Source organism: Pipra filicauda, unplaced genomic scaffold (genome assembly GCF_003945595.2).
Source record: "Pipra filicauda isolate LSUMZ 115617 unplaced genomic scaffold, ASM394559v2 scaffold134_size1991817_pilon, whole genome shotgun sequence".
Taxonomy (NCBI): Eukaryota; Metazoa; Chordata; class Aves; order Passeriformes; family Pipridae; genus Pipra; species Pipra filicauda.
In genome coordinates this window covers 168,948-313,126 of record NW_024103818.1, presented here as the reverse complement: position 1 = coordinate 313,126, position 144,179 = coordinate 168,948, and the positions used below count along the sequence as shown (strand labels likewise).

Below are 144,179 nucleotides of genomic sequence, written 5' to 3'. Positions count from 1 at the left end.
TTCAGCAACTGACCTAAGTGATCACTTTTGCTTTTCTCTGTTTATAGCTTCACTGACTTCCCTGGTCATTATCCAAAGTAAAATATAAAAATAGATTTTACATAGGAAAAAATAAAAAAAACTTTCAAAATTAAAATTAGATCAGAAATAAAAGCATGAAACTACTTCTGAACTAGTCTCAAGCTGAGGTTGGATGTCATGTGTCAGAAGGTCTCAGACACCAACAATAAGCAGTGAAATGTCAACTTCAAAATTGAACTAAACAGACAGAAATTTATCTTCAGTGCAGATTTAACTCTAAACATACTTTGAATATTGTCACCATGTGCAAATCCCATCTCCATCTTATAAAATAACAATGAGCTGTGGGCTGTCTTAAGTGCCATGCATAAATGTAATTCCTTTCTTTATGCAATTTTACTCTGACTTCAAACTGATGGATATGAAAGGAACATAGATGACAACTTAATACAACCCACTACCTTGTAGTATGAAGCTGGCTTTTATGAACACATATTGTGTCATTCAAATGCCATAGCTTTTCTGTACTTTCACACAATTGCCTATTCACCAGGAGTATTTTCTTAAAGGCACTCACTACACAACTTATAGAATAATTCAACTTACACCAGTGCAAAACTCAAGAGGATAGAACCCCAGGAGACTTGCTGCCTTACATAGTTGAGTACTGTGCAGAAGCCAATGCTGGTTGACTTGATCAGGAAAATTTGACTGTAGATAAGCCATGATAGTTATACAGTAACAATATACATTAAAAACTTGATCCTTTCTCAAAATATCTGAAGACATTAAGGAAATTAAATCTGAGAAATTTACGGTGAGAAAATAGAAGGTTCTCTATCTTATACACTCAACTGAATCAGCACTCTTGTGATGATCCCTCTGAAGTGTATAGTCCCACCAAATGCACAGAAGGAAGAACAGTAAAAATTGAGGCGGTAGAGAGAAATAACAGGATGGAGACAATGGAAAATAATATCTAAACACATCCCTGCTATTTCAAGAAGCAGTATTATGTCTTGGTTGTTTGTTCATTCTTTCAGTTTTCCCCAGAACTTCGTTTTCTGAGGCATATTACAATATATATGGCACCATCTAGTGGCCTCATAAAAATTTACTTAAATTTTGACCATCTTGAACTATGTATAAGTAGTTTTTAGGGACATCTAATAAGTTACTTAGCCATAGAAATCCTGATTAGTGAAATCTTGAATTTTTAGTTCAAGCTGGTACAAAAGTTTCATCATTAGTGAAAATTCACAATGTGTTACAAGCTTCTAATATTATTATAATTCTTATGAAAATCTATCACATTCTGGCACTCTAGTCTCAGATATCTGAATAGATGTGTATGCAATGAGGATGCAACATTCTTCTTTGAAGTGAAATTCTAAGTACAAATAAATGGCAAAGCTAAAGGAGAAGTCTACTACTCAGATTCTCATTTGATGTTCAGTCCTTTTATTTCTACTGCAGTGAACATTGATTCTATTACACATATAATACAATATATTAGAGATGGCATCTTATGTGTTATTGGTTTCTGGGTCATAGGACTTTCCTTACTTCTCCACAGATCTCCCACCTTTGAAGACTAGATTAATGCTTTAGGATGGGAAGGTACTGGATTTCTCCTAAAAAATTTTTTTGGATCTTCTCCAAACTGAGTGTATTTGCAGGTCTGTAGATCTGTCTTCAGTCACTGAGTAGTTTGTGTAGTTTCAAAGTCATCCAGTTTTGTTGCTGCATTTCCTATGTCAGGCCTTCCTCAATCTCACCTCTCTTCTCAGGTAGGAAGTGAAGATCTATTAGATAATTCTGTGTTTTACCATCTTCATACATATATATATATATATATATATGTATACATATATATATATGTATACACATAGCACAAGCTAGGTTACTGTTTTCCTATGAAACACTGCTCTTGTTTTGGACTTCTAGGATTGCCTTTCTGTATTATGCAGAACAAGATGCATGAAAGCAAGAATGTGTTTGTATGTTCTTGCAGTAGTGGGTGAGCTTACATGAAAATTTTCAAGCTATACAATAATGATCTGCAATAGATCTCATTGTCACTGCAAAGTTCTACTTTTTAACTGTCTTCATGCATGAAAATTGCTTTCTACTTTGAGTTGCATTAAGTCTATGAGCTTTCTCCAAATCTTCAGAAAACAAATGTACTATTCCTTGTTATTTTCTTACTTTTCTGGTCCATCGGTGGGGTTTATGAGAAAGCACCTAAAATAATGATGAGCATGCTGGAGGTTTGTACTAAGACAAAAGTTTTAGATTTTAGAAGAGCAAGTGCCAACTCACTCGAGTTCACATGGGAGGGGTTCCATGGGAAGCCTTCATGGAGGATAAAGGAGGTAGTGTGCTGGGATTTTTTCAAGAACCTCTCCTGGAAACATAAACCCAGTTCATTCTCTTTAAAAGTCAGGGAAGCAGGTGGAGCAAAGGACCTCCTTGGTTTAATTGTGAGCTTCTGAGTCTTCTCAAAACCAAAAGAGAAGCATATCAGAGATGGAAAAGCAGATGAATACCTACTGAAAACTACAAAGACATTTTTGATCTTTCTGAATAGTTATGGATAGTCCTGTTCTCTTTGACTCTCTCCCCACTGAAGTAATTCTCAGCTATTTCACCCACATGCTAAAGAAAAAAAGCTCCAAAAGCAATACAGATAAATACAGAATCTGGGTTCAGATGGTATGTGAAGGGAACTACACAAGTGCTTATATAAACAGACAAGACTGCATGTGGCTAATTCTGACTGGAAAACTACACATTTTTCTTGTTATAATTTCACTATCTCAAAACACTGATGAAAGGTCTACAGCTGAACATACTGTTATGAATTAGTTCAGTAACTGTTCCTGTTTCATTATGAGTGTTGAGGTCTTCAACAAATTTTGCGGCAATTAACATTTTACGCAGAGCCATGAAGAAACAGCTGTTGGAAGAACCAACAGCCTTTCTAAAAGTCAGCACCTTTTGCCTGTCTTTATGAAACCACTGGAATATAGAGTGACAACATTGCTGAAAGAATTATGTCCATGTGTGATATTTGGCTAGGGCATCTGGTCATTACAGGAACAAAACTACCAACAGATGCAATAGCAATCTTCACCACTGCTCTTGGGTATGGTTCAATCATCCATTTCCATTTGACAAATAAGTCTCCTTCAGGGCAAGTAGTCTTTTAATAATAATTTTTTTCCCTTTGAATTTTCTCCGGAGATACTTGATATAAGTTTTTGTTTTGCAGCAGTGTGTACAGACTGGTGATTCCTTCTTGCTCTCCACCATGTATCTTCTCAGTCCCTCTCTGACAAAATTGCAGAGACAGCCTCTTCATGCATGTTCCCATTGACAAACACTGAAATGTGATACTGTCTCAACAATATGGTCATGTGAAGCGGGAAAGAAGCCCAGTACTTCAGTTAAAAGCTCTGCTCTGCATTCTCTCTGTGTTTATCAGATTTTTATTGGCCAACCTTAGTAACAACAGCAAACTTGAAATTGGGTTTTATTCCATCTTTTGCTTCTTTTGAACTCAGTAAACAGTTCTGCCAGAGTGATCATGCTGATAGCAAATGGCCTGAAAACCTGTGACAGAGCTACACATGAAAAGAGGAACCCCAACCCATTCTGGAGTGCATCCACCAGTGATGTTACCTATTGCTACCACAGTAATGTAACTGTCAGTAAAATGAGGCTGATTTTGACATCAACTGATATTAAGTAGTGCTTGGGAGGGCATACAATCCAAGAGAATACGCTTTGGAATTGCTTGGAACATTTAATTAGCAGCGTGTTCTTCAGATGTGACTACAACACTCTGCAATGTTTTTCATCAAACTACAGAGCCCTCCAACCACGAGTCTCTTCTTGGAAGAGTCACTTTCCATATTGCAAAATATCTATTTCAACCTGAGGCACACAAAAGTTTGATACCTGCTTTACAACAAACCTCAGAACTACCTCTATTAAAGTAAGCCTTTCATGAAAAGAAAACCTTAACCTATTCATCTACACAACTGGAATTAGAAGTGTATGGTACGTGATATGCAAATGTGTGACTGGAGTTTAATGATTTTAATGAAGAGATACATCTGGTTTTGGAAGGAGTCCATGCTAATTCCTCTATTCCACTAAAAACAGTGACAGAACTGAGATATTCACTATTTCAAAACGAAGGGCTAATTAAATCATTTCACAGGCTTAATTTTCCTGATTCCTGCCACAAAATAGATTTATTTTATGTCCCAGAGTCATTTACTGTGTTTCCTCAGCCCTGTCTGGTTCAGGCAATCACCGTGGGGCACATTTGCAGCAGCGGAGGTGAGCTGTGCAGCAAAAAATACCCCAGGGTGGCCGTGTCCTTCAAAGAACATATTGTCATCATCATTCTTTGTCATAAGAAGATAAACAGCACTTAAAAACTTTCTAGGGGAGATTTAGGTTATATTCATGTTACAAAGATCTGTAATAAACATTTTGTTTCTTTAAACACAAAGGTCTCTCTCATGTTTCACCACATTTCACAGCATAAGTTGAGATATTTTAACCCATAATAGCAAAGATAAATACAGTATAAGTGGGTTGTAGACCTCTTATTCCCAGGATTTCTTCATGCATATTAGCACTCCGAGCTTGACTGCTTCATTTTGTACATCTGGACCCAGGCAACAGGTCACCGAGTAAGTTTCATGATATGTAAATATCCACTCTTATTTGGTAGCTAGACTAGGTTTTAATAAACACCACTTTTTTGAAACCTAGCATAACTGAAATGTACACTTACCACAAGATTACTAATAGTCAGAATAAGCAGCTTAGAAAGCAGAGAGTAAATAAGCTCTGTAATCGGAAATGTTATGTGTTCTGCTGGAAGAAAATGTGATTTTACCAATTACTTCAATGTTATTGAACAGATTTCACTCCACAGGCCAGACAATATCTTTGCAGAACAAGTGTGCAGTAGAGGATAAGTGATAGTAGAAGATGATGCCAGACTGTACATAGAAAAGTTTCAGGACAGAGCCGGTTTCTGCTGTGTGCAATGGCTCTGATTCTCAAGAATAGTCAGTATAGCTACACATACAAGATAAGGTTCAGCACTGACACAGTTTTTTTCAGAGCTGGGTAAAATGTTATGCATAAAATAAGCCCATATTTGCATAAAACAAATTACTAAAAATAGTTACAATAGCGATAGCTTTGCTTTCACTATTTTATCATAGCATAACTGAGCTGCTGTTTAATTCCAGTAAAAAGCCAAGTTTTAGGTTGATTCTTTTTTTGTTTGTTTGTTTTAAATTAAGATACTAGAACATCTTTTATTATTTGGTTTTGTTCAATATTTAATCCCCATTGTTTTCCAATTGTATTGGAGATATATCAACTTACAGGTCAAAGCTTAATGCTAACTTCAGACATCTATTTTGTTACTCCTGGGCTTACAATCTTTATTTTATTTTGCATTGAGTCTCCCCCAAACACAGCTTGAAATAGAGGAAAATTGACAAATCTCTTGCTAAACATGCAAAAGAGCAATACAGGGAAGATGTCAGAATTTATTACTGATACCAAAATTATATCTGAAGTGCCTTCTGAAAATAAAATTCACTGATTTAAAACTTTTGGACAGAATCATATTAATAGACTTCACTTACCACTAAACCCTCTTAATGAATGGCCCATTACAGGATGAGGATGGTCATCTCACAAACAGGGACAGAGACAAGGCAGAGGTGTTTAACACTTTCTTTGCTTCTGTCTTCAACATGAGTCATGAAGCAACGAAGATGGTGAAGAGCCTTGAGGGGAAGCCATATGAGGAGCAGCTGATGTCACAGCGTCCGTTCAGCCTGGAGAAGAGGAGACTGAGGAGAGACTTCATTGCAGTCTGGAATTGCCTTGTGAGAGGAAGAGGAGGTGTAGACATTGATCTCTGTCGCTGGGTATCCGTTGAAAGGTCTCTGCTTGAAAGGGGGAAGAAGGACAGACAACACACACGAGGATGGTGAGACAAAGAGATGTCTGCCTGCCTAACACAGCAGGCAGTTTTTTTTTATTCAGTTCTCCCACCTCTACTTTCCCATACACAACACAAACATATTCTTACAACAACACTGAGGAATGTGCACCTGCACTTCAACCACACAGCTCAAGGCTGTGTCCATGGGAACTATCTAGTTAGCTTCACTGCTCCCATGGAAAACGGCCCAACACCCCACAACACTCCAAACTCCTCAAACTTCAGTTGTGGGGCTGTGACTTCACCCCACAATTTCCCCTGTCTGCAATTGTGCCACAAAGACCGCCTGCGTTGCGTCCTGCAGGGCCCTTTGCAGGAGCGATACTAAACAAGGCAGCATCAGCAACACAACTACAACCACCAACTTTTTAGATGTACAAGGCCCCCCTAATGGCTGTGCAGGGATTCCTGGCTAGATTCTATTTTCACACAGAAGAAACACTCCCATAGGGAGTCGACAAGATGCACTCACTGCTGGAGTACTCCAAGTCGGATTCTTACCGACACCAGAAGGAACTATTTCTATAGAAAGACAGTTCAGGGAACACATCCCGTACCATAGACTCACCACGTGCTCGTTCTATGTCATAACTTACACGATGATTAAAATACACACAGCCTTTTACAAACAGTGACTCTAAAATACCTAACTTTTGAAGTGGAGTGTTAACAGACAATACATCATCCTAGCTATCAACATGATCATGACACCCGCGCAAAGTATGACAGTCCCGTTTCAATAAGGCACGCCGTCGGACGACATCCTGCACCAGGAGAGATGCTTCCGTGTCACCCAGAGGAACACCAACAAGACAGGTGTGAAATGGCTGCTCTGGATACGCCAGTGATGCACAAAAGGTTGTGTGGTTCAGTTCCTTCATTAGAGTCACCCAGACATTCTGACTATGCCATGGAGTGAACTTTGACGGGTCAGGAACTACACTGACGACTTCCAGGACCAACAGCAGGACGTACATACCGCGCAGGTATTCAGCAAGGACTATTATCTGTAGAGACAAACATATCCCTTTCCCCAAGTTATCAAGTCATGTGGATCAGACCATTGACCAGAGACAAGTTCTGCATCTGCATGCTGTGCTCTGTCCTCAGCTCTCACAGGAATCACAAGATTATCAGTTTGGAGGAGGCTTTTTGCCAAGCACGGCATATTTTTCCTGAAACTCTAAAAGAAGGTAAATAAAGACAATTGCCAGAGAAGGTCAAAAGGCCTGAGACATACAGAGCTTTGTCTAGCCTAGAGACTGAGGGGGTTATCCCCTCAGATCTCTTCTCTGTGGTGATCAGTGACAGAACCCAAGGCAATGTCCTGAAGTTGTGTCAGGGGAGGTTTAGGTTGGATATTAAAAAAAAGGTTCTTCACCCAGAGGGTGACTGGGGACTGGAACAGGCTCCCAGGGAAGTGGTCACAGCACCAAGCCTGCCAGAGTTCAAGAAGCATTTGGACAATACTCTCAGGCACAAGGTGTGACTCTTGGGCATGGTCCTGTGCAGGTCCAGGAGTTAGACTCAATGATCCTTGTGGGTCCCTTCCAACTCAGCATATTCTGTGATTCTGTGAGTACTAATTTTATTACTTTGGAATGAACTAGGAGTTTGGGGATGTTGCATGAAGAGTCAAAATTAATTTTGCTAAAACTCTTGTAAAATTTTAGACACCTAATGAAGGTGTCTAAATTAGAAAGGTGTCTTTAAATTAGAAAGCTGTTGTCTCTAGGATTCTTTAAAAGACAGAAGTTAGCAAGACTTCTGCTCAGAATTATCTTCTGAAGAACTCAGAGCCTTTTTGCTACAGCTGCACTGTGGGACAGGCAGAATCCAGTCCCTTTGCTGTTAAAACCAGAGAGATGGCTGGAGTTGAAGACTTCCACCTTTCAGGTTCCAGACATGGCCCTGTTACATGCTTTAACCTGAGCTAGACAATCCTCCCACTGTTTTTACATAACTTCTAGTTCCTGTTCAGGGGCAGTAACCTCACAAGCAGCCTGACTTCACCACCAGTTTTCCACCTTTTATTATACACAGTTTTGCACTTGGCAGATACATGAAATGTATGTAGGCCTTTTCAGCCAAAAAAGTTTCCCCGTGAATTGAAATTGCTTCAGAGGCTTATGGCATTGGTTAGCAAAGATTGTGAATGTTTGGAAGACTACTGTTGTCAGTGGTTGTCCCACATCACCACCTTTTTCCCCAAAAGACCAAAAGGAAGTAATGATTTCTATATTAAATTCACAAGACTTGTGTTGCTATAGATATAAGATATTAGACTGACAGTGAATTCATCCAGAGCTATTAAATCACTTTCAAGGTGTAAAAACACGGTCCCTAGTAAATTGTCATTGCTAAGGTTCTTATGGTCTTTTATAGTGTATACTATGCAGTATATAATGTGTAGAATAAAGGTTTCCCCTATGTATTTTGAATAATTATTCTTTACATAAAAATATTTTCTTTCTCCTTCAAATCACCATTTATTCTGTTGCCAAGGAAGGTTTTCTTTAGAGTACAATAATAATAATAATAATAGAAATCTATACTGTTGTGTTTCTGAAAGCTCTGATAAGTTACCTAGCACTTTCATCGAGGTGTGATACATGACTGATGATAGAATAGCTGTACTATCTTTTTTACCTTTCCTATAAGGGTAAGATGTCCAACCATTGCCACAAGTTTACTGTTAAATTATCAGATAGTTTTCTAATTTAAATCTAAAGATAGTATAACATTTTTCAAAAACACCAAAGTCTCAATGTCTTTTCCAGAAGTTACTTTTACAGTGGGGGCTATATCAACAAAAAGATATTGGTATCTAATGTGTCCTCTTAAATGCTTACTGTTGAACTCGACAGACTAAACGGAGATGCAGTAGTCTTCATGTCCTCTTATTTCTGTCACAGGGCTTGCCTCAGCACAACTAATCCTTGCCAAACAGAAGTAACTGCAGCTACAACTCTCATCTAACCTCTTATGGTGAAAATATAGTTCATTTCACTTGTGGCACTTGAAAAGCATTCCTGAGAATCATCTGTCCAATAAATGTGAAAGAGAAGGACATTCTTTTACCCATAGCTTAATGGTCAACATTTGTATTGGGATGCAGAAATTCCAGCTCTCTTTTTTTTCTTCTCTCTCGTCTGGGAATGTTTGATTTGACATCAACCTTCAAGCAGAAAAGTGACTTTACTGCCAGGCTAGAAAAATCTAAGAGAGCATAATCTATCTTGCTTGAAGACTTTCCATTTTGTACAAAACAAATATCACTGACACAGGAACAGAACCCCAGGTATGAAAGTGTTACTACTCTGCTGGAGCTCTAAGGTTACAAAAGCCTCCTTGTAGTACTTTTTCCACAGCTAATCAAAAGGGATTTTAAATGTTTGTTTTTTTTTTTTTTTTGTCATAGAATATAAATTAGAGTTTTTAACATTTTAAACAGAGAAAAACTGAAGATGACTAGGCCACATGGGAAAGCATTTTAAAAAATATCCAGCTTGATTCCAGATAACTTACTGGCTTCCCAGGTCACAGAAAACTGTGCATTTCTTGCTGGTCCTGAGGGAGCTCCTCCTCCCTCAACTTACTATTCTGTTCCCTGCTTCTCCCCACAGCAGTAGGTTCTCCTCTTGGTCTTCACTTCTCTAGGCTGGAAAAGTTCAGTTTCTGTCACCTCTCCATCGTGTGCTAAGTTGTATTCATTCTGGATAAAAATAGAAAACGTCAAAGGAGATTAAGAGGCAGTCTGAGAACATTTGTTTATTCCATATTCCTTCTGTCCCTTGTGCTCTGGGGAGTGTTTTGCAAGTTGTCATATTCATATCACTCTAAATCTACATTTAAGAGATGATAAATGGACAACTTGCTCTTAGATTATCTCTATAACAAAGCCACTAGTGCACAAGAGGGCAGTATGTCACAGGGAAATCTAGCAGTGGAGTTATAAAGTACACTGCTGCGGTTTTCGGCATAAAGATTATTTGGGGCTGATGTACCAGCTCAGTTATTTTAAATCCAGTCATTGAGCCAATTTAACAAGCCCAAGGAACTAAGCAAATTAACCATGTTTTCCTACAATTTTTCCAGACTTTACATCTTTATTGACTACACAGGCTTTTTATATACTATTTCACACTAATGCATATAGGGAATTCTGCCAGGAGTGACAATATTACAGTGCTGCTGTAAGCTGCAGCCAAAGTGTGATAATGGCAATGACTGACTAGGCAGCAAGTGCTGGCTGTCATACTCCAAGGTCACCTTTCAGTCGCAGCAGACAAACTTCCAAAAGCTAATGTTTCACCACCCTAAGGATTCTAGAATCTAGTTTTTCCTCCTGTGTAATTTCAGGAGATTTAAGGTAGATTTGTGATGAATATGCAGATAGAGTATTTTAACTTACCTGGATATGAAATGAATTTTCATTGTGTCTGGGATTCAATATGACAAGTTAATTTAGGTCTTACTGCATTTTGAAGTCTCCTAAGACACCCAACTATGTAATTATCACCATCTAGTCTACATGTTGTTCTGTTCTACATTGCAAACACTTCTGTAGTGTAGTAATGCATTGTTAATATGTCTGAGTTTATGGTATATAAGAGCTGGGACCCACCATGAATGTGTTTGTGCTGCAGGTCTTGAGAACAATATTTGAATGCTGTCATAGTTCTTTATCTTAAAGACCCTTGTAAAATCTTTAGCCACAGAATAAACCATCAAAGTACATCAGCATTCCTCATAGTGTCTGAAAGTCTCTTCTACTGAGTCCAGTGACTGGGATATTAAATGTCAACATACAGGTGCATTAAAACTGCAGTGGAAGAAAGCCTATAAAATGTCTTCTCAAAATGCTGGACTCACACCAATACTTTATTCAATGTACATTTTACTTACACTTGACTAAAACGAATGACTGTGCAAAGAAAACAAGCAACCAGTGCTCCATATAAGAACATCTTTAAAGGAGCCAATATTACAGAAGTGTAGAGCACTTACATGCTGGGGGGAAAAAAAAAGACAAAAAATAACCTATGACACATCACTAGTTTGCTTTTAAAGTATCTTCTTCCCCAAGCTTCTCTCTTTATTGCATGTGGAGTCCAGACAAAAAAATAATGCTCTTACTGTTGTGCAAGACACATTATTTTGTACTCTTCAGTTCAAATTTTCCCTTAGTAAAAGAATATTGGGCCTAGACTCTCAACAGAGAGAAGGACAATGAGGAGGGGGAAGGAAAAGCAAAGTCTAAATTTGTTCCACTGTGTCTTAGGTGTTTGGGTTTCTGATCCCTCTTTCAGAAACAGACTGGAGGCAGTACAGCCACAGGATATCATCAGCAACTTTGGTAAGGGTATCTTGTGGAACACTAATTTAAAAATACGTGTGAAAACCCAACAAAAAAATCAGGTAACTGAAGGCTGATGAAAGGAATGGAAATTGTATAAAACCCATAATTTCAGCTAGAAGTGCATTGAATGAAGAGAGAATTGTGGTTAAGGAAGAAGGTCATCATTCACATATATTTGTTTTACCTTGTATGCATATTTTATTTTTATTATTGGTTTTATATTTTAAAAGATGTACTAATGTGCTTTGAGAAAAAAAAAAAGACAAATATTCTGAATATTCTATTGCAGAAAACAAATTGAAAAACTGGTTAGGGACAGCTTTTGAATTTCAAAAATAGCTCATGAATTTGCAAATGTGTCTGCTTAGTGCAGATAGCAGCAACACCTCCTCAGACATCATGGTCTATAATGCACTTCGACATGGTTACTTGAGAAGTAGTAAATGAACTGCAGTCCTCGTCCCCTATGTTTGATCAAAAGTAAACAGTCACAACTGTGCCAGGATTAATTCACAAAAAAAGGCATGGAGGAAACTAATGCAAGTGTCTTGAGTCTCTAAAAGGATACTAGAACCTTTCTAGGACAGCAGCCTTTGCATAGCAAATAATCCAGAGACTGGAAACCAATTTAAGAAAATAGGAAGCATCTATCATTTGCACCTGCTGGGCTGCAGTGTGCTGGCACAAGAACATTTTCAATTTGAACAGCTATTAGCAGGATGTCAAAATAGACTTTATTTCAGAATCTTCAGGACTTATGACTGTATTTTACAATAAAAAGTACAGTTAGAAGTTGAATCTTTCTCCATACAGGAAAAGATTAATAGCCCTATTCAGATAGCCTTTTGCTTTACTCGTTATGTTTGGATTAAGTATTAAAATATAGAGCTTCTGAACTATAGCTCCAAAGTAGAACAGAAAAATCTCAGATGTGTCTCCCTCCAGCTTCAGTGAGAGGCAATATCTGCCTTTTCTTTTATAATATTGGACTTTTAAGGTCACGACTTTTTTTTTTTTTTGAGTTCTGATTTCTTTTTAAAACTGTATTTCTTTTTAAAACAGGTTAATCAGACTGTAAACAAAACAATTCAACATTTTCAGAATAGCAAAATGAAAACATGCGAAAGTAAATTAAAAAAGCTCTACAAGTTCTTCAGAAGGCTTGGGTGAGGTAGAAGAGGTGGAGGTGTGGCTCTTCACTCTTTAGAACTTGAGGTCAGTGATGATAAGGTTGAGGTGCTTATGGGTGAGAATCAGGGGGAAGGCCAACAAGGCTGACATCCTGGTGGCAGTCTGTTATAGAGCAACCAGGGTGAAGAGGGCGATGAATTATTCTACAAGCAGCTGGTGGAGGTTTCAAAATCACCAGCCCTTGTTCTTGTGGATGACTTTAACCTGCCAGATGTCTGCTGGGAACTCAACAGACAAAGCGGAAAAGAGATAGTCTAGGAGATTCCTAGAGTGTATGGAGAATAATTTCCTGTTGCAGCTGATAAATGAACCTACCAGGGCTGGGGCCCCATTAGACCTGCTGTTTAAAACACCTCTGCCTTGGACCTCTGGAGGGCAGACTTCTACCTATTCAGAAGGCTGGTTCAGAGAGTACGTTGGGAAACAGCCCTTAAAAACAAAGGGGTCCAGGAAGGATGAATATACTTCAAGAAATAAATCTTGAAGGCGCAGGAGCAGGCTGTCCCTATGTGCCGAAGGGTGAGCCGGTGGGGAAGACAACTGGTCTGGCTGAACAGGGAGATTTTGCAGGAAACTAGGGAAAAAACAGAGAGTATATAACCTTTGGAAAAAAGGGCAGGCAACTCATGAAGTGTTTAGGAATGTAGTTAGGTCATGTAGAAAGAAAATTAGACAGGCAAAAGCACAATTTGAACTTAATCTGCCCATTTCTGTTAAGGACAACAAAAAGTGTTTTTATAAATACATCAGTAGCAAAAGGAAAACCTCCATTCTTTGTTGGACATGGAGGGGAATATAGTTACCAAAGACGAGGATAAGGCTGAGGAACTTAACACTTTCTTTGTCTCAGTTTTCAGCAAGAAGACAGGACAGCTGGCTTCCTGGGCTGGTAGACAGCAACGAGGAGCTGAATAGACCCCCTATTATCCAGGAGGAAGAAGTTAGCGACCAGCTGAGACACTTGGATCCTCAGAGGTCTATGGGACCAGATGGGATCCATCCTAGGGTAATGAGGGAACTGGTGGAAGAGCTTGCCAAACCGCTCTCTATCATTTATCACCAGTTCTGGCTCACTGGGGGGGGTCCTACAGGATTGGAAACTTGGCCACACCTGGAGTCCTGTGTCCAGTTCTGGGCCCCTCAGTTTAGAAAGGACACTGAGGTGCTGGAGAGTGTCCAAAGAAGGGCAACAAGGCTGGTGAAGGGGCTGGAGCACAGGCCCTATGAGGAGAGGCTGAGGGAGCTGGGGTTGTTCGGCCTGGAGAAGAGGAGGCTCAGGGGAGACCTCATCACTCTCTACAACTACCTGAAAGGAGGTTGTTGCGGGGTAGCAGTCGATCTCTTCTCCCAGACAACCAGCAGTAGGACAAGAGGGCACAGTCTTAAGCTGTGCCAGGGGAGGTTTAGTTTAGACATTAGAAAAAAATTCTTTACAGAGAGAGTGATCAGATATTGGAATGAGCTGCCAAGGGAGGTGATGGAATCACCATCTCTGGAGGTATTTAAGAAGAGACTGTGGCACTTAGAAGAGGATATGGCACTTAGTGTCATGGTCTAGTTGACAGGGTGGTGTTGGGTTATGGGTTGGACTCTCTCCAACCTGATTGATTCTGTGGCTCTGTGATTCTGTAATCGGAAAATTTATGGGAGCTGAGTTTTTGAGTGGCAAAACATTGTTTAACAACCTACCTGTGGTTGAAGTACAGCTGTATCAGTGTATACTTGGAAAAGTGCAGCTCAGGGCATTAGAAAGAAGTGCATCAGATGAAATACAGACAGAATTGTACTCACATCAGATGAAATAACGGGGAGAGAATCACATTCCCCAAGGAAATCTTTACCTGCCTGAGCCCTGCAGCCATCCTCTCTCATTCTTCACCCACTATGTCTGAAAGGGTAAAAAGATGGATGTAAGTTCCACAGAGTTAGGTCTGCAATACTATCATGACTGGAATTAAGCCAGAGATCTGTGGAGAAAAGTTGGTGACATGACTACAAATACAGAATCATAAGCCTAAGAGAGTCAGTTACAAGTACATAAACAGTACATAAACAGACTGTACATAAACAGACTGGCCCTTCCTAACTCTCAAAAGCCCGATGTTGCAAATTTAGGTTCTGTGTACGCATACAGATACACACAGGTACACATTATCTACATGTTTATATCAAACTTGCATACTCACAAAAGCATCTCAAAAATACAGACCCAAAGGTATTTGTCCCACTCTGCTCTGCACTGGTGCCACCTCACCCTGAATATTGTGTGCAGTTCTGGGCATTGCAATATAAGAAAGATATTAAGCTCTTAGAGAGCGTCCAAAGGAGGGCAACAAACATGGTGAAGGGCACTGAGGGGAAGCCGTATGAGGAGCAGCTGAGGTCACTTGGTCTGTTCAGCCTGGAGAAGAGGAGACTGAGGAGAAACTTCATTGCAGTCTACAACTTCCTTGTGAAGGGAAGAGGAGGGGCAGGCACCGATCTCTACTCTGTGGTGACCAGTGGCAGGATCCAAGGGAATGGCCTGAAGTTTTGTCAGGTGAACAGGCTCCCCAGGGAAGTGGTCACAGCACCAAGCCTGACAGAGTTCAAGAAGCGTTTTGATGATACTCTCAGGCATATGGTGTGACTCTTGGGGATGTGTGTGCAGGGCTAAGGCTTGGACTTGGTGATGTCTGTGGGTCCCTTCCAACTCAGCATATTCAGTGGTTCTGTGATTCTCTATTAAGAAAATTACAATTGGCTTACTGGTATAAGCATCTTTCATCTATTTTAACATAGGTGATCCAATTAAAACTGCAATGAGAATTCAATCAGAGAGAATGTGACAATGTATTTCAATCAAGCCTGTTGAAGATGATAGTCTTGCTTTTACAAAATGCATACTGAGATCCCCCCAAAAAACCAAATGTGGTCAGAAGCTAGGTTGAATCTCCTGCATAAATGCTACCTACATATCTTACCATTAATATCAAGGACTACAGTGAAAATATTTTAGCAATTAAATGGGAAAAGCCTAAAAGAAACTGAGAGAACAAGCAAGAAAAATTGTCATATATTTTACTTTTAATATTTGAACTATATCATACAGGGATGTATTCTTTCATTTCTGTCAGAATTTCCTTGTTGATCTATAATATATAAATTGCAATTTTTTATAGTACACAAATGTAGAGTTCTCTTCTGCTTCTGCACAGTCAGCTAGGAGGATGAAGTTCAGTTAATCAAGGTATCTTAAGTTAAATTCTCCACTCATACATTAGTGCAAACACAGTCACTCACCGAAGATAATACAGATGTGTTTTTAATCCTATAAATATGGAGGTCAGCATAAATCACGTCCATATTTATAGGACTAAGCCCACACATTTTAATTAACTACGTCCATGATTAAAAATACAGCTCACTTACTGAGTTCATGGATTCTAGATTTTTACTGCCTTCTCTTAAAAAGCAGGATCTGCTTTATGAAAACAGCAGGTTACCACTGACAAGTAAAAATCTAGAATCCATGAACTCAGTAAGTATTATTTGACAAAATCATCCACCATCAGCTACAAAGCCGTATCAGGTAGAAATGTAACCCCTTAAGTATATTTCCAAAAATAGCTTTAAAGTGTTTTTTTGTTAAATTTGAACATCATTGGTAGAAAGGACACTTTTTTTTTCTCTTGGTTCTTTTATACATTCTAACAGAAAGAGGGAAAATAGATTTCAGCAAAGGTACCTACTGTTCCAATCACTTGCAAAACAGTAGGAATTATTTTAATGGACACAATTTAAAGTAGACCTTTACCAAGTACGACCTTCTATTTAAAACTGAAAAATATAACTAAGTGAAATGCCTAAAATAAGAGCACAGAGTTCAAATATTTAAACTTAAGAATAATTCTTTAATGAAATATTTTATCAGGCAATTAATCTTGTTTTACTCAGAAAATGAAAAAAACAATCACAGCCACTGAATCTCTCATTTCTGAACACTTTTGGTTATTTAAAATAAAGCTAATACCAATTGAATTTAATCTTTTGGCATTCACTAACTCTCCTTATTTTCATTCACAGGAGTTAAAGATATGATGCAGTTTATCACAGGTCAAAACCACATTTCATTGCAGGGTTAATTGGTTTTAAATAGATATATAATGATAGGTATATATTGAATCATGGACTAGTTCTAAAACTTGATACAAAACACTGTAGGAAATAAATGTACAAGATGTAGATTGATGGCTGTCAGACTTAGTTAAAATAATCAACAAACAATTACTCATTAAAACTTATATGTGTGATTTAAGTAATCTGAACCATATTAAAAATAAAGAAATAATCCTATTATTGATTGCAATTTTGTCTATTTACTTTCATTTTAAATAACAAAATTTAAGATTTTGTCTATTTACTTTAAAAAGTGACTAAGGCTGATCACACAGCATCAGATGTTCAGAAAGAAGTTAGTTTCTTTGGCTAAAAAGCAAATACATAAGAAGCAAAACAACCGAAATTTTCCTAATCTGTAATGTACCTCAACTCCTGAAGGCCTGCCAATGTTATAAAGATCTTCACCTTACCTGTTAGTTGAGATAAAAAAATTGAAAAAATTGGCATGAGAAAATCTTGTAGATTAAAATGTCTAGCTCACTACTTTTGACCCACTGGGTATCATCAGACCATACGTGAAATTCAAACATGAGTTCTAGAGCCATCTAATGTATCCCACTGCATATAGGGTAAAGGTATTTAATATGAATGTATAAGCTTAAATCTTATATCTTTCTTTTGCTTTTCATATTCGGAGCTAGAATTCAAAATACTAATTAATCAAAACCTCCTACATGTAGTGCAGAAAAAAGCAGTCTAGTAATTTCTTTCGGAGAATTTTTACACTTGAAGTTTTACATTCATGCTCACTATTATGTGTGAATAAAATAAGGAAAGTAGAGAAAAACAATATGCTAATGCTACTAGACATGGAGTCACATCCATGTTTTACACTTTTGCAACATAGCTGTTCAGTTACAATCACAAAGAACTTAAGAAGTCAGTTTTTATTAAGGGCAACTGTCAACTTCAGACCCTGCTTACAATGTTCAGTGACATAGTCCAAGATTATTCAGAAGTGTGACAAGCCAGTCAATTCTACTTCTTTTTCCCCTCATCTTTGATCTTTATATTTTTCATTCCTCCTCATTTTCAAGGAGCCTTAGAGAGATGTATTTCAGAGTAACTTCAATAGATTTTTTTACTGTGCCATGTACTGAACTGACATTTTGTAGCAGTCCTCAAGGAAAGGTCACTTACAATCTAATTTAATTCATGATGTAATGAGTACATTTCGGGAGCCAGTACAAGGATAATGATGATGTGAAATCCAGTTTGATTGAGTCTATTTAAGTGAACAGCTAATAGAAAAGAGATCAGGAGTCTTGGAACCATTAATGATATGGATGAAAAGGATATTGAGGTTACCTGCCTCAAGAGAAATACATCATAGCTCCATCATTTCTGTTTTTCAGAGCTCTTATTAATGCCCATTCAACTGTATTTACACTATTAAGAAATATTATCTCTTGTCTAACTCAAATCTGCTTTCCTGCAATTGTAACACCATTGCTTCTTAAGCTATTATGAAACACTTTAATCCTTTGTTCTTTGTATTATCTCATTGTATATTTGAAAGTCATCATCATGTATTCTCTGGTTTTCTTTGCTACAATAAATGTGGGGAAGAGTTCAGACTCTTCCCTTTGCTTACATTTTGCAGATCATTTTTGTTTCACTTCAGTTCCAGGCTTCTCTCCGCTCACGTCGGACATCTCTTTGTGCAAGAGAGGACAAGAATGCAAGCAATGAAAATTATTACTTTTCCATTAAAAAAGTAGCAAAAAGATTTTGGGACTTTGTGAACAATAATTTTATTTGCCTGGAAAACTAAAGAATAGAAAAAAAATAATAGGAACTTTACAGTTTGTTTTGTAGTGAAAGAGATGATGAAGAGGAATGAAGGATGTCAAAAGAATATTACGCAAGAGAGAAGTATAATGTGGCAGCACACTCTAGCATTGATAGTTGGAATGTTTCATAGGCTTGGGTGAAAGGAACTGTCTCAGAAAAAATGAATTATTATTAGAGAAAGGAAATTGGTCAACTAAGACATCAGAAAAAAAAGAACAAGCAAAACAGGTAATAAATTTGCCAATAGAACTACTTTGGGAGAAAATTGCATGTATTTGAAAAAATTTGTTACTTTCTGCAGAAAAAAAAATTTGTTCAAATGTAAGAAATACTCCAAATGTTTTTTAGTTCACATTTATTGTCATGGTAAAGCTTTAGCTATGATGCTTCCTAGCCATATATTCTTCTGCTGGTCAAATATCTGGGGCAGTTTTTAAAAACACAAATCTCACCTTTACTTCATTAAAAAACAAACTTTCACAGCAAGCTCAAGAAAAAACATTTGACGAAGACAACATGGCTCTTTGGATGAGTGTTAGAAAAGTGTTATTTTGAAGAGTTGATATGCTTCCAATATCTTAAGCAAAATTCCCTGTTCAGTGTCTCAGATTCTTCTATATTGCTACAATCAAAAATGCAAAAGCTGGACAGCTTCACTAACCTTTTGTTCTTTTGGCTAAGCAGACAACCCACATGCACATGAAGGTTTCTTTGGATCAAAACAACATTTATTGCAGAAATATTCCTGCCTCCTCTTGTACATTTACCAAGCTGCTGGTCTTTCAATTTGCTGACATAGAAGATAAATCTTTCCCAAAAGCACACAACCAGGCAGTAATTGGCTTCTAATAATAGAACAAAATACAGAAGTTTCTTGCTGCTTAGCCTTGCTTTACAGGAGACAGCAGAAAGTTAGCCACCTGATAAATCATAGAAGTTCAGGCTGGAAAAGACCTCTGAGATCATCGCATCCAACTGTTAACCCACCAGAACCATGTTCACCACTAAACCATGCCCCCAGATGCCATGTCCACGTGCTTTTTGAGCACTTCCAGGAATGGTGATTCCACTGCTTTTCTGGGCAGCCTGTTCCAATTCATGCCCACTCTTTTCAGTGTAAAAAATTTTTTTCTAAGATTCAATCTGAACTGTCCTGGTGCAATTTGAGTCCATTTCCTCTTGTCCTGTCACTTGTTAACTGAGAGATTATCCCTGACCTTGCTACAACCTCCTTTCAGATAGTTGTAGAGAGCAACAAGGTCCCCCCTGAGCCTCCTTTTCTCCAGGCTGAACAACCCCAGATCCCTCAGCTGCTCCATATAAGACTTGTGCTCCAGACCCTTCATCGGCTTTTTTGCCCTTCTCTGTACATGCTTCAACATGAAAAAGTCATTCCTGTAAATATACATCCAAAGTACTGTAAAAGGAGTAACAGTTAAAAAAAATTATGCAAGCCATAAGGGTATGGTTGTCTATGCCCTAACGTGGTGTTGGGTTTTTTTCAGTCACAGTATGATGACGATGGCAGGGATAAAAATCCCTGCAACTAGTTCACACAGTATTTTTCAGTTTGCAGCTTGTTCAGATGTGTTTTCTACAGCATACAAGAACTCAGGTTCATTTCTAAAAAGCCAGTTAAATAATGTAAAGATTTATAAGTAAAGATTTTATGTTCCAGTACACGCATCGCTTGGAATCAGAGCTGAAATTCAAAGATCTATTCTAAACATCAGGTATGTATCAGCTAATGCAGCATATACTTCAAGACACTAAAGAAGTAAGGAACAATTTTTTTTTTTTATTAACAAGGAAGTTGATCCACTCCTAATTTTCCACGTTGTACTTTCTTCCACTTCTCTTCCCACCTTTAACAGTATCCTCTCCAAGCCCATTTTTTAAGTCTACTTGATGTAGATACCTATCTGAGGATTTCTACATCTCTCTTGTAGACACCAGTGCCAGAGCTATCCAGTATTTAGTAGTTACATGCAGTAAAAGGAACAATATGGTCATGAGTATTTTTTTCCTGCATCACCAAGAGTTCTCTAATGACTTCTTCTAGCTTTGAAATTAAGCCATATGTCATCAAAGAGGAGAAGAACTGGAATAAAGGAAAGATAACTTCCTCATCTGCAGGAGAGCTTTCTTTGTTCTGTGACTAGTATAGTGATCTAGAGTAGAAAAATTATTTGAATTTTCCTATATCTCTATATGGACAACACAGAACAGGAAAAAAACCCAAACAACCTCTTCCTCCCCTTAAAGCAAGCGGGGGAGCTACAGCTGAGAATGAGACCTAAGCCAGAGGTAGTTTCAGCCCAGAATCATGATGTTTGATAATAGCCATGATGTTGAATAATAGCCACTGTCCTCCTGGAAAGGACACGGGGAAGAATTATGGTGGGTGTTACTGTTCTCATCATAACACCATTTATTCCATAATACTGAAGGCAACAACAAATAATACTAATGTAAAATCAACAGCATCTCATATTGCCACTTAAATAGATTCATGTGACCAGCATGATTAGGTTAATGTATAACAAGGGGAGCTAGCATAATCTAGGATACAGTAAACCAATATCCAGGTCTTTCTTGCCAATATCCTGTCTTTTGCTCTCAACGAGCTCTCAGCAATCACAGAATTAGTGTCTGAACTTTTTTCTATTGTTTGCTATGCCAGCACTTGCTGGAAGTTAAACACTATTACCATGCTTCTCAAAATGATAAAAAAATCTCTGAACCTCTCTGAGCTTCCAAGGTCAAAATCAAAATTCTGAGCACACTAGTCCTAACATTTTGAAATCTTTAGATGTCCAGGGTACAACCACATCATGTTATAAGCAGGAAAATAGCTTAAGGACTTCTGGTTAAATTCTTTTCTTTGTCTTTCGCTATGAATCTTGCATTATTTCAGTAATAGCAAGTCTAGCAAAACATAAAATAAATGGACAGAAATTATGCTAAACTTATCTTTGTCTAGTTTTGACAGGCAGAGTTCTTAGCCTTTTTTTTTTTCCTTATTCCTTTTCCTATCTCATATCTCTGCTCTTGGTGGAACGCTATAATCACCTCTTATCCCAATTGGAGACTCAGAAGAGGATATATCACCATATCCGAGAGAGTCCTCCTTTTATTTATTCTATACAGGAGACTCAGGTGTCCAACCATTATCAGTCTGTGCTATCTTACGATGAATATACCCCAACATTTATACCATGATGCTTTCTAAAGGATAGTAAAGACAATCCTCTTCAAGGTTTTCTTACTGAGTCTAACATACAGATTGAAGACACTTCCAAGATATTTTCAGAACGCAGGTAACTAAATCACTTACGATCACTTATTATGGCTCTTTCTCATTGACCATGTTTTCATGACACGTAAGGGTTTGCTGAAAACTGTCAAATTAAATGTCTCTATGCACCTCCTTATTTTCTTTTGTGAGATATTTAGATGTCATTGAATATTCAATAAATATTACATTCACCTAGAGTGCTTTTTTGTTACATTTTTCAAGTTCTGCCCTTTATATAGATAAAACTAAATATCTCTTTTTTACTCCGATTTTTAACCTGTTTCACTCCCAAATATCAGTAGTTGTAACCCAAGGTTCTTCTGAAATTTGTTATTTTGCACGTTCTTCCAAGAACCAATACCAACTCCTCTTAAAGTAATTTTTACCAATTTGTGTAGGTTGACTCCCTTGTTTGTCAGACGTTTTGCAATATTGTCAAATACAGTTCACTATAAGTTTCCTGGTCCTTGGCATTTGTCTAGGGTTTGGCTGGGACAGAGCTCATTTTCTTCCTAGTAGCTGGTGCAGTGCTATGTTTTGGAGTCAGTATGAGAATAATGTTGATAACACACTGATGTTTCAGTTGTTGCAAAGTTGTGCCTAACTCAAGGACTTTTCAGTTTCCTGTGCTCTGCCATGGAGGAGCTGCACAAGAAGCTGGGTGGGAGCACAGCCAGGACAACTGACCCGAACTGGCCAAAGGGGCATTCCACGCCATAAAACGCTATGCCCAGTGTATAAACTGGGGGAGTTACCCAAAGAGGGGCAAGTTGCAGCCTGGGGACAGGTTTGGCATCGGTGAGCAAGTGGTGAGCAATTCCATTTTATTTTTCTCCCTCTCCATTATTATTATTATTATTATTACTACTACTACTACTACTAGTACTACTACTACTACTACTACTACTACTATTATTTTTATTATTTTTAATTCTTAAACTGTTCTTATCACAACCCACGAGTTTTATTTTTTTTCCTTCTTGATTCTCCTCCCCATTCCAGTAGGGGTGGCAGAGAAGGGGAATTGAGCAAGTGGTTGTGTGGTATTTAATTGCCAGCTGGGGAGAAATCATGACAGCATTGTATTCCTATGTTATTTCTAGGAACCAAATTTTTAAAAATAATCTAAAATTCAAAGATTCAAAATTAAGGTTAGTTTTTGGTTTTGCTTTTTTGGGGGGGCAGGGGTGGTGGAGGGGGTGGAGTGGGAATGCTTTTTTTGTTTGCTTGTTTTGCGTTTGTTGGTTGTTTTTTTTTTTGTCCAGGCAAATTAAAACTCCTTTGTGTAATTTTTCTTAGCGTGCATATGTAAGAAATTTGCATAAATGCCATATATATATTTCTAAAGCTAGAGAAAATATCAAAGCAATGAAGAACACAGTTCACACAGCAGCTTGGATTGCTTCTGAATTGAAGGTCAGCGCTCTCATCTCCTTAAACTCCATTCTGCACATCCTGATAAATCTGTCAGAATACTGGTATTCTCCCTTCAGTGCTGAACAGAAGTTGAATTTAACAGAGAGCAGGTAATCAATAACAGTTATGTACTGTAGCAAGGTGAGAAGGCACATTATTTGTGAAGGATGTTTAGAAAAAAAGTGAATTATCTCCTGTATAGCCTGACCAGCTACCTCGGTTTAAAAAACAATTAATTAAACATAGTATTTCAGAAACATATTTGAAATTGAAAATTAAATTCTGATGGAGAAACTGCTCTATTTTTTTCTACATTTTTTAAATTAGTAATGCATTAACTCTATATTAGTATTTCCTATATTGCACATAAAGAGTTAAACAACTTATCCAAAGCATTAAAGGATTTTAGAGCTTTTTTCAATTAAACTTAATATCACTATAATAGACAAGAAAAGATTTAATAGGTGAATACATTAATAACACAGGCCATTGCTAATGATTTATTACCACATAGACAAATAACCAACTGTTTCAGAAATAATATTCTTAGACAGTCTTTTAATTTTTGACAGTTTCCTAGGTCAGGTGACCTCATCATTCATCTTACTGAGACACAAATAAAAAACTGGGATACAGGATACAAAACTCTGCAGAAAATAGAGGATTTTTATGTGAAAAATGAGTCACATTGTAGAGTCATATTGCAAATTAGAGATATAATGTATTGGGGTATGTTTTGACTGTTGCATGTGCACATGTAATAGAATTTCTACATACTCATTTTGTGCATTTGTAAATAGTTTTCTTTTCCGTACAAAGCCATGAACAAGTAGTAGCTGGGTGTGAATGAGACTTGTACAAGTTTGCAGTCAATTCCAAACTGCAGGGACAGTGCTAGAGAGATAAATATTTACATTAAAAATCAAAGGTATTTTCACTGAAAAGTGTGAATACACCAGGGAGATGGGGATAAAAACCTGTTTAAATAAAAACAAAACTAACCTCCCAAATAGAGGCTCCCTCATGCCAGTGTCATTGCAGTATTGTTTTGTTTGCAAATCAATAAAGATGCCATTTACTCGAAATTGAAACTAACTACTATGTCTGCAGAGATTAATGATCCTGAAAAATTGATCCAGTGCATGCAGTGCCGTGTATAAACTCCATCATGACCCAAAGGGATTTTGACCAAAAAATTGAATTTTTAATTCCTCTGATTTTAAGTCAACATTGGAATTCTAACTTTAACAACCACTACAATTAATAAAGTAGATTTCTTCATGTCTCTTCCTCAGATGCTCCAGAAAGTTTGGGATGCCCCTTTTTACTCTTACAACAACTACACTTTGGTAATCTCTCATCATTCAGATCTTAATCCTAGACCAGAAAGACCTTTTCTTTTATTCCTTCTTGCATTTCTTGCTTATGCTTCAGAAACCATTCTATGGTGCTCTCAGAAATAATCTATTTCTTGGGTTCTATTTCCTGTAGTTCACACTTTGAGACATAAAGAATATTAACTTTTCAACCTTTTCAAAGGAGCTTTAAATAGTGCAATTTATCATATTGGGCAGGGGAGTCTCAATCTTTTTGCTCTGTCAACACTGAAGAAAAATGTGCTTTGCCACTTATCCCACCTTCTCTTTTCCGTGGCATCTCAAAAAGGCTTTGAAGTATGTGGTCTCTGTCACCCTATGTGGCCAGGTTTTTTTCTTTCAGAGCAAAACAAAGGGAAAGCAAAAGAGGAGAAGTAATGATTGTTATCTATATATATATCCAAGATTATATATATATATATATAATCTTATATATAATATATATATATATTATATATATATATCCAAGATAATGTTTCACTCCACAAACAAATTTCAGATCCAGAGGTAGCCAAGGGTATCCTTGACCATAAATCAATTTTAACTGTCAGGTTAAGAACACCTACAGTAATAATAAATTTTACTAGAGAATCTGTACTATATTTGTAGTTTACAATATTTAAGAGGCCAAATTAATAAATTGAAAGTTATTTTCTATATCATTGAATGAACTCACAACATTTCACAAGAGACCATTGCAAATTCCTTGTACTTTAGCAAAATAATCCTTCAAGGTAGACCTAGTGTTAAATGCACCACTTATTTATTTCTTAATTACTACAACATACACAGAAGATTGACAAAATGTGTTTAATACACAGAGAATAGCAGCAGCAAAAACAACCAATTAAACACACACTGCAATAAATAAAAACATTTCAGAGAATTTCTCTCAAAACAAGTGTGATTGCTGAACACGAGTGCCTACAGGCACAAGAAGCAATGAGATTAAAATACTCTTTTTCAAATTGAGTTTGAAAAAATCTGGAAATGTGTAATGTTTGTTGAAGAGGAAGAAACTTGTACTAACGCTGACACACATATGCCTGAGGGTATATATTGTTACACAATGACAAATACTTGGATGATAAATTAGTACCACGAAAAATAAGAAAGAATTTTAACTAATGCAAGTAAAAACATAGTAAATAATATATACAATATCTTGCCAAGTTTCCCCCTTTCACTGACAATTCATTAAGAAAATAATGAGTTTCTTCAGCAATTCCTCTCACATGAATGAATTATATTCTACCATGCAGTTGGTTTAAATAACTTTCAACCTCCGATAAATTATATAGTTATAAAACATCCTTTGCACCCTCTCAGAAGTTTGAGTATAGTTGCACATCCTTTCAAAATGAGCAATAAAGGGTTATTTTTTTCTCTACAGAACAGTTAATGTAGGACATTAAAAGTCACTATGGTAGTATGTGCGATGTTTTCAAGTCAAGAGATTAAAATTCTCCTCTGAATCTCTTCTAGGATCCTATTGCCTACACAATAGACAACAAATAAGGCACAGCATTATTATTGCTCATATTTATCAGCATGACAACATTAAAATGGATCATAAGAAATTTTATTTTCCTTTTAGCTTTTGTAAATAGCCCAAGTGAGCTCACTAAGTGCCTTTTGACAGTAGAAATGGCTTCTCCTCATGCTATTTTTTTTTTTTGTAGTTCAGTAAACTTCCTGAACAGAATGTTTTTAATGTCATTCCTCAAAACCTTTCTGAGAGGGTCTTGAAAAACCCACAGAAATACTGAGCTTACATGGGCAAACAGTATACTCCAGCAAAAGCAGCTAAATGTTTATTTTGATTAAATTTCTGGTACTAATGTCTAGAAAGAATATACATAACTCAGGAAATGTGCTCTCTGCACTTTTAGAGAACAGATGTACTATATTAAGTGGAAATTCAGAAAAGGGAGAAAAGGAACAATGCAAACTACTTTATTTGCAATAACTAAAATGACAAGCATTAAACTGTGGCTATGTGACTCCTGCTATACTGCGTCAAGCAAGCTTAACTCATTAGTCAAGCTATAAAAACTGATCATGTAGATTCTCTTAGAATTATATTTGTGAAATAAACCATATTTACTTAAAGCACAAAGGCTGGGTATCCATTAAAGTAATTTAAGCAAGTTTGCTTTAATGGCTAAACCTGAACTCAGGTAATTGTCAGAATGCAACTGATGAACTCATTACAACCTGGTACCTGAACTGCATCTGATCACGTGCCTAAAAAATTCTTCAGGGATCAGCTGAAGGTGATAAGATAAAAACTATTAGACTTGTATTTTCTTACTGGAAGATATTCTTTTTCATTCAAACATGATGACATTTTTATAATGAGTAGTTATTGCCTGGGTATGTCTGGCAATAAGCATTTTCATATACCAGTGTAATTTTACTAACTTGCTCCATTAAATACGTTGTTAATACCGGACTCTACATATGTTCTAGTTGTCATGAGAAGATATGGTGTACTTGCATGTTTTCTTTGTTTTGGACATATCATATGATTTCTGAAACGTTTTCCTGGACAGCATGCTATTTTCTGTAACATCCTATTCAGAAAGTGCCTTAATGTATTGTGCTTCAGCTTATAAAAATCTCAGAGCTGAAGCTGGGGCACAAAATTATCTAGGGAGTCTATGATTATATAAACAACCCTTACCTATCATCAACTCCTAGAAAGCCTCTGCCTTGTGCTTTCTAGGGATTCCAGTCAACCCTCCTCTTCATTCTCTCCAATTCAAAAAAATAAAAGATCTTATTACTACCATTCCCAAAGCATTTCCATCACTGTTTTACATTTACAAGAAAAATCCTGAAGCTATTTTATTTGGAGAGATTTCTAGATTCCCCTGACAAAAGTCAGTCATTTGCAGTCTAACTTGGGGAATCACTGCCTGTCTGGCAAAATGTTACTCTGTTGATTTATAATCCTTGGAATGTCAAAAGTATGACAGACTTTAATACAATTTATTGTAAGATAGGAATTAATATTTACTAGTATAAAGACTTTGATTAGAACTTGATAACATTACATTGGTTTGACAAGTCATTGCAGTTCATAGCATGAGCTGTCAGTCAGGAAACCCACTATGATGTATTTCAGATAGAAACTATGCTGTATAACAAAATTGAGATAAAGGCTTTGTGTTACTTTAGTAAGAATTTTAAAAAATCTCAGAACTGAAAAATTCCAGATTTGAAGACAGCATATACTGGAAGTTTTCATTTAACCTCACTATAGGATAAGGAATCTTAGCAGAGGTAGTGAAGTATTAAACTGCCAACACTGCAAAGATCTTTTGTATGGAAGGGATAGCCAAGTAACAGCTTCTCGTATTTTCTGACCAGTTAGAATGAAGATTAGGACATCTGTTTGCCTTTCATTTGGGTTAAACTAAGCTCTATTACATTAGCATTTGATTACCAATGGAAAAGTTGCTAACAGCTTAGACATGAAATTTGAAAATGATTGAGTTAAAGCCATTATGAGCATACTTAAAAATGAAACCCTATGCTGGTCACTAGAGGCAGCTAAACTGTTTGGCGTTAAAAAACAAAGTCTGCCTACTTTTCTGTTTGTAAATGCTCTTAGATTTCATAAGATCATACACTGTACATGACTGCCTTGCTTATTTCTTTCATGATAGTCACAGACCACACCCTTTTACATCCTGAAATGGTTGAGTTCTGTTGTCCTCTGAAGGTCAAGGTGGCCCAGCCCACCCTCCTTTCTTTAGCATGATGTTTTGGTCTTTCTGTGCCTCCTGTGTTCACTGCACGACTCCCCTTCTGGGTGACATCCATGGGTAGTGGTAAGCCTTGTTTCTAAAAGTACTCTCATCCTATGTTGTTCTTTTGTAATATCCACTTCAACTGAGAATCACAGGGCTCAATTTTTAAATTCCAAATGCAGGGACAGAAAATACTTTGAAAAGTGTTTTAATTTCATTCTGCTGAGATAAGAAAACTGTTCAAGTTTGGCTACCCAAAATACTGTTTGCAGTATGAATTCCTATAGCAAATACCATTGCAGAACATGAGTATTTCTGATGCTTTATTAGGATTTATCTTCTTTTCCTTTAATTACTTATTCCATGCTTTTAGGATGGGGGGAGTTGTGCTTCAAAAGGGCAGTTTAATGAAAGCTGACGCTTAGAAGGCACAGAGATGCTTTTGTCCTTACACTAAAACAGAGAATGTCAGAGAACTGAGCACAAGGCAATAGACATTTTTTCCTCACAGTTGCTGAAGCCTGTGACAAAAGGCATACATACACAGCATTCCACCAGATACCTTAAACTGAGTTCTTTCATTGCATTGATACAAAGGCATTCAGCCTGAAAACTGAGAGCTTCTTGCAGTGCTTGTAAAATCCAAGTACAGCAGCAATGAGATTTTATTGCCACCTTTGCCCAGCTGTTCTTTGGTGCCCGTCTTTCTCCAGATATGTTTTGCAACAACAGATTGATCTTTGCAAATGTTATATACTGCATGTGATGAAAAATTCTATATTGCTAGAGCAGGAAGGAAAAAAAAGTCTTTGTGAGTGTGCTGGGGCTGTGTTTTGGATTTGTGCTGAATACAGGGTTGATAGTATAGAGATGATTTTGTCATTGCTGAGCAAGGCTCAGACAGAGCCAAGGCCTTTTCTGCTTCTCATACTGCCACACTGGCAAGGTAGCTGGGGTGCAGGGGAAATTGCAAGGAGACACAGCCAGGACAGGTGATCCCCGCTGACCACAGGGGTATCTGACATCATATGGTGTCACACTCAGCATAGAAAGGTGGGGGAAGAAGGAGGAAGGGGAGGACATTCAGTGATGGTGTTTGTCTTCCTGAGTCACTGATAGTCATGCTGGAGCCCTGCTGTCCTGGGTATGGCTGAACACCTGCCTGGCCATAGGAAGTGGTGAATTAATTCCTTGTCTTGCTTTGCTTGTGTGCATGGCTTTTCCTTTATCTATTAAACTGTCTTAATCTCCACCCATCAGTTTTCTAACTTTTACTATTCAGATTCTCTCCCAGTCCTGCTCGGGGAGGAAGTGAGGGACTGTGTGGTGTTTGGTTGCTGGCAGGGCTTAAACCCAGACAGCAAGAATAGTACTTATCTTTTAACAAATCAAGAAACTAAAAATATTTCCATTATAATCCTGACATTTTCTATTAGGAACAAAGAATCTGGGGTTTATGTTCTCAGATCTCCATTCTATTCCTGTCTGTTAATTTACTGTAAATTACTTATTTCCATGCCTTAGTTTATATCTGTATGAAAGAAATTTGGTATTTCTCTTTGAATTCTTGTTACAAGAGGGCAAAACCCCCTACATTCAAGATAAATACCTTGTATTATTTATTACAGCTTCACTACAGACTTTGGGGGAAAGCCTCTAGCAAGAATAAGGAAGAAACACCTAGGTTGGTGATCTTGCACTATGAATTTCTGACTATAAAATCTTATCTCAAATCTTTTCAGACATGCTGAAACATCTTCACTATAACTTTGCCCTGTGATGTGAAGTATGCTCATTTTACCTGCAGTGCATGCCTACATCTTCATCTACAAACAGCAACAATCTGCAGTCAGTAAATAACACAACAGGAGCTGTTCAAACCCCAAAGGGCAAGAACAAAAGATAGTACTTCATGTTGGCCATGAAGTTCAGCTGTGTAGCCACCCATTATGAAGAGATACTTTCAAGTGAGCAATAAGGGAAAAACATTATTCTGAAGACTGTACAAAAGTGGGAACTAGGAAAGACAGCTGGGGTAGTAAGGAATTCATAAATAACCTTGCATGTGTACTGCACCAGACAGAGGCAGAGGAATAGATACTGTGAAACATAGTCAGTGAACATAAACACATAAGCTCACCTTCCCACCTACTTTTCCTCTTTCAGTGCCATCACAGAGATTGCCATATAGAATACTTTAAACAAAAAAAAAAAGAAAAAATATTTTAATCCAACACCTACTAAGTTGAGGTAATTAGCAATAGCTAACCATTAATGATGGGATCCTCATGCACAGATGCCAAGAGTTATGAAACCTTGCCTGGCAGATAAATGGTACCTTTCTCAGCCATCTGTCTTACAAAAGATCCTATATCTACAGCTATTATTTCAGACACTGGCAGCTCTGAAATTGTTCATGGCCTCAGTGAAGAATAACACGTCATACAGTTTCAGTGCTCTGACTTTTAATAGTCCTGTTTTCAGCTTGTCTGAAATGCTGTGCAACTGGAAGTGGGGAAGCAACAGAAAAGGACAGGTAAGATAAAGGGCACTCACTTTTCTCTCCGTGTAGGTTTAAAACCCCTTGGAACTGTCTTGAAGAAATTTTACTATAATGTGCTGCTAAAATTGCAGATGGTTCTCTATCCACTAGTGAGAAAACACTAATGGTCTGCTGGCTTTACGTGGGATAATTTTCTTCACAGTAGCTAGTATGGGTCTGTGTTTTGAATTTGTGCTGGACACAGTGCTGGTAATAGAGCAATGTTTCAGTTATTCCTAAGCAGAGCTTGCATAGTGTCAAGGCCTTTTCTGCGTCTCACCCCACCTCTAAAGAGGCTGAGGGTACACAAGAAACTGGGATGGGACACAACTGGGACAACTGACTCTAGCTGACCAGAGGGATATCCTATCCCATCAAGTATCATGCTCAGTTTATAAAACTGGGTGAAGAAGGAAGCAGGGGAGACACATATTTGGAGTGATGACAAGTCCTCTCAAGTAACGGTTATGCGTGTCCTCTTCCCTGGGAGTGCCTCATCACAGGGCTCTCTCAGAAGTTACCTCATCACCTCTTCTAACTTGCTCACCTGGTGATGCAGAAGTCTCCAACCCACCCCGCATCTCTCCCACCCTCACCTCGGGTTTAGGCACTGTTGACTGGCATTATCAACAGTGCTTATACTTCCTTATTCCTAAAAAACAGTATTAGAAAGCTTTCCCCTGAACTAAAGTCTCTTACAAACCTCAAACAAATAAATGCATCAATTTATTATTAAAGACAAATGCCTTTTTTATCAGAACAACAACCCTACCTAAGGATCTCTAAGCCTTCTCTTCTACGTTTTCTTCTATGTTTTCTCACAGAAACAAATAAACATTTCCAGATGCTGTATTTCATAAAACTGGTAAAAGTTTTGGAAAGAAGGATTCTCATTAAAATCTTAATAATTCCCTCAAGTAAAGGTACTTTCTGTAGAAGTCCTAGTTTTCTGATCATGCCAATCCAAAGAAAGCTTTCCCAGATCTCTTCTTTCTGAAATAGGAAAAAACCCTGGCTGCAAACCAGTATGTTATTAGTTAGTTGCACATGTTGAAGATTTTCTTTTGATACAGTATGAAACACAATCAACATTTTCTGGTTCATTTTTACCACACTTTCTTTCTATTCTGTCCAGAAAAGAACACTTAACACAGATGAAAACTCTGTCTTCCCATCTTTAGCAGCAACAGAATTTCAACACAATACAGGTTTCTTTAGTTCCTCTGCAAAAGTCATCACCCTTTTAGCTACCTGTGAAATTGTTCAAAATATTAATTCGAATTTTGTTAGATATCTATTTTCTCCAGTTCTAAAGCCACTTGACTAGTCTAGTTAACAAGCTTACTTTTATACCCTGAATACTTGGCCTGAACACTGAAGATCTGTCATAATACTATGACTCCATGTAACGGATCTTTAGACTTAGTTTATTGTTGCTCAGTCATTGTAAAAATAAATAATAAATTACTTTTGGGGCCTGTAATCCCATGTCAACTCCTACCAAAGCTAGCCACATTAATTATTGTTTAAAAAATGTTACCACAATTAGGACTGCATGAGGTGACAGCAGACAAAAAGACATTAACAGCTCAAACAAAAAAAGGATAAAGGAAACACACATTGAATACCATGCAGTGCTTCCAGATGATGCATAAAACAAACTGTAACGATGTGCTATGAATTGGACACTGTGGTTTTGGGATGATTAGAAAAATTGTTGTTTATGTAAGTTCATGTCATTACCCCACTGGTAATGAGGGACCATGAGGGAATAATTTTGAAATAAATTAAAGCAATTTTTAATCTGAGATATTGCAATCCTTCATGAATGAATACTGGACAGGACTATTGACTTGCTCACTCCTTGAAGCAGTGCATGGATTCACTACTACTGTGGCTTGCAGCTGAAGGCATCAGGTATCTTAGTTTGATTTTGTCAGTCAAATATTATGCCTTCAGGAATATGGCAGCAACAATATTCTCCAACACTAAACATACCAGTGTATCTTTTACTTAGAAATCCTAACATATTGAATCAGATATTGAATCAGCAACCATTCATGCTTGAGCTTTGTCCATGACTGAAAGATAACAAAGTCCCATCATCTTTTCCATAAATTATACACAGCAGCAAATTAGGCTGATAATGATTTATGAAAATCATAATGTCAATAAAAAAAATGACATCACAGTGAAATTGATCTAAAAAAACGTTCAGAAAAGGAACCAAAAATTCTGTCTTTCTATCTTATAGGATAAATGTACAATAACAATGGAAAAGAACTGTTAAATAGCTATGTTCAACCTACAACAAAATGCTGTCTGATCAAACTAGTTTCTGATCCACCAGAGTTCTATTTATTTTAGTGAAATGTTCATACAGTTTGGGCATTAAGCATGTATGGTATTCAACACTGATGGATAACATGCATTCTAGCAAAACTTACCTAGTATCTACAGTAATTTAACCAGGTGACAACATTTGTCATTGAGACATTTTTGAGATTAGGAACTTAGGGATCACATTTAAGCATGAAAAAAAGAGATGGCAGCAAAGTCAGTTCATATCAGATAAGATTATTCTGCAAGTAGACCTCATTCAAATCTAAGGGATTACTTTTCTATGTATAGAAGAATTCTACCTTTTATTCTCACTGGGCAATTAAAGTTGCTTGTGCTTTGATAAAAAATTATCAATAAAATTACATGGCCAAAAGAAAACATTAACAACTTGAGAATAAGCCTTTCATAGCAAATTGAAAATAAATTAAGATAATTCTTTTTAACCTTTACAGCCTTTAGGTAGGATGCTAATTTTAACCTGCGTTAATTATTGTCTGAAATCTGCTTGGAAATGCAATGCTTCAACCTAGTTTCCACTACTTCTTTTTTAATTATAGTATTCTAGAAAAATGTTCATAATTACAGTGAAAACTAATCTTTATTCAGTTTTGCTAGAATGTAATATAACTGTGTTAGAACAAAATATTAAAATGTCATTTACATATAAATATTTTGAATAGACAACTCAATCCAAGGACAGTTTTGTTTTCATCACAGTTGAAGTATTTAATGACAAAAATCACGGTTTCCAGTAGTGACTCAAGAGAGCGGGTCCCACTTTTTTTTTTTCACCCAGGATGGCACAAAATTTCTACATCTTTGAGAACTTTCAAGGAATTGGTTACAATATATACTAGCAAGTATTACAATTCTGGCAAATCATAGCAAAACCTACCTACCTTTAAGATCAATTTTTAGAGAGCACATTTTTGTTAATATTTCACATAATGCACAACTTTTGCTAGACACAAAAGTAGCCTTTTAAGACAGTTTGCAGTACAGCAGTCAAGTCTAACAATACATTATTTTTATTCTGTTCAGAACTTTAAAAAGATAAAGAAACTATTAATATTGTTACAATTTACAAGTACATTCTTTCATATGAAACATTAACCTGAATCATAGTATATGTTATGTACATGACTATCTAATAATACTAGGTTGTATACACTACAAGCTAAGTTCCAGAAGGAAATTGCAATGCTATAAGATTTACGTTTGGATAAACATTTATACACCTTGATTTTTTTCTAAAAACTACCAAATCTTGTACTTTAATGAACAGCAAGAACGAAGTAAACAGACAAACCACTTCTCCTTAATTCAAGAACACCAAGTTACTTAGAATTCTCATAGTAAATGGCTTTTGATGGTTGGATTAAAGTCCTGAGTTATGATAAAAAACAATATACTTAACCGGACGATACAAAAAAACAAAAAATGATGAAGAACTGTCAGTGGGACTAAAGCAATGTTTTAGTACAAACAGTCTGGAACTTAGCCGAGCAACTGTGACCTTGTCCTGTCCCGCTGATATTCATGTAAACACTTGAAAATCTATGCCTTTTCCTTTGAATTTAGACAGCTAATTCTTTTCAAGTTTATCTGACCAGGGTTCTAGACATCTCTTCTAATTATTTGCAAACTTAGAAGACCAGCTAGATGGCAGCAGTTCCAAACCTACTCGTTTCTTCTCTCAAGACTTGTGAGGTTAGTAGCAGAATACAGGTAAAAAAAGACTGGTAAATATGATGACAGAAGTTAGCTATGTGGTCAAAAATGTACTCCCTGACTGATTTCTAACGAATCTTTTTTTTTTTTTTGTTTAATAGCCTTACATTTTGTACCTAGCAGAAGTTTAATTTCTTATGAGACATTGTTTTCCTGGTTAATTTGCAGAAATACCCATAATCATTACAACAGTGTTCAGACATTTCCAAGGCATTAATTACACATAACTCAGAGTGTTCAAAACTTGTGTCGTTAACGAACCTGTTCTGATTTATAACAGAAGTGGCCAAATTCCATTTCACTTGATGGTTCTAGATTTGGTAACTGTTGGAGCCGGTGCTAAACAGATCTAAATGATCATATGGTACTACACAGATGACCCATTCTCTCAATTCCCAGTGTGAAATTAAATAAAAAGCTTCATATAAAGCCATTTAAATTACAGGGAAAAAAACCCCAGATGTAAAATTTGAATGCAATCGGCTAAGTTTGAATGAGAATATTTTCCTAAAGCCAAGTATCTTTTTACAAAATGGGTATTTCCAAGAGATTTTCAGTTATTTCAGCTTGCAGTAACTAAAATATTCTCAATTACTACGGTAGCTTTTATCTCTCTTATAAGCACTACTCTGAGGATTTCAGACTGTTACAAGTGTCATTAATAATGCAAAAATCTTATTCTACAATGAATACAGTACATTCATTCAATGCCAGCTTTTCTGGTAAGATGAGGACAAAAACGAAGAGCAGGCATTTTCAGAAGATGAAGGCTGTACCTTCTGCCAGGATTTCTTTTCTAGCTTACCGGTTTAAAAAAAGAAAAAGCAGCATCTTTTTTTCCTTTTTTTTTTCATTCTCAAAGCACATTAGAACATTCTAAAAATTTTAAGAAAACAGCTATGAAGGAAAAGGGTAACCTACTTATTTTTGTAAGAGAATACTGTGCATATATTGCATATAGTGAATACAGAACAAAGTAGAGTCACCCTTCTAGTGACAGCATACTGAAAGCTGAGACTCAATCTAGAAGTAGATTCAAATGTACCAAGACATGCTTTTTGAAAGCCTCTATATTGAAAATCAGAAAACTAACTAACACAAATGTAATTCTAATCAGACAAATCTCTGAATTGTTCAAAAAAAGCTCTTACTGTAGAATTTATGAAAAACAGATGTCTTGAAAATAGTGCATTCTCATTTTCCCAGGCCTTTGCATTCTCATCTTCATAGGCCTTTAGCCACAGAATCACAGGTAAAAAGAAATGTTATTTGATAACAGATTGCTAAATTCTAGATTGTGTTTGAGGCACAGCTATGTGCGTATATATGTAAAACTCACTTTTTCCTCTATTTTGAAACCTCAAGCATACATTCTTTAGGTTTCAGTATACTATTCAAATGATCAATCTGGAAGGGAAAATAGGAATATGTAAAATGCTGATATGAATGAAATTCAGATATGCACTTCTGAATGCTGGTGCACATGCAAAACTTCCTACATTGGGTAGAAGAAACAAGTTTTTCTGTTTCCCAGGACAAAGCAGTCTATTCTCCACTATAGCTACAACCCCAGGTGCTTAATTCCAACATTCACATTCTGCTGATGCTACATAAAATGAAGAAAATTATACCTCTTCTTTGGATTTTATTTTCATGAGCATGTTCACAATCAGTTCAGTAATTTTGTACAACCAGGGAAGAATATTACTATTTTAATCCTGATCAGCTTGCCATTTGGTCCAGTTCCACTGCTTTCACTCCTGTAACAACTGAAATACAGGTAGAAAGTACTGCAGGACTGTGTAGTAATATTACAAAAGAGGAAAAAAAAGTAAGTCAGAAAGGCAGAAATGCAACACTTCTTCCTGCACAGAAACTGAAAGAACGCATCTCCACTGAACTGGAAGGAAAAAGAACACAGAAGACTGGATCTCCTGTAAAAGTTGCTGAATGTAGCCTTTTCAGTTTCTCTTGGGAAGATTTCAGCTTTGGGCAGTATCTCAGCATTTGTGCTTCATGGCAAGCTGAAAAAGACAGAAAAAATTAATTAATTAAAGAAATATCACATGTAATGATAGCTATATCAAGCTAATGTGGCCAGTCTGACTGAGAAGAGTTTGTAAACCAAATTTTTCAAAAGATGTCTGAAATGCCTAACTCCTCTGCAAACAGATAGGCAGTCATTCCCTTTACTGTGACGCATAAGCAAAGCTGCTGTGCTGAGGAGGCAGGATTTATCTGCTTTCAGACAGCTGTGTTTCCCAGTGTTCCATTATTTTTCTATCTGTGAGGAAGGCTAGAGCAAGACACCAGAAACAAAGACATGCTTAAAAGAAGGGTAATTTTGACCTAAGCATCTTGATTGTTAACTACAATCAGAAATTCTACGCAAGTAATTGAAAACACCTATTCAGGAGGTGCCACTACACAATGATGAAAAACAAAGAACTGATTGCCCTTCTACCTCTGTGATTACCTAGTATTTCCATTTCAAATAATTAAAAAAATGGACTTAATTTGGGAATGAGAGGAAGAAGGAAGATGAAGTGAGTTAAATCCTGTATAAAATCTTTGCAAAGCAAGTAGAGAGCTTAGGTGTAGGTTCCATGTAACAAAAAATTACTATCTGTTGATAATAGCATGCTAACAAAGCTGAATGAGTGAACCCTCTAGGGAGTTACCTAGAAAACCAAACTGGTAGAGGAAGTTAAAATGCCCTCATTTGCTGTTTCAACCGGTGAAATGCTAAAAAAATTACTCTGATGCCATGCATCTTCCACCAGTCTTTATTATGTGTTTTGTATCTTAAAATAACCTGTCATACAGCTGAAGTAGAATCATGGAATTATACCATCACTCAGCTTGGGAAAGACCTGTAAGATCAGTGAGTCCAATTATTAACCTAACACTTCCAAGTCCAGCACTAAACCATGTCTCTAAGTGCCATCTACGTGGGTTTTAAACACCTCCAAGGATGGTGACCCTCACCTCCCTAGACAGCCTGTTACACTGTTTGACAACCCTTTTGTTCAAGAAATGTTTCCTAATATCCAATCTAAACCTCCCCTGGAACAACTTGAGGCCATTTCCTCTTGTCCTGTCATTTGGGAGAACATACTAACCCCCACCTCATCACAACCTCCTTTTGGGTAGCTGTAGGGAACAACAAGGTCTCCCCTGAGCCTCCATTTCTCCAGACTAAACAACCCCAGCTCCCTCAGCTGCTCCTTGTGCTCCAGATTCTTCACCAGTTTCATTGCCCTTTTCTGAACACACTCCAGCACATCAATGTCTTTCTTGTCAGGAGGGGCCCAAAGCCGAATGCAGGATTCAGGGTGTGGCCTCACCAGGACTGAGTAGAGAGGGACAATCACTGCCCTGGTCCTGCTGGCCACACTGTTTCTGATACAGGCCAGGATGACACTGGCTCTCTTGGCCACCTGGGCGCACTGTTGGCTCATGTCCAGCCAGCTGTCAACCAGCACCCCCAGATCCTTTTCTGCCAGGCAACTTTCCAGCCACTCTTGCCCAGGCCTGTAGCGCTGTAGGGGATCATTGTGACCCAAGTGCAGGACCCAGAACTGTGCCTTATTGAATCTCATACTGCTGGCCTTGGTCCATCAATTCTGCCTATCCAGATCCCTCTGCATTTCCTTTCTACCTTCCAGCAGACCAACACTGTTGCTCAGTTTAGTGTCATCTGCAAACCGACAGAGGGTGAACTCCATTCCCTCATCCCGATTGTTGATAATTATATTAAACAGAACTGGTCCCAATACTGAGCCTGGGGGACACCACTAGTGACCAGCTGCCAGCTGGATTTAACTCCATTCACCACCACTCTCTGAGCCTGGCCATCCAGATAGTTTTTAACCCAGTGCACCCATTCAAGCCATGGGAATCGAGTTTCTCCAGGAGAATGTGCCAAAGGCTTTACTAAAGCCCAGGAAGACAACATCCACAGCCTTTCCCTCATCCACTAAGCATGCTGCCTGATGGAGATCAGGTTGGTCAAGCAGGACCTGCCTTTCATGAACCAGCCTTTCATGAAGCCTGTCCCCCCAGTTGTCCCACATGTGTGGCACGGTGTGTGATGATATGCTCCATAACCTTTCCCTGGCCTCCAGGTCTACAGGACAGACTTGTAGTTCCTCAGACCCTCCTTCAGCCTCTTCTTGAAGATGAGTCTCACATACAGTTTTTGCAGAGTTTTATTTCTAATTATGGTACAGTACAATCTTTCCAAGATGGTATTTATTACAATATAGCATTCTTTAATTCTGCGATTTTTAAAATAAGATTTTCCTAACAAAATCAACTGAAAAAAGATTGTTTCTCAGCATGTCTCCATCTGTTGATGTTCTGCATATGTAGAAGATGAAAGGGCACACACAAATAAAACCTATTCAAATTTCAATCAAGATTCATAGCAGCCCAAATATCAGAAGCATTTTTCAATGAAGCAGCACTCTATACTTTACTCTAAAGCAGCAAACCCTTTGCCTCCTTTCCTAAAAGAGTGGTACCTGCTATTTACAGTTGGTTTGCTAAGTTAGCATAGTTATCATCAGTGCAGGGAGGTGGGGGGATGAGGAAAGGTCTTAGATGGAAGAGTTCAACAGCAGGTTTGTACTGTACCATACTCTAAATGGACCACAAAGTAGAGGATTATCCCAGGAAATACTAAAATAAGTTGCTTTGTGAAATTTTAAAGATGACATAAGACAGAGACTTGTACAGAACTGCAAGATATCAAACCAGGAATTTTAGCGTTAATGCAGTAGGCTAAGAATGTTTTGACACAAGCAGGATAAAGCCTGATGCCTGTGCTAAGCAGCAAAACTATCAAACTTGCATGCTGCAAGAGTTGCTCATGTTCAGAAAACTTTTACCTTTTTTAAAAAGCATTGAAAATATGCTGTGAATGTGCTGTACACCCACCAAATGGAACATTGAGGATGCCTAGAAGTTCTGGCACAAACATGGAAGCTCAGCATGTTTTTTCACTTGCATAAAGTACTATCAATATCTTCCATCAAAAGTAGGAAACGTACATCCATTCCCCAGAGAACAATTCCTTAAAATCCTCATAAATAAGATATCCATACATGAAAAAATACATTTTCAGAAACAGGTAGTCATAGACCTATGTTGCTTATCAAAGGGGATTAGCAACAATTTCACTGCACTGCTGCACAAAATATGAGGAATAGTACCAAACAGTAGTGGGAAGATGGATTTGAAATATGCCTCAGGAAGGTGAAGACAGGTAGTTTCAATTCAAGTGGAAATGCAGCAAATCTCATATCTAGGCACAAAGGAATGTATTAACTAGAAATTTGCCAGGTGAGAAACTGTCAAGGAAAACAGCAAGCTGTTTGTAAACAGTGACTGAATGAATTCTTTCTCTTCTCAAAACAGTGTGTGACTCTAACCTACTGAGAATCTTATCCTGACAAAATCTTACCTTATGTGCAGTTTCTGCAAACTGCTGAGCACTGTTTTTCAGCTCCTCTGTCTTTTCTTCTGCACGACCTAGCCTTTCACCACGCTCATTCAAGGCTTGGCTTGCCTTCTGTACTGCACTTGTCACACTGTCTGCTGCGGAATGGAGTATGCTGTTTCCTGCAACATCAAAAGAAATCATCAGAGAACTCAAGTATATATATGCTTGTATTAAATACAATTAATTTAATAATGTTCTAGAGATGATGTGCCATCTGCTAACTTACGATCTAGCTGCATTTTGGATAATGGGATAAATTGCTGTTTTCTCACTCAAACTGCATTATTAGTAAATTATAAACAAGTACCACAAAGCAACATAATACCTAGGGAATATATGGCAAAAGTTGACATAACTTAGGTATGCATTATCTTTTAAGCCTTACGCTCATACATCATTTCATCAGGAAGCTATTCTACTAGATCAATGAAATTGTTCACAAGTGCACACAGCTGCTTCACAACACAGATTAACTTCCTTTGGAAGTTGTACTGTTTCTCTAGAGAATATGAGTGACACTGCAGGACTTGTCTGTATGAAATCAATATTTTTTTCCATATTATAATTATTTTAATAATATTTCATTTACAAGTTAAACCCAGACACTACCACTACTGTTATTTTATGCTGTTCTAACCTATCTACCTTTAGCCCATGGACCACTGGCCATGTTTCCTATGACAACATACTTTACTTAAATGTTTGTATTTCAAGGCCCATCAAGGTTCAATATCTTCTAAATTAAACTTTAGCTTTACTATTCAAATTAACTTTGCAGTTTCTCTGTTTCTTCTTCTACTGCTACACAGTGTAGCAAGTTTTTTCAAGTTTTCAACAGAACTGCATTTCTCCTCCACATTTATCCTTTATGTACAAACTGAAAACTCCTTAGAAAAAGTTACATGTTATTAGTATGAACTGGTACACATTAAAATACATGTAGGACAAAAAAATAAAATTAAGTTATTGTGCCTTATCCTTTAATCTTTCCAGTGAAAGGACTAGTGAAAATTAAGCTTTTCACAATATAGTAGCTACCTGGTGTCTTTCAGAAGCTTTACAACTTAATCTAACTTACAAGGAATTTGTTACCTGGAAATTTGTTGTCTAGACATACAGAAAGGCACTGCAAGAGCCAGAAACTCAATACAGATAACAGTATTAAACACTAGATACATTGTTGCTGACAGTTTTCTAAACAGCTTTAAATATTGTAATAGCACAGAGCCTTTAGAATCATAAAATCATCAAGGTTGGAAGAGACCTTCAAGATCATCAAGTCCAATCATCAGACCAGCACTACCACTGTAACTCCTAAACCACGTCACTCATCGCCAGATCCAGACACCTTTTAAACACCTCCAGGGATGGTGACTTCACCACCTCCCTGGGCAACCTATTCCAATGCCTGACTACCCTAACAGTGAAAACATTTTTTCTAATATCTAATCTGAATCTCCTCTGTCTCACTTAAGGTCATTTCCTTTGGTCCTCTCACCATAGGCACGGCACCTCCTTTCAGGAGGTTTGTTCAACTTCCTTGTCAGCCTGGCAGTAAAAGAAGCAGAAAAGGCCTTAGCTCTGTGTAAGCCCTGTTTAGCAATAACAAAAACATTTCTACATTATCAACTCTATGTTCAGCATAAATCCAAAACACAGCTCCATAGTAGCCACCGTGAAGAAAATTACCTCTATCCCAGCCAAAACCAGCACACAGTTTCATTAGAAAAAAGAAAAACAAAAGATCCATTCAGATCCATTTTACAAATAATAATCCTTTCCTTAGAAACAGCAAACAAACAATAAATAGTGAAACTGAAGGTTGCCCTAAGTAGCCTGTGGAATAACAGTACAAGCTGCACATGCAGGAATTCCTGAGATAAAGAAAATTGCCTTAAAACTTTATTAAACTAAAACACAACCAGTATTAAACTATGCAGGTGAGGGAGGGACTCAAGAACCTACACACAGTGACTCACAGATGATGAGTCAATCTGAAAAATACCAATAAAAAAGCACCCTGACTTCATATATACCAATACTGTCACTTTTTTCACATCAGCAATTAAAAATAATGGATGTATAGGATGTGGAGCAGCTATAGGTTTGGAGGTTTTTTCTATTGTTGCATGGAACAAAGAGGCTGGATTTAGCAAAGGAATATAACAGCTGGCATTAATGTTGAGGAGATTAATATCTAACAATACTGTGAGCTGGAACTTTGCAGAAACAGAAATTAATCTTTTCAAGTTGTCTGTCTTCAGACACTGAGGAGTTTGATAATAAAACTAAACAACTTAATATACTGTTCACTTTCTTACTTTAAAATTTTTCAGTCAATTGCTATTTTGTTCGTAATTTGGTTGTTTAAAGGTAGGTTTTTTAGGAGATTACTTTGGCTTCTGTTCAGGCAGCTTTTCCAATAAACACATGTTCTGGGCAACACTGCACTGGAAATAGTTTCCCTTTTTTGGTGGTGTGATCTAACGGCTTTAGCCTCTTGTGCAGTGTTAGTTTTCCAGGATAAGATTTTTCAAAGCTCCCAACACTGAATTAACTCTGTTGTTGCTTTACAAGACCAAAAAGCTTTTACTGAATTCAAAAGAAGTAGGCTACATGGAGAGCCTTAAAAAACTAAGCATTTTTCTAAGTCTTAAAATGTGCTGGGAAGTAGAATTTAACACATTTCTGATCTTCTGTCAATGTCAATAGGAAACAGAACAAAAATATTCTCTATACTCCTGAAAATATTTGTGGATTTGTGGCTAAAGATTGGTATCTATTTCTTCACACTATTTTCAGCAGAGAAGAAGAAACTTGAAAGTATGGCACAATGACAGTAATTGTTTTTCTCTCCAGTTAACACAACACTGTGTTCTCCACAGGTAAGATATGCTGTATTTTCCTATGGGCAGTGACTTGCTATTCTGAGACTGTTCTGAAGAACTGCTTTTGGACAATCTTTTCCAGTGAAATGTCCATAAAACAATAAAAAAAAATCCATTCTAATCTATGAGCAACACAGAAACCCACATGTCAGTAGTCCATGGAATTTCATCAGTGTATTTCTAGAGCATGTGTAGGTGGTTGCTGGTATGACTGACTATGCCTCATCCTTATATTAGTATCACTGCAAGAATAGCAACACTTTTACTGGATGTATTAGACAATCATTCCTATGAATAAATCATCTACAACCTGCAAAACTTTTAAGCTGTTTTTCAGGAGGTAACTACTGTGATTCAAAATATCCTGAGAACTTTTCTCTATGTTCATGGAATTTTTATGCATTTCAGTAAAGCTTTCAATACTGTCTCTCACGGTATCCTTCTGGACGAAATGTCCAGCACACAGCTGGATGAGCAACCGGCTCACAAGTCAGGTGCAAAGGGTAATAGTGAACGGGGTAACATCAGGTTAGTGATCTATCACTAGTGGGGTTCCTCAGGGCTCCATTTTCAATGTCTTCATAAATGACTTTGATGTAGGACTTGAATGTATACTAAGTAAGTTTGCAGATGGTATTAAATTGGGAGAAGCTGTTGATTCACTTGAAAGCAGAGAGGCCCTGCAGAAAGCCCTAGCCATCAACAACCATATGTTTAACAAAAACAAGTGCTGGATTCTGCATCTGGGGTGGGGCAACTGTGGATGTATGTGCAAACTGGGGAACAAGATGTGCAGAGGAGCATTGTGGAAAGGTCCTGGTCAATGTCAAGTTAAATCTGAGCCAGTGGTGCCTTGGCTGCCAGGAGGGCCAACCATATCCTGGGAGCATCAGGCAAAGCATCACCAGCCAGTCGAGGGAGGGGACTGTCCCGCTTTGCTCAGCACTGGGGTGGCCTCACCTTCAATATTGTGTGCAGTTCTGGGAACCACAATATAAGAAAGACATTAGGCTATTAGAGAAAGAAGGGCAATGAAGATGAAGGGCCTTGAGGGGAAGCCATATGAGAAGTCGCTGAGGTAATTTGGTCTGTTCATCCTCCAGGAGACTGAGGGGAGATCTCATTGCAGTCCACAACTTCCTCGTAAGGGGAAGCAAAGGGGAAGGCACTGATCTCTTCTTTGCGGTGATCAGTGACAGAATAGCATGAAGCTGTATCAGGAGAGATTTAGGTCGGATAGCAGAAAAAGGTTGTTCAGCCAGAGGGTGGCTGGGCACTGGAACAGGCTTCCCAGGGAAGTAGTAACAGCACCAAGCCTGACAGAGTTCAGGAAGCGTTTGTACAACACTCTCAGGCAGTTGGTGTGACTCTAAGGGATGGTCCTATGCAGGGCCAGGAGCTGGACTTTGATGATCCTTGTGGGTCCGCTTCCAACTCAGGATATTCTACAATTCTAGCTGTATCAGAGTGTCCTAGTTATACAGGCCAGTTTATGTGGGTATAACCAAAACTGTGTATTCCACACCCTTTATGTAATTTCTGATGGACTGTTAATAAATGGATTGTTTGCAGCAGCTGCCCAGGGCACACCTGACACAGAAGGCTACAAGTTGGGCAGGGGACTGTTTCATTGTCTTCACACCAATGACTCAGCTGTGATAAATCCTCTCCAGGGGGGAATTAGCACCTTCACACCCAGCCTGAGGGGTAATCTCTGCTAATGGGCCATACTGGACTGGCATAATAGGCAAATGCAATGTCCTGGACCATCAAAGACTCCAAAAATATCCCACGACTCATAGAGTTAAACCACCCATTGTGAAACTCCCTGCCCTGGGGGAGGTACTGGGCATTCCCACCTGAACCTGAGTATATATAATCTTGGAGTTTTGGGACTTCTGGTACCACTCATTGGATCCAGAGGAGGAACAGAACTTCACCAGGACTGCGACTGCCACTCTCGACAAGACTGCAATCATTACTTTAATAGAACTGTGGCTATCATCTGCACCAACAGGTTTCCTTTTCCTTTTGCTTTGCCTCCAGGGGGACCATGTGGTGCTCAGCATAGTGGCCAATGAACACTGTTCTGTTCTTGTCCCAAGGTGCGGAGTTATACATCTGTCTTCGGTGATTAAAACCAGTTTTTCTCTGTATCACTGTATTTATTATAGTCTTTTTAGTAAATTGTAACTCTGACTTGAATCTCTCTTGAGCTGGGTTTTCTTCTCCCGTCAGTTTACTTTTAAAGCACACAGAGGGTCTTTCATCCCATGAAATCAGGTGACATTGCTTTAGGACTTTTATGCACTGTGAAAAGTACACACTTTAGCCACCATACCTAATACCTGAAAGATATAGGAGTACTATAATCAGTCAAGCATGCAAAGAAACTAATTGGTCTCTAGAGATATTACTTAGATTGCATGATTTGTTTTATCACACATTCATAAAAGGTTCATCGCATTCTCTATTAGCCATATCAAATATATTTCAGTTCAATGCAGGGATGTACCTGTACATTAATGAAAAGACTCCACAGTGACTGATTTTTTTAATTGTACATGCATTAATAAAATATTTAGCAGCTACCTACTTCTGAGAAAGAAATAAACGAATTAGCTTTGATAATTAAGAAGCTCCATCTATGACCTGATTTTTTTTTTTTTTTAAATTTTTGGAAATTAGATATTCATGGATCCCACTTAAATGTATAGAACTGGATCTGTGTCACTGAATAAACGTTAAAAGCTTTATGACAATCAGTTTAAGTTCATTAACAAAACCATCTGCACCACAAGGTATTATTCTATCTGCCTACACAAACTATTTACTCTTGGATATACTGGTGTCAGTAAAAATTTAACAGAAGTTTGGTTGTAAATACAAAGAATGGCGTTTTTCTCATTCTCATTCTGTGTTTTGTTAATTGCCTGTGCACCTATCACTTAAGATCCAAAAGCACTAAACAATTAAAATATCAATTCAAAACTAAAAGACTCTAGGGAGAAGACAAAGGTGTGGAAAATTAAGAATAAACATATCCTTGTGAAAGAAGGAAGTATCGAAATGCTTTTTCTAATTGGGAAAGCGGTCTGAAGAAGGGAAAAAGTTATATAGTATAGCACTATTTATCTTCCCCAGTTACTTTAAAACATTGAAAAAAACAGTTTAAATTGACAAATCTGAAAAAAAAAAAGAACTAAAAAGGGAAGAGACGAACATAAATTCTGGATTTCCTGATAAATAATAGTGGAAAAAACCCTAAGACCGTATGTCTAATTACAGGTAGAAATTAATTTTACTTTCTAGGTTAGCTCACCAGTTTTCAAAAACGGAGGTGACCAATACAGAATATAGCTTCAAAAGGGAATTTTGAAAACAAATCACATTTTTAATTTCCATCTAAAATTAATGATACTTTCAACTTATATAATAGACCGGTTCAGTTAAAACAATTTTCTAACCCTTCATACCAATGATTATTACTAGATTCCATACAAATATATAAAATTTGATTAAATTATACATAAAATTACAAAATAAAAATGCAGTTCACTAATACTTTGATCTTGTGTTTGCAGATTCTAAATCTCTCACCAGCAAGTTACACAAGAATGGGAAAAATTCTTAGGACAAAGGATCTCAGGTCAAGCATTTCTGTGATTTTTAAAAATAATATATGTATTTTCATAAGAACTTCAGAAATTTACTAAGGTTAAGTTCTTCCCTGAAAGAATCAGGCTGGTAAACAGCATGGTTGTGGTATTGACTTAAAAGGAACACCAGTAGTATGGCTAATATTGGACTTTCATCACCATTATCCCTGATGTCTTCTCACTGTGTTGTTCACCTATCCAGTATGTATTTCCCCAGCTTTGCTGTGACAGTGCTAGAGGAGACTGTGTTGAACCTATTGCTGAAGTCAAGGAAAAGGATATCTGCTACTCTCCCTTCATCCACCAAGCCAGTCACTGCACCACACAGGACAAGCTGGTCAAATCCAATTTGCTTTTAACAAATCTCTGGTGCCAGCCCTCCTTGCCCTCTGTGTGTCTAGAAGGGTTTTTCACAGGGATTTGTTCAATAGCTTTACAAAGGTAAAAAATGTATTCTAAGTTAACTAGCAACTGAGGTTTTCAGCACAGAATTATTTCCTCGTTCAAATAACTTTACCAAACCTTCTCTATGGATGCAAACAGAATTCAAACTCATGAAAACCTCACTTAATCTTCAGTCCTATCTACAATATGATTATTCATGTTGGATGTTGTCTTAGTTGTCAATGTCAAGAATTAATTTAAAATTCCAGGCTTGATATAAATTACTAGTCATTTTCATGTCTTGAAATGGTTTGGGTTGTTGTTTGTAGGTTTTTTTTCCCTTGGGGGGCGAATGGGGCTGTTTTGCTTGTTTGGGTTTTGGGGTTTTTTTCCCCCTCTTTTTGAAATTATAAACTTTTTTTTTGGATTGGATTTGGCTGGGATGGAACTGATTTTTCTTCATGGCAGCCAATATAGTGTTGTACTTTAGATTCGTGACCAGAACTGTCTTGGTAACACATCAGTGTTTTAGATGAGGAATGCTTACATAGCATCAACACCTTCATGGTTTCTCATTCTGCCTGCCCCCAGAGAATGGGATGGGAGGGAACACAAATAGGGAAGCTGACCAAAATTGACTCCATGCCATGTAACAGCATGCTTAGCAGTAAAACTGCTCCATCCCAGCCAAATCCAATCCAAAGCTTAATACACCTTTTCCCTGTCATAGCAATCCAAAGTGTTTACATGCCTCCTGATGCAATTCTGTTGTTCTGTTTCAAACTGAATTCACCAAAGTATTGAAATTTATTTCATGGTAGGTGGGAGAATTAGGTAGCAACACGCCCTGAAGACGAAACACAGGATGTTTCTAAACATAGGTACTTCTTATAGACATTGTGTCAATACTATTGATTGAGCTTCTGAATAAGTAGTGTTAATTATTATTGAGAAACATAATGCACTAACCTGCTACAATGGAGGTATGTAATAATACAGTGTATTTGTCAACAGATTCATACTTCTTAATCAGGTAAGTGACTTCAAAAATTCTGTGTTTGCTATTTAAGCAGCATATTTAAAATTACCAACTTTTACTACCACATAGGCTGAAATAAAGTTGTGACTCACGAGTAAGAACAAAGACTGAGTAAGAACTAGTCAAGATCAGGATGAAGTCAGTCAAGAGCAATGGTTTGAACACATCAAATGAAGAATGGAGTGTCTGGCCTGACTGACTGGCTATGCCAGAGGAGATGCTCTCAAGGGTAATGGTAATCCAGGAGCTGTACATTTAAGGGCAATATTTTATCACCATCTCCATCACCCAGGACTATGTTTATGTCTGAGTGTTTGTTCAGACAGGAATTCAACTGCCTAGGAATGGAATTTTTTTTTGCCCCAAGGAAAAGGGTAAAGAGGAAATTAAAAGTTTCGCTAATCTGAAAGTTACTTCTAAACTGTCAAGGTTCAGGTGACTCCCAAATATTAGGTATATTCAGCAATCAAAATAATACATTTTGTTAGAAGAAAGAATTATGCCACAAAACAAAAGAAAATTAACAGCTACTCATTACTGCAACACTGTGCTGAAGACAGGAAGGCAAATCTCTTCCACTGCTAAAATTGTCATGAAAACTGCTCACAACAAGGAACATCTGTGTCTGGAATGATCCCCCAGAAACACTGTAATAATAATAAAGGACTAAGTGAACTCTAGGCATCTAACTCGGGAAGCTTAAGTATTTCAAACTCAGCATATTTCGACTGGTGAAGTTCCAACTGATGGTGGCACTTCACACATTCACAAGCTGCCTCTCCTTGTTGAGCACATTTGTTTTGTTAAAATCATCATTACCAGAGAGCTACAGTTCCTAGACTAAAACAAGCCCAAGGCTTTCCATCACTTCTGTAACATAAGAGCTGATTCTAAAGATCCACAGGACAAACACGTTCTTCCCCTCCTTCTTCATCCCTCTCACCACCTTGCCAACTGAATGCTAGCCATGCTTTCACATGCTTTGGTGCTCTGCTGACACCCTCATTTAAGAGTTCTTTTGAATAAAAGAAGGCCTGCTAAAAAGATCCAAACAGAAAAAAGATTTCTGACCTCTCAAACAACCATGTGAAAGCCTTATTAAACAGCTCAAGATAATAAGTAGAAGATTACAAAAACAGTACTTCTGTGATTGTAATCCTATAAGATAATACCCTCTTACAATTTAATGAATTCCCATATCATATGAATGGAATGTTCTCTAGATAATTTCAATATTTAAATTATCATCCAGAAAGGATGACTAAATGATCTGAAAGACTGAACATTCATTAAAAGTAGAATCTTTACTGGATTTATTAATTTAGTTATAACTTTGAATACTTGAACCTGATCATCAACTTCTCAATTTATCTTTTGAGGATAACTTCCCAACTTAAATTTGAACCATAAAATCTAGAAGTCTCCTAGCTCAGCCTGGACAGAAGGATTTCAGTGGACTTTCACCTTCTTTGAAAGTAAACAAAATGCTTCTATAGGTCTTTGCACCTGAATCTGTAAAGTTTATGGCCTTCAAAAGAAGCATTAGTTACCAAGCCTGGTAACTGCTATGATACAGGTGGTATATATTCTGCACTTAATTTTGCTTTTACCAATCATGCAACATTAAGAGTGGCTGTACTCTCGAGTGACAGATCAATGGTTCCACCTTTGTAAAAATCTGATTCTGCACAGGAAAGTAACGCATGTTTCAGAGTAAGAAGTGATCTAAAATTACGACTGCACTAGTTTCCTCTGTATTGATAGTAGGCAATTTCTTCTAGTGCAACTGGATCTTTTAATATCCATTAATACCAATAGTGACCAAGAACAGCTGTAAATATAAAAATGCAGGTAATATTGCATATTATTTTGATGCAGAAAGACTTCTAGATTAAAAATTCATCTAATCTGATATTTTGTCCAAAGCACATAAAACAGAAAAAAAAAAAAAAACAAACCAGTAGATTATAATCACTCTTTAAATCTCAGATTTGGCTCCATACTTTTCAGTCTTCCTGATTTGCAACATCTGAAATAAAGCCTATAATAATCATTCTAGTAATATAGAATATTTTATACTGCAGCACGTTCTAATATAAGTTTGTCACTTCATTGTTTCTGAATGTTATTTACATCTGCATACATTTATTTTTATATATCTGCAATCTTGTACTTTTAAGGACAAAAAAAGGCAAATTTATCATACCTCACTCTCATATGAAGAAAAAGTATATTTTATTACTGCTATGAGTTAAATAATACCTATACCCTGGGAGTTAAACAGATGCTTCCAAGTTATTTCTAACAATAACAAACAATACCTTGTGAATCATAACATTATACTTTTAAAAAGGTCCTACCAATTACAGAGCATGTAGGAGGCAAAACAATAAATCTAATTGTTCAGCACCTTCATCAGCAAGCAACAAAACCAGATAAGCCTTATTGACAACAGAGACCAGTTTCTTCCTGTGCTCTCATTAGCCATGTCAGCTCCTTAGATTTACATGGTACATTTTAAGTGGGGAAAAAAATAAAAATCAGTCTAGTGGGTAACAGCTCACTTTTTGTTTTAGCCTTGGGTTTGTCCTATTTACCATAAAGAAAGCTAAAAAAGAAAGCTACACGCTCTTTCTGTACTGACTAACTGAAAAATGTATCTGTATTTCAGATTCCTGCAGCCTATGCAGCCATTCCAGATGTGGACAGCTAGTTATCCAGGTCTTGCAAATAATAGTCACAGCTGCACTCAGAAGAGGCTGCAAAGTCTACCTGAGGACTTAAGTAAATGCTCTGATTTCAAGACTGTTATAACTCGATTATGGATAGTATTCTACTTACTAGCAGAATTACACTTGACTCGTCTGCATGAGTATTTTCACAACTTTGTGAAAATGTTCTAAATAAGAAACTGATGGAATAATATTTCTCCACTTTTGCACCACTACCACGGATGAACCATGTAGAGCAATCATAGGTGCTCAAGAACCAAATAACTTTGAGCTGAAGTTCACTGAAGGAGAGTCAGCTGTGGTCCTGGAAGGGGGATAAGGGAAGTCTGAAAGATACTACTGACCTTAATTCATCAAGAATGGAAGGATATGCTACTAAAAACCTGTCTAGGTCAGACTAGCAATGACTTTCCTAAATGGTAGTCCTGAGTCAACACCCAGGAGAACTTTACCCTCTGTACTTTCCTGCCCAAATCTATAGCCAGCTTTAAAACATTATTTTAGCACTAACCCTTTAAAGAAGGAAAGAGGGAAGAAGAAAATGAAGAAAGAATAGTGTTTATACAGGTGTGCAAATGGAGGATATGTACTGGTAATGAATACAAATTTCTAACAGAATGAAGAGACGAGACAAATGCCACTACAAAATCTGTTCATAGCCTGATAGCAGCACAGGATCCATCAGAATTAGCCAGGAAAACTGGTCTTTCAGTAGCTTTGATCAGCTTCTAACCTTCAATAATGGGAAAGTTAAGTGATCTTGGGAATTATCATTTCAGACTTGATTCCTCCCTGGGAATCAGCACAATGTGTCCATATCAAGCCTCTTCTCTTCTCAAGGTGTTTTACAGTTGCACAGATGCAATGCAATAAAGTCTACAGCAAGTTAAGGTAATGTAGATACAATCTGGTTTGTGTTTTATGAGTGAGTTTAAATACTGTGAAGAGAAAGACAGAAAATCAATAAACTATCTACTTAGAAAATTACTATCATGCCACAGTGGGCATTCTGAAACAATCCTTTTATAAGTAATTCTGAACAGCAAAAAATCCAACACTGGTGTACGACATCATCAAGACTACATACTGTGTTCTATTTCTTAGTATTTTATATTACACAATAATGCTAATACATGAATATCAAAATATCAATTCATTGCAACTAAATTTTTATGGATTATTTTTCAAATGGCTAAGTAGCCTGGAAGAAATTTTTTCTCTTTATCTGCTACTTAGACTGACGGTCTACAATTTTGTATTTTAAATTCACCTCTTCTGTGTTAGAAATCTAAACAGTTTGGAAACCTGGAAAGGTCAGCCATATTCAAAGGTAGGTTGAATTGTGAAAACATAAGTCAGGAGGAAAACAAGTTTTTCTCAGTTTTGTTTGCCCCTCTACTATTGAAAGGAGGCAGTTTGAGTGGTTTTTCCCACTGAGTTTTTAAAACCACTACAGTTCAGAAGACCGAAAATGTCAACACTAATGAAATTTCTGCTATTTATGACAGACTACAGCATACTAAGTTTAGAATGATATTTGTAATGGAAACAATGCTGGACAACAAGTATAAGATAATTCATATTTTCTATTTACTTCATTCAGATGTATAGTAATGTCATTGCCTTATGACTTTGATAAGGACTGATAATGAAAACAACATATAAAGGACTTTTATCCAAAAGATCAAGAAGTGATTTATTAGACAGGTCAAGTCCTATCCTTTCTGACAGACACTGGAAAGAATAAAAATTAAAAAGATAACAAAAAGATAACTCTGAAAAAAATGTCCAGCAATTCATTAAGCACCAGATACTTGTGAGCAATGCAATTCAAATGAGCAAGTGGTTGTGTGAATTACAAACAAGATGAGGTCAAATTATTGGAGAACTGTCATTAAGAAAAACCTGTTATTTAATGCTTCATTTGAGTTTTCTTGTCTCACGCAGCCTAAGAATTTATGCCAAATTTATTCACAAGGGTCTAAGAAGCTCAGAAATATTGCGAATGTATCTGGATTCACACAAGTATGTTCCATAGAGGTATTTTGAATAGTTATTACTATTCAAAACAGTAATAAAATGCACCACTGGTATTCACTTTCCAGACTGGGAAAAATGCTGCATTAAACGAAGTAACAGTGAACTAAACAGGAAACATAAGAAATACTGAGTTGCAGGAACAGAAAAGGAGGATTTTAGTTTTTGAAACAGTTGAGCATTTAGGTGGTGAATTTTCCCTTTTAGATATTTAATTTGCTATCATCCAAGGCTGTTTTTTCTTTTTTTCCTTTTTTAAAAGAAACAGAAAAGCAATTCTGCTTTACATTTCTAATAGTTCTGAGGTCATTATGAAGATGGACAATCACCTTTCCACATCAGAAATCAACTAGAGCAAAGAAAGTTTGATACAGGACGAAGAACTCTGGCTGGTCTTGCATGGTTACCCACAAAGGTGACCAGAAGATAACTTTCACCAATCAATTAATGCACAGCAGCACAAAACAGAACTAGCATCCATCTCATTTTAAGCAAGAACTGATGAATTCCAAAATGCTGTAAAATATATATTTGAAACCAAACCTATGTTTTATCCATACAGAAACATATCTGTATATGTATAAAAATATTGAGTATGTGTAAATCAGACTTATACTTTCAAAATCTATTAAAAACACTGAACTAATTAAGCTAGGCAAGGTGAAATAGTAGAAGATACCTCAGTAAAACAAATCAGGGTAAAACTGGTAGTAAATAGCTTTGCCACCGTGATCATAAATTACAATCAAGACAAATTTCACCTCTAGGTAAGAAGCACCTCAGTAAGTCCTTGAGGTGGGGTTACAGGACTAACAAAGTGAATATGTCATAGCTCAGGTGTGCTTAGACCAATCAATCAGTAAAGAAGGGAAACATTAACTTTTCCTCAGCTTACTTATCAGCAACTTTCTTTATAGAAGCACAGCAAGTATCAGCTACCTGCAGTGAACATTTGAAAGATGTTGCAAAGTTCTTATCGATATCATCATTAGTTTATGAGTCCAGGCAGTTGCAGTTCATCTTAACTACAGTAACTTTACAGCTGGAGGATGTGATCTCTAGCATTCATTCACTGTAAAGCAACATGGGACCCGGGCAAGTTTTCCTTGCCATAGGTATCACTGTGACACTGTGTTGCCTCCTGGAATCAGATTCATAGCATGAATGACATGCAGAAACTGACTTCTCTATTAAGTTTATTTTTACAGGTAGTTTGCTTTCATCCACAAAAGCACTTTTTCAAGCAGAACTGTAATGCACCAAACCTGACAGTGCAGTAACTTTCAAGCCACAATTAACAATACATTCAGTTTAAATGCAATTTGCTAGGAAAAAAATTACCATGGTAGAAACACAGTGAAAACACACAAATGTATGGCTCAAAGGTGCTGGAATGCACTACAAATAGGACAGCAGTTCAGTAGAACTGCATTATAAACCAACTGTATTTTATTTACAGAGGAGAGAAGTAAATAGAATTGCCACAAGGGAGCAGACTAGGCGTCTGGCTGGCTGCATGTGTTAACACCTTCTCAAAGGGACTGCAACAGGTAAACTAGAGTTAACTACAGGAAGTCATCCTCTAAGCCCCAATAATTACTAGTTTGTTTATCAGAAGGACAAGAGAATAACAGATTACTTCAAATCTTTACTCATTAAAAACATTATTATAGTCATATATTTAGATAGCTAATATTTTAAGTTTTGCTTTTTTTTTTTACATAAGCAACACACTGAAGCAAGGATTTTCATACAATAAGGGTTTATTGTCTTTAAAAAAAATGTTATCTATAGCTTTTCAAGCCAACTATATTCACATACTTTTGTTTCTTCTAGGCTTCAACATCACTATATGGTATTAACATTCCTGCCTTCCTGCCTCCAAATCACAGTATTGAAGTTTAAAGTTTAGTCAAAATTACTGAAATTAGAAATTAATAAATAATGTCTGGAGAATATATATCACAAGGATTATGAGCCGAATGGACAGGTCACAAATGTCTTTCAGAAAAACTTTTCTTCTCCCGTTAATGTTCCTAAATACTGGCATTGATGCCAGGACAAGATATTACTGTATACTGCATATTGGTTATAAATTAAGGAAATATCTAATTAGGATCAATTTCATATTACCATAACCTTTACTTGCTTTCCAAACTGAGGAATTTACTTAAACCTGAAAACTTTAAATTCTAATCTAATACATTTGTAAATTAACACTAACTTAGGTAATATTTTCAATAATAATATTTATACTTAATGAAAGTCTGACCAACCAGGGACTTTCAGAATCAGTAATTACAACAAAGCACAGAACTCCAATTTGGCTTTGTAAACATCAAAATCAAACAACTTGATGCAAAAAAAAAAAATTCCCACTACTATGGCAAACAGCAACATTCTGCACCTTGACGGTAATGCCTCACTTAGACCTTCATTCTTCAAAAAAGGCAAGCAAATATGTTGCTTAATGCTTTCTACATTATCTTGTCTCAGTTGTACATATCAAAAAAGGAACCAACCTTTACAAAGTCCCTTCTCATTTTATGTACCCCTACAGATTTTACAAGAATATAATGTATTTTTCTTACAAGATTCCCATTTTAGAAAGTTAATTTAGAGCTCTGATTATATGCAATATCTCTATGGAAAAAGCATTTAACAATTGTCATCCATTGTGATCTTAACACATGGCTTTTATGCTTAAGATAACTAAAAGGCTTTTTTACTTAAGATAACTAAAATACAACCAGTTAAAAAAAATTGCAAAGCAGAATAATCTTGACATGAATATGCAGGGTACAAAAGCAAGTATTTGAAATGCTCTTTAGCAGCAGAAAATTCATTTCTAATATTTCAACCTCTAGACTGACAAAACCTTTTTTGTTTTGGTCAAATTCATTTGCATCAGAATTAATTTACAAGTGAAAGTCTGTAAGAATATTATGTTCAATAATACACTTTTTTCAATGTCTATCAGGTAAGAACTGAAATGAACAACCAACTACCAGATATTTGACAGGACAGAGGGGAGCAGTTGTCTTTCTTCCCATCCAAACTCATAGAATCACAGAACGGCCTGGGTTGGAAGGGACATTAAGGATCATCTAGTTTCAACTCCCCTGCCACAAAGAGCAATGCCGCCCACTAGATCAGGATGCTCAGAGCAATTTCTAACACAATTTTTCGTTCATCTCCTTTAGTCAGTCATTAATCTTGCTCAGTACAGTAAACACCACTGTATGCTTACCAGGTCTCATACGTAGTAAGCCAAAATGAGTCAACACTGTATGGGAAAAGTACTCATTACCATTCTTGCACTGGCAATACATTCTTGGAGGAAAAAAGAATGTTCCATTAATAACTCCTGCTAACTGTCCTACAGAAAAGGTTACAGAGGCAAAGATGTCATCAAAGAACATTTTGATTAATTCAGCAGAACAACTATTAAAAACCGAAGCATACAGGTAGGACAAAGCTTAAAAGCAAATGCATTTCTAATATGTATCTAAAGGTGGCAGTAACTGTTTGTTCTTTATTATAGGCCCAGAATTAATCTTTGAAGAGCTTCAAATGCTATATCTCAAGGTTCTATCCAGAACTGAGAGTCAAATCCATCCTCAATGCCAGCTGAATGTTATGTCAAAAATCAAGTTGTTCTAACGAACACAACCTCTAAAGTGACAGAATTTCTGTACACCGGCCATCTCCAACTTTGCTTTTTATATTACTGACATAAAAGCAACACAACCTGATTAACGTGGCCACCAAGCAACAACATAACACAAAGATACTCCAAATTAGACATATTCCAGTATCAGAATCTATATGTTAAAAAGATACAAAAGAGGAAAATATTTTCTACCTCAGTCAAAAAAGTCCTCTAGCCCCAAATGCCTTTCTTTCTTCTGTAATATAACATCCATAATGCACATAAACTATGGAGAGAGCTCACCTAAATTCTAAACAAAAGACAAGCTTGAAATATTTGTACAAGACATTAGTGGGAGGAATCTTACTTGACTTAAAGTGAAGTTGTTCTTTGTTCTCAGAATTAGCACCCACGCCTTCAATTGGTTCTCATTATTGCTGTAATTACTGATGTCTTAATCAAGTTACAGAAAACAGTCTAGCCTATTTAACTTTGCAGACATTATCCTTACAAGATACTCAAATGAAAATAAGGCAAAAAATGATTTTGAAGAAGAAGAATCAGGGGCAGGACTAGTCCTCTGGTCCATGGGTGGAAGTGCGTGCGTGTGCGTGTGTGTGTGTGTGTGTGTGTGTGTGTGTGTGTGAGGAGATAAAAGGAGGAAGGCCATGAAGAAGATCTGCAGTTCCACAGGAACACCCTTATTTACTTCCAGCTAAGCACTTCCTGCAGAAATGGGAGCAGCATGAATTTCACTTTCTTCACTCTTACCCTTTAGGAAGGAATAAGGTTCAATAAGATAAGTAAGCTTGCAAACAAACCCTTTAAGTTCTTTCATCTTCAGTTCCACTTGGGAAGAAGTGTTCTTTGGTGGCATCTTTTTTATTTTTGAAAATATGCATTAGCTACAAGATATACATTACATACATGATATGCATATCTATATAGTTACTTACACAAGCATGTGGGTGTATGTACATATATATATATTCTAAAAATTTATTTTTTTTAAATTTTGTAGAGTATCTGGAGTTAAACTGGCTAACTATCCAAAAAACCCCAAAACACTACTTTTCACATCCCCCAGAAAGTTCACAAGAATATTACTTAAAACATAAATACTACCTTGGTAGAGGGGATGAAGTGACAAGCCTCTTCTGAAATCTGACCACACTAAGATTTAAATACGATTTCAATATACTGCTTTGACTGATTAGCCAAATACCCCAACAGTTTTAAAACTTTTACACCTTCTCTGTTCTTCACAGCTGGAATAAAAATTTGTTTTTCTCTTTATCAGTGAGCCTCCAAACTCTAAAAGAGAAGTGCAAGTTGAATTCAGATTTCGTTTAATTGTTGTTTCTTTCCCCCAGTAGACATCAGTTATAAATATAGAGAGCCCTACTCGTTTTTTTTTCTGGTAATTCACCTCTCGTAAATCTAGAATACATACCTGTACATTATTAGCAGAACTATTATTTCGTGCAGAGACCTTTATATGTTCTTTTTCTTTGTTATTCTGTCTTAAATCTCTCTCCTCTAAAACATCAAAGGTAAACTTGAAGAACAGGGAAGCCATATCCAGTTTGATACTTTCATTTTAGCTGGCAGTGATGTTACAGATAACTTTGTCAATCATCATTTTCTTTTAGTGTCTTCTCAAACTAAGAAAAAATGTACAAAATTTCTTGTAAGCTTCCTCTCATTCTTTCCTTTTCTACATTAATAGGATTTTCCTTGTTTCCTTTATGGTGTGGTGGTGAGGACGGAAGAGCACTGATGGGAGAAGATATACTCTACAATTTTTCCATTTCATATGGAAAGTCTCGTGTTTGTCATCTGTTTGCTAATGTTCACTGGCATCCTTCCTGTGAATAAGTTGTTACTAATAGACCACCACACATTTCACCTCTGAATTTGCATTATTTTCCTAAGCTTGACCTGTTCAAAACTGAGTTCCTGATTCAACTGACCCAGTTATTAACTTTATCCTAAGCAAGTGTCATCACAGTGAAAAAAAAAAATTGCCACTGAGGTTCGTAAACATCTGCTTAACTTCTGCTTTTTTAACACACACTAGACCTACCACATTCTCCCTTTTACAACTTCCTAGATAAAATGAGAGTATTCAGTAATCCTCTGATACCAGATGGTGACCATTCCCAAATTCCTTTTATGTCATTCTGACTGCACAGATACGGTCTGTGTGTGTACACACACAGTACAGACTGTGGACATGGTACAGGGACTAATAAATCTCCTCATGGATACAGTGCTTCTTGCTGTTCTTCACACTGCCAACTTCTTCCTCACACTGGGAATTACACTCTCTGTGGGTAGGTTTAAATTTGACAGAAACTGTAACAACTGTAAACCAAGTAATAGTTGATCCTTAATTTCAGTCACTTGCTGTGTGTCAGCTTCACTGAGCCAACTCAAAACCCATTTAGCTCAAAACCTGCAATATCGAGTGGCTTTTTATGGAAAATACAGCGAAATGTGTTGTTGATCTCAAATTCATCCTCGCTGGAGAAAGTAAGGTCCAAGTGTAGCTAAGCAAATCAAAGAACATATACCTGAGAACATAGTTTGACTTAAGAAACTGTTGTGGTTTAAGTCCAACTGGAAATTAAGCACCGTGCAGCCACTCGCTCAACTCTTCTCTCTCTCTGCCACCCCAGTAGAATGGGGAGGAGAATCAAAGTAAAAAGTTGTAGGTTGAGTAATCAAAAGAAAAGTAAAATACAGCAATAGTGGTAAATAATAATAATAATGAAAAGAAAAAGGGAAAGAAAAAAACAATCAAACATGATGCACAATGCAATTGCTCACCAGTTGCTGACCAACGCCAGACTCCACTTCCCAAACCTAGACTGACCCCCTTCCAGGCAACTCCCCCTGGTTTATATACTGGGCATGATGTTCTGTGGTATGGAATATCCCTATGGTCAGTTTGGGGCACCTGTCCCAGGCGTGCTCCCTCACACCTCTTGCATACCTCCTCATTGGCAGAGTGTGAGACAAGAAAGAAAAGTCCTTGACTTAGGATAAATACAACTTAGCAAACAGCAAAACATCAGTGTGTTATCAACATTGTTCTCATTCCAAATCCAAAACACAGCACTGTAACAGCTACTGAGAAGAAATCTATTCCAGTTGAAACCAGTACACAAAGGTAATAAAACTCTAAACTGATTTCTGTCAAGATGAAAGTAAATTCCAAAACACCCATAAGAAGTTTAGTAATAAGCACTTTTTCATAACCTGTGAGGAACCAGTAATGCAGAAGAGGCTTTTAGTAGATGTTTCAGGCCACCCAAAAATGTTTCTGGATGAACAAAAGCAGAGAGACAAATCAAAATCAAGGTTGCTTAAAAAGAGGGAGGCAAACAACTTCTCACAAGGTGGGCAGGGGATGCTGCCTCTAAAACTGAAAACCAGGAAAGCAAAGATAATGGAAAAGTTCAAAGTGATGCTTGATGGAGAAATGCTAAAGCCTAGAAGTTTAGTGCTAAGTTAGCATATTCAGACCTATGATTTCAAGATGACATTAGGCTACAAGCTTATTTGAACACAGAAAAAATCACATGCAAATCATTTCATGTCCATCTGCACAAAGTATTCCAGCTTCAACTGACTTACCTCCCATAATTTTAGATTGGCAGTTGATAAATTCTGGTTTCTTATCTGTAAGGTATCGCTGACAAGTGTGATGTAGAACCTGAAAGAATGTGCATTTTTCTGAAGCTGTGCTTGCTACCCATTGGTCAAAAGCATTTTCAAATAGTAAATCAAATTCTGGGGAATCCTAGAAGAAAAAAAAAAACCACACTGCTATTATTCCAGTTTTATAAATGATTTGGAGAAAGATACAGAGTCATTGCTTTTTAAATATATTTTGTTAGATAAAGCAGACAGGTCATGGAAATCAAAACCATCCTGGTATTATTGCATATTTTTGTAGATGAAAACCACACAAACAGGAAGTAAGTTTTTTTCTTGCTGTTATTTTTAATGAGGAATACTCAGCTATGACAAAAATACCTGAAAACAAAAATACTTTAGATGAAAAAAAATCAAAGTAAAAATCTCATAAGAAACCCTTGTTATCTACAGATATATAGTTACCCATGCATTCTATATTATGCAAACATTTATGCCTCTCAACACAAAATCTACTTTCACACTATTATAGAAGATGTGGTTCTGTTCTCAATGCTCCACCAACAAATAAACTAAGCAAATAACAAGTCTTAGTTACTGTATTCGATGCATTATCATAAAGTGTTGCAAAGGTCTCAGGATAATGTGAACAGAAAACCACTCCTAGAACAAATCAAAGCGCTGCTCTATACCATGCATCACCCGCCAAAATAAATGGATTTTATGCAAGAAGTAGTGCTATATATTAAGCAATAATTGCTAAACATCGTTTTGCAATCTAATCTAGTAAATATTCTTTTTTAATTGATGACACTAGGAATTCACAGGTAGACAAGTTTGAAAGAAACATTTCTAAGCTTAACAACTTGATAGGACTTATAATCCATTATGTACATAGCTGCACGGTAGACACTGTAAAAGGGTCTAAAATTCATTTCCCTTATTTATTTCTCATTGCTCTCATTTTCATAGTCCCTTTACCCAGAGAAAATATAATTCCACTCCTTGCATTTTATAAGGCAGTGGCCAAGGGCCTTCTTTTTTTGTACAAAAGACTGTACTGGGTAGTAACAGAATTTGGTGCAGCATGGTTAAGATGCTTAGGTGGCTGATCAGAGCACAGCTTTGAAGAAACCAAGGGAGTTAGTCACAAAAACATTTTGCTCTACAAGGAACACGGTAAGTCACTTTGTGATCACACATTGATGAGCCACATTTCTAACTTCTACTTATGTTGTTTTACTCCTGGAGAATTGTATTCATAAGCCTATTACATATTAGCATGACTTTGTCTTGAGACAGTTTAAAGTGGGCTGTATATTCCAAATTAAAGGAACAGTTCCAGAACTATTTAGTGTAGGACCGGTTTGTTTTATTTTATTTTTGGTAGTTTTTTGTTTAAATCAGCATTCACTTGCCATTGGCAACTACAGGACACACTACCACCCTTTGTAGCAAAAGATAAGAAACGCAGAAGTATCTGAGGAGAGGACTGTCCTGGAAAAAATGCAAGGTTCACAATATTTCACAAACTTGAACCTCCTCTGTCTTCATGTCTACCTATTGCTCTATCTCACAAAACAGCTGCATGCCAAAGTAGACTCCAGGAGGCTTATAGCTGAAGTAAAGGCAAACAGGGCTCTTACTTTTCTCTTTACAAAGAAGAGAGAAAGTAGGAAGAAAAGTATGGAAAGACAGGATGAAAAAAACCTGTATGACTGAGTTTTAGCCTCCTCTCATCTTTCCCATTAAAATTGACTTTACATATGCCATTGAGTTATTCCTTTCTTGAGAATTTGCACTTAAATCTGCATCTTTTCTTTCCACATGCCTTTTGAATAGTGAAAGAACTGATTCACAAATCAGTTACCTAAGAGCTCAAGGTTCATTTTCTAGAACTGTTCAAACTCACCCGATTAGGGTCTATACCATTGACCTGGCGAAGCTGCTCGAGCATCCACTGCGTTCTCCTGACAAAGGACGTAGAGCCTTCAAATTGCTTCACCTTCGTTATAGATACTTGAGCTGGTTTCTTGTTCGTCACTGAACATATAAAAAAACATAACTGAAATCGGCTTTAAGATTCAGGAAGGTGCTGTTTACTTCACTTATAACTAGCTGGTTTGCTGGAGTATCTTCTGTAATATCCCACAAAGTGGAACAGTAAACCATATTCTCTTTCCTGTATAACATACTGAAAAGCACAGTCCTTATTTTCTACCACTCAAAATTGGATTTATTTTAGCCTCTATCAGCTTAAGTTACCAACATCCCGTAAAAAAACCCAGAACTACAACAAAGGTCTTTTCATTTGCATTCTTAAAATCACAGAATCAAAGAATGGCTTGGGTTGGAAGGGACCTGAAAACTCATCTAGTTCCAAACCCTCTGCCATGGACAGAGACACCTGTCACTAGACCAGGTTTCTCAGAGTTCCACCCAACCTGTCCTCAAACATCTTCAGGGACGGGACATCCACAACCTGTTCCACTACCTTTCCATCCTAGTAAAGACTTTTTTCTTCTTAATATCTATTCTAAATCTCCTTTCTTTCAGTTCAAAGTCATTCCCCCTTGTCCAGTCATTACATGCTCTCATAAATAGTCCCTCTCCATCTTTAGTGCAAGCTCCTTTCAGGTACTGGAAGGCTGTGGTGATGTCAACCTGAAGCCTTTTTTTATCAGGTTGAAGAAACCCAGTTCTCGCCACCTTCCCTCACAGGAGAGATGCCCCATCAATTACCGTACTCTTTTCCCCACACCAATTAGTTTAAGTTTCTCATATCCAGCCTCTTATTAATTTCTTTCTCTTATTCTCATTTTAGAAAACATAGAAAAACCCCAAAACATATCACCTGTAAGTATATGTACGTTTTACAAAAATCTGTTACTTTAGACTGAATTTCATGTTATTGATTGTGGGGGAAAAAAAAAGAAAAATAAGTTTTTTTCCAGTCTTTTCACAAAATGGTACATGTAGGTCATGTTTGTATAACACCACCACCATCTATGACATCTAATTCCCAGTCAACAGACAGAAGTATAAGCACATTGAGAAAGTAAATTCACCAAGTCAACAACAGTCTGTGAAAAATACAGCTATAATAATTAAGGAACTAAAGTTTGCTTGATGCCCCCCCTCCCAAATATTAGGTACATCAAACAACAATGCTAAATAAGAAGGATCCTATTTATTATAAACAAAATGTATGTTAAAAAGCACAAACAAAGCCACAGAAGACTGCTCTGCTTTTTGAAAAGAATAAAAAAGGCAATATAAATGCTCAAATTAGTGTATCATTAAGTCAGAATCATGTTTTCAAAGACGACTTAAACATTAAAGCTAACTTTTCAACAGCAGAAAACTTGACTTTTTAAAATCAGTATAGCTTTTAACCTCCATGGAAGTTTTATGAGCGGTTTTAGATACTTTCTGTAGTCAAATGTGTATTTTCTTTACATATTATCTGTTGCTGTATGTTAAGTCACTTGCAAACACATTTCCACCTTCTGTGAAGAAATAATTTGTATAATCATTGTGCTGCATAATCTACTAAAGCTAGTGTGTCATCTATTTTTCTACTTAAACTCCTTCCAAAAATAACTTTATCCATATGGTCTGCCAAATAGAGTATTATTGGAAAAGTCACTTTTCTCTGCTTTTAGATGCTGGCAGTTACAGAAGGCTTTTAAAATAATCAAGACTTGAAAAGTAAGTTTGCTTATTTTTGTGCACCCCATTTGTCCAAATAACTAGAAAAAGTAAGAGTCTTCCCACTCAGAAGATTCATACTACATGCAATTCTGTACCCAGGGGCATAGTTAAACAGTAAGTAAATACTGATGTAATACCTTATCATTCCATAAAAAGTTAATATTGCACCTTAAGATGAAAATTTTAAAATGTACTTTGGAATAGATTAGAAAATGAAGATTAAGATGAAAAGCTCTTTTCAGCATCTCAGATTTAAACATTTTCAGTTCCGTGTGTGTCTATGAAAGTCCAAACACCCTTATGAGAACTAAACTTGATAAACAGAAAATTAATTTCTAAGGAAATTTTAACAGGTAAAGAAGATTGGAAAATGAGATACTAGCCTTACACATGGCAGATAATTGTTTTTAAGAAGTTACTTTGGAACAGAAAGCATAGTTCTCAATTTATTGATCAGACTACTGACAAGACTGCAGTAAACAGATTGCCAGAAGTCTTCTCACTGGCAGTTGAAGCACTGAGAGCCAAACCGGTGCATGGGCAGCATGAGATTTAGAATTTTATGTCAAATAGTACAGAACACAGAGGATCAATGCAGTATCAGAAAGGTAGCAGCAATATTAGACCAGAATAACTACTGAAATGCAAAGACTACATATTACTAAGAAGTGAGATTAGTACTAAAGATTCATTGCTAGCTCAATAGCTTATACACCCACGCCTAACAATACCAATAAAGCAGAGGTGACAGAAATCTCATCTATACTTACAGGGTATATACAGGTTCTTGTTCTACTGCAAGTCTACACACCACTGAGTTGGAAACAAACTCAAAAGTTGCAAGAGCAGACCACAAGTTTATGTGCCTATCTTTCCAAAATTCACCCTTTATAGTATATATTCACATCTTTTTGTCAACTCCAGTGATCACTTTGAAACACTTTACAGCATTCCACTAGGCCAAGTTTCACATATCTTCTACAAAGCAGTACTAATTGAAGGCTATCTAACACTGGCTTAACTTTAATGGTCTGTGGATTATTCTTTTTCCAAGCAAAACAGACAATAATCTACTGCTGAATGGGCCATGTATTAAAAAGAAAAAATTGTGCATACTATACTTAAGCCACATATATAATTAACACTACCAGCATTGCAAAACAAAGCATTCAACACTAGAACAAATTGTGTGATCAAATGCTATTTTTTTTCTCCTCAGAATCTCACAGATAACCAATTATGAAATGTATAGCCTTAAACTTCAATACAGCAAACTTCTCATTGCTCTGAAGCCTTCTACATGACATACATTCTAGTGCTCTTAAAAACAGGGGTCATCACATCTTTCAAGGTGAAAATATCAAATTTTACAGATATGATAGCTGAACGCTAAATGTCTAATCTCAACATCTACATATATTGGTTGGTTTGACAAATCCAAAATCTACTTTTCCAAACTTCTCTATATAGCACTTTTAATAATCAGTGAACAGCAACTTTGCCTTCATCTGGAGTCATTAGTGCTCTGTACTTCAGTGAAAGAAGATCCTATTAAGTTTCTAAACTTTGGCAAATCCCAAAAACGCCTCTTAGTGATAAACTGTAAAAACATCTTGATTAAATGATTGTTTCTATATCATTCAGCAAACAGGAGCTCTGGGGAGAGGTCAAGAGGACTACTCTTCTGTAGAGGAGCTTATAAGGATCTAGGGTGTGTGTCAGTCATCTTAGGTAGAAATTCAGTCTTGAGCTGAATGATGCAATCCTCTTGGAAAATGGTAGTTCCTCCTTTAGATCTCACACTCATAATTACTGTGCACAGCCAAACAGATCTAGTTGCATCTCACCTTTTGTGTTTTGGCATTTTAGGAAACAGCTAGCAATTCTACTGCATTCAGCTACCCACGATCCCACCAAACATGCTTGAAAACCTTCACTTAGTCCATGACAGCTTGACAGTAGTATGGCAATCATTACAACTCTGAGAAACCCTTTGGCAGCTGGGAAAACCATCCTCACTAGCTGCTCATTATGTTTCCTTAAAAACCAGAGCACTTCACCAGCCACTGAGTGGGTGTAACCTTGCAAACATGTAAAAAGTATTTTCTAAAACCTGAAAAAATGTGAAGGCAATTACATACTCCTAGTCACATTTGTTCTCTGACAAATCATTTGGGTGTTTTTGCTAAAATCCTCCACAATCATTGTCTACTTTACTAAAAGACAATATTTAAGTTAAGCTTCAATTTTAGGTGGGTTTTTTGTTTGCTTTGCCTTTTTTTTTTTCTTTTAAACCGTAACATCATGCCTTCAAAATAAGAAGCTGTAGTAGCGTAGACAAAATATGTTTATTTGGAATGCATCAAAAGGTGATAGGTCCATATGGTATTTCTGTGTGTCATTAGATGGAAATAAATAAGCTTTTTTTTTTTAAGCAACAGACAGTTATTGGTAAAGTAAGAAAGAATGCGTAAGAAATTAGCTACAGTAATTTATGATTTAAGATGTAGTGAAGTTTGGCTTAGTGACTTTTCTGGACTTTCTGGTTTTTTTTTAATGTGGTTTTTGTTTGTTTGTTTTTTAACACTAAATTAACATACAACCAAAACTTGCTGAGTCAGAAACAGCACTAGTTCTTCTGGGATTGAAGACATTATTAACTATTTTGCATCACAAATAAAAGTAAGTTACAGTATTAAGTTTTAAAGAGGTTTGAGAGGCATGCATGCATTTAAGTGAAATACTCGTTTCAAAAACATATCAGAGAATACAAAGCAGAAATAGATCAGAATTATCTTTAGAAAATGCCGTGACAGAGGCAGGAAAGTTATTGTTCTTATCATTTGGAACACATCGAAACAGAGGTATTTGAATTCCAGACCTCATTTAGAATCCAGTCCCACATGCATGTCTAGCACCTTAAGCATCAAATCAGTACAGCTCTTTTCACACAGAGGGCAGTATTTAAAGTCATAAGCTGCCGTGCAGTCACAGTTTATCTCATCTGCAGCCTAGAATGTATTTTATTTTTTCAGTCCTCTAAAGTAACTTTATTTGAATGAAAAACATAAAATAATAAAAACCAGTTAATCCCTTAAATACCTACACCACAATACCTGGTCTTGAGAAACAGTCTGAAAAGCTCTAAACCAATCCACTATGGATTTCTATTTATTTTTCTCTAAATTTGGATCCGTGCATTTAATAACTCAAACTCTAGGTAATTAGGAATTTTATGACAAATGGCTTAACTGCCTCATAAAATTTCTAGCCATATTGTGGATGTATTTCTAGAGTGCTGAATGACTGAAACAAATATTGAAGGGAGAAATTAAAAAGCACAGTCTTGAAGCAGGCAGTGACTGCTGCAACTCTTCATATTATAACAAGAATTTGCTTTATCTGGACAATATGCAGATTAATAAATTAAATAGCCTTATCTTTTATTGCTTTTGTGTCACCAGCTCTTGAACAAACAAACAAACAAACCAGAAAGAAAAAGCAAATAGTGCAAATTAAGTAAGATAAATCAAAAAAACAGTTTCATTTGTGAAATTTTTTCAGTTGTGAAAGTCAGACTGAGCATTGCTCCTGAGTAGGCCTGCAGAAGTCTACTGCAGGCATTGGCTGCCTGCGCAGTTTGATCCTCAGGTATTTATCAATTAAATGTTACAGCATGATCTATCTGTATATCAAAACTTGTACAATGGATACTCATCTCTCAATTCACAAGTAAACAATTATGCTAAGTTCTTCAAACTGGCTATTAATAATTAATGATGGGAAAAATCCTTAGAATGCACTCAAGGTAGTGTAAGGCCTTTTGAAAAAAGGTCTCTGATGAAGAAAATGTTGAACTCAATTCCACGGCAGTGTGATGCAATTTCATGGTCACTGTGCCTAGAATTTAATCATTCCTATCTTCTTCTATATTCTAATCATATGCTACCATAAAGCAAACCTCTTCACATTGAGACTAAGTCTAAACCAGCCAGGAGTTTCCTAAACAGCTTTTGATTCAGACAGAATAAAAAGAGCAAATTTAAAAGCAGCAGCACATTTTAATTAAAAATATTGTTTAAAGTCAACAGATTTTATTAGGAAATAGATAAAATTATGTATTAGAATTTGTGACAGAAATGCTTTTCTTTTTCCAAGCCATTTCTTAGGGGAAAAAGTAGGTTATGAACAGACTGTGGCAGAGATACTCCTCTATACTTTCCAGTTCTCAAGAGTTACATATCGAAAAGCTGTCTTTTCCTTCTAGACTTCTGTTTGCACAATTACATCTAAGTCTCATTCTGCAAGTCGCTTCACTCCCAGCCACTAAGGCAACAACTATTTCTTAAACTTGCAAATAGCTCATTGACTAAAATTCCGACAGTCACATACACGATCCCGGTAAGCTATGGCTACCAGTTAGGCTGATTACACCACAGAATCATAGACTCCTCTGGGTTGCAAGGGACCTTAAAGATCATCTAGTTACAACCCCCATGCACGGCAGTGACACCTAAGGATCTGAAGTTTCTGACATCGAAAAAATAGTGACTTTTTGTTCCTTTGTCCAATTGCTACTCAATTCTGCAATGTGTTTAACTTTTTGATTCAGAAAAGAAAGCACAAGTAACTTGTGGAAACGTCCTAGAAATTTGAATAAACCCAAGAAATATTTCTTTCCTGAAATCGTCAAAGTACAAAAGGCTCAAAGAAACAACATTAAGATATCCACAAGGACTGACCCCTATTTGCTGTTCTCACCTATGTAACTCCAAAGCAAAAGTCAAGAAAAGAAGATTTATCTCTATTCCTCTAACACAAGAAGCCCTTCCTTCTGCCAGAACAACTTTACTGTTGGTTTCCCCCATTTCAAAATCTTACCCTCCCTGTTTTCTTCCCGGAGCAAGGAAATGAGGATTAGGCAGGGGAAATGACACTAAATAACACATCCCCTCAACCCCTACGATAGTAGAAACTTGTATTACTCTGTTCTGCATGGCTCCAAGTAGTTGAAACTGCTACTGGTTCAGGCCACATGATCCCACAAGCAAAATATGGTCCGGGCAAGCAGCTTCTAGCATTTCCCACAGCAACTTTCCAGTAATTAGAAAAATGAAGCTGAGAATTAAGATGGAGGAAATATGTACATTCTGCCTTATTAAGGTATTAAGGAATAAGGACCGGCTACATGAAACTGTCTTAGTATACCATGTGAATTTCAGGAAAACTGTTTCTAGTCTACTTCACATGATGGTTGTGAGCTTTGCTGTCTATCAATTCCATCCTTGAGTTTGAGCACCAAAACTTGTTTCATGTTTTCCAAGCAGTTTCAGCTAACACTGATTTAATGTGCAGTCTGAATTAATTCTCAAACTCTGAGCTTTCCCACTGTGATTGTTCAACTACTACCTCCTGCATACCTGATGTTCTTAGACCTCAACTCTCTATAATACAAAGAGATGCTCTGAGAAGACTGTGCTAATAAGAACTCTATTTTGCCACTTTCAGGATTAATTTTAGGCACAAAGGAAAGATATATTTGCAGTAGAAGACAACTAGCCTTACTGAAAATAAAAAACAGCTAAAACTGGGGCAGATTTAAATTCCCGCTTGCTGGTCAATGCTTGTTAGGTGTTAAAATGTTGAAAAGTTGAGGCTTGACTTTTAGAATTGCATCTCCTACTTTTGCCCATATCTCCTCTTTCCTTCATTTGACAGTGCTGCTTTCTCACCATCTGGGATCTAAGAAGCTGAAAGCAGGGAGAAGTAGCACAGTTCCACCTTCTCCACTTGCCAAATAGGACATGAGGATGTAAGTGGCTCTACATACACAGCAGTGTAACCAAAAATTAATTCCTTGTTTCTTTAGACACAGCATAATGTTTTGACATCAAACTGGAAACCAAGAAAAGAGAAGCTTTCAGATACAACTCAGGTAAACTACTCATAAGTCTAAACACATACTGATTTTCCCACAGCCCTTCCCAACAGTTCAAACAACAATTTGCATCATCTGTCATGCTTAAATCAGGATCTAGTGCATCATGGTGTGTAACAAGTTGCAAGTCTCACTCTCACTGCTTCAGAATAAAAATGCATGAAATACATATCACTTAATTAATGTACATTCATACATTTCTCAAAATATAGTTTTATTTAAGTAATTTTTTTCTACACACAAGTTATCTTTATGTGTTAAATAGTAAAGCAAAAATCAAATATTAAAAAAATCAATTACCCTAGATATTCAATTTAAGATATATGGTATATCTTTCCAAGATGAAAGACTAAATAAAAGAGTTTTCTGGTGCCTTCAAATAAAAAAAAACAAAAATTAAAAAATTGCTTTGAGCTGCAATGAAAAAACTGTTTTTTTGATCACACATATGACACCATAAAGTGTTATAAGCCTGAAGTGAGAGCCTGTATGCTTTCCAAACATACCACTGACTGCAGTAATAACAAACTACTACTCATAAGCAGAGTGCCTTGCCTTTTGGTTTGCACCCAGTGATATTCGCTTTTCACAGAACCATGTAAATACCTGTCCTTAAAAACAGGTTTTATGACTATTCAAACACTTTAACCCCCGTCATACCATACACTTTGCAGTCCTTACAGTTTCTTGACAGGCTCATCTTTCATTCCTCTCAAATTTTTAAAGCTAGAAATATATAAGTTTTGCAGTTATAAATTAATACTGCTTAAATTATTCTTCAAATACTACAGTGATATAGTTTAAGTTATTGATATCAAAGCAACTGCTTTTCATATTGGCAGTTATACAGACAGACGCAGTTAACAGTGGCAAGAATGGCAGACTTCATTTTACAACCAGAGAGAAAGCTTCTGCTTAACTGCAAATATCTGGAAAGGAATCTTATTAAACACATATTCACTTCCAGAATGATGACTGAACTTCCAGGTTTTGTTTGAATTGCCTTTTACTACTCTATATTGCAAAGCAGCCAACTTTCAAACTTTTCCCACCTCCTTTTTCCTGCATACAGTCAGCTGCATTTGAAGACTCTACATATTTCTAATGAAATACAGCAGATTTATGAATTGTTGTTTTTAGCTAAAACCTACTCGAGAGGACAGGATGCTCTGACAGATCTACTAAAGCACTGTTACCGTAGAGGAAGATAACAGGTATTCCAGCCAGGTCCCAGGGAAGAAGGATGACTTTCTCACAACCCAGAGACCAAAATCCTCATCAGGGACCTCTCAATCAGTGTAAAGCTCCTGCTGATCCTGGCCTAGAGCATTTTGTATTAGTAGTTCACCTTGTCCTGGTATGATAGAGCCTCATCTCTTAACTGGAAGGTATATGGTAACTGAGAATTTCAGTCCACTCTAGCACATGCCACTCTTAGTCTGGATCATCTATAGCTCCAATCTTCTTTGCTCTTTTTTCCTTAAAAGGAAGGCAGCATCCTACACAGACTTTGCTGAACAGGATACTTTAAATCACCTTGTAAGCATTTATGCATATTTCAGAAAATCTCACTTCAATTTAGTCTACAAATCAAGGTTCAAGACACAGACCACAGTGAACATCTGTGTGGATGTCCTTTTATCAAATTCCGGTCACTTCAGCACCTGTAACTATGGGGAACCAGTTAAAATCAATACCACAAAAGTACTTGTAAACTTCAGTGGAATTTGGCGTAATTCCCATACAAGTCAACAGATGTGCATCCGCATGCAGAGAGTACACTAGGAATTACCTCACTGGCCTGAAAACAATGTTTGAGCTTCACAGCAAGTGTCCTGAGAGGCAGGAAGAGGTTCTGGAAAATTAAAGTTTGAATTTGTTACTCAGTAACTCATACAAAAAGCATGGTCTTAACAAATAGTGCTCCTTTTCTAAGCTCGCTTAGATAACTTGACAGGCTTCAGGTTCTGGAACAAATTGCCCAATGACTTTCAAGATCCTACAGTCTAAGAGGATCTTATTGTAACAGGGTAGAGGGTTTACTGGAGCTTTTAAAGTGACTTGGAAAACTATGTTTTCTTGATTTGGCACTGAATCAATGACCTAAAATATAGCAGACAAGACTGCTACTAAAGAATATACTTTGTATACCACAGATGCAAGAAAGGACTCTGTTACATCTGTTCAAGACAAAATTCCCAGCTTTTGCTATACAACAACCTAAGGCAGAACAGCAGTGGGCAAATTATTCCATACTCTTATGACTGAGACTGTCAGACACAATTCTACTAAACCTTCCACATTCACATGTGGTGTAATAACATCTAAATCTCAATATAAGCAACTAAAAAGACTGGTTGACCTTGACCACTTCACACTATGAAGAAATTAAGAAGCACACACACACACACCACACACCCCCAAACCAGCAAACACCCCAGAAACATACATGGGGAAGTACAGGGGGGGATTAGAGGAGAGTCAAGAAGGAAGGAAAATTTTAACTGAAGCCAGTTACTTAAATCCCATCCATTCAACAACAACAAAAGCCAGTACCACAACCTATGAAATACTCTGCCCACAGTATATAACCCAGAATACATTTAATCAGCAGATGCCACATGTCCAGCCTTTCTTGCATCTTATTGTTCTAAGTGTAATAATTACTATGAAGGGATGTTTTCACATGATGATGGTTTTTGCTGTCTGAATTATTTTTAATAACTAAACAACTAGGATGAAATACAGCAAGCAACACATGCATTTCAGGTAGCACTTAGCCTGAGACATAAAAGTAGGGAAAAAAAAATCCCTGAAGTATATTCTGATTTTTTCTGAACTTGATTTAAATTCATAAAGATAAGGCTACCAGAACTAATACTATTAGATCTGGGAGAGTGCTCACGTTATGTGTCTTACACAAATCCAGTATTCTACATATCAGCAGGTCTCATTTCTATCCTAGTTATCCGGTAGGACTGTCCAGAGAGTAATTTTTTTATTTCATATAAAACAATTAAGGAATGAAAAGCCTCCTTGAACAGTAACTTTAAAAGATACTCAACAAAAGAAAGGTCCATCAAGGAATATTTTGTGGCAGGAGAGAATTGTGCACAAGTAGGTCTCACTTTGATATGCATTTAGGGGAGAGCTGAAGGACTTTCCTAGCAGCTTCCATATCCCAGACCACAGACTGTATAACTAGCAGAAAAGTAAAGTGAAAGTCACCTCTGCAAATTGGAAGTTTGCCTCCCCATATTTCTTCAAAACTTTACACAACAGGCTAATGTTCCAAAGTCATATGGAGAAGCGATTTATGATGATGTACTTAAATAACCAAGTACTTTGAAAACGTACATTCTCAGACTGCTCAACTGAACAAAAGATGAATATCTAAAATCATAGTTACATGACATCACAATAAAATGAATTACATGGAAATATCCAGTATGGTCTCAGAAAAGCCAAAAGCTACTGTGGCAAATGCATGGCTGCCTGCAGCTTTCTTCCATGAAATCTCAGCAAGTCAGTTACAACATAGATATTCTTTTTTTAAGTGTCTGTATTTGTGCTTCCCCAGAACTAATTATAAGAAACTTCAGAAAAATTGTTTGCAGTTCTCTTTCTCAAGGATTTTACTGATTTCAAAGATCTTGAGCAGGTTCACTAATTTACTAGATTTAAGACTAAATATTGCAAGTGCATGCCAACAGCTTTTTTTTCCAGTTTGAATTATTTTCCATTTGAAGGAGGTATATTGATTTGTGTACCTTGAAATGTATAGCTCCTTATGTTACAGGATTAATTATTGCTATTTTGTAGGCATATTTCTTACAGGAATATACCCTAGGTAGTCATTTTAGGCACCAAATTTTCTGTCCAGTACTGTAAGAGGGTATGCTCTTCTCTTTATTCATAACTCAAATAAAATTTGGCTTCAGATTTAATCTCTCAGCTGGTAAAGCCATGAATCACAGAATTGTTAGGGTTCGAAGGGACCTCTGGAGACCATTTAGTCCAATCCTCCTGCCAAAGCAGGGTTACCGAGAATAGGTTACATAGGAACATGTCCAGGTGGGTTTTCAACGTCCCCAGAGAAGAAGACTCCACGACCTCCTTGGGCAGCCTGTTCCAGTGCTCTGCCACCCTCAATGCAAAGAAGTCCTTCCTCATATTGAGGTGAAATTTCCTGTGTTTTAGTTTGTGGTCATTGCTCCTTGTCTAGTTGCTGTGCATCACTAAAAGGAGCCTGGCATCATCCTCTTGGCACCTGCCTTTGAGATATTTGTATGTATTAATGAGATCTCCTCTTGAGAATAAACAGGCCCAGCTCCTGCAGTGTCTCCTCATAAGAGAGATGCTCCAAACCCCTCACATCTTCGTGGCCCTCTGCTGGACCCTCTCCAGTAGCTCCTTATCTTTTTTCTACTGAGGAGCCCACAATTGGACACAGCGCTTCACATGTGGCTCACTATGGCCAAGGGGGAGGATCACCTCCCTCCACCTTCTGGCCACACTCTTCCCAGTGCACCCCAGATACCGCTGTGGCCGCAAGGACACACTGCTGTCTCATGGACATCTTGACATCCACCAGTACTCCAGATCCTTCTCAGCAGACCTGCTCTCTAGAAGAGAGAGTACCAGAACCTGTACTGGTACTTTAGGTTATTCCTCCTCAGGTGAAAGACCCTACACTTGCCCTTGCTGAACCTCATTAGGTTTCTCTCTGCCCAGTTCTTCAGCCTATCAAGGTCCCATTGAATGGCAGCACAGCCTTCAGGTGTATCAGCCACTCCTCCCAGTTTTGTACCCCAAACTTGCTGAGGGTACATTCTATCCCTTCGTTCAGGCCATTGATAAACAAGTTGAATAAGACTGGACCCAGTATTAAACCCTAGGGAACGCCGCTGACTACAGGCCTCCAACTGGATTTACTCCGCTGATCACGACCATCTCAAGTCTGCCATTCAGCCAGTTCTTGATCTACCTCACTGTCCATTCATGTAACCCACATTTCCTGAGCTTACCTACAAGGATGTTATGCGACAGTGTCAAAAGCCTTGCTGAAATCAAGGTAGATAACATCCACTGCTCTCCTCTTGTCAACCCATCCTGTCATGTCATCACAGAAGGCTATTAGATTGGTCAAGCATGATTTCCCCTTGGTGAATCCATTCTGACTATTCCAGATGACCTTCTTTTTTCTTACATGCCTGTTGAAGACCTCCAGAAGGCCCTGTTCCATCATCTTTCCAGGGATGGAGATGAAGCTGACTGGACAGCACTTTTGTGGGTCTTCATTCTTACCCTTTTTGAAGATGGGAGTAATACTGACTTTCCTACACTCATCATGCACCTCTCTTGTTCTCCATTATTTTTCAAACATGATGGAGAGCAGTAGAGTAACAAAAATTGCCAGCTCCCTCAGCACCCATGGGTGCATCCCATCAAGGCTCATGGATTTATGTGTGTTAAGTCTGTCTGTCTGATCTCTAACCCAACCCTCTACAACCAGGGAGAAGTCTTCCTTTCTCCAGTCTTCTTCCCTTACCTCTGATGTCTGGGACTTCTGAGAGCCGTCATCAGTAGGCAAAGAAGGTATTCAGTAATTCTGCCTCCTCTGTGTCTTCTGTTACCAGGACACCATTTGATTCAGCAGTGGCTCCACATTTCCCCTAATCCTTCTTTTGCTATCGATACACTTGTAAAAACCTTTCTTGTTGTCCTTGATCTCCTTTCCCAGACTTAGTTCCAAGTGGCCTCAGCCTTTCTCATCGCATCCTTGCATATTCTGACAATGTTCGTATGGTCCTCCCATGCGGTCTGTCCCTTTTTCCACATCCCATAAATTTCTTTCTTGTGTTTGAGATTTACTAAGAGCTCCCTGCTCATCCATACAGGTCTCATGCCCCCTTTGCTTGACAGCTTTATCATTGGAATATGCTGGTCTTGATGTTGGAGGAAGTAGTGCTTAAATGATGACCAGCTCTCTTGGACTCCCTTCTCTTCTAGAGCCCTTTCCCATGAGATTCCTGTAAGCAGGTCTCTGAACAGGCCGAAGTTAGCTCTCCGGAACTTTAGAGTTCTAGTCCTGCTTACTGTTTTACTTCCGCCACACAGGATCCTGAGTTCCACCATCTCATGGTTGCTACAGCAAAGGCTGCCCCCCCAACCTTTATGTCTTCAACCAGAAGAAAACCGAACCTGAATGTTCCCTATGCTATTAATTAATCCATGCAATTGCAAGCAAACAAACACAAACAACTACTTGGAAACAGGTTCGAGATAAAATTGACAACTCATGAAGAATGAGAAAAACAGATTCCCTAGAGACACAGGAATGTCTCAAAAAAATTGTAGAAATAACTGTTGCACGTTTTAAATAGAAAATAGTATCTTAAAAGCCTTTTAATCATTTATATGCTAATGTATCATTATTTTTTCAATTTGCAGTACATTTTACTGCTTATAGTTTTTCTTTGTGGAAGTTTTTCCTCTGAAAATTACTCTGAAAACTAGTCTATACTACCTGTGTTACAAAAGGAGTTTTCTTCCTGAATTTAGAGCAGAAAAAGCAAGAGACTCAACCTTATTTCTTCACACATTATTATTTCTTTGTCACCTTAGAGACATGTTATTAGATATAATTGGAAACAACTGTTTCCAGTAATTGAACGATCACTAGCATTATCTTTACTAAACATTAAGATCATGATTTCCTTTACATTTTTATCAAACAGGAACAACCCTAAAAGCCATGTAATGTGAATATGTTTCACAGTAATATTTTTACATTCTACATCTGACAGAATTCACTTTTTGCTCCTCTGCAGATTGTTAATAGTTCAGTTAAGATGTGTCTATGTTTGACCTGACTGAGGAGACAACTGTTTCCAAAGAAAAACAGAACAGAGGAAATAGCTTGCTGGCTAAAGTACAAAGATCACCTAAAAAGATTTTAAAAAAAGCCTCTTATACTTTTGTTATTTTACATACTACTGGTCCCTATGTTGCTCCCCTTTGTACTTTCTGCAAAAGGAAATAAAAATCCCCAAAACCTCAAAAAAACAAAACAACCAACCAAAAAAACCTAAGCAAATGACAATCCACAATTCTTTTCTCCTCTTTAGCTTGGCTTGTAATGGAACTACTTTTCAGGTTAACAGATGCTTGCCAAAGCCTTCTAAACACTGTGATCCTGTGATCCTACCAAAATGGATACAGAGCAGAGAAGGAAAACTAACACACCTAAAGGCTGTGAAAGAATTTTTGACACATTAAGCCAAACATTAAGAAGCCAGACCTAAAGGTACAGCTGAAATGTGATATGAAGACAAAAGAGAAAATAGATTTCAATTTGGAAACATTTTACAGTTTCATTTTGTGTTCCAGGTCAATACTGAAGTGTTATTTAACAAGACTGTGTAGGCTGAACTAATTTTGCCCATCTGGAAATGCCAACAATAGAAGCTACTACAGATGTACATTCCAATTTCACTCTACCAAGCACCAATTATCAAGTCACAAAGCTCCCAATGAACAAAAGACAAAACCCAAAAATCATTAAAATATAGGGCCCCCCAAAAGCAAATATCTCATTGATACCTTAAGTTAAACAGAAATCCAAAGAACCAATTAAAAAAAGTGAAGTCAGAACTTCCAAAAGTTATGTTTATACTATATATCAGTGATGACTGTTCAATTTACAATAAATTCAGTAGCACCCAAATGCTTTATCCTGCATTTCTTTAACTGCCAAAGACAATTTTGGTATTGGCTAGCAGATTTTACTGATATGTCATTTTTTCTGAAAGATTAAAACCAGTGACATTGTCCCTTTTCCAACATGATGCAATTGTGAAAGTCCTTCTCCTCCTTTACAGGGCAAAAAATTAGCCACTATTTTCAACATTTCCAATAAACAGACTAAAATGCAAGACCTTGGTTTATTTAGAGGTTGGCAGATGGAATTAGGAGATAATTAGTGAAGTGTACACCTCAAGAGCTACATAAGAAGACATCAGCATTCATGTTGTATGAACTGACTTGGCCTTTGGAAGGGTCATTAATCATCTCTACACAGGGCCAACTAAGCTGATGACTCAGGTCCCCTCAGTTAAGTTCCTCTATCTCATCTGATGTTTTATGTATATAGTAGAGCATTTGTTTGATTTTTCTGTCCTCTAATACACAATATTAAAATAATCTATTATTCTAAGCCTCATTGCTTCCAAATTTGCTGTTAATAGCTTCTTCCTACTGCACAGTTTACAGCCAAGAATCACCATGAGCATTGGCTTGTCTGCTGCCTAGTCTGAGGGCTATCCTGTAATTATCCTGTCAGAGTCCTCCATAAATACTCATTGACAAAACCAGTTAAATGGTGCAGCAAACAAGAAAATCTGTTACACTTACAATAAATTGCTTAGTTTAATGTATCAATGTGCTTCTCAAGAGCTTGAAACTATACTAAAATTTGTTTTTTAAGACATGATCAGAATAGTCTTGAACTTGAACTACAGTAGTGGCAATAATAACTCCATAGCTTTTTCAGTTTCCTTAAATCTTTACCCTTTGCGAAATAAAATTCTTTCAAAGCTTGCCAAAAGTCTTCAACATATTAAACCCTTATAGCAGTAGCTACAGAGACCAGTAGTTAGCCATGTTCTCCTCAAAAGACAACAGCTGGCCTTTTCAAAATATACAAGTCCAATATAACATTATTTTATAAAAATTATAATAAAAACACAGTTGCATTTCTTAAATTATTAACAGCTGCAGACAAACAAAAAAAAGTAGGACTGAGTCCTGAGTGATACTTTTGCAAAGGAAATCAGTATCACTGCAACACATGCACTTGTATTTAAGCTTAGGAAATTCAAAAAGTAAATTCTGAACACTGATCACAAGTTACAACAAAGCACTTCCCCTAAGATATTCCCTGAACTATTTCTGTTTATGCTACAAAAATTTAGGATATATCTTAGAAGATACTTAAAGATTTTACTACATCCTCTTTGTTGTGAATCTCTATACTTGAGAAATACGCGCAAGCGTACAAATGTATAAAGTTAATTATTCTTTGTTCCAGACTTTTAGATTCTTCCAGTAGTCTAAAAATAGTCTTTAATGACACTGCTGTAAAGTAAATTGTCACTACTTTCTTCACCTCCTATTAGTAATACTATATATTTTCACTGCAGGAGAGCAACAACAAAAGTTCAGCCAAAGTAAGAAGAGAAGCAACTACATTGTCACCAGTGATTACAGCTGGTGTTTTCTTTGATTTACTAAGAATCCTTATATTTAAAAAAAAATAAAATTCCAGGAGAACACTGTAACAGGACAGTTAGTAAATATAAGCATTACAACCAGTGTATTTCTAGTTTTTAATGCCTAAATGCCGCTTGAAGAGTTGAACCAGGACTTATTTCAGAGAATCACTACTTCATGTGAAAGCCAAAGAATGGCTATTTCTAGTAAACAGATTTTTGACTATTCTTTTTTCCCCCCTTACCACAACCATTTCTATTTAGATGGGTTTGGGGGGTTTTTGCATTTTTAACCAGGATACATATTTTTGAAATTATGCAAAATGCATCTCTTATCTCCTTGAAACACATCATCTTGTGTATTCTCAGTATAACACTGTTTTATGTTTTTTCTGAATATTGAGAATTTAAAACTTAATCATGCGTGCTTTCTTTCCCCCCTGCCCCCTCTCCCCCCACACAGTTAAAGAACTTATTAGGATTGCATAGCCACAATCATCTACACAAAAAAATCCTCCTTGACTGAACTAATGTTCTTGTATAATACTTTTTTTTCATGCAGACACAATTTTACAGACTCAAGAGTGATTCTTCTAGCTTCTAGCTCAGAAGCTAGCTATACTGGTGAATCTTTTGTGAACAATTCCTTATTGGTACCACAGCAACAAATCCATATAACTCCACTCAAAACCTTCAAGTTTAGTAGCAAAACCAGAAATAGTAAGTCTCTCTCATTTCAAATCAAAGGTTATTTACTTTACTGGGCTCAGCTCTACACAGTTTCAGGAAGTGGGGCTGGGAGATTCAGGACTGCTGCCCATATATCACTATTTCTTGAGGCTTAACTGAACTGCACATTTCTATTACATGCCACTACTCTCTGCATAGTTCAGACCTGTAACACTTCACTTTCCTATCAGAGCACTTCGACAGGGGTATGACAATCTTTTTAAGTCAAGATAAAAGGAGAACAGACAAGGAGCTTTGTCACAATCTATTCTCCCTTAATGGTTCTCTTCCACACCATTTCACAGCCAGCCACATCCAGGTATCAAGAGACAATTGGATCAGAGCTTCACCTCTCTGCCTAATGTTTCAGGAGAAAAAGAACTCCAAGCCACTGTCTTATACACATGGCCTAAAGCTAATAGGTTTTGTTTTTTTGTATAAATTGAGGTCCACTTCAGCCATGCAGGGTCAAACTCTGCCCTGCTTCAATAATAAATAACTGATTTGTTCAGACTGAAAGAAATCACTAAATTGCATTAAGACCTGGTTTTATAATTAGGGTTTACATTTTGCAGCTGGTTCTCCAGTGCTAGGAATCAATTTTTGTACAAAAATGCTCTAACAATCAACCACTTTAATGTTTTGTTTCTTTCAGAGAAGCACACATTTTAGGGAGATAAAGGTAATTCAAAACAAGTCAAATGTGGTACATCTATATCTGGCTTCTATCTCTGTCCTCTACCCACCAAGAAAGTAGTGTACTTCCATACCTTTTTCTTCTAGAAAACTCAGTATTTATTGAATTCCTTTGAAATTAAAAAAAGTTAAACAGAATTGTTGCTAAAGAATTTCCATTACAGAGGGGAAAAAAATTAACTATTTTTCTACAGAAGCAGTAAAAAAAAAATCTCCCAATTCAGTCCCTGAAAGACAAACCCTACTGAATAAACCTTTGTTTTGCATAATAGAACCTTGATGAGTAAATAAAATAAAATTTCAGATTAGAGTTATAAGCTGGAAACAAAAGCAAAATATAAAAAGTGTTTGAAACCAAAATGCAAAAATCTAAGTGCTTAAAAAAAACCACATTGGGTTTGCTTCACACTATAAAGATCTGCTTTCACAACTTCAAAGAATTTACAATAACAGCATATTGTCAACAGCTATGATAATTTCTTCGCTCTGACCGTGCCTCCCCCTCAAAGCTGGAAAATCAGTTGGAAATTTCCATTTCCCAAGCCTTTGTAAAAAGTAAAAATGGAAAAAAGTAGCAAGAAAGATATCACATTATGTAAGTTGCTTTGGATTGAAATTTAAGAGAAATTTCCTAGAAACACAAGTTTAAAGAAGTTACCAGTATTCAATAGCTTAACTATGTGAGTACAAATTAATAGTAGCAGTTAGGCACAGCACCTGAAAGGGAGAGGGAGGGGGAAGGAAGAAAAAAAATCCACCACCCAACCTTACAGTCTAATTCTTCTAATGAGAAACCTTGCATTGTTTCATAGGGTTGGACTCGATGATCTCGGAGGTCCCTTCCAACCCAGCTGATTCTATGATTCTATTCTATGATTCTATGATAGTTGTCCATTTCCATTACCTTTTCCATCTAGTAGTTATTCCCAGTTAGTGATCTGTTGCAAACACAGCCATTTCAGTTTTTGCTTGCTCAGAACAGCATTCTGCTGCTAGGTAAGATGCTCTACTTAAACTAAAATTATTTGGCTTCACCCCAAAATACATAAAGAAAAGATCAAGATAGAATCACTCGCTTTAAGGAGTTTAATTCCCTGTTCCATCTTTTCACATGATCATTTGAGAAATCAAAAGAGTTAATGTTAAAATTACGCTTAAAAACCATTACAGCATTCCTATTTTGAGTTCTCCCCTACCTGGCACTTTTTCTATCACTTGCTTTTCAAGAAGCAACAACTTGTCTTTCAAAGCTTAAGTCTCTGTTCATGACACAATAAATGGGATACTGGGAACCACTGAAACACAGTAATTAGTACCTATCCTTTGATCTGCCTAACTACTGCAAGAGCTATTCATAACGTTTTCTGCAAAATCTCCCACGGCACCAGCGACAGACACTCACTGAACTCTTCTGTCCTTTTCCCAAGCTTGAGAATACCAGAATGGTTTGCTTTTACACGAACGAAAATCTTAAATCCACAAGATTACCTAGCAACCTAAAAAAGTTTTTGTCTGCTAGAGAGAGCTATGTACAAGCAGTACATTGCTGCATCAGCTGGTTTAACAGTTCTTAAGCAAGCACATCTGCATTCCAGTTCTTGGTTTCCACAGCTGTAAAGAATACTGTATTTGAAACTAAAAGAAATGAGCACTACCCTAGAAAATTTAGATGGCATAGGGGCAGGTATTCAAGTACTTAATTATTTGGCACTGCTAGAAGTGCAGGGGTGTGTCCCTATTAGCATGTCAGGACAGAAAATGATGGTAATGAGGCCTTCAAAAGGCTCTTTAGAAGTCAATTTAGTCTTGTCAGAGATTTACTGAATGTGGTATAATTGCAAAGACTGCCAACACAAGAGGTTGAATGTGATCCAGAATAGCTGTAGAATCTACAATATCAGGGAAAGAAAGTAAAGGCATGCGAATTGAAAGGATGCAAGGACTAAAATTACAGGGGAAGGGAGCAGAGCAGCCGTATCTCATTCAAAGGTTTTTATCTTAATGTCTTGCTCTCCATAGTCAAACTCAACAGCATTATGCAGAAAAAGTACAGTACTGGTGAACAGACTGCTTAAAGAAGCATCTCAATAGCTTAAAAATGCTCAAAGATTACTGTACAGTACCATGGGAATAGGAAGGTCTCTCGATTTTAATTATACTTTAAAGGGACATCGACTTCAGTTGTATTTTCTGTGCCGAGTCAGACCAGATCATTCCCAGATTAGCAGGTATTAAATATGATCAGCAAGACTGCAGGAAAATAACTAAGATCAGATAACTTTAAAGCAAATAATTAAACCACATCAATTTATCTTAAAGAGAGCTGAAAGGCATCATAAGCCAAGTGATGTTTCACAGCTACAACACCCACACACATCAGGCATTTAAGAAGTTATTTTAAAAAGGGGCAGAAACATTTCCACCCTTCTGTGTTGGTCAAATTATCCAGACATTTTTAAAATTTCATTTCAAAAAGACCTTGCAGAAAGGTCATCTGTGTACCTTTCTACATGGGAACACACACACATTAGCATCATACTTCCATAAAAACCCAGGAAAAAGGATGCTATCTGATGCAATACTTCTGCTTTAGAAGGAAGCAGTCCTTCACTTATATCCAACCACAGTATACCCACAAGGATTAGAACATGACAAGAAAAATAATTCCATACATTCTCCCCAACTCACCTAATGTTGTCAATCAGAATCAACACTTCTACTGAGAAAGATGGATATATTATACAACTGTTTTTGCAATAAATAAAATATTTTGTTAATTGCAATAAACATAAAAATGAAGATCTGGGACTATCTACAATGCTGAAAAGTAACAAGTCTTCAATAAATGGTAAATAAAAACCAGTAGTCTGAGGAAATAAATCGCATATTTCACATAAATCTAGTAGGAATAAATGCCTGAAGTCAGACACCATCTTTACAATGGGCTAGCCATCTTTGAGGCTTGGGAGACTGAGCCAGAACAGTTATTTGGGTTGTGAACTGCAATTCTGTTGCTGAGAATGTTGTACTGCTTGCTAACATCTGCTTCATGTCATGGCTAGGCTTCACGAACGAATATTTGGGAAAGGCTCTACCCACGTTTGCTACAAGCACGCTGGTGGCTAAAAAGGCCAATACGAGATAGACAAGTCCGGTTGCAAAAGGCACAGCAGAAAGACTCCTTAGGTGGTATCGGCAAGGCACGATTCTTTCTGCGTTGTCTTTTCTCCTCGAGAGTGATCCTGCGTGCGTTCTCAAAGGAAGCAGCAGCGTTATAGATGGTGTGTCTCCAGGCCTCCCAATTGGAGGCCAGAGTAGACCAGTTATGTTGATCAATATGGCCAAGGCTGAGATGTTGTTTCAGGGAGTCTTTGTATCTCCTCTTCGGGGCTCCTCTCTTGCGGCAGCCGGTGGTAAGTTCACCATAAAGCACAATCTTAGGGAGACGTGTCTTGCCCAACGCAGGACATGGCCTCAATACTCGTAAGTGGTGCCTGTTCTAGAACAGACGTATTAGTCACATAATCTGCCCAGTGGATGTTTAGGATTGTACAGAGAGAGCGTTGATGGAAGCATTCTAAGAGTTGCAGGTGGTGGCAGTAAATGCTCCATATAATGGGAGTCGTGTCACTTCTGCATGTATATCTTAGTATATATAACCAATTCATCAAGGGGAGTCTATGCAAATTACTGCTCCAGTATTTGTGTAATACCAGTAGCTGGTGCTTAGGAAAACCCTTGCATATTACCTCAGCCTTGTGAATTTCACTTTGTTCCTGTTTTGATTATTTACACACGATATTTTTATTTTATTTTTAATAAATGCCTAACTTGCTTATGAAGACCTCATTTGGTGTCCATAAGCTTAAATACAGTTATGCACAAATGCATGGAATCTTTGTTCAGGATTTGTACAAGCACCAAACCAGAATGACTGCAGAGAGAGCAGAGAGCACAGGTAGAAGTTTGGTACCTCTATGGCATAAATCAGGTACCACTGTCAGCAGCCTCCTTCCATTGCCTTGGCTTTCATTATTTCCCATGCTGTGGCTTTCACAGCCAGATTGCAAAGTGAGCAGGATGAAAAAGAACACAGGAACAGAAAAATATTTTCCAGTTGAATCAGTTCCTGACCTAGGTCAGTAATACGGTCATTGGAGTGCCAATGGAGAGGGAGAGAATGGCAACTCCCTAAACAGCCACCAAAACAATAAAAGTAAAGATTTATGCTGAAGGACTTGCAGACTCCTTTCAGACTCCTTTCAGACCTGTGTTACTTATTTTTATTTTGTGCGGGCTTTGTTTCTGCTTTGTTTTGTTTGCTTTTTCATTCCAACACATCCCACAGTACATTACTGAACTAGTTTCTCATCTTTCATGACTTGGACTGTGTCAGTCTCTCATTACACTAGATAAGAGCTGATTAAATATCAGTTAAATCTCAATTTGGTGGGCAGGCTTTCTTTTAATCTTATGTTTTGTAAATTCTGGTTCAAGGTATGGTCTACCTGTTGATTTAATGCTTGTTTCAAACTATTTCAAGAAAGAAAAAGTTAAAACAACCAAAACTCAGCAGCTTGAGAAAGAAGCCATGAAGTTGTCAAAAGCTAGACCACAGTAAGTCACATGAAAAAAAAGAGACTGTACTGACTAGTTTAAAACAGGTTTTGACCTGTGTTTACTATTATACTTTTCAAGATAGTATGTATGATTTGAATTCTATCCTGTGGCATTTAATTAATTTAAATATTTTACCCAATGACTTTATCTGAAATCATAACAGCTTAATATATGAGATTAAAAAAGGGGCCTCTTTCTTTCAGCAAATACGTAAGTTTGAGCTATCACCAAGTAACTCAATTTCTTCATTTTTACAAATGCAGTTGCAGAGTAACCCTTATTGCCCTATCCACTTTCCAATTCACCAAACAATGTAACAACAATGTGCTATCATAAAAATAAATAGCATGTGATTTTTGTTCACATGTAACATCTAATCTATCTTTTACTGCGAGGTTAGTCAGAAACTGCTCTCCTTAACGAAAACACTGATAACAGAGCACTAAAGTACACCTTCCAATGGCAGCACTGCCAGTTAGGACTTGGTTATAACCGTACAAAAAATGACAAAATGAAATAAATAATTAAAAGCTTATAACCATCAGAACAATAAACACCACTGGACAGATTACTAAACTCATCCAATGTACCTATATTAATACCATGGCAACTTCTCTGGGTCATTACTAGGGATAGTGCTGGAATAGGATAGGAATGGTAACACATGGTGTTACGAAGCTGCTTTAGAGACTGTATTTCATATATGCCTAAGGGGGATCCATTAGATGCATTTGATTACAAATTGGGGTAAGAAGATAGGAAGCTCAAATCTGGAAAATCAAATCAAAACACAATAATCCCTCCTGATTCTCACTTAGGTCACTTAAAATGGTTTGGATTGGAAGAGACCATAAATATCATCTAGTTTCATCCCCCTCTGCCACAGGCAGGCTAGACCAGGTTGCTCAAAGCCCCATCCAATCTGGTCTTGACCACTTCCAGGGATGGGGCATCCACAATTTCTCTGGGTTTCTAAATCCTAACACACAATATATGAGTATACTTTTAAAAAATTCTACCTAAGTATCTGTCATCTATTGCAGATCAATTATTTTAACATAATCAAACAAGACTATTATTTCAGCATTTTCTTTATAAACCAAGTCAGACTCCAGAAAGCTGAAAATAAAACAAATCTGAGAAACAGACCTGACCTATGTTAAGGTTTCCTCAGATACATCCTCCTCTTTTTCCACCTGGAAGTCTTTCCTAAACGTAAGATGAGAACATTTTAACATTTGCAGGTTTCCCTGCACAGTTTGTTGCTCTGGTAAGACTGTGAGTCTGAGCAATATACCAGGATCCTGAGAAAACACCTGTACGCTGTGTGCAGTGGTTGTGCACTTGCAGGTCATTTAACACACTTCAGGATCTGCAATGTGTGTCTTTCCTACATATTTGTCTGGAAATTCCATGCATAAACATAGGAATTCTGCTTAAGAATGCCTGGAGTCCTCTTCAAAACCACAAAAATCTCACTCAAATAGTCCTTCAGAGTATTTGATACTCTGAAGATAAAGACCTATCAGAATTGCATATACTCTCAATGGAGCAAACAGACATGGATTCAAAAGCCCATGGCCTGGAATAACATTAGCTATTTCAAGTATCTGGAGTAGATACATACTGATACTTGGCTGAGTTACTCTCCACCCCTGCTTGTAGCTGTTCAAGGAAAAATCAACTATCTTAACATCTACTTAAAGTTCCTGTAATTCCTTAGCCTTCCACATACATAGTTCAGACCAATTTTTGTGTTGAACAAGTCTAAGAATGGGTTATATCTTGAGATATTAGAAAATCTACAGTATTATAGGCAGTGTTGTGCCGGGGGGTAGCTTTTCTGTTTATAAGATTTTCCATGAAAAAGCAAGAAATCCTAATATCCAGTATTGAAGATAATAAGGTTTTTTAATAGATCATTTTCAAATCAGAATTTCATACGGTACCTACCACCATTGTTCTCAGACTAGTCACTTTAAGTCTTTTTTTTGCCAATATAGTATGCAATCGGACACGTCTATCTCGTATTGGCCTCATTAGCCACCAGCATGCCTGTAACAAATATGGATAGAGCCTTCCTAAATCTTTGTTCGCGAAGCCTAGCCATGGGTGAGTGATGAGTATACTAATCAGTTAGCTTTAACAGGAATCCCAGATTTCTACTAATTCATTCTTTCATTGTATGAGATCAGCCTTACATTTAATTTTAGAGACTATACAGCAAATTCATAGTGAATTCGTGATGTCTTAGTGATGATGAACTTTAAATCTGAACATAGGATAATTCACAAGGCTACACAAATTGCAGCTGTACATCCCCAGACCGCAATAAGTTTCTCTTGTCATTGTTATTAAACCTATTTGTAATTATCCTTTTATAAAGAACACATAATGAAAAGAATTTAATAACACAAGAAGTAGCTGCATCTTGAAAGCTTACACTAATGTTACCAGCAGAGATCCTATGGAATATGGAATACGTTTTACAGACAAGATATAGCCAAGAGCAATTATCATATAGATGACCCTGTACAGTTAAAAAATACAACAATGCATAAGAAGAAAACTTACATTTTTATTACTGCATTATGACAACGCTATTCTATAGACTGAGGTTTTACAGATTACACAGTGATCTTCTTGATGAATGATTTAATATTATGGGACCAGAGACATAAGATTTTTAAAAAGATGGAGGTTCCAGATAACAGAATTTAGGACTTGGGGTTTCGTTTTCTAATGTTTCCATATAGTCTATAACTGCAAGTAGACAGTTCTGAAAATATAGTCAAATAGGAGTCAGAATAGCAGGATCTAACAGTATAACCACCTTTCAGTTTTCAAAGGATGATTTTCCAGACAGTATGTCAAAGTACAGTCAATAAACAAGTGTTTGGGTGCAGAAGTAGTCCAGTATTCTTGGAACTAGGAATTACTGCTGGGAAAATGTAAATTTCTGTTCTCCTGGAGTCCATCAAGACATTAATATGAAAAAGAGGTCAAAGTTTCCTAGAACAAAAATACAAATGTCTTATTTATTATTCCTTTTAGCACTCCAGTGGAACATCAATAACCAAGTTCAAACACCGTCCAACAGCACAACAGACACCTAATTGACTGTGTCATAATTTTAACCATGTTCTGTACAAATGCCAACATTGTATATCAGATATAAAATAAAGTAAAACTTGGTTGAACTGGATATGGTGGCATATACCCAATTTTATATATCATCTACACTGTCTGTCAGCAGGATACACTGGTTGCAGAAAAACTATAGCTCTTTTCTCTATTTCCACCCTTCCTTGCCTGGGTTCTGCTTCCTGATACCTCACCAACTTCCTTGCACAGTGCATGCCAAACAACTAACATGCTGTATCAGGAAGAAAGCAACACTAAATTCTTTAGAAGTTATCAACTGTACATCAAGCACTTACTGGTAAAACGCAAAAGACGGGGGAAGACAACAAAATCATTTTAGAACATTCTCTGCATTTCAGAGCAACAAAACAATCCCAAAGGTGCACATGTGAAAAGGGCTGACACATGATCTCACACTGCACTTGCTTTCAAAGAACACCCAATTTTTTAGAGATGTCCACACGAATCACCTTTTACTGCTCAAATACTATGACCCCTTCCAGATTCCAGGCCTTATCAACACGGGGTTTGCATCTATTGATACACATCAGTTTAGTACATCAACCTCGTTTTACATGTGTCAGTCTGTTTGTTCAATTCATTACAGTCAACGACAAAGGGAATGCAAGCTAATTTATTACTTCTATTATTTTTTCTTTTTATACTGTATTATACTGGTGAAGAAAATCCTGCAGATCCTCATGATATTTGAAATAACCAGAAATAGTATCTTGACACCTTCCTTAATCACATTTTGAATGTTCTGCAGCCATCATCATTTCCAGTGAATGATTTTCTTTGTGATGTATATTAATTTACATTGTGACTATATTAACTTATGCCTGCTACTCTCTTAATCCAGATTCCATTTCAAAATAGTAACTATGACTACCAATAGCTAAAATACAAAATCTATGAACACGTGCCCCAGAGGTTCTGAGCCTTGCTTGTGGCTGATGATACGACACTTAAAGATGTGGCCACAGAGTAGATGCAAGCAGAGGAGTTGCACAGTTGCATCCTTGTGATGGAGGCTGCACATCATGCTGAGCACAGTTTGCACAGTCTGGCGTCAATTGTCCCCTGAGACTCCCTGTCATCTGTACCTCAAAAAGATCCTGCTTCCATTTGCTTTAAAAAACGAGACAAAGCACTAGCCAATGTTTTGGGTAATAAGAAAGCACCTTTGGAGAGGTAATCCTGCAATCGGTTACATTATGATTTGAGGGTTCTCGTAGCATACGTTTTGGTACTCACTATTAAGTCAGATAAAACTAATTTCTACACAAATTGCAGCCACATCAGTGTCAAAGAATGAACCTGAAAATTTAGACAAGAATTCTTAGTTTTATACTAAAAACACTAGAAGTGGGCAGTACTAATTACCCCTTAGTTCTTTACAGTACTAATTACCCCTTATGCAAGCTTATAGTCACTTAGTAACTTGGTGGTAACTGCCTTTGTTTCAAGAATATTGATAACTAGATTATGAAACTACTGGTTCAGTAAAAATAACATCTTAAAATAAAGGACATGCCAGTCAAGTTATTCCTATTTTAGGAAATTCTGTGTACTCTGAGTCAGATTGCTTTGACAGATAAAAGGACACAGTCATGACAGAGCTTAACAAAGTTGCATGTGCATATATTATTTTAAGTTTTGAGAATTTGTTGAATATCAATTCTATCCAACCCTTGAGATATTTGTAATATGCTCAAAATGAAAAAAAACCCCATGCTTTAATAAAACGTTTCTATAATTAGGAAAACAATTTTAATATCAGCCCATGAACTGATGAATTCCTGTTATGATTTAAACTGAATTGTCTGCTTAGGCAGCACTATAACACTCAAAGAATTTGCATCTTTTATTCTATTTTCTATGTACATACAGATGCTTGACAAACTGTGTTATTAACATGTCACACTATCAGCGATAAAGCATTCTATGAGAAAAAAATAAGGCACCATATTCCTAAATTTTTATCTGCACTCTTTTGCAAGGAATGCTGTAAGACAACTTACAACAAATAGAGGAACTAGGTCAAAGGCTAATTTTAAGACATATGAAGATGTATATGCTGAGATAAATTTGTATTCGTCTCTCCTGTGGTGTTTACTGAAGCCTCAACACATGGACAATGTAACAGAATATATTTTATATGTGTACATGATAGTATTTATGGAGAAAAAAAAAAAGAAGTGAAGAGTCTGTAAATTCTCTTTCCACTGAGATTCATATGCACAAGAGAATAAAGCTTGAACAACAGTAAAGCCAAAAAGCTCTCCTTGAGGGAAGGAGTAATATGCTTCAGCAGGTGGAAAGGAAGCCAGAGCACAGCTAGCTAGCTAGCACGCACAGAATAATACAGCTGAATCCCAAACACTTAAAAGAATGCAAAACAGTTGTTTCCAGCGCTCCATTCCCACAAACGTGTCCTAATGAGCACTCATTCTCAGCCAAAAATACAGTTCTACAAGACCGCTCTAGTAATCATTATTTCTTTGCTATTCTGTGAGCTTCTTACTTTTTCCAAATAGTTTTAAAACCAAGCTCTGTGAAAAAAAAACAAAAAACCCCCACAAACCAAAAATACCCAATTTGTCTGCCCTTCTCCTATGTGCAGAAGCTTCCTGCACAGAGTTGACAAGCAACTGCCAGGACTGCTTTAATCAAGTATCAGCTGAATGATACCTTTTGATCTCCAAACAGACAATCACTAACAAAGCATGGAGTTCACAAAACCCAAAAGAAACAAAACTTCCAACTGGACTGCAGACAAAGTGTGCAGGGAGAATAAGAAATTGGAATTATGCACTCCAAGAGATTCCTCCTGAGCCTGGAATGAAGCCAACTGATAGGATATCAAATTTTCACAGAACTGGCATAGCGGAAGCCTGGGTTTACAACTGCAGCAGGATTCTAGAAACAAAAGGAAAGGGAATGAGAAAAACAAAGCAAAACAAAAATACGGTCCAAAAGAGCAGATGAGATATTGAGAATTAAAGAGTTTGACTGCAAGATGGAAAAGTCAGACAAATGGACTCCTTAAAGAGAACAAGAAGATAAAAGGGAATGTAATAATCACATGAGGTTAACAGAGATCAGCAACATTACCAGTCTGCTTTAGGAACTGAAGAAGTTGGTATAAGTAATGGTTGACAAAGTAGGAATAGTGTTATGTTTTATTTGTTTCAAAAAAAAGAGTAGATTCTTGCATAGAGCTGGACAGCTGGAAATTGAGTTAAGCAGAAATAGCGGCAAGTGGACAATGGCTTGTTACTAGTGAATATTCACATTCAGGAAGGAAGTGCGCAAAATTAAAACAAGAATTAACTTTAAGTGAAGCAACTATGTTTAGTGACTGAAATTTCTCCAAGCAGCAATACCAATGTATGAATAATACAATTAATTAACCATAAAGAAAAAGTAAAATTTTAAAAATAGAAGTAATAAACAGAAATCTTGCCAAAGTAAAACTTCCACAAATCAGAAGATTGAAAGAAGCTGTCCACAACAGATTTGCTTTAAAATAGGAGTTACTTACAGAAAGAGGGAATTTCAAACATCTTTTTCCATCCTTTAAAGACATTTTAGATATTCAAAAATGGGAAAGCCACCACGACACCAACCTGATTCCCCAAAATCATGCAGGTGTTTTTTAAAGAGAGAAAAGAGCAAATGGAAAGAATCAATGTTTGAACAGGTCCACAGGGAAGCAGAGAGGTGAGAACAGTCTTTATGAAATCCTTCAAAAAAGTGACCAAGACTGAGCTGAAACAGCATGAAAACCTGGTTATTAATAAACACAATAGACAAAGCAGAGCTGTATAAAGTCACAAACACAAATAATTCTTAGGAGATTTTCTCCATATCACTAAACTTTGAGTCCACAGCAGTAGTACACCTCTGGTCATTCAAGTCTTTGAGACTGTGCTAGCTATCTAAATGAATGGTTAAAACTAGTCTTGACAATATTTCTACCGTTGAGGCTGCTGCTCTGAATCCTTCCAGCAGACTGCCTGAAGGACACCAGTGCCGCAGTAGACACTATATTTTTTTAATATATTATTTAACAAGTAAAGGCTGGACTAGATGATCTGTCAAGGCCCCTTCCACACTGGGTTGTTCTGTCATTCTCTGATTAGTGTAACATAAGGACTGAAACATGACTAAACAAAGGAACATTTTTGTCGTATTTAAAAGGTTGCTAGAGACTTTAATGAAATGTTATTTCTCATGACGTGGATCACAAACCTCCACAGCCATGAGAAGCTAGTGATTAAGTGCTTTAGTCCTCACGGTATCTCAGTATAGACTGAAAGTCCTATCTTGCAAAATAGCAACATCATGCTTCAATAAATCATTGGAGTCAAGAGAAGTATGTAGTTCTACCAGCTTGTGTAGCTGCAGGCGTTGATTCTTTCCACTCTGCTCTTCCCCTCCTGACCCTTCTCACTGACCAGGACAAAAGCTATTTGACCTGAGCACAAAAATGTTTTATTAGGCTATATCAGGTTCTAGCTAGAACACAAACAAACCTCACCTTTGGTTAAAAATAATACAAACTCAGATCAATCACAGAACACTTCCCTGGATGTGTTCAAGAAACAACTGGACATTACATTTAGTGCTATGGTTTAGCTGACAAGGATCTTAGGAGGTTTTTTCCAACCTAAATGATTGTGTGATTCAATACTTCAAGGTAACATATCCAAAGGTAACCTTGCTTACTTTTTTTTTAATCTCTGGGGGCTAGGAGGAAACAGGTGATGAGAGGAAAACATATTTTTAAATTTAAAACTACCAAAAAAAACAACTCTAAAAAAAAAAAAAAAAAAAAAAAAAAAAAAAGAATTTATTTGGGAGTCCAGATGAACAAAACATTAATACTTCATGGTTTTATCAGTCAATACACACAGTAGTTTTCAGTTTAGAATCTTTCTAATGTCACTGAACAAACCCTCAGTGTTTCCAGTTCCTAACAAACTTCAAAGGATCTCTTCAAGTCCTTTCCAATTTTACGTTCTTTTGCTTCCCAAATACCTTTTATTATGGACTGAACACTGGGCAAACAACCAGCACTCCCTCAGACGGTACAACTGAAGGACGGTTTGCGTATATTGGTATGCTAAACTTACGTGGGCTAAACCTAAGAAAACTATTCTTAAAAGAAACCATGATATGTGAGTACAAAAGAGAAGCAGACAAAAATCATTCCCGAACCTTTCGAAGAGTTCTCTACCTAGCTGTTTTTCCTTTTTAAGTAAATTCAACAAATTTCAGCTACCTAAAATCTTCTCAGTATTTTAGACAACTTTAGATATTCCCAGACACTTGAATAGTCAAGTTTTCTTTAGGGATCTGTCATTAATGTGAGTGAACAAATATAATAACTGGAGGTTGAAAGCTTTTGTTTATTTCAGTTTCCAATTTTCATCTCACTCAGAAAAAGCATACTTTGTGTAAATGCTTTAAATACGTTTTGTAAACACTTCTCTTGCTACAAGTAAGAGGATATTCTTTTAAGAGTTCTGTTCCCTTCCAAGTCATTGATCGAGTCACAGAAAACCACTCTTGCCGTTACTACTGTGTTCCACAGAGTGACACAAGACAGAGATTTAGGAAAACTAACACAGCAGGAGCTGATATCATATTTATCCATGAAAAGCATTTACTAGTTATTTCATCCAGCAAGAAGTTTATGTTGCAGCTTCCCTTCCAGCTGAGCCTGTCCTCTGCGGACACATCTAAGGAGACAATATGAAAGGACAACTAGATGCTTAATTTTCCAATAACTATTTAAATTAGGGGCTAAAACTACTTAAGGAATTTCACTGCCTGAAGAATATGTTCCACAGTATTATAAAGTTATCTCAGACCCAGCCCCTAAAAATTTCACCCAAATGAAGTTTTCCTCAAAACACTAATACTGGAGAATTTGTGTGGTTTTAACTTGGTCATTCCCTGTGGCTACTGAAAGTTACTGTGTGCTGCTGAGCTCTAATGAACAGAAGAGCAGCTGACAGGGTGTGTCAGACTTTCTCTATGAAGTTGTTCCAACTAAACAGTTACTAGAGATTGTTTTAACTTGGACAAACTTGTAGGCTCCTCCCTGATACAAGGCCAACAAAACTTTGCATAGTTTATATTCTCTCAGCCTCCCCACCCTTCATATGTTGTTTTTTCCTTCTTGTTAGGATATGCATATCAGAGCACAAAACCAAAGTTACGTAAAAATCTCAACGCAAATAGACTGGAGGAAAAACAATGCCTGCTGTAAATGCAGAGCAATTGTTTGCTGAAGCACATATACATGCCTACATGACACCATGAGCTTGTTTTTATTGCTACAGTCTGAAATATTCAGATATTATAGCAGTGAAGGAAGATTGGACAGAATTAGTTCATGAATTAATTCCCTCCCTACTGTGTTTTATAGGTGTGTCTTGCTACTTAATTGGTGTCTGAGCTCCTGGGGCAGCAGTATGGATAAACTGGGGGATACAGGCAAAACACACTAGAAAAATCAAGCATCAGTTCTGACATGTTCTTTTCCTATTTAATTTGCTTTAAAAGGATTATTTACAGATTGAAGTCCCAAACAGAAAATATTTAGAGATCAGGACTGTATTATTCATCTTTTTCTTTATCAAGGCAACAATAAAACCTACCTAATGATACACAAGCTTGATGTAGCATTCTAATCGGTTTAGCAATTCCTTTGTTAAGTACGTATGTGCTGCTGTACACTGGAAATTATTTGATAGTACGGTCTTTAATGGTTAGATGTATGGTGAAAACTTACGGGATTTGACTCACACAGCTTGGAGTACTATAAAAGGATAAGATTTTAATCTGATGTTTACCTACTAAAAGAGTTCGTAATACAGTAAGTACTGGTCAGAGAGAAAGAGAACTTCTGATTTTCTTCACAAGACAATATTACTTCTAAGAGCAGATCTAAACAGCAATCGACAGAAATACTTTCTGAAATACAATAGCAAGGGAACAATCCAGAAGTCTTCTGCCCAGTATGATTCAAGTTCAACAATCCATACTGCAGTGAGTCAGGGTATTTTGCATACTACACTCCAGCATCATGAAAACTAAGAAAACTGTTCAAAATGAATCCTACCTCAGAGCAAAACACACTGGTTTTAACTGTTATGGTACTACAAGAATAGCTTCTGCCAAAGTTAGCAATTAGGGGATACTCACACAGGTCTTACATGCATGGTTGCTGTACTTCAACTTGAAGGGAAGAGCTATCGTGCAAATTTGTTACATACAGCCCTACTTCTAGCTCTGCATTTTTATCACAAACAAGATAGCAACCACCCTGCCAAAAGCCTCACTTGGACAAAGAATGAACGAACCATTTCCAAAGACACCATGACATTCAAACACTTCAACCTGGCATTAAACTTGATGCAAGCATCTGCCATATTTTGGGCAAAATGTGGCACTGAAATACACCGTACTCACTGATGTAAGGTACTGCCAGCTCTTGAGGAACACAAACCTACCCAGCACAAGTAATTACAAATTGAGAAAGCTCTCCACAGCCCCCATCCTCTTCTGTACATGAAGGGTGGAAAGGGAGTCTTCAACATAACTACTTATATTATAACAACAAATAATAACCTCATCAAGCTTCCTTTATGATGAATGGGGCAACAAACAGCTCCCAACGTACAGCTTTGCAATCAACTTGTTCATGCATAAAAACTTACTGCATCAAAACAGGCTTTGTATTTATAAATATTAAACCTATTCCTCTTAACTACTGCAAATTTACATCTGACTAAATAAACAGATCTGATACCTCACTTTTCCCATCAAGTTTTCTATGGTTTTGTTTTGCTCACATTTTTTTCCTTTCTAATTTTTCCAAGATGATCTTCTTTGAGATTTCTGAAATTTTTCCAAGGAGTTCATATGTGCTTGAAGTGCAGGGAAAAGCAATTCCAAAAGATCAAGTCTGAATAAAACTGAAGACAACATTAATAACAAAAGTTTTTTGGATTGACACATCATTTTAAAAAAACTGAAAGTGATCACAAAGTCACAGAATCATTTAGGTTGGAAAAGACCCGAGATCATTGAGTCCAGCCTTTGACCAAACACCACCTTGTCAACTAGACCATAGCAGTGAGCACCACGTCCAGTTGTTTCTTGAACACCTCCAGGGATGGTGACTCCACCACCTCCCTGGGCAGCCCATTCCAATGTTTAACAACCCCTTCCGTGAAGAAATTCCTCCTGATGTCCAGCCTGAAGATCCCCTGGCACAGCTATGTCCTCTTGTCCTGTCACTAGTCGCCTGGGAAAAGAGGCCAATATCCGCCTTGTTACAACCTCCTTTCAGGTAGTTGTAGAGAGCAATAACACCACTCCTGAGCCTCCTCCTCTCCAGGCTAAACAGCCCCAGCTCCCTCAGGTACTCCTCACAGGACTTACTCTCTAGACTCTTCACCAACTTTGTTGACCTTTTCTGGACACATTCCAGCACCTCCATGTCTTTCTTGTAGTGAGGGGTCCAGAACTAGAAGCAGGACTCACGGTGTGGCCTCACCAGTGCTGAGTACAGGGGGACTATCACTTCCCTGGTCCTGCTGGCCACACTATTGCTGATACAAGCCAGGATGCTATTGGCTTTTTTGGCGACCTGGGCACACTGCTGGCTCGTGTTTAGCCAGGTGTCAATCAGCACCTCCAGATCCTTTCCTGCTGGGCAATTTTCCAGCCACTCTTCCTCCAGCCTGTAGCAGAGCATGCGGTTGTTGTAACCCAAGTGTAGGACTCAGCACTTGGCCTGGTTGAACCTCATACCATTGGTCTCAGCCAGTTGATCCAGCCTGTCCAGGTACCTCTGCAGAGCCTTCCTACCCTCCAGCAAATCCGTACTACCGTCCAACTTAGTGCTGCCTGTGAACTTACTGAGGGTGAACTTGATCTCTTCATTCAAAACATAAATAAAGATATTACTCAGGACTGGATCCAATACTGAGCCCCAGGGAACACCATTGATGCACAATAAACTATTAAGCTTTATCAATCTGCTACAATTTTAATTTAAAGAAAAAAAAAGAGCTGAACAACAGACACATAACTGCACACCTTCAGTTTGCAATTCAGACACTATTTCCTGCATGTAAATTCGATCAAGTACTGTATTGGGAGGATGCACAGAAGCACACACACATTCTTTCTCCACCTTAAGAAGAAGGAAAAAAGAACAAACAAAACCCAAACACACTAATCTTAGACTAAACGCTTTCAAATGTGTAATTCTGCAGCTCTGCTGTAGCAAGATGCCCTCCTAACCAAGATTCTTGTGAAAAAGGACTGGTTACATTAAGTTGGACAACTCAGTCAGGAGGAATCAGACCATCAAGACATATTAAGGGTATTATTCTGGATACAATCAATAAATGCAGCCTACCTTCCAATCCAGTTCATCACTTTCCCTATTCTACTTCAATGAATACAGAAAGATCAATAATGAAGAACAGCAGTTTAATCTGGCTTCCACCCAAAAGGCACCTGTTTTGTTTTTCAAAGACCCTTAACATGACTTCAGATTTTTAAATTCCTCCTTTAAAATGGAATTTGGCAATTATTATTATTAAGAGCAAGTGATATTTAGCCTTCTAAAACTCCTTGTGGGAACCATAGAGTTAAAATATCAGAAATATCTAACAAAGACAAAACATGTGCTGACAAAGAAAGGAAAAGAGGCCTGGTTAAGAAGTGTATTCAGTATCACAATCATGTATTCGAAATAGATGAAGGTAATTATATTTTGAAACTTTAACATGAGCACTGCACACTAAATGAGCATCCTAGCAAATTCACTGAGCTGTGATGCACCAGAGAGGCTGGTGAGATAAGCATTACCTTTGTCTGTGCTGCCAGACTTCCAAGCCGCCACATGGGATATGTCTGAGCCCAACCAGTTACATTCAGCATTACTGGAAACAATGGCTTCCACAGTATCTAGAGCCCTGGGGGGAGCAGCTAAGAGTAGATGGAAGCTATATGTGTACATTTAATATATATTTAGACACACGGAGTACTCTACATTAATGTCACCATGTTATGCAACAATTCAAAAAACATCAGTGCTCTCCTTTATCTAACTTACAGGCAGTTTAGAGCAGTGAATATAGAAGACTAGACCACCATTCAGTATATGTATTCTTCAAGGTTGATCGAATCTCTCATGTCAATCATGTCCTATTTTGAATAAATAATTAAATATCTAAGTGGGTCACAGTGAAAGTGAGTATCATGAACACTGAAGTATCATTCTCACTCCCCAATACAACATTTAAACGGAGGGAAAATACCCCCATCACCCCCTATTCCCACCCCAAAAAGTACTGAGTAATACATCAATACACCCTATGGGCAGAAAAATACAGCATTCTCCAGCAAAGTAGTTGGAAAATGAAATTTACTTTGGTTTCTCATGTCCTGAAAAGAAAACATGAGAATCCTCTGCACTATAAGCTCCTGAAAATTGGATGTTTTCTTCAAGAAAAAAATACAGAAAATAAATTGGGAGATTGTCACTTCATTATAGTAGCAAAACTCAAATAGAAAATAAGAACACACTAGGAGAAAACTGAATTCTTTTGATATCAAGTTCCTTCTCACTACTTTCCAATTTTCGGTTCAGCCACCAAGCTGAAAACTCAATTGCACTTAACCTGTCCTTGAACTCACCGTGAAATTATGGCCAATTTCGGGCAGCCACATCAAGTGACCTTAAAAGGAGCAAGAGATACAGGTCATTCCTGGGTAACATTCTATTCCATGAACAGGCAGTATAGGAGGAACAATAAATTCGTAATTGGAAAAACAACTTCATGGCACCATGGACTACAGCCAAAAAAAGTCAAGAGTACAAAAGCTCATGTTGGAAGTGTAAGTGATGTGGTTAGATAACAGCTGTAAGTGCACAAATGAGGATATTCACAGAACTATTTGAGCTCATAAACCAAGTCTCTGTCTCTCCATAGAAACAGAAGTGAAAAAAAATAATCAAACCAAATCCCAAAAGCTTATTGTGCTAAATACAAACAGCTTTCTAAGTTATTGACTATCTTTTGAACAAATCTGCGATATAGTCAATAAAGTTAACTTTTAAAGAAGGTAAAGCCCCCAACACACTCTGCCCCTGCATGTGCATCTTATTTTTGTGTATTATTTCTTATGATTTCTTTGCATTTCCTTTTGGCTTTACTGCCACCATTCTTGACAGATTGTACTTCTGCATAAAAGCCATTCAAAAAAACCCTGAACTGACAATATGCTAATTTAATTTGGAGATGGTAAAGAAAGAACACTATTAAAGTCATAATAGTGGGGAAAAGATGGGAAAAGTTTCACTTCCATCTTTCAAGAACTTTAGCTTTACACTCTAATCCTAAACATTTCAGCAGAAGGATTAGAAAGACTGGTGCAATCTAGCTTAGAGTTTTATGACACACAAGAATTCAAGTTCTAAAGGAACCATCTGGTTCACTCAGTTCACTGCAACTGCAACAGATATTTAATCCTGAAAGGTCAATGCCACATCCATATATACAAACTGGAACACTTCCAATGCACTACAATATTAAAAACCTTTTTAAATAATAGAAGTTACTTAAAAAATGTAATGCTAGGGTGTCAAAGGAAATAACAAACAGAACTGTGCACAAGCAAGTAGGTCGATGGCCTATATTTCTGAAGTGACCTTTTAAGTGTTTTATACTTAACTCAGAATTCTAAATAAGGTTAAGAACTATTTTAAACAATTATGTTTCAATTATATAAGACAATGGTGACAAAATTAAAACTTAGATCTGATCCAATAACTATCACTAGGTCTGCTAGTGTGGAGGAGGTGATAAATATCCACTTTCAGCTTCAAATTTCTTGTCTTTTCTCTGTGTTAAGTCTTCTGCATTAAAAAAAAAAATCCTAGTTTTCGTTTTCTCTGTTCCGCCTACAGCCACCCCACCTCTGTTTCCCATCTGTCTACTCATTTCTTGCCGTTCTTCAACTAAATAACTCCCCAAAGATCTGTCTTGGCTCTGTTTGCCAGTTTAACTTGGCCAGCCCCACCACTACAGCAGGCTAGAAGGCTGCAGGTAACCCAGCTGCTTAGTTTCCACCAGTCTGTCAAGCAGGCTTGCTACAGCTTTGTTAACTTTATGTGTCTCCAGTTTCAGATTACAGGCTTTAGGTATACCACTTTGGAGCATTAATGAATATTTCTTTCTAAACAATTCAGTATTTAATAATGTAAAATAAAAAAATACAGTACATACTTCAAATACCAATTTTAAGGAAGAATCTGCCTTATTCTTCCATCTTGCTCTGTTTAGTATTTGATTCTTTTAATGCTTCACTATTCCATTTCTGAGGTTTAAGGGCTGCTTAGCATCTCTATCCATGCTTACAAAAATGCAAATAAACAATAATTATGATAGCATGCGTGTTTCCAACCCTGAAAGGAAAACACTGAAAGGAATTCATGCAATTTTTCAGTTACAAACCGAGCGATAAGTAAAAGTAGCTATCGCAATGACTGATGTTTTATTTTTTGTACACGCCTTGAATGAAACTACAACTAGACAAGATACTTTATATTCTCAAATATTTATATCCCTTAAGGAGCCAGTTTCTACGTGTATCCTTTCAACTGAGAAATTCAGTTCTAAAGAGTAAATTATCAAACTTCTTTTAGTAAAGGCCAAATTGAATTAGTCCAAGGAAACTATGAACACACAGATACTCCAGTCACTATGTTTACCTAATACATGGCAAACCTGGGAAAAATGGGACAAGAGTCGAAGGCTGAAAAAGGTGTTTCCATGAAAGATGTTGCAACACTCGGCATTCCAGTATGTGTTTCTTGAAATGTAAACAGAAATTCGGAGCTAGCCACCATTGTGTCTGCTTCATTGTACTGAATTGCACCAAAAAAAGGAAGGTCATCAAACATATTCTGTTATCCCAAGACAGACTGCCTGGGGCACAACTAAACTGCCATGCCCACATTAACTTACCCTAACTGAAGGGAACCTTTTTCTTCATTTGTAACATAACTTCTTGCTTCACAGCCATCAGGAATAGCAAAAAATCAGTTTATCCTTGTCTCAATTTCTTTTAAACACAGTGGCAGAAACCATTTCTCCCTAATGCTTGGTTTTGTGCCTTTGATGATTCCCAAGTAAATAACTAATTGCACTTGACCCTATTGAATTGCATCATCTTTCTAATCAGACTCTTTGGACTTCTAATACTGACATCAAACAAATATAGCCAGGCAGTCCTCTCCCTAGTCACTTTGTTGCCTACTGAAATTATCAATCATACTGTACTTTCCATAATATAATCTATAAATATACATAAAAAAACTGGTCTCAGATCCATGAAAAACCCCACTAACAGTGAGCCACGTGTGACGGTTCTTGCAATACCACTGTGAAGCTTTTCAGTGCCTGTCACATAGTAATTTTATTTAGATCTTGAATGCTTCTCCTTATCATTAGTGACAAACTCTGCTCAAGTCAGGACATCTGCTGTTTCTTCCTTACTCATAAACATGCAGAAAAACAATAGAAGAATTCGAGATCATTCAATGTCTTAAAATCCAAGATGGTTACTACACGTCAATATGGGGTGCAGGAGCTGAGGAAGGGCTAAGTTCTCCAGAATGGCAATTTAAAAAATAAAATAAAATAAAAGCACACACACACACCACCTATTGAATAGAGTTAGTCTAGAGAAAATTATAAGCACAGATGGCATCTCTAACCTTCAATCATGAACAAGGGTATCAAGCACCTGTGTATTCCAAAACTTACAGCACAAATCTAGAACATGATTTACAGGAAGACGACTTAGAAAAAAAATTGGACTGACATTTGAAAAACTGGATTTCCAAAGGAAGAAGAATTGAGTTTTGCTTCAAAAGGTTAGTGATTTGAACATTTCTTTAAGAGATGGGAGACCTAGATTCAGTTTTCTCTACAACTTGAGAGGATTGAAACCTGCAATCCCTTACATCCAACAGAGTATGCCAACCAGTAGGCTGTTCCAAGCCTACTGGGAACAGCCAGTAGGCTTGGAAGTCTAGGGACTTCCAAGTCTAGGGAACAGCCTAGTTGAATCAATTTTTAAACCCTTCCTTGAAGCTCTGTATATGGGAAGAATGGTTGAGGTCACTTGGTTTGTTCAGCCTAAAAAATAGGACACTGAGGGGAGACTTCAGCTGCGGTCCACAGCTTCCTCATGAGGAGAAGAGGGTCACGCACTGATCTCTTGTCTCTTGTGACCACTGATAGGATCTGTGGGAATGGCATGAAACTGTGTTAGGGATGGTTTAAGTTGGATATCAGGAGAAGGTTTTTTACTCAGAAGGCGTTAAAGCCCTGGAACAGGCACCCCAGGAGAACTGGTCACAGCACTAAGCCTGCCGGAGTTCAAGAAGCATTAGGAAATGCTTTCAGACAGTGCCATTTTTGGGGTTACCCTGTGCGGGGCCAGGGGTTGGATTCAATGATCCCCGCGACTCCTTTCCAGCTCAGGATATTCTATGATGCTGCGATCCTATAATGACAAGCAGAACACTCAGCTGAAAATGAGAAGTCTTCTGTTTTGTGTCACTGACCTCAATATGTATGTGCATATTCTCTGCAGCTTGTATTTTAACATAAGCATTTGCATATATGCAGACAAATGACATCTCATTCAATAACATTCAATAAATGTACATTTTGTGGGCACTGTGCGATGTTTTAGAACTAGAGTCACTGGGGTTTACTTCCTATGCTTTGAAATTTTTAATATAGTTTAAAAAAAGTAAAATTTTAAGGAGTCCATGAAGCACTATCCTTCATTTAGTCCAAAAATAATTGCAGAGATTCATAGAGATTCTTCTGAGATTCATAGAGCACTTCTTCCTCTGACCAGTAGTTGTACTTCCAGCAAGATGCACACACTCAAAGGGAGCAACTGATATGCCTAAAAACCTAAGTGACTAAATCACCATAGAATACCAAAGGTATTCACACATGCTCAGTTGTCAGACATTGAAACATGGCATAAAAAAATTACATTGTATGCCATTTTAATATCCTGAAAAGTTCATCCTTCTAAGAAATATCTTAATTTCAATACGGAAAGACTGTTACCAAATACTCTATTTGTTCATACTCTGCAGCTATGCTGTGAGAGAACACAGCATAGTTTTTTTAAAACAATGAAATCACCTGTTCAATTTATTACACTGTATAAATATTAATAGCCTTGAGCATGTGGTTCTGCAAGATGAAAGGTATAAGTGCTATAATTCTCTGATTACATTATTTTAAGATTGAAATCACCCAGTTCTTTATAGCTAGAGATGACATCTAATCAGTTAATCTAAGATAAGCCTAAACAGATCACTAGATGTCCAAGTCATCAATCTTACCTGACAGGCAGATGTATGTTAAATATTCACCCTGACCCCCCGTAGCTAGGAAAGGAATCTTTTTTTTTGTTCTTCTTTTCACTTGAACAGCTCCCAGCATCCTTTCATCATGAGGGGCAAAAATTTCTTTGCTGATTGCAGATTTGGCATTCATTGTAGATCACAGGTATAGCCAACTGCTGCTTTCTAAAATAAAATCATAAATATAAAATAATATTAGAAACTCTGAAGTATGTGAAAGTCCAGTTAATTTACATGGGCATTAAAAGCCCTGAGCTTCAAATAAAGGTTTTAATGACTCAAAGAATTTAGAAGATAATTTCATATTCTTAGAGGCAGAATTTTCAAAGTATTCAAGTATCTTCACTGAAGTTGCTCTCCACATTAAAGTTTACTTATTTGGGGTAGAAGCCACTCACACTAGAACTACAATTTGTTGCAAAATCTTCTCAGAGAAACACCCTGCAACTTCATGCAGCATAAAAGCTTCATTAATTCCCCCTCTGATAACTGGAGAGAAACTCAGATCTATGTCCCACACAGAGAGGGAAAACACTGCAAGGGCATAGGGAAGGAGCACTGTGGTTGTGCTGGTAGACCACCACATTCAAAGAAGCTATAGAAAACTTCAGATATGGTAAGACTGTTCCTTCAGAAGCACTGCTCTTGGTGACAGTACTTGATTGCTCAGCTCTTGCACCTCTTGCAGCTTTAGCACCTCATCCCCTCAATTTCTCTGTAATTACAAACTGGGCACACCTGCCCAGGAAACAGTGTCAGAGAAAACATCAGGGTTAAGGCACACAAAACTACACCTCTACTTTTCTGCTAAGTTATTTTGACCCAGGTCAGTTCCTCAATGTGTTTTGTAAGGAAACAGCACAGTCAACTTAGGAGAGACATTCGGAGAGAAAAAAATTATTGTAGAGAACAGAGAGGGAAGAAGGAGGGACACTGCTTAGTCATGTGCGTCCTGCAAAATAAAGATCGATCTGACCGCTGCTTACAGAGGAGCCTAACTAAAGGAGAAAGATCTCAGAGGGGACATTAATAGGTTCTTTGTGTAAACAGCACCACAGCTGTAACTCCAGTTAGTTCTGCTTTGAAATCTTATACTACATACACAGGCCACACTCATGGAACTGCTGAATGCCACCTCTATTGTTCAAATAAAATGACACTTCAATATACATACATTAAATTCCACATTTCTGTATTAAAGACTTTCAAGCGGAGATATCTTTTTGACATCCTTCGCTGTCTTAGTATCAGTAAGATCATCTTCAGGTCTGAACTACTGAAGCCAGTCATTCTGCCTGTGGGATCATTTGATATTTGCCACACTTTTAAATAAATATAAATAAATTGCAGTCACATTAGATTATGAAACCAAGAGAGTCATTATTTTTAGTGTGCATACTACCAGAAAAGTACTTATCTTAACACTTTCAGTCTCAACATTTTGTTGTCATTATTTATGATATTCCCTTATTTTTAAAAAAATGGGATGGAGGGGGGGAAGCTGTTTTCATGGATATGTCAGACAGCACAACTTAATCCAAACCAAATTCACCACCTACTAATTTTGGGATGCAAACAGAATCCTTTGCCAAAATAATCTGTAACAGTATACCTCAGTTAACCACCATAGAAGCATTTGAATTCTGACACGTTTTAGCATTAGGTCATTTTACATGCACCTTTAAAGAAACCAATTGCATTTAAAAATTGGCCCTATTAAAAGAAAAATCCAGACCAACTTCAAAGGAAGAAAAGAATGAGCAGCTCCTGACAAGATAACTCCTGACATGTAAATTACCTGTCCTTTAATAACGAATACATTGAATAAAAGCAGAATCAAAAGAATAAGTTTACCTGGTAGTTATTTAGAAGAGGTTGGTTTTGCATTCATTATACCCCACTTCTCTCATCTTCTGTATTATGGAAATATCTGAAGAATAACCTATACCAGCACGTAAACTGTTGGCACATTACAACTAGTTTTTGGGTTGAATTTTTTTTTTTTTAATTCAAGACCACTGTAAATGACAATGGGTTTAAATATACAAACCTCCTCCTGACTGAGATAGAGATTGATAATTTTTGCAATAATAATTTCAATCCTAGACCTTCATATGCTTAATGAATTTTCAATAAACAGCTTTTTGGAAAACATATATAAATGCTGTCTGGTAAAAATATACTCCAGTGACGTTCAATTGAAAAAGTGCTCTCCAGATTGCAACAACCTGATGCTGCTAAATCCAAGTTGCTGAATAGATGTTTTCAGATGTTTTCTTAATGTTCATGGATTGCAAGATAAAGTATGACTCCAAAGATACACTCAGTGATGTAAAGGCTTCCTGGATTAAGAGAGAAAGTTTTCCTTACCTGCAGTATCAGAAAATGTTATGGGTTTATAACTTCAAAACTTACATACTTCAAGGTTCACTTTAAGAATATTAAAAGTAAGAGGTTTCACTGCATTTGATAAGACTCTGTTGAACAACAGGCAAGTCAAACAAACGAGACACTACCCAAATACAGTTTCATAGATTTCTCAAATAATTTTACTGTGTTTGTGCACTGCAACTTACAGCATGAAACTAGAATGTCAGCCACATATGTAATACCTAAAATAAATGCAAAACCTAGATTTCATAACAGAACTCTCTCTATAGACACTCATCCCTATCTCTTATTCAAGTGCTCTTATGCACAATCAACATGCAAATAAAACTTCATTTAAAGTCTAGCTCAACATGGTATCCAAGACAAATTAAAACTCCTGTTTCAGTGCAGGCACAGAAGATACAACATAGAACAATCAAATACTGCAGTTTACTACTGCATGCTGTCATTGGCTTTGTGATTAAACTGATTTTATATATATCAACCAGAAGCTGTACACAGACACAGTATATACCAAACATTGTAACTGGAACCTGCAACTAAAGCGTGCACTGACTGTGCCTCGAAGGTTGTGATCCTTCTGTTCCTGTACTTGGGTTTACAACAGCTTCCGATACCATATTCAAGTAATTAATCTAACACAGTGTGTACTTGACGTGACTGCCAAATCTAATGTGAAAATTGACGTTAACACAAACCAGAGAAGCCTATTTATTTAAAGAAGAAAACAACTAACTGTGCCTGTGTACAAACAGATTTCTGAGATTGAGCTGTCATTGTAGTTTGGATGAAATCATTTTTCACAGGTCAAAAAATCAGCAGCTGAATCTGAATAAGCAACCTTCTCCCTATCTAGTAGTGGATGTATGCAAAAGACCATTGCTTAAATAGGTAAAACATTCCAATATTCCTCTTTTTCACAAGGGGACATAATACAATCTTTGTCAGTTTTACAAAAAAAAAAATAAAAATAAGGAAGACTTGCTCAAGGAACACAAATAAGTCTCAATTTTTCACATTCTCCAACAAAACCCTTATTCTCATACAAAAAACTCGCTGTCTGTACATGCACAACTTCATGTAGTATACACATACTTCTTTACACAGTAATGTTTTTTCTTGGCACACATTCCAGGACAAATTCATCAGCAGTTTCCACTCATGGCCCATATGAACTCACACACTGGAACACAAACTTTTTCCCCTATACTCCAATAAAAAATGCCTTAAAGAAGAGACTTTTACTGGAGGATCTCTGAACACTGAGACAATGCATTACTGTTTGTAACATTTATCCCTCTGAAGGAAGGGGGGTATAAAGGTTTCAGTAAATCTAAGAGTCCTTAAAGAGAGACTGCACTTTCCACTTCATGTGCTTTGTCCTGCATATTTAATTCCACTCAAGTTATTATAACGATGATTTTGGCTGAACAAAGACGATCCCATTTTCCTCCTGTGATTTTTCACTCCATCCACCACAACATTATGGAACAGGATGTCAGCATTTACACTGTGCTCCCAGCACACAACAGAAACACCGAGAGGGAATATTCCTGTGTGGATTTGAAAAAGTGCCTGCAATGCGCTGCTCATTTGCATCTTCTCACATCTTTCTCTACTACAGTTCTTCTCCATCACATTTCTATCACTAAAAACTCCTCCTATGAACAGCTGACTATTCCTCTGAAAGTGTGTGAGAGGACAGCAATTAAAGGCAATTTCTTAAAAAGAATATTAAATAAAACCAGGTGAATTAAACTGACTCCCTCATGGATCCCATATGTTCAGTAACAAAAAATTGGACTGTTTTCTCATCAGCCAGAATCTCAGACTGTTTCCAGGCAGAGAGCCAGAAAGTAGCTAACTTACATCCACTTTATATCCACATATTTTATAGGACTCTATGCAAATAAGTGGAAAAAAGGAGATTTACGGTATCTTTGTTGAGGTATAGGTATACAGAAGGAAGTGGGAAAACTAATCCTCAGCATGCAGAATTCAAATAGGAGCAAGTTAGAAAGGAGAAATGAAATACAAAGCAAGAGAAGGAAGAGCATGTTATGTTCTCCAAAAGAAGACAAAATGTTCAGTATGTTAAACCTTGTTGTTTTCAAGGATCTTTAGTTTGATCACAAACAGGGATGGGCTCACAGGACAGGCTAACCACTGAAATGCTGCAGTGTGAAATCATCTGAGCAACCGACTATTGTTGGATGGAATTGTAACTCTAGCAAGCACTCAAATCTGGTTTTAATAAAGCCACTATCTTGAAAGAGGACATCTACTTTAGGAAATCATTACAGGACACTGTTGCCAAAAAGTACAGTTTTTGCTATTGTATTAATTGTCTGGTATTTACTTGCTTGAAGTGTTTAAACTACTTCAGTCATTACTGATCATCAAAATTCTGTATTTGCTGTCATCTCAAACAAATAGCTAGTACAACTCTGGAAAAAGCACAAAATCATTTAAAAACCAAGGCAACTTTGGTACTTCCTACCAAAATGAGTTCACGACTTTTAAAAGGATTTACTGGAAAAAAAAATGCAATCATGACCCAGAGTTATTTGTAGAGAGTCACATTTCCAATTTATTTTTCTTAAAAGTCTTCAGAGGTCTGTTTAACTCTTATGACCTTTTAGACATGGTTAGATCTTATGATGAGTTATTATATCCACCTTTAGACTTCCATTTGCAGGACAAACAGTTTCTTCTGCCATTCCTCACAGATTTCTTCCTCCAAACACTTCCGCTCTCCAGACTGTTTCCCATTGGTCTACATAATTTTTGAAATGCCATCCTCCTCACAGCTTCATTTATGGCACCAGAGTCAACTGAAAGAACTACTTAGTTGGTCTCTAAGCAAGCTCCCCAGGTAAGTGGTCACAGCACCAAGCCTGAGAGAGTTCAAGGAGCGTCGGACAATGCTCTTAATCACATGGTTTAGTTTTAGGTAGTCCTGCAAGGACCAAGGAGTTGGACTCTGTGATCCTTATGGGTCCCTCCCAACTCAAGATATTCTATGACACTTTATAGACCGTAGAGTGAACACTCCTTCTTATACAGCTACTGCCACACATAGACAGTCATCAAAAACCAAGAGCTCCAGTTCAACACCTACCATGTTCTTCAATATTTTTGTGGAAAAAAAAAAAAAGACTTTTGACATCGAATAACTAGTTATTCCAACTTAACAGAGGATTTCTTACACAGCCTACTTTCACTCCTCCAGTTAGAACTAGAAAGATACCAACTGCTTAGAATACACGTCTACAATCATTTGTATGTTCCTACATCTTACGCGACTTCCACGCAAACTTAATTTCCTTAGTTTGCTCGTGACTAATATCACATGAAACAGTATCAGAGGCATCATTAAAGTTCACATATTCTGCCAGTTCCAACTTACTCATATGGCCTAAAACTTTATCACAAAAACAAATGAACTGGTCTGAAGTTGTGTTTGAGTTATCTCTGTTTGTTCCATTGTTTGTCCAATATTTTAGCAAAGAAAAATCACTAAAAAAATGAAATTAAAGAATATTTGTGACAAGGAGCAGCCCATGTCCCCCAGGGAAAGGGGAACTAGTTTTAAGGACTACAGTTTGAAACATGCAAAATTTCTTTCAGTAGTCTGTGTTGTTTCACAATTAACTTATGACCACCTTAACCACTTGTACTGGCAGAAATTACTGATTTCCCTTTGTGCTTTTCTTCCTTATGACGGCATAAGTGCTTCTGTGGTAGTCCAGTGAACTAGACAAGAAAATTAATCCAGTTTTAATCTAGTTTGAAAAAAAAATAGTAATTTGTTTTGGTTTTATTCAGATCAACTCCCTGACACAGGGCACCCCACAGCTGTGTATCAGCACATGGGAAGGAAGAGCACGGGGTAAGATTAAGCTGCCTTAGGCACCAGCAGTGTTAGTTTAAAAGGATCATAAAATTGCAGTTTAAAGAAAGAACCTGAAATGCCAGGAACTTTCATCAAATATTGAAATCAGCTGACTGAAGACATGGCATGGAGCCAATCTACACAAAATTTTTCAAAATCAAAACTTGCAACAAAGAACTAAATGGCATAAAAAGTCATAAAATGGGAGTTCATATGGGGCATCTCCTTGGTAAGAACAAATGTGTCTCAAGACAAAAGAAAATTTCTTGGTATACCAACTCCATTATTTGTTGGGTTAAACAGAGGGGTAGCAAAAGGGCAGGTAGGAAGTTAGGCTTTGTTACATTGCAACCAGAACCTGTTGCATATAGGAATGTACAATAATATGATGAAATGCTATTACTGCAGTATAGCTCACATAAATGTAACATGCTAAGTCATGTCAGCTGCTCTGGTAAGACATCTCACAGGAACCTGATTTTGCCTTATTAAGTACTGACCATTGAAAAAAACACATTAAAATGATTCATAATTTAGTGTACAGGTTACCAGAGAGACAGGTTATTCCTACAGTATTATCTGAAAGTGTTTCAAAGAAAAACAAGCAAAAACTGTTTCAGCTAACAGCTAGCACATAGTACCCTTGTCACATGCTTTCTCCTACTAGCATACTTCAGTACGCTCTGAAATCATGTTTTCCAAATCCTCACAGTTCCATTTCCATTCCTCCTCATCTAACTGGTATTGGTACAAATTGCACATTTCTGCACATTACAGTCATCCACTAAATGAAATATCCCCAAAAAGAAGGAGGGAACCAAGTACCAAGTCAGGTCTCTCAGGCTAAACATTTTCAATTTTCTGAACTGAAATGTGCTACACCCACATAAAAAAAAAAAAAAAGTAAACTGTCATTACATTCCTTTATATTACTTTAATGCTGGGGAAGAGTACAAAAACATAGCAATACATTTGGATAATACAATAAGACATAACATCAAGGGATTAAAGCATTTTATTTCATCCATCCATGGTGAATCAACTTTCTCCAGTAAGCATAAATAGGTTTTTTCAATCATTTCAAATGCCTGAGCAGAATAACTTACTAGCAAAATGCATAATGCTTTTAAGAATGAAATATATGTGGCTCTGGGGATATCAAAATCTCTGTAAGAGCAGATACACCTCTATAAAATATTACATGAATGCTTTTCTTGAGGGAAAACAAGAACTATGTAAAAACAGTAAACCATCTGTTGGCAGTATCCTGATATTTTGCAGCAGTTAACTAAATACAGTTTTCTTTCTGGCAAATAACAGAAGCTGAACACATTTCTGACATGTTGCATACTTCTTCTGAGAAACCCCCGAACAGCTATGAGCACCCCCCCCTTCAAAATGGGCGAGTTCCATAAAGCTTGCAAAACTGCAGAGAATTCTGCAAACTTAAGAAATTACACAAAAAAAAAAAGAAAAAAAGAAAAAAATCTGCTCCAGTGTTTTATTCAAGGGATGTTATCATCTCAGGAATTATTAAAAATGCTATGCATCTCTTCTGGCCTCTTCTCTGTTTGATTGCTTAGCTCTGCTCTCCTGACAGAATCCAGGGGGAAAAAAAGCCAAACAGACCATGTATGCTTGAAGTTTTTTGGAGTTTTGTGCCTTTTTTTTTATGAATGACTTGTTTTTCAGTCTCTGAGAAAAATCTGAGATAACCTAGAAAGAAAACTACTAGCTTTTTCCTCTCTTTTGATACTTTCACAGTAATTTACAATCAGTAATCAGTGATCAGTGATAAAAGTATTCAATTTTAACAGCTAGAAAATGTCCATCAAACATTGAGATGGTGGGAAGAAATCTTGTCAAGTGATAGGCCTGTTGGGAACAAAATAGTCTTCTTTCAAAATATAAAACAAACAAGACACTTCCCCCTCTGCATTCCTTTCAGAGTGCAAGTAGGGACTTCTGGACAATGTGAAAGCTTTCATCAGGTTTATGAATCTGGACAAACCATTAAGTTTTAGATTAACATCTCCTACAGATCAGTATGGTGTTAATCAATGTATGGGATACTTGTAAAAACACACAGTAACAATATGATATGGGGGCATGAGAAGGTAGACCAAGGAGTGACACCTAAGTTTGTCTAAGAAACATCCCGTCCAAGGAGAGGGGACAGGATAGGACAATACAACACAAAGACCCTGTTCCATTTATTTCATACATTTAGGAGTGATTCTATGCTTCTTGCACACAGAAGTTACATTTCACATGTCAAAGTAGGAGGGTTGTTTAAAAAAAACCAAAAAAACAAATCATGACAAAACATACAATGTACATTTCCATCAGATAAACCCCAGATTGATACCACCTTAATCAAGATATCAGATATCCTTCTAATCTTAATTTCAATCAGAACTTTACTGTGAATAAATTTCATTGTCTCTAAACAGTGGGCACACCTACGGACCCTGAAATAACATCATCTCTCACTATATCTTCACAATCTCACACAAAGATAATTGTAGCACCAAATGCACACTGATTTTAGAAGTATACATTTTCAAGTTGAGTAATAATCTCAGTTTCCTCCTATCAAATTCATAAGTATAATAACTGACAACGTCCACAGCAACAGTTCTGCGCCAAAATCAACATAATACATCCCATATCTAGTGCTGAACTGTAAACACTGATATTACAAACAAAATGACATCCCCAATCTTCAAACTGTTTATTGGCAAATGTCACCTAAAATACAAAAAGGTATTTCACATGGCCACACCCCTATATAAAATGGTATCCAACTGAAAGAACAAGCACATATCCCATACAGAATTATGATTTTTATTTAAAAAATACTTTCTGCATGAACAAAAAGAATAAATATATTGCATCTTTAAGACATATGAATACAAGGCAGGGGAAAACAACTGCCAGCCACACATCCCTGGTTGTGGTGTGCAACCTAGAAAAGGAATTAATGCAGATACAGACATATTTATCTCAAATGTATCATTCTTTTTTCATCATCAACAGCCTCATGAAAATTCTCCACCTGTGCAAAACCAAATCACCACACTATGCAACATCAGCAACCCACACAATTGCTCAAGGACAGAAATATCCAGTTACAGGTAGGAAAACTGTTTCACAAAGAAATAAATCTAGGCCTATCCTCAGCCAAAAGAAGCTTTTCAGCAGAAGCTTATGCCAGTTTAACGGTAGGATGCTACCAAATAAAGAGGTCAACATCCTTCATCTCCCAGTATTTTGCTGATTCATTAGAACATTCATCCTATACTAAAATTTGCAGCTGCACATCATTAGTATCAACACAATGAGACTGGTGGGAGGAATATGCACTACTTTTGGCAGTAATCTACAGTTCACTGTGTCAATTCATTCTTGAAACCTTACTCTCATCTCTGCACATTCCTTTAGAAACAAGCCTGAAAATGACATTCTTAAATGTTATTATTTTTGAATCCTAAATTCATGTCTCAGAGACAATGATAGGATGTGTCCTATTACAATGAACCTGTAAACTCTTTTGAGTTTTGATCTTCTTCTTTCTTTACTCCACAGGACCTGTAAACTCTACTAACCCTAACACCACACTGTATTCAAAACTATTAAACTACTTTCTAGTAGTCTAACAATGAACGTAAGTAGTTAAAAGCAATTAGGTCCAGTCAGTAATTAACCGCTTACATACAGCATCCAGAAAACTTTACAAGTATATCTTACATTAAACCAAGTGATCTCTTTGCTATAGGCTTTTCCTTTCATATATTCCACAAACACAGAAGAACAACATAAAGCATAAAATTCATAAAGGTATCGGTAGCATTATCTCCAGGCTTGTAACTCCTCAAAACCACCCACCTACAAAATCAGCTACATTAAAAGAAAAAGGCTAATTTAATAACATGAATGATACAAATCAAACTTCACTTTACCCTTTACTTTTCATTTCACACAGTCACTATGTAAATAAACATTACTTCAGAACCTGATACTTGTTCATTCATTAGACTAAACTACTATAACAATTTACTTCAAACATGTTCATTTCATAGTGGCTAATAAGATTATGAAAGAAGCTCAAGAACTTACACAGGTGGCTTAAATTCACAATACACATTTACAACTTCCACCATCAAAGGATATGCTTGCATGTTTAAAGTATATAAAGACTTAGCAAGACAAAAAAAGTACTTTGAGAAAATGACTTAAGGCTTATTTCTGTGCCTGGTTGATCCACATTGAAAACAGCACTCTGCAAACATTAAGTGCATAATAAAGAAAAAGCTCACTGCATCTGCCTTAAAAGACTAGCTATCTAGATAGCAACCATAAGTTACAAGGAAGATAAAGGTGAAACCAATGTACATTTGTCAAAACAGTATGGGTACAGTCAAGAACTTTGAGAGTAATTCCAGCTTCCAGGGAAGAGAGACAGAGATCTGCTGAATACCAGTAAAAGGTGAGTACAATATCTCCAAGTGCAAGAGGCCCTTGATTTAGAAGCACTTGGCAGGTAACAGTTATCAACTATTCTGCCACAAGAGATTGAAAAAAGAGGAGAAACAAACAGTGTAAGTTCTGATAAATAGGGGAGGGGCAAAGCCCCACTTCTCAAACTGCTATGATGACATCAGAAGGGAAATAAACACATTGCACTGGGAACATCTATCTTGTCATTTTGTTCAGCCTCACAAGTCTCCCCTTATGCACTGAGAAAGTTGTTTCATCACAGAAGGCAGATTGGTCAAGCACAATTTACCCCACTCACCTTCTTGTCCTTCATGTGCCTGGAAATGGCTTCCACTGACAAAACGCAAGAGCCTGCTATGACTTCTTACAATCAGAATGGGAGAGGGTGAAATAACAGGGTAAGTATTCTGTCTTTCTAATTACTTACCCTGTTGGTTCACACTGTTTCTCAACTGTGATCCTCTGCATGCCCTACCAGCACCTCACTGGTGACTTTGGTTCTCTACACTCTTTGGCAGAGAGACACAGACCAACAATGAAAAAAATAAATACCAGTTAAGAAGGCTGGATCTTTAAAACTTACCCTGCAGAGATAAAAATTACTTGCTGCAGCCTTGCAGATATGGTCAAGGATATGTACAGGATAAGCATAATACGCTTTGGTCTGATGCTTCTGAATTGCATTTTAAAATGAGAATACTTTCTACAAAACACTGAACCAACTCTACCTCTGTTACACACCAATACAATGTTGCAATTCCTGTAACTGGCACTCATTCTTAGAGTTTATTCTGTGAACAATAAGTGAAACAGCTAATGCTGGTGACAGTTCAGTGCCTCTGTACAGTTATTACACTATTTTGTTTCATAAATAATAATTTGCCATTTCTAGGCAAAGGGGCTGCAAAGTAGAGAACTTCACTGAGAGTTATCCTTACTCAGTGACTTCAAAGTGAAAAAGTAAACTCACTGTTTCAAGGCTATTGACTTAACATAGATTCTAGTCCAAAATGCCTCTTCTGGGCATATAAAAGAATACATGTCCTCACTTCCTTGCTTTGCATCCAGGTACAAGAATATTAAACTCATTTTTAGTTCTCCTTCAACTTGACCCCTAGGCTGAGACTATGTGAAAAGGTACATCTCACCCACCTGAGTGCAATCATAGATGCTTGGAGCCAGGAAAGAGGCTCCTCCTAAGGACGTGAGCAAAACACACCACCTGCAAAAGATTCAAACCCAGACACTTCATTCTTCTCTGGCAATGGATATGAATTGGGGTTGCAAAAGAAGGTGGCACCATCCCTGACCAGGTTTCAGATATTCAACAGAAAAGCTGTTGCCTCTCCCAACAATGGACTGAACTTACAAAATGCCAAACCCTGATCCTCAGAGCCTAAGACTTTTTTTACTTTTTTTTTTTTAAATGGGCAGCGTCTAAACAAGACAAAGCTATTCCTTCAGGAGCTGAATTGCTTGTTCCTTTTACTGCAGAAACACGTGTGCCAGTGAAGGCCAAGCCTTCACTCAGAAACACTGCTCTACAAAGGTCATACTATGGAGTGAGGTCAGGGTGTGGTGAAATCCAGGACTGGGCTGTACCAAACTGGACTACAACTATGCCAGGGGCTGGTTAGACAAGGGGATGACACAGAAAGATGTGGAAAGCAGTTCAGTGACACACTCTTGTGTCCTAAGGGTGACACACTCTTGTGTCTAAGGACAAAAGCAATTTGTTCATGCTTCAAAAGTCTTAGGATGAGCCTCCTTCCTCAATTTCTGTGAAGCTAAGACATACTAATGTAAACAAAAGAAACTTTAAAAATCAAAAATCATATAGAAAATCACACTATAAAGAGGAAATAAGACCATGAGAGGGCCTATGACTAATAGCTGGAGTACAGGACACCACTGCTCAATGAGATTGTCAGATAGAGAATCTCAAAGTGGGAACAGACATGGAGACAGGGCCACTGACCAGCATGGTAACAAAACATCTCAGGAAGCACATGGGATATGGCAGCTGAGGTACAAAACAAATTAGATTCTTTTAAGGGACTGAGACTGGATCAGTTTCCATATAAATCAAATATAGAGAATTTTATAAAGTGTCAGAAAGGAAAGCTCAAGTGCAAGGTGATTATGCTAACAACTGCATATACTTCTGCAGTTATTGTTCTCACCGTCAGAACTACAGTACCAAATCTAGAGAATATGAATACAATATCCTTGCTAGACAGTATTAAGAAACCTACAGCTCCTACAAAAGTTAGAAAGAATGAACTGAAACATTTAGTCACTCCAATTTCTTCTTGTAAATAAATCATAACTCAGCTAGATAAACGAACTAATACATCACAGATAAGACCTCAGAAAAAGTAAGTGCATAAGAGAACAGCTTCATTTTCAACAATTTTTCATCTTCTAGTGCCATAATACTGCTTTTCAAGAATATTCTTTATTCCCTCTAATCGCATTCAGACTCTTAACTTTTAGTAGTACAGAAAGTTTTGTCCAAGTCCCTACAATCTGTTTAATGGGGAATAAAAAAATCTGCTCCCCTGGGAGAGAGTTTCTAGTATCGTAAAGGTTCAAAAGTAGGTTTCCATGTGCAAGCGTGTAGAAAGAAGGTAAGTTTTACCAGCGTCACAATATATTTTTTTCTTTTTTGTAAAGCACAGCGAAAACCCTTAAGTCTTATGGTGATCTCATTGCGCTGAGACCAGCAGAGTTCCCAAACCCATGACTCATTCCAATCCCAGCAAAAAAATTGTTTGGGAGACAGATGTTTTGCTTATGAATTAATTCCTTCAGTATGTCTCGCTCTTCAAAAAAAATATTCAGGCTTCACTTTGTATGCACAGTCATGCTCCTGCATCACTTTTTTCTAAATACTATTTTCTTAAAACTGAAATGGCAGTGGATGTTAGTGACACTTGAATAACTTGTTTAGGAAGAACTCTATCTTGCCAATGAAGATTTAATTTCCTGGTTATGAAGTGTAAAAGTGTGTAACTTCTAAATATTCAGGTTTCTGGCTTTAAAGTTTACTTCCATAGTTCTTATGCTACAAAAACTATTATTTGTTTCTTGCGACATAAAATTAAACTAAGGCCCAGATACTGTTTATTAACAGATAAAGAAATTGAAAGAAATAACTTTAAGCATTATTCAGTTTTGACATCAAATCTTGAAACAGTAGATTGTTTTCATTTAGACAGTTTTGTTAGTCAACTAATTTTTTTAAAAAGTCTCATTACACACTCTAAATAACATCAGTGAAGTTATGCTAACTTAAGAGGAGTAACCATTACATGGTTTGGCTCTTTCCTCTGTAAATAAAAGATTTATTTTTGTCTACCCCCAAAATGCCCAGAATCCCAGTATCAACCAGTTCAAAAGAGACAAATTTACTTACGATGCGCACTTGTGTTCTCCTCCTCCACCCTCTGTAATCACAGTATCCTCCTTTGCACTTGGCTCATTGTTTTCTAACATAATACTTCCTCCTTCCCATCCGGTTTGCTTCTGTAACACTACTCTAAGGTGTATCTAATTTGTATTCCAGTGAAGAAAACCCGGCACTTCAAACCATTAATGGAAGCTAAGTACTCACACCCTAGTGAAATCCATGGAACTGGAAACCAGTTCCAAATTCACTGTCAGAAACTCCTCACTTCGAATTATTTTATTTAAGCCTGAATATATTACATTTCACTTTCATTTAAGGGGATCTCTGGTCTTTATTCAAAGACCTAAATATTGTTCAATCCTGCAGAAGAAAGACCCTTCTCACAGCTTTCATACCAAATGCAAGAAGAGACATGCAGCTGAAATGTTAATAATCTGGAAAAATCCTACAGCAACTGACCAACAAATGTATGCCTTTATTCATCTGAGCTACAGATGTAGCCCAAACTAAGGCTAATAACTCTGAGAAACAGATGTAACTTGAGCTGGTTATATAAGACTTTAGCACCACTGTATAAGGCATGTAACTAATTCCTTAGTAAACTGTATGCTTATTTTTATATAAAAATAATTAAAAAGCTATAATCACTACCTCCCTGCCATCCTTGATATTCTACTTTTGCATCAAAGTCATCAACATAGTACTGGGTAAAATTCAGGCCTATCAGGGGCATTGTCAGCTGACAAAAAACCAAAAGTATAGAATGTAACAGCTAGAGATCACATCAATCCAAGTTCAATACACCAATACATCCATCAGCTGGTAACTGCTGAGTTCAGAAAAGTGATTCTGTCACATTCCCACTGCATTCTTCCCAATAAGTTTGAGATCAATCTAGTTTCAGAGCTAGGAGAAACAATATTAGGATTACCTCACTTTCTGTCTACCTTAAATAACAAATCAGCAAGCAAATTTCTCCCAAAAGGAACAAGTGGTTGTGGTATATGAGAGAAAATATTTTCACCAAACCCTTTGCTTTACATAGCACTCATAGTGAGATTAATATATAGCACTAATAACTTCCTTCCTTTATGTACAGTCAACAGCAAAAAACAGGTCTTATTATGCCACTAAATAAAATCAGTGTGGAAAATGTCTCAGACTTTCTGTTGTTGCTGTAAGCCATATGATCTTTGGCACATGAATTAGATGAATAAAGTTCTTCATATACCAATTCCTATTTAGCATAAAGGAGAAAGAAAAGACATAGATGGAGAAGGGACTGGTGGAAGTAATCTGCTTTTCTCAGACAAGTTTTAAATGTAGGCTACAATTCAGCAAGAAGACATCTGCGAACAAGAGATGACAAACTCTTATTTCCATAGCACTCAATCTGACCAAAAAAAGAAAACTGTATGTAGAAAGTATCAGCAAGGGTACACAAGTAGAAATATTAAAATTGTACAGCATTTCATTCTTATATGAAGTTTACTATAAGCATGTTGAAGAAATAGCTAGTCACATTTTTTGAAAGCTACATTTTATAGTGTCAAAAAAGATTGTCAATATGACCATGATCTTTCTGTGCTAGAAAAGATCCTCAGTCCAGTCTTCTGCACAACCACCTAGCATAGGCATTTTAAACTGTTCTATTCGGTAATTTAAACTGTTTTATTAGGCATTTTAATTTTATAGCTAATATCTTGTATAGGTTTTGTCAGGACCCTGACAGGCCTTACTGGCCCTGTGTAGTTCCCCCAGGGCTCCCCCACCCAGGACCCCATGTCAGCACATGATGCCACAGCAGGGCACATCTCCAGCTCCCCGCAGCCCTGCCTGGCCATGGGCCTCACCAAGCTGGGCCTGCCCATGGGCCCACATCTCAGCCTGGCCTCAGCCCATTCCTACACCGCTATCTGATCACAGTTCCTCTCAATGGGCCTGATCCAGTCCCCCATCTGCTGGTGGGCTGATGTCCTGGCCTGGGCTTGACCTCACCCCCAGGGAAGGGAGGTGTCCAGTGCTCCAGGCTGGGGCAACCCAACACTCAGAACCAGGGAGCCCCCACCACTCCCAGTGCCCCAACCACATGCTCACAGGGCACCTGGCAGGTGAAACAAAAGATCAGTTCAAAAGCACCAGCAGCTGTTTGCACAAGGAACACCAGCAACAGCTTGACTAAATGCACTAAACAGCAAGCAGGATCGAAAGCCTGTGCTTACTTCAAGCCTTTTACTATCATACAGTGTTTTGCCAATCTGTTTTGCCTTGGGAACAAGGGTGGATGTAAGGAACTGACACCCAACTTCAATAAGTGTGTAAGTTTACTATAGTGCAAAACAGTAACAAAGTGCAAAAGAAACATGGCTTATGAAAAGGATACACTTAGCAATGCATCTAATCATTACTACAAAGAAAGTCTTATAGTGATTTAGAGAGACATACATCACCAGCTACCGCATAATACCTTACCATCATCCAGATCGCACTTCAGCTGGGAAGTGATCACAGTGAAGGTCTGGAGGACCTCTTCCTGGTACCTGGGAAATCCTACACATGTCCACCTCACCGGGGAGGCCTCCATCTTTGCTGTGAGAGGGTCCAGCTAATATAGTGTTAAACAAACCAGCTTATATCACTCAACTGGTGTGGAAAAACAATCTGGCTTTCTTCCCTCCTTGGTTTTTCCCTGAAGCCTGGCCAGGGCCCCATACTATCAAGTGCCCCATGGCTTTGACTAGTCTCTAAATACGGAACTATGGCTACATTTATATCTCAAATATGAACCAGCTGCGACCATGTGAGGCCTACTGCTTTCATGGCCTTGACTGAAAAGAAAGATTTATAACACATAGAGACCTTACTAATTATTAATAATATGCTGTGCTAACAAACAGATGTGTACTCTTAAAGCATTACTCAGGATTATAGAGCATCTTGATTAATAAGCAGATATATGGCTAAATACAATATTGGGTTGGAAAGTTCAGCTATAGGTCAACTCCATCTCAGGGATACACCCAGCATTACAGTTATTCCAAGTGTCATTAGGACAGGGAAAGGGAAAAACAAAAGAATCAAGCAAAAAAACCCTGATTTTTACTTGCTTTCAGAAGGTTTTAAGAAATGGACTCCAGAGCACAAGAGACTACCGTGGAAGCTCCCAGCAGAGGACCAGCAAAGCAGTGAGAGCAGAGAAGCACAAGGAAGGAAACAGTCAGGAACACCTAATCATTGCTTGCACACAGTAATATCTCCCATTCAGCAGCAGTAGCCAGCTGGAGCTATTTTTCTTCTTCAAATAAAAGGTAATTATGCAAGAGACTGCCCAGCTCAGCAGTGGGAAAGAAGACAGCATGCATCTGAAAAGCTATACCACTGAATCAAAGTCTGTGCTTATTTGTGGTTAGCAAGGGCAGCGAGGACTTCAGAACTGCAGATCTTCAGAGGAAGGGCTGCAAAACTTCTGCAGAATGACAGCAGCAGCCTGATTTGACTTTGACCTAGAAAGGCTACACCATATCCCTTAGTCACCACACCTCCTGTAGGCAAGCCTCAATGCACAGAGACAAAGTGACTAATGACATTCTTCGAAACACTCACCAGCATTGCAAGAACATACCTAGTCCTGCTGACAAGTTCTGAGCTGAGATTTAGTGGAAAAAAAATATGATACAAGCAATTCTAGTCTAATAAGAGCACATTAAAAAATTGTTTCAGTGACACTGGCCAGAAATCCAAATTTGATTGGAGCCAAGGACCTGTCAAGCCTTGCCAGTTCTTCCACTCTAAGATAACAAGATAACTACTTCATCAACAGTATGATAATTAGACAGCCCAACACATCATACCTGTGTCAATAAAAATTCCCGATTATTCAAATATAATAGGTCATGCATAATAGAAGTAACTGCTTAGACACTGCCAAAGTGCATAAATGCATTAAAAACTAGTAATGAAAATAGTAATCTGACATTCCAAAACCAGAGACTATTGTCCATGTGTTGATGTATTAGTTTGAACAGCATTAGAAGAAATATAGATCTAAATCTTCTAAATCCAAATTTAAAACAAAAAAGTAAGAGCTTTCTATTTAGCAGTTGATAATCCTGTCATCTAGTATTTGACAGATTAAACCACTAGATATCTGTCCATCCACAAGAAGACTATTTATTTGTACTGGTTTCAGAATATACAGCTCATGTTTGACAGACGGACATGTCCTGTTTGCGCCACGCTGAATTATGTTGCTCCACCAAGCATTCCTCCCTTACTTGAGCATTCCATATTACACACCAGGTTCATGCCCGTGCTTGTGACACATAAGCATGAGGTAACTCCAGGGCTTACATGCAGGATAAAAGTATGCAACAGACTCATAAGTCACACGCATCCACGCTAGGAGAGATTAGCACTGTAGCAGCAAACCACAGGTAGTACGATGGACAAATGAGAAATGGTGATGCTGACAAGTGTTTTAAGACAGACTCCTTTGCAGCTGCTGAAGACATTGCACAGACACATAAAAACAATGCAAGGGGATTAATGCAATTTACGAGGAATTGGACAAAATTTGTGTCTATTTAAAAGTGGATTTGAAAACTGTCATTTATACTCAAGTTGTCATTTTCACTCAAGTAAAATCCACAATGAGAGCCATCAAGCATTCCCAAAGAAGGAAACCAGAGACATGGTCAGAGCATATTCATAGAGAGATTAGGTGAAGCAACAAATGAAAGTAGTCAGTCTTCAATGACAGTTGAAATCAAATGAAAAACCTAAGATTCCAACTCATACTGAATTTCTCCTTATGGTTATTAATTTTTTCAAACACAAATTACATGCCTTTAGGTACAGAGTTAGCTTGCTTGTCTTGTATCGAGCAAGTTCCAGACAGAAACAACCAGTTTTCCCTCTTTTCCAAAATTAGGCTTAGACTGAATGGAATTTCTGGGATGATGAAACACGCTTGCTAAGCACTGCCAGAAGACAAACAGCTATGTAATATTCCATGTAACTTCCTTTCAGTTTTATTGTGAATTACCAAATGTGTGAATTAGTTACCCTGAAGAACAGCAAAGGAAATTCATTAAAAGGCATCCTTAAATTGTATGAAAAAGCAAGGCGCCAGTTACCACCTTCTAGCACAATTACACAAAACAAAGAGGCCACCTCTGAGCAGAGAATGCACTTCTTCCTTTAAATCAAAGAAGCAAAAGGTATGATGAATTTCACTGACTAACAGTAGCATTTTGGGCTAACAAGTGGTTTAATAACATAAAGTGCTCCAAAATACAATTAAAAACAAAAAACATTGAATGGTCAACCTTAAAGTAATGAGTGGTAATTCTGTTCCAGGTACATAAACAGATGCAAACTGGAAGCATACTGAAATAAAACACTGGATTTGGAAGCTCACATTCATAAATAATGTCTTTCTGCTGTCCCACATAAGTTTCCCTCTTCCCATTTTTTTTCTGAGGCAGCATTTCCACATATGATGACAGAGGAGTTAACGTGGTTTGTCTCCAGCTATTAAACCAACAAGAAAAAAAAAAAGGGGGGGGGAAGGGAAAAAGAAAACCCATAAGCACAGATCAGATTTCCAAGCTGTTCACACTTGGGTGTAATGACAAGTATCCATAGGGGAAGACTGCCTTCTCTTCCTGCTCTGTTTCAAAATGGCCTTTCTTTGATTACCTTCATAAATTTGTTTTGCTAAATTGGAAATAGCTAGGAACAGTGCTGTGGCCACTGGTGGAAAATGGCAGGCAAATGGCCTTTCTTCAGTCACTCAAAAAAGTAGAAAAGGGGATCCATTTCTGTTTCTAGTGAATGATGTATAGTATCTGCACTACCAGTGAAGTCTAAAACTTAGGGCTGCCCATAGAAATAGTGTGCATTAGGCAGCTATCACCGGTATTATGCAAGCTTCAGTGTGACATTAATACTCTTCTAAAACTCAAACCACTAAACGGGATTGATGCCTACTGACTTGTAGATTAAAAGAAACTGCTTTCAATGAAGCATTTGATTGCCTTAAGAGAACCATTTTTAGAGAACCATTTCCTGGCACTCTCACTGTTGCACACATTAACAAAAGATCTCAGAAGTCTTCTACAAGAGGAACCACCACATCCACCTCAGAAAGAAAAAAAAACCAAATCATCCAATCAACTTTAGCAATATAGTAATAATTCCTGTGTCTGCCAGGAACGGTCTGTCTCTTACTGCAATGTTTCCTTTCATTACGCAGTTCAAGAAAAAAAGTTCACCTCCATGCTAAATCAGCACCAACATTCTCTAAAATTATTATGATAATCCAGGCACAAAATGAAAATACTTTTTTTTTCAGCACAGTACTGCATTCTGTTCAATTCCTCTACTCCAACTCAGCTGAGCCGTAACTCCTGTCCTGTGCTTACCACTTTGATATAATTTTGAGGAATGTCTTAAACAATTCAAATCTGCAAATTTTATCCCACAACCTGGATACACATAAAGGATATTAAATCATTTATCAAATTCCCAATTCATGGATCTTCAGTATGTAATTTTTGTGGTTCTTTTGGTTTTTTGTGTTGGGGGGAAGGGGCAGCACTATGCAGGCTTTACAGAAGAAAAGGCATTAGAAGCAAAGTGTTGGATCTGAATGCCATAACCTTGAAATGTTACCCACTCTGATCCACGTAAGCTTGCATTTATTGGCTTTTTGGGTGTGTTCCCTGAAGAAGGAGTAACAAAGAAATGACCAACTGCCATTTCTTATATAAACTTAGTATCAAAAACCAACACTAACCAGATCTTTGAGCCTGTATCTTCCAGTTCAAATACAGTGGTAGACTGCAGGTTTTAGTATTTCAGCTTTGTTTGAAGAACAATATTTTGATGTGAGAGAGATCTAGGACAGTTTTACAGCTTTAATAAAATGCCCTCATTATTATTACTTAACAACACATTTTCAATGAGAATAGTAATTATCTCATTTTCTTTACCTTTATTTAAGGAGAGGGGGGAGGGGGAAACCTACAACACTGCAATCACACAACTGAAGGTGGTGGTACAATCCCATATAATTTCAAAATATGAATGGAGGGGGTGTAGGTAAAAGGGAGAACAACACTCACAACTTCAAGTTACCCAGGCTTCATGAACAGACATGTGGTTTTACATGTCTCGGGGCTTTTAAAATCAACACTGAACAGTTCACTTGAAATTAACACGCTATTCTGGCTATTTCCACTGTAACTGATGATGAAAGATGAATTTCATCTTCCTTTCAAGCCTATGTAATTTTCTAGTCATTCTCATATTTGTCAACACCCCAAACAAATTAAGACTAGACTTCAGCCCTATTCCCGGGCTACACTATCATTCCAACAGAGGATTACAGGATTTTATTTTCAAACCCAGTCAGCATGGCCTCTGAAGCTGTCACAAGAAGGTTGCTCCTGCCTTGTGTTGCACAGACGATGCTAATTATGTTTCACACACAGAGAGGAAGAACTAGGTCCTTCAAACATCACCAGGTTTTCTCTGACTTCTGTTAGGAGAGCTCACTCTTCTCAGGATCTTATTTCCCAGTAGTCAAGAAGCCAGCTTGTACAGCTGTATTCACACTGAGGAGATGTGTTTTCACTGTACCAGCACATTTGCTGCCCAGTAAGTTTACTCTGAGATCTATCAGCTTTCCTAAAATACGTACAAATGTAAGCTGAGTATTCAAATGTATGAAGTATTCCTTCTAGCTTTTGCAAATATACATAACTGCTTCAAGGCGTTTGACACCCAGTAAGCTCGACAAACAAACACCTGAGGAAGGCATAAATAGAAACTCAAATTGCTACTCACCTTATTATCGCCCGAAGTTCCTGTTCTTCTATAACAAAAGCAGGTAGCCTTGTTAAATAAACTCTGTAAATTAAATTCAAGATCAAACTCAAATGTTTACTGTCCTTTATTTGTTTTTCCTGCTATACAGTAGAACTATTTACTGCTCTGATGCCTTTTCACATCTGCAATAAGAACAATTCAGATCTAGTATTTCCTGGCACACAGCTCTAGAGCTATCTTCACCAGAAACACAATTCCCTCTTTATTCATTTCTGAAAGAAAAATGGTTTAACTTCAGGGTGTAAGCCCTGTTACAATACAGTGGGAAGGCTAGAGAAATGTGACAATGTACACTGAAGTCAGAAGGAAAGTATTTTTAAACAAATTTGCATCAACTAGAATCTTGTTCTAAAATTGTTAAAATCTTATTGAGATCAATGTTACTAATATTCTTATGTGATCAATACTCTTCACTGCAATACACATGGCATTCTACATCTTGTTAAACATCAAGGTTTTACACTTTTTTGCTGGTAGCTTCACACTTTTCTTTCTTTGAAATCATCTTTTAATATTAATCTTTCACACTAATCATGCTCTAACCTGAGTGAGCATCCTGCTGCAACTACAGTCTTTTTAACCACTCATGCCCATATAAAATTTGGTGAAGGGAGGGAACAGGAGATAAAAGAAAGTCAGTCCAAGTACATGACACCAGGACAAGGAGAAGGAAAACTGAGAAGGAGGAAAGAAGAGAAGAAAAGGAAGGGAAGTCCTACTAATTTGTATGAAGACAAGTGTGCAACAGTGACAGGACAGACTTACAAGAAGGCAGAAATGTCCTCTGCCAAGAGGAAGAAAACCCATAAGTATCATACATTCAACAGAGACTCAGAGTTTTGTGATGCACACAAGTATCTTTAAAGTTAATGAGGTTCTGTGCTCATTATGTTCAACAACTGGAGAAATCCCTGAGAGAAATCTTCAGGACAGGTAGTTAAAGCCTCACAGACAATTACTTATATTTAACAGCTCTTCCCATAGCTCTCCCATTATGTAAGGAGGATTCAGCCATGCATTTTATCATAGATATTATCACTAATAAAATACATTAAACACAGCATAAATAAAAGACAAAAGCAAAGAAATTCAATCAAACACAAAATTTCCCATACTCCCCAGAGAAAATAAGGCAGTTCATTCGATTTCGCACACGTTCACTTTTTTCTTCTTAACTCTGGTAAGTACTAGCTATTATGTTACCCTTATAACACTAACTTTTTGACATTTGAATTCAGCAAGTTTTAGCCTTTAAACAAACTAAATGGCTTACAGAATTCATCCATCTTTGTCCACACCTCCGGTAAAAGCAGGACCTGCAATTTCATAACTGATTCTCAAGCCATAGCAAAAAAAAAAAAACCAAACAAACTCAAAGGTCTGAATTCAAGCCTTGGCAGATATGAGAAACATTAAAATGTTTGGGCTTTTTCTTAATAGCAAGTTTATGTGCAATGTGTACAGTAAGTATTTGAGGAGTGACACTTAGCCAAAATATAAACTAAAAGATGATATTCAGCATGACAGATACAGTAGGCCACTGATGAAACACAACACATACAGATAGGCAGGGAGGTTTCAAAAAAGGAGAACCACTAAACAACATCCTTAATATGGTCTTACCCTAAATGGGTATCCATATATGCTTTCTTCTGGCCACTCATTGCTCAGGTAGCTGAATCTTGTCTTCCAGAAGTTCAGATGTTTTTCATCAAGATTCCAATAGCACTGAATGCTTTTTAAGAAGTGGGATACTATCAGGATTGCAGTACTTAAAAATCTTTATTATTCCTGTCTATATGTTACAAAGTTTTCAAAGAAGAAAAAAAGAGGAGTCAACCACAATTTTAAAGTCAATATCCCAAAATACTCAGGGGAGATGGTGAGAAAGGCAGGGGGAGAGGGGAGAGAAGCTCAGAGGTTTTTTGCTTTCAAAAAAGAACAGTTAGAATTACTCCATTTGTCTGAAGAAAGAAAGAAGCATTTCATTTGCAAGTATACATGTGTTATGGGCTACAGGATCTATTAGTATTTGAGAACCTTCTGTCTCTCCAAGAAATTTTCATACAGGAAGGATTGCAAGAACAGACAGGCAACTCTGGAAAAATCAGTATCTATAATAAAGGAGCCATGAGTGTAGGCACACAGCACATGATACAAATATTGTTCTTACAAGGATACTAATTTGTCAAAAGCTACATCATTTTAAGAGCTGTTTCTAAATCCTCATGACAGAGAAGGATTGAGAAAGAAAGAATTAAGTATGTTCTGTGCTTTTAGCTGCTATGCCTAGTGACATCTCATTCTTCGAAGAGGAATCTTTTGTATGGTCATCTGCACAGCAAGTAAAGAAAGCAATAGATGTTTTTCCAGATAAGGATATCTGTGGGTATAGCCCTAATAATCAGATGCATACTTTGAAATCTTTGCAGCTCATTATTTTTAGTTGCTCACTCAGTTTAACAATTCCAGCATCATTTATATACTTAAGAGAGACTATTTTATTACTGTAGAAAAGAACAATTTCATAGGAACCCCAAACATAATCGTAAGACTTCCATCTGGAATCAATCAAGGATTGTCATACAGATAATCCCACAATTGCTCCTTCCAATGAAAGATTAAAAGATAACTAATGGATGTATTTCTTGTGCCTTTGAATGTACATTGCTCAAATTTTACACTTTATTAAATACAGTATTAAAGTATATATATTAGACTTGCCAGCACTGTACTCTTGAGGCAAACAACCATCCACCACCTCAAATTTGTCTTTTTCTTATTTTTAGTGACCCTTTAGAACTGGCAGAGCATTAGCTTCTTTTGTTTCACTACAGCATAAGAAGTAACTATTTAATTCTCTGTCTAATATAATTCCAGTGTCCTTCCTTATTCTATATACACTTCTTCCAGCTTTTCGTTCTAAGATTTTCTGATACAAGTTATCCAGCCGTGCTAATTTAAAAGCATTTACTCATAACAGCTATTATTTACTCAATGTGTGTTGCACAGACTGTAATAACATACCTGGAAAGATCCAGTACATATTAGTGACATTTACAGAACACTTACCTTTATCCCTAATCATCAATAACTTCATTGTTTCATTTAAAGTATTCAACTCTCACAAGAACGATAAAGAAACATTGTGAAAGGGAAGAAAAAGGAAAGTAGAGAGAAATGGAAGCTACAAACTAAATCATAGAATCATAGAATGGCCTGGGCTGGAAGGGTCCTTAAAGATCATCCAGTTCCACCTCCTCTGCTGTGGACAGGGACACCTTTCACTAGACCAGGCTCAGATCCTCATCCAGCCTGGCCTTGAACACTTGAAAGGATGAGGCATTCACAACTTCTCTAAACGACCAGAGCCCCACCACTTAAAAGTAAAGAATTTCTTCCTAATATCTTATCTGAAACTACTCTTTCAGTTTAAAGCCATTCCCCCTTGTCCTGTCACTCTCCATTTTTCTTGTAGGTTCTCTTCAGGTACTGGAAGGCTGCAATTAGGTCACCCCAAACCTTCTCTTTTCCAGGATGAACAATCCCAATTCTCTCAGCCTTTCCTCATAGGAGAGGTGCTCCATCCCTCTAACCATCTTGGTGGCCCTCATCTGGACTCACTCCAGCAGGTCAATGTCCTTCCTGTCCTGAGGACTCCAGAGCTGGATATAGTACTCCAGGTGGGGTCTCGGCAGAGCAGAGCATGGGGCAGAATCCCCTCCTTCAACCTGCTGGATATGGTTCTCGTGATGCAGCCCAGAACACGATGGGCTTCCTGGGCTGCAAGGTCACATTGCCACTTCATGTCCAGCCTCTCATCCACCGGCATCCCCAAGTCCTTCTCGGCAGGGCTGCTCTCGATCTGCTCATGCCCCAGCCTGTATTGATATTGGGGGCTGCCCTCATCCCGGAACAGCACCAGTCACCTGGTCTTATTAAACCTCATGAGATTCCCATGGACCTACCTCAGTCTTGTCCAGGTCCCTTTGGATGGTATCCCATCCTTCAAGTGTGTCAACCACACCACTCAGCTTGGAGGCATCTGCAAATTTGCTGAGGGTGTACTCAATTCCTCTGTTTTAAATGAAGATATAAATAACACTGGTCCAAATACAGACTCCTGAGGGACACCACTTGTCACTGATGTTCATTGTGACTCTGGGCAGTTGGCCACTGCTCTCTGAATGCGACCATCCAACCAATTCCTTATCCATCCAACAGTCCAACTCATCAAATTCATCTCTCTCCAATTTAGAGAGAAGGATGTTGTGGGGGATTGTGTCAAAGGCTTTAGAGAAGTCCATTAATGACATCTGTAACCCTTCCCTTGTCCACTGATTAAGTCACCCCATCACAGAAGGCCACTAAGTTGGTTAGGCAGGACTTGCCCTTGGTGAAGCCATGTTGGATGTTCCACATCACCTTCCTGTTCTCCATGTGCCTCAGCAGAGCTTCCAGGAGGATCTGTTCCATGACCCTCCCAGGCACAGAGGTGAGACTGACAGATCAGTAGTTCTCAGGGTTCTCCTTTCCACCCTTTTTGAAGGTGGGTGCAATGTTTCCCCTTTTCCAGTCACCTGGGTCACATCTTACTCTCCCCAAAAGTTATCTTGTTTCTAAGACAAGCTAGAAAAGTATGATTATTTAGATAAGGAAATAAGAACATGAGGAAAGGTGAGAATTCACCTATCAATGAAGGAAGTCAATCTCTAGTCAAAGTTTTTTGTCCAAAGATGCCAAAGTTAACATTTAAGGTGATGCACAGCAGGGAAATATACACATATGAAGTCCCTTAAGAAGTCCAAGGGGACTGTTAAATGAGGTTTGAAAGAGAGAAGCCTCATGATTAAAGACATAAAAAGGTCAAGAAGATGAGAAATAATGAGAAATGCTGAAAAAACAGACAAAATTATAAAGGCAGAAAACAAAGAGTGATATTAGACAGAGATTAGACACAGCTGAGCCTTTGTCCAAGGAGGACAGCTGAACCAGTGCTACTGGTTCATTAATCAGATAAACACCTTTTCAGAAAAGTTTATTCAGAATAACTTACTACAATACATTATATCACAGTTTGGTTTCTACTTTTCTGATCCCTACTACCCCCTCTTCAGGGTAGCTCACTGAATGAAAAAAAAAGGATTTTCCTCTTATTGCAAGCAAAATTATTACTTACCCCTCTATGAGAAGAACAAAGTCTCTTCAAAGTCGTAACAGACATCAACTGTCAACCCTACCTCATACCAACCTTTTGGAGAGGGAGAAAGGGCAAATGTTTAAATGAAAATGCAAAAATAAATATGAGTACTCACGTCAAAACTGGGCACATCTTGAAGCTCAGACATGTCTATGCTGTAAGAACATGAAATAAATCCACCTAGTAGGGAGTACATACAGAAAAATAACCCAGGATTTAGTGCTTTGTCACCAGCAGGAAGTGAGTAAATGCACTCATGTAACTGGCTACCAAACCAGGTCCCCAAGAAATACCCACACAGTACACCTTCACAAGGGTGGCTTTTATTGCTCCACCTGTGAAATTTCATTTACTTCTGTGTAGAGACATGCACAGATTATGTGCAGGGCACATGCATGAATCATGTCAGAGGAAGACACAACAGGTGCACAATGAAAGAGATAGAAAAACAGTTCCACATACATCACTGCCTGTTTTACTTTAGAAACCTAAGTATAAGGTTTGTTATAAACTGGAAAGGGGAAGAAGTTTGTGTTAAACACTGGGCAAGATTCTCCATGGCATAAATTCACAAATTCTAATACCGCAGGTACTTCAAATGCACACTGAGTTGATTACAAGTCTTTCACCAAATTGCTTAAAAGAAAAAGTCTGATACACTGATAATCTATAAAAAAGGAACTAGAAATGCATCATTATCACAGTTTTACCTTAGAATATGACCTTATAAAACTAACTTTAGGTCATTTCCTTCAGCAGCAAATGAGGGTTTGCCACACCCAACTCAGGGATGTATGGGAGAGTTCAGCATCTGCTAAGCACTTGTGGGACAACCAGGTCTGTGTTACAGAGTTGCACAACTGCATTCCTCAGCTTGATCACTGCTCAGAGAGGGCTGTAAGGAAGCCTAACATAGCACTCAAAATGGTACCTGGGTTACTTGGCAAAGACAATCCATTCCTGCACTTTTCACTGTAATTTAAATGGAATACAAAGAACAAAAAAATGAAACTGCACAGTTAGCTTTTAAATAAGTAACAAGACTACTTTCACACAAAAAACCAGTCAGTATTTTAAAGTTATAGTTTGAAGGTATCAGCTATTACTGTTTGAAACAAGCAACTAATCACAAGCTATTTCAGCATCTTGACTATACCCTGCCTCACAAGCTTCCATAGGGGACAAATTTGAAATGAACAAATGTCTGATATTACTGGAGAATTCCCAGTTTTACTTACACAAATATCCAGAAAACCAAGTCAGCTCCCTAATAAACTAGTTGCAAGAAACAGAAAGCAGAGTTGTAAACATGTTCTTACTATCTCCCTAGTAGGAGTGCAGAAGGACAACAGGAAGAAGCCTGCTGCCCAGACCTGCCCACTTTCACAAGTAAGCAGTTGTTTCTATAAGAACGAAAAGATTTATACAGAAGTAACTAGAAGCAGGGTTAGACTCATAGATATCTGGAACCATCATAAGCACTTCTACTCTCACTTCAAAACATTACTGTCTCTTTCACGAGAACAACCATCAAAAAAAAAAAAACAGTTTAAGGCAGTGTTGTTTATATGATATGACTAAATCCACTGGGGGAGGGAGGGTGTATGTACACGCATTATATGTAAATTATATACACATATATGTTTCTCTTTCATGGAATAAAGTAAATAGAATCAAGACATTTCTTAGCTGGCAGATGTTATCTTTAAAGTTTTTTTTTTTAGTAGATTAAGATGTATAATTTTTACAAAAAAAAAATTAATTAAAAGTTACCAAAGTCTAAAATATTTTAATAGTCTACTTTTTGTTCCCTAAAATGAAACATTGTCTAACAACTGAATAGAACTTTAAACTAGCTTTTTATGTAATTCTTCTGAGGATCTGAAGGTGCCCTTTACATAGCTCGCATCTACTAGATTCCTTAATCAAGGTATACACATATTGGTTTCTTAATCCTTTAGGGGCTGGTATATTAACTTTTGGTCAGATAAGCGCTCTGAGTTAAATCATTGGACACATGGGATTTATCTTTATTTTACGATGTTAAATGTCATATTTGAGATTCCATCACACCATTAAATTAAGTTACAGGTCCTAACTTCATCCTGAGGAATTTCAGAGATAATCAATAATCTTACCTTCACAAAGCTTTCTCAAGAGACATCCCCACGCAACTAATCCCCTGGGCTGAGGACAAGAACCATCCACAATACAGTATCATCTTGATAAATTGGGGCATGCAAGGACAGTCATGTGCCATGATGAGCTGTAACCCAACAGACATAGCCTGCTTCAGCTAACACGGTACAGTCACAAAATTGTATTGCCTTACTCTCAACTCACATAAAAGCTATTTCTGTTCATGCTTTTTATCTATGTCATTACTATTTTGTGAAACTATAATGCTACAATTTATGCCTTCAGGGCTTCAAACTCCTTCCTCTGACTAGACAGGAAACATGGACATCTCAGGTCACGGGATAATCATGTACCTAAAGTAGATAGTGTTGACTCACAAGAGTCAATGCAAGGATTGACATAAAAGACTCCAATTTTAAGCCCAGACTGAATCACAAATGCAATCTGTGTCTAAACTGCAGGTTAATTAACAATTTTGCAAGATACAACCAATCACCTAAGAAAAATCCTTAATCTTAGATTTGGGTATTTCAAGAATAGATTATGTACTGTAACTTAGTATCTAAGAAACATGTCACTTAAGTCCCACAGTTACATATTAAATAAATGTTTGAAGCCTAACTAAATGCATAGGAAAAAGAAAGCAACTCCATGGGATAAAGCATGTCTAGTTGCTCTGTTCAAGTCTCAGTGAAGTCAACTACAGCCTTTAGTTTCCACTGGAGTTAAATAAAGTCTGAAACTTCAAAACACACACTTAAATCACGAATTTCTGTATGTGTATTTCAGGTCCTGGTAAACTGAAAGCAATCCAAATACCCTAACTTAGAGTAACCTCATTCTGATATCATAGCCAAACTAGTTTGTCATCCAGAAAAAAATATTTAAAACATTCACTCTTGCTTACGTTTTTCAAATATAGATCATACTACATTAGCAGCGATGTAAGAAGCATCTAGCACTTCATATGCCGTTGAATCACTTTGCTTCTCTGACAGTCACTTCTGAACAGCTGCAAATGTGCACAGGCTACAGTAAAATTGATGTTTTCAAAATTTAAATGAACAACTGACACATTATTTCAATTCTCTTAAGTTGTGAGTTTTACTAAAATCAGTCAAGAATAATCGTTGCCCACAGAACACACTGAAAGTGAACTTCCATACTGATCAAGAAAAAAATAAATACCTTGGGCACAATATAAGATGGTTCTGAAAAGGTTCCTATTTAAGTAGGCTCAAAAAACATAAGTTAGGAAAACTTCAGTTCTAGTAGCAAACTCAATTCCATTTGTTAATGCCTCTCTGACCTCACTCAGCTGTCTCCCTACAAAACAAAGTCACCTTTCTTTGATATCCCCTCATAACTAGTGAACCTCTATTTACAAGCAGCAATTTCCTGTCTACATCTCCCAAAACAAATTATTGAATACCCTGTGTGGGAATGGACCCGCGAGGATCAGAGTCAACCTCCTGGTCCTGCACAGACAACCCCAAGAATCACACCATGTGCCCAAGAGCACTGTCCAAAACAAGCTAATCTTAACTCAGCTTTTCTTCTAAATAAAATGGTGTGATATAATTGAAAAAAAAGGCTTCCAGAGATCCCATCCAACCTCAATTGTTCTATGATTCTGTGTTCTTCTCGGGTTTTTTTGTATTTCAAAGTCAGACTGCTTTGTTCAGGCAAACACTTCAGCATATGGATTTTAAAATTACAAAACTAATTTATGAATTTTGAGTTTCAACACCTACCTTTGAATCTGTCCTTAAGAGACTAAGGGCAGCTGAACACAAATTCTTTTGTTGGTCCTTTCCTATGGAAAAATACCAGACACTTTTTTGTCTCTTTGCATCTTGTAACTTTCATTCAATGAAAAAAAGTGTCAAAGGCCACAGGTACAGAGCCCATCTGCAGTGGATGCCTATCAGGATGGAATTGATGGCCATGAGGAAGTCAGAAAGAAGCCCCTTTGCATTGCCAGGCATGAGCAAAGCACATCTCCTCTGAGCATCCATCCCTTCTCCACTGCATGTTGCCTGAAAGACTAAGGCCCCAACATGGAATCCTACAGAATAATAAGTGTATGCTATTAGAGGGTAGAGTTGATTGTTAACCTATATTGAACAAATTCCCACTCCACAAAATTCTTTGCCATATTTATATTAAAGTCATAAAGGTGCTAACAGACTAGTCACTGACCTCTGAGCATATCAGAGCATTTGAACACTTTATTACACTGTCAGGAGCCTGCCATAAAAGCTCAAGAAAATAAATGGACTAACAGGAACTCACTCTAACAGTGTAATTTTAATCTGTCAATAACTGATCATATTCTTTGTTTCTATATATGATTAACGATGTTGAACTGAGCACTGTGTCCCTTTAAGTGAATACAGAAAGCTGATATGCTGAGATAATCGCCCACAAAGGCAAACAATTCAAGAGGAAGCTTGTGAACATCCCACTACTTCTATTAATTACCAAGAGGGAGTTTCCAAGTGTGGATTGCATATGGCCAATTGTTTATTCTTCCCCTCCTCTTAAATACACTAGCAAGCGGAAAGGTAGAAACAAAACTGAATTACTTTTCAATTTTGCAACTGAAAAATACTGAAAAAAAACAGTATGTAAACTTAGGGAATTACTGTTTGGGTTCTGTAAGCAAGTAATTGCAAGATATAGAAGCCTGCATGCAGAGGACAGAACTGCTTCTGAAAAGGAGATCCAAACCCAAAATGAATCAATAACAAACTCATTGGCCAGCCCAATTACCAAGAAAAAACTGTAAGTATTTTTTTTTTTGCAGATGAATTGCAGGCAAACACCAAATTTTATCAAAGTGACATTTCCAATTGTACCTTATGGTGATGCTTCAAGCAAAAGGAATTGTTTCTGCAGCAGCAGAACTTTATTAATAATTTAACCGTGTTTATTTTGGTTCAGCTTAACTGAAGTAGTAGATGAACTTCTTATACTGAAATCTAATCCAAAACAAGTTTGTTATTTATTAGTGATACAGGTTTAATTGAACTGGTTTATGCACAGACAAGAAAAACTCAACCTATCCAGAAACCTGCTTTGCAAAGTCTCTCCATTCTAAGTGTTTCATACACATATATGTAATTTTGGGGTTTCCCTATTATTAACAGATCTGGCTATAACTACATTATGTGTTTTATGCTACTTGGAAACTTCACATATATAAAAAACACACCCAAGCTCTAAGAAGAGATAATGAAGTGAAAACACCAGAAGTTTATTTAAAGGGCAAGAAAAAAGAAGTTCAGCTTTCAGTGCTGGACTTTAATTCATATCAGTTAATCACAGTAAAACTTCTAATAACTCACGTTCAGAGCCACTGGTAAGAATTCTGCATCACTGAGCAATCTTAAACACTCCCAATGCTCCTGTTTTATTAAGGAAATCAAAATGTTACAGAACAGAAATGTCTAGATTTTTTCCCCTGGGCTAGTGACATTGCATTACCACTATCTACACGTGAAAGTCTGGGGCTGACAACATTAAACATACACATATATATAAACCAAGATCTTCCAAACAACAAAAATCCAATACAAGTGCTATCTTTTAAAGAACACAGCGCACTCTTCCAGGAACATTATGGTCCAAACTGCTCCCAGACCTTCAGCATGGTAGGAATCTTTTCCCAACACTATATGCCAAGAAAAATTATGAAAGGGAAAGTATGCTATCCCATTTGCAAAGGAATTGCTATCTTTTATACTTACAACAAAGAAGCCCCACAGCATTGTCTGTGTCAAAGACCTCAGCAGAGGATGTCTGCCTAAGCTTAAGACAGAACAAAAGGCAGCTTAACGTTCAACTATGAGCTCTAGAGCACCACAATGAACAACACATGCCAAAAGCCAACTGAGTCTCCAACGAATGTATACTGGAAAAAGAAAACAGACTACCAGAAATAGATTTTTCGGATGGAGAGAGGGTAATGGCAGTTTTGAAAGAGTTTGAATACAATTATTTTGTTAAATGGCCTGGTCTCTTTTTGGCCCTCAGTTATCCAGTGAATACATTTTATGAGTTTATTTCTGCTACATATAATCTCAAAAATCCATTTGCCTCCTGAGAAACCATCATTCATTTCGGTGCTAGCAGATTACCTAGAGGAGTTATAAAAAGGCAGTAAGAGGCAATGTCTTTCTTCCCATTCCCCTAAAACCAGCCAAAACATCACAGCCTAAATGTTCCATGACATTACTTGGGCAGGAAAACCAATAGTCCCTTCTCTTGTAAACATATATTTTGGTCTGAATTATTGCTACTATTTTCCTCTCCTTTTCTCCAAGTTTAAGAAATTTGTTGGGGATTAAAAGAAAAAAAAAAGGTTTAGTAGTTCCATATTAAAGATCTGTATAACCAAGGAATGCTACACAAGAAGCAACCAGAAATAATCAGGCACTGTTTGTTAGTACTGATAAGATACTAGATTAACCCTAGTTTGAATGTCCTGACTCAAAACAACAAGAAGTAGACAACCCTAAAGCCTAAATTTAAACATGCTTCTATACAGTTAGCACTGCCTGCTGCAGTCATATGCAAAAGTATATTAATGAATACACTGGCATATCTGGCTACTACACAAATTAATGCCAAGGTTTTTTAGTTCATCCATTTTTCAAATCCCCAACATCCCTAGAGACCACCAATCAAAGACTAGGCAAACTGAGTGTTCTCTTGAAGGACTTGACTTGTCTCTGTACACATTTTAGCTATAACATTCCCGTCTGATTAAAAACAGAAGACATGTTTGTCTTACCATCATGTTATCCAAATACAGGCTTCCAAAACTGTGATTAAAACACTTTTTTACAACCTTGGCAACATTAGCTTACCAGCTATTCACTGGAAACAGACATTAAATTACAAAGGAACAAATGCACTATTATTTAGACAGCATGCCTCCCCCCAGAACGGACTAACTGTTACTATTTTCCAGTTGGCATTTCACAGAATTTTATTCATAATAAAATAGAAGATGTCTCATCCCATATAGTTTTCTAAGTAGCATTTTTTAAAAAAGGTATTTTTTAATTCTCTAAAACATACACTTTAGTAACAACAATACAAGCACAAGAAGTATCTATTGATGAATCTGTCTTGAGAAGTGAACTTCTAGTATTAGTAGCCTGAAGTAGTGCAAAGAAAAAAATATTCAACCTAAAGGGAAAAAGCAAAATCTTCATACTGAGGATTTTATAAATAGCATATGCCCCACATGCACACAAGAGTGAGATGATCTGAACATCAATACATCTGGAAGAAAAAAATGTGAAATACTTCTCTCTTGGGCCTTCTATAGCACATATTACTATATTATCATCTCACTTCCCTGATTCTAGATGTTCAAATCCAGACCATGCCTAGAGACACAGTCAGAAACTTGGAGATAAATGAAATGGAGAGGAGTAATCAACATGTACAAGTAAAGAGCAAACTCAGTCTCCACAGCAAACACTCTTACTCAGGTGTAAAACACCCCCTACTTTCCACAGTACGATTCTTCCTAGGCTATTTTCCCACCTGAAAATTCCTTCACCTTGGGAATCTACCTCAAAATGTCACAGTAGTTTTTACTTTCATTGTTTTCCCTTAGTGCATCTTTAAAGGTGCCATCCAACTTTTAAGGTATATTCTCATAAAAAAACAACAGTATACAGAAGGGAAATTAGTGTGGCATGACTACACCATAACTGCATTCCCCCAGGCAGAAAGATGCTAAAACATTTCACTGAAAGTAACTTTTTCAAGAAATTTATCAAGCAGACTAGCATCAACCCCACAGGGGATCATTCTTCCTAGGGGCAAGAAGTTGTAAATTTATATTCACAGAAGGTGAGGGAAAAAAAAAATCCCAGTTCACCATCATGATTACTTGCACTCAAACTACCACAAGTATCTCTTCTGTGTTTATTACTTAAAAAAAAACAAACTACCATGTTTGGAGTTCTTAGGGCCTCATTAAAAGAACTTACTACCATTACAGAAAAAAAACAGAGTTAAAGGGTGCTTGGAAACTACAGCATTGATTGGATGCCATAATCAAAAGAGAAACAAGATACCTTATTGCCATCTTCCAGTATTTCAGGATGGAAAGAGATAAGGCCCTGTCTGCCTCAGTAACATTAGGCAGAGTTCCCAGATGATCCCCATCACATGAGCAACAATTCTAAAAACTCTTAAGAGAGGTGTCATGGTCTGTGAAGCCTGTTCAAGCAATGAAAAGCAGTAACACTAGCTCTGACTCACTAATGGAAAACAGTCAAGTTGAAGATCTCCTAAAAGACAGCTTATATTTAGAAAAAGATAGAGAGGTTTGCAAACTGATGAAATTCCTAAAACTTAAGCTCCTCTGCTTGACAGGGGGCACAATATGATGAAAAAACCCCCACATTTCTCTAGATAATGGTAAATATTTCCTTGAACTTCAGACTTCAGCATCAGCACAACACAAATGGATAAAGACGACAGCTATTGTAGGTTTTACTTTTCCATTAGCAAAGCTGGTTCCAACAGAAGGCGGGGATGGTGGTAGTGGCCGTTTCACTGCACTGTCAAGGTTACTCCTGAAACATCGTGTTGGAAGGGGACCCGTAGAGCTGCTTAACGTTTGATGGTCGGTTCTGTGCTGCTCTTCCCCACTCGCCCAGCGGCTCCCGGCAACGCTGACTGGGGGGCCGGCGTACAAGCAAATCCTGCTGCCGGCGGGGCTGCAGGGCCGAGACACCCCGCCGCTCCGCTCCCACCGCTCCGACGGCGCGGGCAGGGGCTGCGCTGCCGGACACACCGCCCGCCCCGGCTGAGCTCCGCAGCTCCGGCGGCGGCCGCCCCCGCCCGCGGCACGGGAACAGCGCCTCGCCCCGAGGGTGCAGAGCTGCCTCGGCCCGGCACCCCTAGGGCGCCCAGGCGCTCCCGGCTCCGGGTCGGGGCGGAGGACGCCACCGCGGAGTTAATCGTTAACTCGCTGCCCCGCTCCTGGGAGAGCTCCTCCCGCGGGCGCCGTGGCAGCCGGCAGCGCCAACGCGGCGGGCGCGGCGCAGCTCCGAAGGAACCGGTGGGCACGTCACCCCCGCCCACCCCACGGCCACCGCGACCCGCAGCAAGCGACTGCCCCCTCACACCCACCTTTCTGCAGGCTCCGCTTGGCTCCTCTCCCTCTTCTCGCCGCAGTACCGCGGGTGGTGCGCAGGGACCTGCGCGGGAACCCGCGCGGAGCAAAGCTCCGTGCGCTCCTCTGTCCTGCTCCTCTGTCCTGCCCCGCCGTGCCCAGCCCCGCCGTGCCGTGCCCCGCGGCCGCGGCAGCCGCGCTGCCAGCGCCGAGGCGTGAGGGCGGGCCCACGTGCGCCGGCTGCACCAATCGGGGCCGCCCGCGGGCCGCCCCCCGCCCCCGCCGCCACCGTCCCGGGCCGCCCGCGAACCGGCGGCGCGGCCGGGCGGGTGGGGTAGGCGAGAAGCAGCAGCAGCAGCAGCAGCAGCGCGGGCAGGAAGCTGGTTTGGGAGGCAGGAGGAAATAAGCGCGTTGACACGGAGTTTGGGATTGCTGAAGGGAGGGAACAAGCAAATCCCAAACGCTGCCGATCGCGAGCTGCGCGCTGTCTCCGCGGGGCCGCCGCGGAGCCGGGCTGGCGGCGGCGGCGGCGGCAGCACGGGAGCGGCCGGCGCGCGCCCTCCGCCGCCGCGGCCGAAGGGAGGCCAGCCAGAGCCCCTGGAGCGGGCGGAGGCGCCCGGAGCTTGGGTTTGGAGTTTAGACGGGCAAACGTCCAAAATTAATGCATAAAGCGTCCTTTTAGGTGCCTCATGAGTTTTGCAGCGCGAAACGTGCTGAGAACAGAAACACGTTCACACGTTGGCACAGAAAGCCCGCGGGGCGAGAGTCGGGTCTTGCTCTTCCTCGTGGCCCGCGGGTAAAGCACCGCCAAAGCACGGAGAGCCTGGGATCGGTCAGGTGTGGGATGCCTGCCCGATCCCCCAGTGAACTCCCTGAAAGGCATTACCTTCTGTTAAAAGCTTCAGGCTTCGAATAAATGACAGTGGGCTGTTACTCCACATCCGGAGGGTAAGACTGTAAACAAGTGCTGCTAATGTACTTTCTACATTGGGTATCAGTGAGGTGTCCAGATCCTGGGCCACATTGCTGGAATTGCTTTGTGTTCACTGTGGCAGTGCTGGGAATGTAATACTTGGAAACAATAAGTTAGTTAGTGAGAAAATAAACATTCCTAACATAGCAAAATATGTTCGTACTTTATTTTACAATGTTTAATTTGTAACACTGAGTTTTTGTATGATTGTCAACATGAAATGTAGTTGATACGATTTCCGTTGGTTGATGAAAATGTAAGCTGATTGTTTGCTTGGGGTGTGTGTATTTTGATTTTGTGATTTAATCTAATGTTTTTGATGTTACATAGCGGCAGTTCACTGCAACCTCAGTTTTTCAAACCATTACACTCAGTTGTATTGCTGCTCCTTTAGATCTGTCTTAGAAAGCTCTGAAATCTGTTTAATGACTCATATCAATTTCAATAAATTTTGCATGGATATCATGGAAACAGGTCAATCTAGTTTTGTTGTAGGGCACAACCTCCCACCAATGCCTTCCCATCATATGTATAAAGAAGTTCAACCCCCAGTGGCCCTCAGTTGTTCCTGTATATTAAAACCAATTTTTCAAATCAAAGTAACTTTTTTGTGTAAATCTAGTTACCAATGGAGTTCGACGTCTCCAGCATCCATGGACTTCAGGCCAGATGTACAGCCATGAACACAAAACAGGGAGAACAGGCCACAGTTATGAAAGGCAAAATTGGAAAGAAGGTTACTCTTTTCTTTTTCTGATGATTCTGAGCATTGAGACCTTCAAAGAGTTCATTATGACGGTTTTTAGAAAGATAAACTATGGAACACCCAGATACGTGATCCATTTTTATCTACCTTCTAAATACCAAGCCTTTTAAAATGTCATTTTCTAATTTTTCTGCAGCCACACAGACTAGTAACACTGAAGTTGCAATGGTTATTTAATTGCCTGATTCCGGAAACCAAGGAAAGAAAAGCTGGATATACATTTAGGAACACTAATAATGACACTTTTCAGCTCTTCAGCCTTTCAACCCTTTTCCCTTCTCTTTCTCGTGTGGTTTGATGGGCTTTGGGGTGGGTTTTTTGGGGGCGTTCTTTCTTTTTGTTAATTTGTTTTTTCTCTTGTTTTGGGTTTTTTTGTTGTTTGTTTTTTTTTTCTCCTTACAGGTTCTCACAATGTATGTAATACATAGGCAATGTGTTTTAGATAAGAGTAGAGTTTGAAGTCCAGCTTTTATTTTTGCAACTACTCAGACCTTTCAAATATGTCTCATTTTTGCTTCCATCATCTTTTGAACTGATAGCATTTAACTTTGGTAACTGGATTGTTGCTGCTAGAAATGCTAAGTTGTATTGGTGGGCTTGAGTTTGTATTTATAGCCTGTCATTTCTAATGACATGTAGTGTTCTTGTAAAATGTCTTTTTTAATGTCCTTGGGCTTGTCAGGCTGAGTGGCCTGCTTGTTCCAGGCCATTGTTCTCCTCCTACAACTGGATAAATTTATTAGTTAGACAGACTTAGCACACCAAAACTGTCCAGCAGACTTCAACCTTCATGCCAAATGGGTCTAGGAAAGCAAGTGGATTTACACTTGGAAGTAGCCCTAAACAACACAAAAAAGATCTGTCAGTCAACTATTAATTGAATAGTTCAGTTAATTGAATAAATTTGAAAGGTTAATGCCCACAGCTGTATGCCAAACAGAGCTTACCATCTTCATAGTAGAACAGGACATGTGTTTGTGTCTCTCCTGCCCCAATTCATAGTCTATTATCTCAATACAAACAAACCTCACCTCTAACCTACACATTCCTTGCAGCAATCTCTGGCCAGGAGGCAGAGCTTAAACCGGTGAAGTGATATTGTCTTAAACCATTTTAAATAATTGCACCAAAGCACATCTCTGAGAACATGGTGTTTGCAGGAGTGAGACCTGAGAAACAAACTGAGCTTGCCTGTATGTCCTGTAATGTGGGATCAGGAGGGAGATCTGGATTCAGAGAAGTTCACTTGCCATCAATTCCACCAGAATAGAGGTCAAATAGAGATACTGTTGGTTATCTGGGTCTAAAACTGAGCATTCAAAAGCAAAACTTACTCTTTGCTCCAGGAATACATGAGGCTGTGAAAATGACTTGTGTGCAAGATACTTAAAATTACATTTAGATAATAAACTGCTCCTGAGAAATGTGACCTCAGATTTTAGGCTTAAGAAATGTCATGCAGGCCTAGAGAGCAGGAAGTCTGACTATTATAGTTATGCAGCTGAACTGCCAGAATGTCACTGATAAACTAAACTTGTTAAGGGATTAATGAGCTGGATGTCTACAGTCCCTCACAGCACTAACAGTGCAGGACACCTAAAGTGTTATATAGGGAATAATTTTTAAACATAATATATAAAGACATGTAG

The 144,179-nt window shown here is 37.6% G+C and overlaps 1 protein-coding gene across 1 annotated transcript; it reads right to left on the bottom strand.

Moving 5' to 3' along the window:
* Window positions 1–33,890: 33,890 nt before the first annotated feature.
* Window positions 33,891–140,885, bottom strand: STXBP6 (syntaxin binding protein 6). Its single transcript, XM_027736477.2, has 6 exons — window positions 140,809–140,885; window positions 104,194–104,379; window positions 62,515–62,645; window positions 60,582–60,747; window positions 40,510–40,667; window positions 33,891–37,066 (listed from the first exon to the last, which is right to left on the bottom strand). Exons 2-6 carry the CDS (start codon window positions 104,345–104,347, stop codon window positions 37,043–37,045), a joined length of 633 nt encoding a protein of 210 aa, XP_027592278.1. The 5' UTR covers window positions 104,348–104,379; window positions 140,809–140,885; the 3' UTR covers window positions 33,891–37,042.
* Window positions 140,886–144,179: the final 3,294 nt, after the last annotated feature.

Coding starts and splice junctions, on each gene's coding strand:
- STXBP6 (XM_027736477.2), bottom strand. CDS start 104,347: ATGAATGCCAAATCTGCAATCAGCAAAGAAATTTTTGCCCCTCATGAT. Junction 60,748..62,514: donor ATGGTATAGACCCTAATCGG/GTGAGTTTGAAC, acceptor TTTTTCTTCTAG/GATTCCCCAGAATTTGATTT. Junction 40,668..60,581: donor CCAATCTAAAATTATGGGAG/GTAAGTCAGTTG, acceptor TTGATGTTGCAG/GAAACAGCATACTCCATTCC.